Source organism: Pristis pectinata, chromosome 1 (assembly GCF_009764475.1).
Source record: "Pristis pectinata isolate sPriPec2 chromosome 1, sPriPec2.1.pri, whole genome shotgun sequence".
Classification (NCBI taxonomy): Eukaryota; Metazoa; Chordata; class Chondrichthyes; order Rhinopristiformes; family Pristidae; genus Pristis; species Pristis pectinata.
The window spans coordinates 88,763,488-88,907,666 of record NC_067405.1 but is presented as its reverse complement, the minus strand read 5'-3'; the positions used below and the strand labels follow the sequence as shown (position 1 = coordinate 88,907,666).

At 42.3% G+C, this 144,179-nt stretch overlaps 1 protein-coding gene, 2 long non-coding RNA genes and 1 pseudogene across 13 annotated transcripts; 2 read left to right on the top strand and 2 right to left on the bottom strand.

Moving 5' to 3' along the window:
• The first annotated feature begins 7,763 nt into the window (after positions 1-7,763).
• On the top strand, positions 7,764-18,584 carry LOC127568044 (uncharacterized). The gene is made up of 3 exons (XR_007955964.1): positions 7,764-8,357; positions 14,058-15,735; positions 16,764-18,584. It is a non-coding gene; the product is annotated as an uncharacterized LOC127568044 (long non-coding RNA).
• An 11,075-nt stretch (positions 18,585-29,659) lies between these two features.
• LOC127578930 (uncharacterized) lies at positions 29,660-29,757 on the bottom strand (annotated as a pseudogene).
• Positions 29,758-38,839: 9,082 nt separating this feature from the next.
• LOC127568049 (uncharacterized) lies at positions 38,840-45,377 on the bottom strand. The gene is made up of 3 exons (XR_007955965.1): positions 45,309-45,377; positions 42,352-42,509; positions 38,840-39,181 (listed from the first exon to the last, which is right to left on the bottom strand). It is a non-coding gene; the product is annotated as an uncharacterized LOC127568049 (long non-coding RNA).
• Positions 45,266-133,062, top strand: mgaa (MAX dimerization protein MGA a). 11 transcript variants are annotated; one of them, XM_052011239.1, is made up of 26 exons: positions 45,274-45,333; positions 45,985-46,176; positions 53,306-54,513; positions 63,091-64,213; positions 72,439-72,505; positions 76,267-76,377; positions 76,590-76,733; positions 79,215-79,334; positions 79,966-80,525; positions 83,153-83,471; positions 86,732-86,958; positions 89,307-89,438; positions 91,728-91,806; positions 99,882-100,528; positions 100,870-101,125; positions 102,337-102,927; positions 108,129-108,428; positions 114,085-115,211; positions 117,283-117,401; positions 119,964-120,027; positions 120,890-121,075; positions 121,156-121,267; positions 124,180-124,473; positions 125,862-126,038; positions 129,235-129,438; positions 130,879-133,062. In XM_052011239.1, exons 3-26 carry the CDS (start codon positions 53,402-53,404, stop codon positions 132,198-132,200), a joined length of 9,393 nt encoding a protein of 3,130 aa, XP_051867199.1. In that variant the 5' UTR covers positions 45,274-45,333; positions 45,985-46,176; positions 53,306-53,401; the 3' UTR covers positions 132,201-133,062. The 11 variants fall into 11 exon arrangements, with proteins under 11 accessions (XP_051867214.1, XP_051867233.1, XP_051867241.1 ...); XM_052011232.1 differs by lacking the exon at positions 45,274-45,333 and adding an exon at positions 51,977-52,065 and having other exon boundaries at positions 45,676-46,176; XM_052011224.1 differs by lacking the exon at positions 45,274-45,333 and adding an exon at positions 51,977-52,074 and having other exon boundaries at positions 45,676-46,176.
• The last annotated feature ends 11,117 nt before the right edge of the window (positions 133,063-144,179 follow it).

Below are 144,179 nucleotides of genomic sequence, written 5' to 3'. Positions count from 1 at the left end.
CGTGACAAAGTTTGTATAAATTACTGTCTGCCCCTTCTGTATCTCGGATAACTCCACTGCGGACTCTACCTGAGAGTAAGGAGATTTCTCCCTAGCGATATATTGCTAAATAAACGCGTTTGAATTAACCTGTGGCACTGTGTGATTTACAGCAGATGGAAGTGGGACTTCAAAATCAGGTTAACATATCAACCAAGAAAGAATGCAGAATCTATTGATCTATGGTCAATGGAGATGGATGTTGAGGAGTTTTTCCAGAGACGAAGAGTCAGCAAGCCTCATTTCTTGACTCAGAATCTTCCAAGATCATTTACTAATCCAGAGCCACTCCATGGAGCAGAAATAGACATGTTTACGCTTCTTCTTCCAGAAGGCTCACAGGAGGAGCTTTGTGATGAGCAGCCTCAAGGACAAGAATGGCACAGTAATATCCTTACAGCAAGACACAATAAGGATCTCCAAATCCTACTATGCCCAACTATGTGATTGGAAGGTCACAGACAGCACAACCACCTCGAACCTCCTGTCTTCTATTTCATTGATTTTAAATAACAGCAAGTGGGAGGGTCTGAATCAATTGTTGATCCTCGATGAGTCGTCAAGGCTGATCTGTTCCTTTGAGGCAAGTAAAATCCTGAGAGTGATGGCTTGCCAGTCAAGTTGCACTTGGCTCCATGGGGTCAGATGGGCCCAGATCTGCTGGAAGTGCACAGCACCCTGCTTCTAGCTGGCAGCATATCAAGCAGGAGAAAGGCAGAAAAGCAGAAAGCAGTGATCCATTTCACTTTTAAATGTGGATTACAGAATTTTGTCCTAGGTCATTGCCAATCGAGTCAAGTCTGCTCTGGGCCAGGTGATTCACCCAGGAGATCTAAGAGAAAAAAAGTCTCTGGGCAATTTTCCCTCTTCCTGACTCATCACAGCGTCCAAATCTTGGACTACAAGCTCATCAACTCTGAGCAGAATTTCCTCAAGCTACAGATATTTGTTACAGATGCAGTTGCCATAGATCAAAATCAGCTTCCACAAGCTACAGCTGCCACAATCACCTACACTGCCATGCATATCTTACTTTAATTTGATAAAGTTGGTCACATGGGGCCATTCTTAAAATGGTACCAGTATTACATATCCTACAAATGTTGCAGTATCAGAAACAGAAAATAAAAGAAGCTGGGCAGGTAAGGAATTCTGCAGACAGTACAAATAAACCAACAATTTGGTTATGAACACAGGGGAGGTGTGGAGCAAATTAACTTGTGTTGTGGATAAACTAGTAGCTGTACTAAGATTTCAGAAGGCATCTAATAAGGTGCAGCATCAAAGGTTGTTTCAAAAAAAAAACTCATGGTGTAGAAGGTAACACATAGGTGTGGATACCAGCCTGGATGAGTACGTCACCACTATCACGGACTTTATCAGCAAGTGTGTTGAGGACTGCCTACCAACGAGGACAATCTGGGTGTTCCCAAACCAGAAACCATGGATCCACTTCCTACTGAAGTCTAGGACTGCAGCATTCAAATCAGGTGACCCCGACCTTTACAAGAAATCAAGATACGACCCCCATAAAGCTATCAGAGATGCCAACAGACAATACCAGTCCAAAATCAAGTCCCAGACCAGCCGTCAATTGTGGCAGGGCTTACGTTATAATGGGCTACAAAACAAAGTCGGGCAGTATTGTCGACAACAGTGCATCCCTTCCCGATTAGCTTAATGCATTCTATGCACGGTTTGAACAGAAGGGGGATTGGTATGTCACCACCCACGCCGACAGCCTCCAATCCAACTCCACCTTCAATAAAATAATTCTAAACAAACTCATCACCAAACTCCGAGACCTGGGATTCAACACCTCCCTCTGCAACTGGATTGCTGACTTCCTGACCAACAGACTGCAATCAGTAAGGGTAGGCAGCAACACCTCCGGCATGATTATTCTCAACACTGGTGCCCCACAAGGCTGCATGCTCAGCCCCTACTTCCTCAGGAGACTACAGAAATTTGGCATGTCCCCTTCGACACTCACCAATTTTTATTGATGCACCATAGAAAGCATCCTATCTGGATGCATCATGGCTTGGTAATGACAACTGCTCCGCCCAGGACCGCAAGAAACTGCAAAGGGTTGCAGACACAGCTCAGCACATCATGGAAACCAGCTTCCCTCCATCGATTCTGTCTATGCTTCTCACTACCTGAGTAAAGCAGCAAGCATAATCAAAGACCACACCCACCCCAGACATTCTCTCTTCTCCCCTCTCCCATCGGGCAGCCGATACAAAATTCTGAAAGCACATACCACCAGGCTCAAGCTTCTATCCTGCTGTTATAATACTTTTGAATGGTTCCCTTGCACTCTTAACCTCACAATCTACCTCGTGGTCTATCTGCACTGCACTTTCTCTGTAGCTGTGACACTTTATTCTGCATTCTATATTGTTTTACCTTGTACTACCTCAATGCACAGTGTAATGAATTGATCTGTATGAACAGCATACAAGATAAGTTTTTCACTGTACCTCAGTATGTGACAATAATAAATCAATTCCAGTTGAAGGTTGGTTGGCTAACAGGAAATAAAGACTCAGCATAACTGGGTCTTTTTCTCTGGTTGGCAAGATCTAATGAGCGAAGAGCCATGGGGATCAGTGCTGGGACCTCAGCTTTTTACAATTCACATAAACATAGAACAGTACAGCACAGGAACAGGCCCTTCAGGCCCATAATGTTGTGCCAAACTAATTAAACTAGTAATTAAATGCTTAGCTAAATGAATCCCTTCTGCCTACACAAAGAATCAGAATCAGATTTATTATCACTGACTTATATGTCGTGAAATTAGTAGTTTTGTGGCAGCAGTACAGTGCAAAGACATTAAATTACTATGTCCCCCTCCATTTTCTGCACATTCATGAGCCTATCTAAGAGCATTTCAAACCCCTCTATCGTACTTGCCTCCACTACCACCCCTGGCAGCACATTCCAGGGACTCACTACTCTGTGTAAAAAAAACTTGCTCCGCACATTCCTTTGAACTTACCCCCCTCACTTTAAACGCATGCCCTCTCGTATTAGACATATTGACCCTGGGAAAAAGATACCAGTTGTCTACCCTATCTACGCCTCTCATAATCTTATAAACTTCTACCAGGTCTCCCCTCAGCCTCCGACGCTTCAATATAAAGAACTGAAGTTTGTCCATGCTCTCTAATCCAGGCAGCATCTTGGGAGGCTTCTTCTGCACCCTCTTTCCACATCTTCCTCTAATGGGGTGACCAGAATTGAATGTGATACTCCAGATGCGGCCTAACTAGAGTTTTATAAAGCTGCAACATAACTTCCTAACTCTTGAACTCAGTGGTCTAATAAAGGCAGGCATGCCATATGCCTTCTTTACCACCCTGTCAACCTGTGCAGCCACTTTTAGGGAGCTAAGCACTTGGACCCCAAGATCCCTCTATACATTAACACTGTTTAAGGGTCCTGCCATTAACTGCATACTGTCCCTTTGTCCCTTTACATTTAATGTTCCAAAGTACAATACCTCATACTTGGCTAGATTAAACACCATCTGCCATTTCTCCACCCATATCTGCAACTGATCTATATCCCGCTGTATCTGGATCTATACTATCCACAACGCCACCGATCTTTGTATCGTCTGCAAACTTACTAACCCACCCATTCACATTTTCATCCAAGTCATTTACATATATCACAAACAGCAGAGATCCCAGTACGGATCCTTGAGGAACACTGCTGGTCGCGGACCTCCCACCAGAATAAGTCCCATCGACCACTACCCTCTGTCTTCTATGGGCAAGCCAATTCTGAATCCAAACGGCCAGATCACCGTGGATCCCATGCACCTTAATCTCCTGGTTGAGCCTACCATGAGGGCCTTGTCAAATGCCTAACTAACATCTACGATGGTGAAGGTACCAAAGGTACAAGCTCCTAAATTTGCTGATGACAGAAAGATAAACATGAACATAATTGTGAAGAGGACGTAAGGCGGCTACAAAGGGATTTAGATATGTTGAGTCAGCAAAAGTCTGGCAAATAGAGTATAATGTAAGAAAATGTGAAAATGACCATTATGGCAGGAAAAATAAAAGTAGCATATTATTTAAATGGAGAGACTACAAGCTCTGTGTATCCTCATGCATGATTCGCAAGAGGCTAGTCGTGGGTACAGCAAGCAATTAGGAAATTTAACATAATGGCCTCCTCCACATTGGCAAGACCAAACACAGACTAGGTGACTTCAACTTCCCCTCCCACTCCATCACAGATATGTCAGTCCTCAGCCTCCTCCACTGCCAGAATTCCAGGTGCAAACTGGAGGAACAGCACCTCATTTTGTGTCTTGGAACCTTGCAGCCTAACGGCATGAACACTGAATTCTCCCACCTTAAGTAATCCCCACAACTGGCCCCCCCACACACACCCCCAACCATGCCTCTTCGGTTCTTCCCATTCCTAGCCTCTCTCTTTTTTCTACCCCCTTTCTTCCTCCTTACCTGTTGTGTGAAATCATTCTTTTAACTGTCTTAAGGATCAAGGACTCTGGACTCGAGCTTTGTAGACCAAAACTAGTTTAATCACAAAGGCCAACACGGGACAGAATGGATGGGAACAGACACACACTCACTCATGCACAGGATACCACAAACACGAGAGGGAAATCGCGACTGGGGTAAAACACACACACACACACAAACATGCACACAGTAACAGTGTACAACTTCAGGATATAACACTTCAATGCCCGTCCCACACTAGCATTGGCCCTTAACGCTCCCTGAGTCTGACTGAAACGCTCCCTGATCATGTGGTGATGTACTCTTACCAATGATCTCTGCAGCATTGTCTCACTACTCCTGGAGTCGTCAAAAGAGGAAGGGTTAGGGGAAGCAGCCCTTTTTATGGTGCTAGGAGGCTGGGTGGAGCCTCACTGTTGTGGTTCGAATGAGCCAATGGTGTGGGAGTCAAAGACAAAGGTTCCTGCCACAGCCAATGGTCAGGCAGGTTCAGAGACAAAGGATACTGGTCAGGCAGGTTCAGGTGCAAAAGGTACTCTCACACCTGAGGGGTGGGTGGAGCCGCACCTTGATTGACAGTAGTATCACTTCCTATCAGAGGAGCAATGCTGTCCTCCGGTCAGCGGGGGTCAGTATCGTTACTGTCGCGTGACAGCCATGTGGATTTCTCACATTACCTTTGACCCATCACCCGGTAGATCTGCTCTCTCCTCCTCCCCCACACCTGCCTACCACTATCTCTCACCTGCATCTACCTATCACCACCTTGTGCCCACCCCACCTCCCCTCTTTTGTCCACCTATCACTGCTATGCTTTCCCTCCTATATACCGGGCCTCCCCTTTTCCTATTTTCAGTCCTGAAGAAGGGTCCTGACCCGAAACATTAACTGCCTGCTTTTCTCCACAGATGCTGCCTGTCCTGCTGAGTTCCTCCAGCATCATAGTGTTTTTCATCTAGATTCCAGCATCTGCAGTCCTTTGTTTCTCTTTCTATAGTGTTATCATTAATTGCTAGGGGAATTGAATACAAGAGTGGGGAGGTTATGCTTCAGTTATACAGGGCATTGGTAAAACCACATCTGGAGGTCATGTATGCAGTATTGATTTCCTTATTTAATGAAGGAAATTATTGTATTGCAAGCAGTTTGGAGAAGGTTTATAGTCTCATTCCCTCTGCGACTCATTTATCTGCTCTTCCCTCTCCATTAACTCAGAATCCTGAAGAAGGTCTCGACCTGAAATGTCGTGTGTCCATTTCCTTCCAAAGATGTTGCCTGACCTGCTGAGTTCCTCTAGCATTTTGTGTGTCGCTCCAGTAATCCCTCCCTGAGTTTGCCACTTTCCCATGCAATCACAAGCAATGCAATACCTGTCCATTTACCCCTTTCTTTCACATCATCCAAGACCCAAACAGTCCATTCAGGTGGAGCAGCAATTCAATTGCACTTCTTTCAATCTGGTGTACTGCACCTGGTGTTTACAATATGATTTCCTCTGCACTCAAAATAAAATACGGATTGGGTGGTCACTTCACAGAGCACCTCCATTCAACTTGCAGGATGAACCCGAACTTCCAGTTGTCTGGCCTCCTGCATTACCACAACAAAAGATTGAAGAACAGTATCTCACCTTCTGTCTGGGCAAGTTGCTGCCATCAGAACTCAATATCAAATCCAACAATTTCAGATAGGTCACCTTCTCTGTCTGTATGTGAACAGGCCAGTTCTACTGCAAGACTGAAAATCAACAAATTGCCGATGCTAGTAATCGGAAATAAAAGCAGAAAACCGTTCCTGTTTTTATTTCTGCTGTGAGATTACCCACCTGAAATATCAGCTCTTTCTCGTCACTTTGCCAAGTCTGAATGTTTCCAGCATTCTCCTTTTGGTTTCAGGTCTTAGCAACAGCTTTAACCTGCATTTTAGTTTTTAAAGGTGCCTTTGCTTGTCTTCTCTCTCTCACCTCCCCCATTAATGTATTAATCAGATAGCTCTGTGAACAGCAGTAGCATCTGGGCACCCTTTGCCTAACCATATCAGAGATTTCCTTTTGTCCTATCCATCCATTCCCCCATAGTCCCTCTGCAACTTAAAACTAACTTGTATTCTCACTTTCCCATTTCTGATGAAGTATTTTAATTTGAAATATTAACCTACAGATGCTGTTTCCAGTGCTTTCTCCTTGTATTTTTAAGATAGTGTTAGATAGATACTGGATTAGCAGGTTGGTGAAGGGTTACACTGGTGGAGTTGATTTTACAAACAGATCAGCCATGCTCTTACTAAATGCTGAACAGGTTTGAGGAGACTGGTAGCCTCTAATCTTATATGGTCAACCTGTAATCAAAAAAAACTATTCCAACCAATGCACTTCTTCAAGAAGTTGCCTGCCCTATTCTTCTGCAGTTGCTGATTGTCTTGATGAAGCTTTACATCCAAGTAAAAAAAAGATACTGGAAATCTAAAATAAAAACACAAAATACTTTAAATACTCAAGCAGGTCAGGCCACCTCTGTGGGAAGGAGAAGAGTTACTGTTTCAAAAAAAAAGCTGCTGGGGGAACGCAACAGTTGGTGCAGCATTTGTGAAGGCAAAAAGATAGTCAATGTTTTGCCACAGGACTGAGAATGTAGAGGGGAGATAGCCAGTATAAAGAGGTGAGAAGGAGGGATGAGGCAGGCAACAGGTGGAACAGGGGAAGGAGGAGAGGTTCTTGGGAGACAGATAATGAGGGGGGAAAGGCAGATGGAGGTTGCTGGAGGTAGGCAGAGAAGCTGGAAGATGGTATGGAGATACAAAAGGCTGGAATCTGATATGCAAGGAAGGTCATGTGGAACCATTTAGGGGAGGGATGATAGGCTGAAACGTTAACTCTGTTTCTGTCCTCAAAGATGCTGCTTGACCTTCTGAGTATTTCCACCATTTTCCGTTTTCATTAAAGCTCTGTAACTATCCTGTCACAGCAATTCCAAATAGCTTCTGCAACATTGGGCTAATCAGCGAAAGCAACTAATTGCAGGAGAGAGATCGCACGATACCTAGCCTCAGGAAGGAAGGCTTGTATTGCAAGTTTGCTTTTGCAATATTTTTAATGACTGAAAAGCAGCCCCGACTCCACCCGGAGCTTCCTCGTTCAGCAAACCATGCGAAGGACGGCGGAAGTTGCCGAAGTGCCGCGCCGGGATTCCGGAAATTACCGAAGGTGGAGACCGAGATAGCGGGCAGCGAGGCGGAAATTACCGAAGCAGCAGTTGGAGAAGAGGAATCAACCGAAACAAGCGGAACGAGGTGCCACTGGGACTTGTGCCCAGGACAGGGACCAGTAAATATTCGGGTGTGAGTTGTCAGGGAAAGGCACGGTCTCCCGAATGAAACCACTCGGCCCGCGGCCCTGCCTGGCCGCCTGGGAAACCCCGGCGCTGCCGGTCACATGATCACATTCTCGCGCCTCATCCGACGACGCTTGCGGCGCCGTTTGAATTTGCTCGCCGGGCAGCTTCCACTTTACCATCATTCGTGAATATCAATTTTTTTTGTCAACGCCCAGATCTCATTAGCGGATTTTTATTTGTTTTCGACCCTGAACGAGGGCAAACGGACCCTCCCGCGCATGGAGCAGTGGGACTCACGTGATGGAAATGACGCTGGCGGCCGTTTGCTCGGGGCGTGGTGCGGCGGGAGACCGATGGTCACGTGACACGGAGGCAGCTGACGTCAGCGAATCCCACCGCGGGGGCAACAACTACACTTGCTTACTGAGTAGCGCCTAAATGCGAGCGGCATTTCCCGTGTATTGTTAGACTTCAGGTGAGCAATGCATTGGAGGATCTATCTGCTTCATTCCTTTCTTACCAGTCCTAGAGTTTCACAGCACAGAAATAGGGTCTTCGGCCCACCAGGTCCATCACAACATTTTTTTTGTCCACCTACACTTTACCCATTTGCTCACATTAGGTCCGTCCTCTTCTACGCGTTGCCTAATCAAATTAAATGTTTCTTAAATGTTAGCCCTCCTGGAAAGTTATTCTTTGCTACATTACGCATTAAACGAGGTAACCGTATATGATTCTGAAGATCAATGCAAAGTATAGTCACACTTTGAATATCAAAACAAAGACTGCATATGTTAGAAATCTGAAATTAAAAAAAGAAAATGCTAGAAACAGTCAGTAGGTCACACCTCATCTCTGGAAAGAGAAACAGAGTTGATGTTTCGGGTACCAGACCCTTCATCAGAACTTATGAGGGTTTCCAACATTTTTCTGTTTTCATGTTCACAATTGCTAATGTACAGACTGAAATGCTAAGATACACAATTTCTTGAAGTCAAACATGCCCTTCAGCCCACGGCGTCTGCCAAGCATCAATCACCCATTTACAATAATCCTACACTAATCCCATTTTTATTATATTCATAGAGTTGTACAGCGCGGACACTGGCTCTTTGGCTCACTATGCCCATGCTGACCCTTTTGCCCATCTCTGCACTCTCATTTGCCTACATTAAATTTGTATCATTCTATGCCTTGCCTATTTAAGTGCATATGCAAATGTCTCTTAAACATAGTGATTGTATCCGAATCCACCACCACCTCAGGCAGTGAATTCCAGATATCAACCACTCTCTGTATTTAAAAAAAGCTTTCCCTTCAAATCCCATATTAAAAGTCCTTCCTCTCATCTTAAACCTATGCCTTCTTGTTGTTTAATACTATGGGGAAAAGATTATAACTATCTGTGCCTCTTATAATTTTATTTACCTCTATTGGGTCCCCCTCAGCTTTCTACCATCACTCCTCATCCCTAAAGTTCTCCAATCCAGACAACATCCTGGTCAATCCCCCCTGCACTCTCTCCAATGCAATCATATCCTTCCTATAGTCTGATGATCAGAACTACACACAATGCTCTGTGTGGTCTAACCAGTGTTTTGTAAACTTTTCTATTCTGTACCCTGACCTATGACGGCAGACCTTCTTCACTGTCTGTGTTGCCACTTCCAGGGAACTATGGACTTGAACCCCAAGGTCCCTCTGTTCATTAACTTTCTTTAGTGTCCTACTATTTACTGTAAATGCCCTACCCCTCTTTGACTTCCCAAAATGCACCACCTCACACTGACAGGATTAAATTTGGATATGCCAATGCCTTGTTCAATTTTCTATTTGATCTATATTCTGCTGTAGCCTTGGACAACCTTCCTAGGTACAACATGAATTTTCGCATCATCTGCAAACCTACCAATCCTACCTCCTACATTCATATCCAAGTCATGCATGTCACAACGACAAGGGTCCCAGCACCGATCCCTTTGGTACACCACTAGTCACAGATTTCCAACCAGAAAAGCATCCCTCCTTCTATCACCGAGCAATTATGGATCTGATTAGCCAGCTTTCCTTGAATCCCCTATAGCTTGGCCTTCTAGACATGCCTACCATGCAGGACCTTGCCAAATGCCTTACTAAAGTCCACGTGGACAACTCCTACCACCGTGTCTTCATCAATCTTCTCAGTCACCCTTCTCAGTAAAACTCAGTCAAATTAGTGAGGCAAGGTTTCCCTCACACAAAGCCATGCTGTCAATCCTGATCTGTCCCTGCCTTTCCAAATATATCCCTTAGGATTTTCTCCAATAATTTCCCTCCCACTGCTGCAAGGGCTGTAGTTTTCTGGAGGCCCCAGCTATCTCCTCCTTTGTTTCCGACAGCAACCTGGGATAGATCCCATTTGGCCCTGGGATTCTTCCCTTATTCACAGCAACTCCCCTTGGATTCTATCATTCTCTTGACAGAGGACAAGATTCTTGGATGTGGTCATAGTTTCCTTGAAGAAATGCCACATCCCCACTAACTTCTGGCCCACAACCACTCAAAGTGGAGAATGAGCACCCCGGCACACTTGGGGCAATTTACAGAGGCCAATTAATATGCTCATGGATTTGGGAGGAAACCAGAGTCTTGCAGTTACAGGGCAAATGTGTAAATTCCACACAGACAACACTGGAGTTTGCGACTGAACAGGGGTCGCTGGAGCTGTGAGGCAGCATCACTACTAACAGTGTCACTGTGTGCCACTCCTTCGGCAGATCCTGGGATTGAGGATGACTTGTTTCCACTCTGGTTTTGCAGGTTCTGAGATGGCTGACGAAGCTAATGTGGGATGGGGCAGAGGGGGGCTGACTAGAAGGCAGGTGGGTAGTTTGTGAGATGCACATACTTTACTGCTTATGCAGGGCTTCTTTGTGCTCCCAGTGCATGGCTTTGAGGTTCTCAATACCATTCCGAGTGTTCATTCTCCACTTTGAGTGGTTGTCGGCCAGAAGTCAGTGGGGATGTGGCATTTCTTCAAGGAAACTATGACCACATCCAAGAATCTTGTCCTCTGTCAGGCTGGTAATCTCTTCCCAGGACAGAACTTGGAACTGAGTGTCTGTTTCAGGAGACACAAGAGACTGCAGATATTGGAATCTGGAGCAACACCCAGTCTGCTGGAGGAACTCAGTGGGTCGAGCAGCGTTGGTGGGAGGAAAGGAATTGTTGATGTTTTGGGTCGAAACCCTGCATCAGGACTAGAGTGGAGAAGCGAGATGGCCCGTATAAAGAGGAGAAGTGGAGTGGTGAGAAGGGAGTCCGAGGTGATTGGTGGACTGAGGAGGGGTGTAAGATGACAGACAGGTTGGGGAGGGGAGGGGGTTGGAGTCGGGAGACAGTGGGAGGTGAATGATGGTTGGAAGCAGACAGAGAGGAAAAAGGTCAAAGAACAGGAGTCTGCAACACGTTAACAGGAAACCTGCAAATGTACAACAAAAAAACAAAGTTTATTTAACATGTCATATATAGGTCATAAAGCAGTGTACTCCCCAAACAGGAAATTGCCAATAACTAGGTTATATGTTTTTAAGCAGTCTTGAGTGAGGGATGAACATGTTCAGGATAGTGGAGAGGACTCTCATTTGAAAGAGTGGAATCTTTTACATTTACTCAGTGAGCCAATGCTGTACTTATTATTGGATTGCAGTGCCAGCCTAGATTTTTGAGTTTAAATTGCTGGAGTGGGACTTGAGTCGAGAACATGACTGAAGAGGTGATAGTGTTACCAACTGAGCCTTGGCTGAGATGTGTTACAGAAATGGGGTGGCACAGTGGCACTGTGGGTAGTGCAGCTGATTCACAGCTCCAGCAACCTGTGTTTGATTCTGACATCCGGTGCTATCTGTGTGTGAGTTTGCACGTTCTCCCTGTGACCGCCTGGGTTTCCTCCCACGTCATGTAGATGTCCTGGTTGTTGGGTTAATTCAACACTGTAAATTATCCCCAGTGTAAGAGAGTGGCGGGAGAATCAGTGAGAGAGTTCAAAAAATAAGTGGAGGAACTGGACTGATGGGATTGCTCTGACACTGACACAGATTTGATGGGCTGAATAGCATCCTTCTGTGTCACAGGGAAATATGAAGTAAGATGAACTATGGTGGGTAAGTGGGGATGGAGTAAATGCATTTGGTATTTCCAACATTTACTTTGAGGAGATGTTTGCTTTTCTGCATACTAAGCAATTGAAACGGCTTAAGACGAGCTGTGTCTGCTGCCAAACTCGCTATCATTTGTCAATTGCCCCTTCACTAGCCTTAGCCCTTCTTATTTCTCTAACAAGTCTCAAATGTGGCTCAGGTTGTATTACTTTTGCCTCAACTCAGTTTTAAGTCCTGCTCCACTGACGTAAACACAGAAACCTACAAATGCTCGAAGACCCCTGCGTCCAGTCAAGCTGTACCTGTGTGGTTACAAAAGATGTAACGACCCAACAGGTGTGCACATTGTCCAGGTATGTCCTGTCCATGTAAAGCAGGACGAATCCAACATGGTTAATTACTGCCCACTCAGTCTAATCTCAGTCACAGCCTGGAGCTGCATTCCAGAGGTGAGGTAAGAGAATCATAGAATTACAAAATGGCTGCAGTTCAGCTGGAGGCCATTCGTCCTGTCTTCGTCAAGCAATCCAGTATGTCACAGTTCCTGTCAGCCTGCAAATTCTCTTGCTTCAAGAGCTTGTCCAGTCCCTGTTTAAAACCCATGACTTGCTGTTTGTTTTTTCATCTCCCTTGCAGGGAGTGAGTTCAAAACCATTTTGCGTCATTTCTCTCGCATCCATTGAGTCTTTTGCCCGTCACTTTAAATGCACCAACCCTGTCCTCTCCATCCTTAAACCATCTATAAATAGGAACAAATTCTCTCAGTTTACCCCTTAAAGCCTTGATGGTTTTTCATATCTCTACCAAATCTCCTCTCCAGCATGTTTGCACCACGGAAAAAGCCACGGCTTCTTCCCTTGTAGCTGAAATCCCTCATCTGTAGAAGCTTGCAACTAAATAATTTCTTCAACCTCCCTAGGGCTTTTGCATCCTTCCTAAAAAGAAAATGACTAGAAGTCTTTGCAAATGCTCAAGTGTGACTAAACCATTTTATTTCTAAATGTTCAACACAACATCCCTGATTTTGTGTTTTGTGCCTTTATTTGGGAAACTAACAATATATCCTTTATTGGTATTGGCTTATTATTGTCACTTGTACTGAGGTACAGTGAAAAACTTGTCTTACAAACCGATCGTACAGGTCAATTCATTACACAGTGCAGTTACATTGAGTTAGTACAGAGTGCATTGATGTAGTACAGGTAAAAACAATAACAGTACGGAGTAAAGTGTCACAGCTACAGAGAAAGTGCAGTGCAATAAAGTGCAAGGTCACAACAAGGTAGATCGTGAGGTCATACTCCATCTCATTGTATAAGGGAACTGTTCAATAGTCTTATCACAGTGGGGTAGAAGCTGTCCTTAAGTCTGGTGGTACGTGCCCTCAGGCTCCTGTATCTTCTACCCAATGGAAGAGGAGAGAAGAGAGGATGTCCTGGGTGGCTGGGGTCTTTGATTATGCTGGCTGCTACACCAAGACAACTTAACTGGTCACTCAACATAAATTGCCATCTTTAAAAATCTATGCTGTTATACATCTAGTTCTGTTTGTTATAGCGTCATAGAGTAATACAGCTTGGAAACAGGCCCTTCAGCTCAAATTGTCCATTCCAACCAAGCTGCCCATCTAAGCTACTCCTATTTGCCCGCGTTTGGCCCAAATCCTTTTAAATCTTTCCCATCCATGTACCTGTCCAAGTTACATGGATGGGAAAGATTTAAAAGGATTTGTTACTATACCTGCCTCAACCACTTCCTCAGGGAGCTCATTCCATATACCCACCACCCTCTGCCTGAAGAAATTGCTCCACAGGTCCCTTTAAATCTTTCACCTCTCACCTTAAACCTGTGCCCTCTAGTTTTTGATTCCCTTTACCTGGGGAAAAAGACTATGTGCATCCACCCTATCTATGTCCTTTATGATTTTATGCACCTCTGCATATTTGCAATAATTTTGCTACAGTCTAATTAAAAGTGACTATCAGGGCAGAATTTGACTGTGGCATCACGGATCCCTATATTTATCAATGTTTCAGAATCTGGGTGTTGCTGGATCCTCCTTGAACTGCTGTAGTCCCGGTAAATCTGAAGTCGATTGGCAGCCATCAAACGGAAAGCTGTGGTCAAGGCACCCATGCTCGTATTGTTGGGGTTCAGCCCTGGGAAATTGCTGCTGGAGTTTCTCCAAGCACTGTTCTAGACCCAACTACCTGTTTCAACAAAAGTGGGGATATTCGCTGATGACTGCACACTGTTCATTTGCATTTGCAGCTCCTTAGAAAACAAAGCAGTTTATGCCTGCACATGGCAAGACTGAGACAACACACAAGCATGGGCTGATGTGCCAAGTCACATCTGTGTCACTCAAGTGCCAGACAGTGACTATCTCCAGCACGAGAGAGTCTAACCACCTACTCTTATCGCTGAGACCCCACCGTCAACATTCTGGGAGATACAGAAGCTCAGCTGGACAAGCCATATAAATACTGTGGCTACAAGAGCACGTCAGGGACTAGTCACCCACAGTGAATATCCAAAGCTTTGGCCTGACTACGGCTGAAGTCCTGGCCACCACTGTTGGAGTGATTGAAATCAGGGATTCACCAGAGGCTGCAACTGGAGCAGCACAAATACTCTGCAGACTTGCAAGTTGGAGTCCAAGAGAAATAATTACATGTTTGGTGCTTTGTGTATCTGACACTGTGCCTGTGATGCTGCTGCAAGTAAGTTTCTCATTGCACGTGTACTTGTGCAGATGACAGTAAATTTGAATTTGACATGTGTAGTGTTTGCAGGCCATTTCCACAGAAGCCATCTTTTACACAGTGAAATCTGCCTTTCAGTGGCTTAAAGAGGGGCTATCTGAGCCAATCTCTGGCAGGTGCTAGTAATTCAAATCAGGTAAGTCTGGATAATAACCTGATTGGTCTTTGGACCCTTTTTCCCTGCACCACCACATACCACTATTGCCCAGCTACCTCCCCCATCAGTTTCCTGATTTCAACTGTCCAACACCACTACTCAGACTATGCCTCACAAGCACACACTACCCTTCCCCCCCCCAACTCTTCAACTACCAATCAGCTCCTCAGCTACCAAGCCTACTGACCACTACCCAGCTACCAATTTACCCCCTTCTACAATTTCTGGTAGCTGACCCTCAGCCTAACTCCCAACCCCACTTACCAAAGCTGCTCAGATTAACAACCCCTTGTTCCTACTCCTGCCTTTGGCCTTATGCTACTGAACTTGCCAAAAGCCCATCACGAACCATCAAACTACTACGTCTTTAGAGTGGTAGCCAATTTCAGACAATTACTTGGTAATAACCTATTGCTGTGTGGACGTAAGAACATAAATATAAAGAACAGAAGCAGAAGTAGGTGAGTTAGTTTCTTGTGCATGCTCCACCATTCAATAAGATCATGTGTGATCTGCTAGCTCAGTGTTACAGTCCTGTTCTAACCCATGGCCTGTGATTCTCTTAACATTCAGAAATCTGTTGAACTTTGCTTTGAATATACATGACATCAGCCTCCAAAGCCTTGTTGGAAGAGAATTCTAAAGATTCACTACCTGGGTGAAAAAATCTCTTCTCCCCTGAGTCCTGAATGGCTGCCCCCTTATGTTGTCAGTGACCCCTAGTTCTGGACTCCCCAGCCAGAGGAACAATCAGCTTCACATCTACCCTGTCAAACTTCTTTCAAGAATTTGGTAAGTTTCATATGATATCACCTCCCATTGTTCTAAACGCTCAGGGGTATAGGACCAGTCTGCATAATCCCTCCTCACGTGACAAATTCGGCATCCCAAAAGTCAAACGTGATTCCTGTACACAAACTGAATGCCACATTTCCTTCATTGCAACAGCGAGTACAGATTATTGTCTGCATTTTGTTGGCTGTATGGTACCTTGGAACTATCAGAGATCATGAATGGAAATTATTTATTAGGGAAAGGAAGAGAAGATTCTTTCTGGCTTGATAGTATTTGCCTCCAGAGGGTGTGGCAAGTTAGTAGTGGAAGAAATCAAATTAAAATTTGTTACTTTCTGCTCTGTTGGTCTTCAAACTAATTTTTGTTTTCTGAAGGTAAACATCTTGCACCTCCTCTTTCTGAACACCACCCATATCTTTGGTATTAAGCCTCTGACCACGCCCACCATCTTGTTGGTCTTTCTTCTCTCAGTGTCTGTAGGCACTGAATCGTGTCAAGGATAGTTCTGAATCTTTAAACCAAAATCCCTCTGCCTACTCTGGTGGAAGACCAGAAGAATTCAGTCCAATCTAAATCCCTCACCAACATCCATAAAACAGATCATTTAGTTAGAGTCAAAGAGAGAGACAGCACAGAAAGGGGCCCTTTGGCCACTGAATCTCTCCCAACCATTAAGCGCCCATTTTTGCATTAATATTACCCTAATGTATTTTACTCTTTCCACGTTCCCATCAACACCCAGGTTCCACCACACACCTACACACTAAGAGCAATTTATAATGTCCAATTAACATGCAAGCCTACATTTTTTGGAATGTGGGAGGAAACCCACACAGTCACAGGAAGAACGTGCAAACTCCACACAGGCAGCACCCAAGGTCATGCTGCTATTTGAGGGACCTTGCTAACGATTTCTCCTTTCCAACAATGACCATTTCAAAAGTATTCAATTGGTTGTAAAATACTGGAGTGCGCTGAGGTTGTGAAAGGATCTGAGAAAAGTTTTTTTTCATGATTTTTGTCAGCAAAGGGATGGATGGCTGTCAATCAAAACAATGAAAGGGACAGTTGGAGGTTTGGTTACTTGGATATCATCCTGTAAACATATCTTAAATTGCCATTTTTGATGGTAAGTAAGTCTGAATAAAGTTCATGGACTGCCTCCTTTTTTACTTCTGTTTGAAGGGTCTCGACCCAAAATGTCGACTGTTTATTTCTCTCCATAGATGCTGCCTGACCTGCTGAGTTCCTCTAGCATTTTGTGGGTGTTGCTCCAGATTTCAGCATCTGCAGAATCTCTGTGTCTTGTCTTATCGCTTCTTGTCATCTCATTTTTCTTGTTTCTCTCCTCCACAATTCCTTTTTTTCTCCCTATAACACTGATGAAGAGCAGTGCAGTGGAAATGCGGCAGCCTCACAAACACCTTGAGAAAAGCTGCGGAAAAGACTCTGGAAAAATAATACAAAATAATAAAGCATTGAAAGGATTGGGTAGTTCCTTTGTCCGCCAGTATTGGTGATAATTGTGATAATGATAAAATATTATTATAAAAAATACTAAAATTATAAATGTGACAACTGCCACTATACTGCTGTGAACAGCAAACACTGATTTTCATGCATTTTTTTAATGTAACTATCCTCCACTTACTGCATTTTGTTCTGGAGGAATTGCGTGTTTGTATTGCTGTAGTTTCTGTTTCCACCATTCTTTCAACCTCCATATCATTTTCTAATGAATAACTAGCTGCGGGACATACACAGAAACCTAGTCAGTTTCCAAACTAACATACACAAACTTAACCTCTGTTGACCATACAGACAGCACACATTTTGATCTGAGGTATCATACATAGTTTGGGAAACAAGTACAGTTTGAGGAATGAGTCTTTGAAGACATCCTCCATTCCTCCATTCCTCCACCTGTGTCCCCAACACACATACACCCAGGACCAATAATCTGCAACTTTCCAGCTTCAGGCTGCTTGACTAATAACATAAGAACACTGGTTTCAATGGATATCTATAGCCAAGCAGGAAGAATGCTGATATTGAATGGCTCCCATCAGATTCCATTAGTGAATAATGCTGATTTGTCATCATCAACAGTGCCCTGGAGTATTGTAAACCTATATGACTCTGATCTCTGATTTACTGACCCTGATACAGAGTTGAACTGGCTCTGACTTCCATCACAACCCATTACTGACATAAACATCTTAGGAATTGAGTTGCTTAATGGCATAACCCAGGGACATAGTCATGGTATCCCCTGGTGTTACTACAACACAGGAGCTCATTCTGCCCATCAGCTTAATGCTGGCTCCCAGCAGAGAAATCCTATCAGTTCTGTTTCCCCTCTTCTTAATCCCTGTAGGTCTTTGTTTTACTCTTTCCCACATCAACATCAATTCCCCTTTGATTCTTTTCCCACTTACTTGCACCAGGGACAATTGGCAGTGACTAATTAATTTACCAAACACATCTTTGGTATGTGGGAAGAAACTAGACCACCTGGAGGAAACCTAAGTGGTTACAGGGAAAATGTGCAAACTCCACACTGACAGCACCGGAGGTCAGGATCAAACCCGAGTTGCTGGAATTGTGAGACAGCGGCATGAACTGCTGTGATTTGATCTAGATGTTCTCTTTCATGTACTTATTTGTCAGTGGGCCAGATACTTGTTCAAGGAAGGTTCAGTATGAATTGCGAAGCTGCTTTAAATGAGTTAATGTACAGAATAGTTGATTTAATCAAATTTACTCAGTTCAATTGTTCTAAGTTCTTGTTATCCAAATCATTTATTTCTCATAGTTCTTTATGACATAGAAGGGGGTCGTTTGGCCCATCGAGTCAATGCCAGCTCTTAAAGCAGCCCAATTCCCACTTACTTCCCTGTAACATTCTCACATTCCCATCAGCTCCCCCCTCCCTCCCCCCCCCCAATTCTCTTTCCACCCACCTACACTAGAGGCAATTTGCAGTGATCAACTAACCCACCAACCTGCAAATCTTTCACCCCGAATACTAATTACTGAGACTATCTTTAATTCTAGGTTTATTGAATCACATTTAAATTTCCAAACTATCATGGTGGGATTTGAACTCATGTACTCCAGATCCCAGTTCCAGAATTCTGGCTTCTGGTCCAGTGTCTTGACCGCCATACTCCTGTACCCCAGTTATACTCCCCAGGAATATCTTGTCCTCAAAAAGCAGAATAAATCCAATTCACCTAGTTAATCAGTACTCTCAGCCCCAGGGCATCACTGTAGGAATTCCTCAGGGCCACTTCTTAACCATCTACAATTAACCACATGGAAAGCATTCTGACTGGTTGCATCATGGATGGTATGGAAATTCCAATGCACAGGAACACAAGATGCTACAGAGAGTGGTGGACTCAGCCAGTTCCATCATGAGTATAGCTCTCCCCACCATCAAGGACATCTACAAGAGGTGATGTCTCAGGAAGGTGATATCTATCATCAGGGGCCGCAACCATCCAGGTCATGCCCTCATCTCATTGCTGCCGTCGGGTGGGAGGTACAGGATAAGATATCTTTATTAGTCACATGTACATCGAAACACAGTGAAATGCATCTTTTGCATAGTGTTTTGGGGGCAGCCCGTAAGTGTCGCCACGGTTCTGGCGCCAACTTAGCATGCCCAGAACTTCCTAACCTGTGCGTCTTTTGGAATATGGGAGGAAACCGGAGCAACTGGAGGAAAGACATGGGGAGAATGTACAAACTCCTTACAGACAGTGGCCGGAATTGAACCCGGGTCGCTGGCATTGTAAAGCGTTACGCTAACTGCTATGCTACCACGCCTGCCCTATTCCTGAAGACCCACATCTCAAGGTTCAACAACAGCTTCTTCCCCACTGCCACCAGGTTCTTGAACTGACCTGAAAAACCCTAATTCTACTTCAGACTATGTTTCCATCAACTTGAACTAATGTCATTATGTCTATTTTTGTTTATTTTGTTGTGTAAGTTATGTATAATTTATGTTTATGTAATTTATGTTTGTAATGTACTGTGCTGCTGCTGCAAAAAGCTAATTTCCATGGCATTTTCATGCTGGGTATGTTTGCCCATGAAAATAAACTTGAACTACAGTTGAATCGTCAATAACCTCCTTGCCGTCATTAGGTCTGAAGGCTGGAGATGCTTGCCACTACTTGCACAATATTCTATTCCATTCATAGCTCCTCAGAAAACGAAACCATTCATACCTGCAAAAATCAAGATGATCTGAATAAAGTTCAAAAGCATGGGCTGATAAGTGGCACATAAAATATGTGCCACACGTGCCAAGAAATGACGCTTTCCAACGACAGTCTTAGCATTCAATGGCTGTGCCATCACCAAGCATTCTGCCAAAAAACATAATGAAGCTACCACTGATTAGAAATGTACGTGGACAGGGCATGTAAATACTGTGGGTACCTCAGACTCACTTCCTGATAACCCTCAATCTTTCCACCTTCCAGGCACAAAAGGAGTGTGATGGAATGCTCTCCACTTGGTTCAAGCAGCTCAACACCATCCAGGATAAAACAACTTAATTGCCACCACAACCCTAAATATTCACGCCCGCCATCTGCAGCACAAAGGGCCAGTGTTTACCACTACAAAATGCACTGCAGTTACTTGCCTAGGTTACTCCAACAGCAGCTCCCAGTCCCATGACCTCTACCACTTGGAAGGCAAGAGCACCAGGCACAAGGGAACCTCAACACCTGCAAGTTGCCCTCTATGTTATACACTGTCCTTATTTGGAAACATATCACTGTTCCTTTGTGAAATCACAACGTCTATAATAGTACAGTAGTTTTGTGGTTAACATTACCAGTGACTAGTTTTTAAATTCCATCATTAAATCCACAATTCCCGTGGTGGAGTTTGAGCTCAACTCACGCTTCCTGATTGTTGGCTAGGCCTCTAGGTCACTCATACAGTAACTGAATACCTTTACCATGATCATACCACAAACACACTGATAACTAAGCGGGGTCAGGGATGAATCAAACTCAAGAGAAAATTGGTGATGAGTACTCAGGACTCAGCTGCTTTCTTACCTGCCAGCCAGAACACGTTCATTCTCTCAGTGAAGGCAGACATTGATGAGGAAATTCACCACCACCTTCAATGTGCCAGCACAGCCTTTGATTGATTGGGAAAAGGGTGTTTCAAGATCAAGGCCTCAGACCTAGCTCAAAACTTGTCTACCAGGCAGCAGTGAACCCTGCCCTCCTGTACCCTTCTGAGATGAGACTACCTAATAGCAGGCACTGGTGAGATACCACCAGTGCTGTCACTGCAAGATCCTCCAAGCTCACTGAAAGGATAAGCAAACTAATGTCAGTGTCCTCTCCCAACATCCCTGGTACTCAGGCCCTAGTTACTCTCAGTTGGCTAAGTTGGACAGGACACATCATTCACAGGCTTGACACCAGGCTCCCGAAACAGACACTCTGCTCTGAGCTCTATCATGGGAGGAGATAGCCAGGTGGAGGGAGGAAAAGATTCAAGGGTATGCTCAAAGCCTCCTTGAAGAAATACAACATCCAAACGGACAACTGGGAACCTCTGGCCCATGAGTGGAGAAGGAGCACTGGGGATGGTGTTGGAAATTACAAGTCCGTGCATCAGGAGCACACAGAAGTCCTGCCTAAGCGGAGGGAAGAAGGAATCATCTCACAAACTAGCCACATGCCTGTCCCTTCAGGCAACTCCTGCCCCATCTGTAGAAGAGTCCATATTTCCCACATTGGCTTCATCAGTCACCTTAGAACCCACAGAACCAGAGTGGAAGTAAATCATCTTCGATCCCCAGGGACTGACAAATTCACAGAAAAGCAATTCTACTAAGAGACTACTTTCTATATTTTGAGATCAGGATGGACAGTGGTTACACTACCTTAAATTAGACCACAGGTGAAGACCAAGGTGATGAACAACAGCCTGAAGATCATAAACATTTAGTTCAGTCACTGGGAGCAGCAGGGTGGAGGTGAGCAACAGAGAGGCATGGCCAGCAGGAGCAGAGTGTGTGTGTGTGTGTGTGTGAGGGTGTATGTGAGAGGGTGTATGTGCATGGAAGGGTATGTGTGTATGTGTAGGATGCTGCATTCATGGTGTGGGTGGGTGAATACATGGTACATATATGTGTATGCATGCAGGGGACAGAATATATTTCTGGGGGAGCCGCTATGTATATTTGAGATGTGTGTGTGTATGGGAAGGTGTTAGTGTGTGTAACTGTGTGTGTGTGTGTGTGTGTGTGTGTGTGTGTGTGTGTGTGTGTGTGTGTGTGTGTGTGTGTGTGTGTGGGAAGGGCATGGGCGTGTGTGGGAGTGGTTGTGCGGGAGGGTGTGCATAGGAGGACGTATGAGTGTATGACTGTGGGAGGGAATGTGTGTGCATGTAGGAGGATTACGTATGGGTGGTGGGATGTATATGTGGGTGTGAGAAGATGTGTGTATGGGAGCATATCTGTATGTGGGAGGACATGGGTGTCTACGTGCACAGAAGGGTGAGTGTGTGTGGATGTGTGTGTGGGTGGGGTGGGTGTGTGTGGGTGTCTGGGTATGGGAAGGGATGTGTGTGTGTGTGTGTGTGGAAGGGGATGTGTGCGTGTAGAAGGATTGTGTATGTGTGGGAGGAAGTGTGTGTGTGGGAGGATGTGTATGTATGTGGGCGAGAATGTGTGTATGGCAGGGTGTCTATGTATGTGGTAGGACATGGGTATCTGTATGTGCGTGGGAAGGCGTGGGTGTCTGTGTATGTGAGAGGATTTTGTGTGTGTGTGTGTGTGTGTGTGTGTGTGTGTGTGTGAGTGCCTGGAGGAGAGGGAGGTTGTGTGGCTTTGAGATGTACGGGAAATGGAAGAAACCAACAGTAAAAGGAAATACAAGATGGTAATATCTTAAATACAGTAATGCAGAAACTGAATCTACCTTTTCTGCCTATCTCAGTTAATTAGACATCTGAAGTTCTGCACTTCCTTTTTTACTCCATACTTTTCCATTATTGCTATACTTGAATATTTTGCTTTCAATTCATATTTGACTATTGGAATTTTGTTTCAAGTTTGACTGGAATTATGATACAAGTTTGATTGGATGGTGTAAAGGCACACTAAATTTTGGTAAGTTACTGTTTATTTTGCTTAAAATAATAGTGCTTGTTGTTTTCTCGCCTCTAGCTATGCAATTAGCTAATTTTAAAATATATCACAATAAATCATTCAATATTAGGTAACTGTCTACAGCTATTATTTAACTAGCTTTTGTTATATTTCCATTTATTTATTGTAATTATTTATAATGTTACTTACTGCCTAATTTCTTTCCTAGAAATTTTTCACTAGTGAGCTGTCTATGCATCGGTATTTATTTTTATTCTGTGTTTGTAGATTACATAGATAAAACAGGTTTCAGTGGGGAGCGTTGTTTGAAGTATATTTGGCCAGAGGACTTACAACCTATCTCAGCAGCAAGAAGAAGCTGTAGCCATCCCTGGCAAAGGCCCCAACTGCACCACATGAGTTCAGCAGAGCGTGGAGGCAACTGTGACCTCTGTCACAGTGTCTGGCACCACCATCTGTTGTTGCTCACTGACAAAATGTGAGACCACAGGGGAACATGCGACTCTGCCCAACCCGACCTCGGTGAAGTGCAAGGAGCCAAGGTTTTGCACAGTCTGCAGGAGTCCTGTGAATCAACACCCTTGGAGTTACTGAGCTCTGACTAACTGCCTTCTGCCGTATGTGCAAGGATTCTGTAAGAGATGAAACACGTGAAGGAGCAAAGTCAGGGTACGAAATTTGAAAATGAGCAACGTGAATATGACAACATTTCACTCTCTGTTGACTTTCTATGTGTAGGGGGGTTCAGGGATTGTATATTTCGTACAATATACACCTACTGTGCAGGAGTCTTCTAACTGTCTACTGCAGGGAATGTCATCCCTGGGGTTCTCCTCATCTGCCTGCACCCAACTGCCCCCTACATTGGATTCTGTCCGTCTAAAAGCACAGTGGACATGATCTTCACCATGCAGCAATTCCAGGAGAAATTCAGGGAGCAGCACCGTACCCAACCTTCCTTGACCCCACCAAACCACTTCATGCCATCATTCAGGTGGGACTGTGGAACTCGCTCCTCAAATTCAGTTGCCTATGGAAATTCGTCTCCATCTTAGATTTACTTCAGGATGTCATGCAAGCCATGACACTCACCAAGAGGTCTAGAACAGAACCAATCCCAATGAAGACCACTGTCAACCAAGGCTGCATCATTGCTCTGACATTTTTGTCAGTCTATCTCACTGTAACAATGTACCTCGCCTCCAACAAACATCCTGTGAGAGTGGAGTTAATCTTTGGAACTAACAGGTGACAGTTCAACCTATAGTGACTACACTCCAAAACCAAGACACCCCAATGTCATAGGGTGAGCTGCAATACACAGATGATGCTTGCATTGTGCATGTTTGGAGGCCGAGCTCCAAGCCATTGTGGCCTCATTCATTCAAATGTGCAAAATGATGGGCCTTGCACACAGCCATCGCAAGACAGAGGTCCTCTACCAATCTGCCCCTGTTTTTTTTTATATTCAAAATAAACTTTATTCATATTAAAAGACAAACTATATACAATTACAAAACAGTGCAAACCTTTACATTCTTGTACAGATCACTCATTAGTGTTACCTTTTTATATAGAAAACAGCACCGATGCCACATGTGTGGCTCCTTGGAAGCTACCCGGTCCCGCATTTACAATATTTAGGGGCTTTCTCCCTGTCCTCGCCCCTCCCTCTCCAGTGGCAGAAGAACCCTAAACTGTAGTCCTTCCCCACCGAGCCTTTGCGTTGGCTGTGCCCAGCTTCAGTGCATCCCTCAGCACGTACTCCTGCAGCCTGGAATGTGCCAGTCGGCAACATTCCCCTACGGATATCTCGCAGTGCTGGAAGACCAACAAGTTTCGGGCAGACCAAAGAGCGCCTTTCACCGAGTTGATGACCTTCCAGCAGCAGTTGATGTCCGTCTCTGTGTGTGTCTCCGGGAACAGCATGTAGATCAGAGAATCCTCTGTTACGCTGCTGCTGGGGACGAACCGTGACAAGGACCCTCGCATCTTTCGCCACACCCTCCTCACAAACCTATAGCCCGCAACGAGGTGGGCGACCGTCTCCACCCCAGCGTAGTCCTCCCAGGGGCAGCGCGCGCTGGGAGTGAGGTTCCAACCATACAGGAAGGATCTGACTGGGAGGGCCCCTCTCACCGTCAGCCAAGCGAGGTCTTGGTGCTTGTTGGTGGGTTCTGGTGATGAGACATTCTGCCAGATGGTCTGGACAGTCTGCTCAGGGAACTACCCCACAGTATCCATTGAGTCCTTCTCCTGCAGTGACTGCAGGATGTTCCGTGCTGACCACTGCCTGATGGATTTGTGATCAAAAGTATTGGTCTGGAAGAACCTTTCCACAAAGGACAGGTAGCGCGGCAGTGTCCAGCTGACTGGGACGCCGTGTGGCCATGCGGCCAGGCCTATCCTTTGCAACAGCAGGGACAGGTAGAACCTCAGTATGTAGTGACACTTGGTGCCCACATACTTGGGTTCCACGCACAGCCTGATGCAGCCACAGACGAAGGTGGTCATCAGGAGGAGGGCAACATTGGGGACACTTTTACCCCCATTGTCCAGGGACTTGTGCATGGTGGCTCGTTGGACCCGCTCCATCTTGGATCCCCAGATGAACCGGAAGACAGCACGGGTGATTCCCAAGCCAGAGGAGTGAGGAACAGTCCACACCTGCGCCAAGTACAGCAGCCCTGAGAGCACCTCACACCTGATGACCAAGTTCTTCCCAGTTATCGATAGGAAGCACCGTTCCCACAGTCCCAGTCTCTGCTTCACCTTCCCAATCCGCTCCCGCCAATTTTTGTTGCACGCCCCAGCCCCTCCGAACCAGATCCCCAGCACCTTCAGATAGTCAGGCCTGACGGTGAAGGGGATGTTGGATCGGTCGGGCCTGTTTCTGAAGACCATGGCCTCACTCTTCGAGCGATTGACTCTGGCCCGATGCCAACTCAAACTGGTCGCAGATGCTGATCAATCTGCGAATTGACCTCAGGTCCGAGCAGAAGACAGTGACGTCGTCCATGTACAGGGAGGTTTTCACCTGGGTGACCTCACTGCCTGGCAACATCACCCCTCTGATGCTCTCGTCCTTCCTGATGGACTCGGCAAAGGGTTCTATACAGCACACGAACAAGACAGGGGAGAGAGGGCAGCCTGCCTGACTCCAGACTTGATGGGGAAGCTGTCTGTTTCCCACCCATTGATTTGGACTGTGCTACAGATGTCTGTGTAGAGCAGTTGGATCCAATTCCTGATTCCCTCCCCAAAGCCCATTTTGGAGAGCACGTCCAGCATGTATGTGTGTGATACCCTGTCGAAGGCCTTCTCCTGGTCCAAGCTGACCAGGCAGGTGTTCACCCCTCTGTCCTGCACGTAGACGATGGTATCCCTGAGCAGCACGAGGCTGTCAAAGATCTTCCTGCCAGGTACAGCACAGGTTTGGTCCAGGTGGATCACCTGTCCCAGAGCAGACCTGACCCTGTTGGTGATGGCCTTGGACAGGATCTTATAGTCCACATTCAACAGTGAGATGGGTCTCCAATTTCTGATGTCTGCCCTCTCCCCCTTCTGCTTGTAGATGAGGGTGATGGTGCCCTTTCTCATAGACTCTGACATACTGCCAGACCGAAGCATAGCATTGTACACTTCCAGCAGGTCCAGGCCCATCCAGTCCCACAGAGCCGAGTACAACTCCACTGGTAAGCTGTCACTTCCGGGAGTTTTATTCGAATCAAAGGAACGGACGGAGCCAGTCAGCTCCTCCAGGGTCAGTGGTTGGTCCAGACTCTCCCGCTTGCTGTCATCTAAGACCTCTGTGATAGAGGACAGGAAGTTCTGGGAGGCGGTGCTGTCTGTGGCCTTTTTGTCATACAGACTGGCATAGAGGGATCTGCAGATCCTTAATATGTCCATCTGCGAGGATGCTACTGAGCCGTCCTCTTCCTTAAGGCTGTGGATAACAGAGCTCCCCCGTGCACCTTTTGGAAGGAGAAACATGAGCACGTCTCATCCTGCTCCACAGAGCGAACCCTGGATCGGAAGATAATCTTGGAGGATTCGGAGGCGTGGAGCTGGGCTTGCTGGCTCTTTGCCTCTCAGAGTTCCTCCCTCACATCCACCCCCCTCGACTGCAGAAGGAGGAGTTGCTGCAAGTCTGTCTGGAGTTGGTACAGTTCCCTCTGACTCTGTCTTGCTTTCTGGACCCCCCTGCGGATGAAGAACCTCTTGATGTTCTCCTTTGTTGCTTCCCACCAGTGCACAGGGGAGTCAAAGAGAGATTTTACAGTTCTCCAACCTGCATAATCCCCCTTTAGTTCCTCCATGCTCTCTGGGGTCAGCAGCTTGACGTTCAACTTCCACGTCCCCCTGCCTGCCTTCTGTTCCTCCTGTAGGTGACAGGAGGCCCGAAGGAGATGGTGGTCAGAGAAGAACACCGGCGTGACGTTGGTGGACCTGACCATGATTGGCTCCGACACGAACAGGAAGTCGATCCGGGACCGGGCTGAGCTGTCCGAACTTGACCAGGTGTGTTGCGGCTGTGCTCCGCCTGCAGGGGTGCTGAAGGCGTCGCGCAACTTGGCATCCTTTACCGCTTCCATCAGGAGTCTGGAAGTGCCATCCAGTCTGCTGTCAGCACTGCCGGATCGTCCAGCCGCATCGATGATGCAGTTGAAGTCACCGGCCAGAACGACTGGCCAGGACGTCGCAGCAACGTTGGGAGCTGCTGGAGGACGGCCAGCCGCTCACTCCGCACGGGTGAGGCATACCCATTAATTAGCCGGAGCGGAGTGTTCCAATACATCACATCTGCCACAAGGAGCCACCCCCCACCACTTCTCTGACCCTGGTGATTGAGAAGTTGCACCCCTGCATCAGAATCCCCAGGCCGGAAGCATGATAATCATTGCCCCCCAACCATACCGACAGACCGTGGGACCACCATCTTGACCACCTCCGATAGTTGCGGAGATGTGGTAGCCCGCACTTTTGTAAGGAAGTCACATCTGCCTTTACCTTGGCGAGGAGCTGTAAGGCGTTAACACATTGCGCGGTGCTCTTCAACACTGCGCACGTTTAGAGATGCCAGTATTATCTCCATGGCTCTTTTGGAGTTCAGTACCAGTTACACAGTCCACTTTCATTTGTCCTGGGCCCTCAAGCCCACAGCTTTGGTGCACTGCCTCACCGATTCCAGGCTCAGATATTGGGAGTGGTCTCCCTCTGGGTGTGGGGTCCCTTGTGGTGAGGCTGGTGGTGCCACTGGGGGGGGGGGGGGAATCCGCCTGTGCCCCTGTTCCTTTCACTGGTGGTCCAGAATCTTTCCTCTCCCAGTGCTGGGTTGCATCAGATGCAGTGCTGCTCCCGGTCTCCCGGAGCTGGGGGCGATGGCCTCTGTGCTGCTCCCGGTCTCCCAGAGCTGGGGGTCGACAGCCTCCGCGTTGCTCCCGGTCTCCCGGAGCTGGGGGTCGTCAGGCAGGGTTGTTCCCTCACTTGTTCCTGTCTGTTTGTTCTCCTCCACGTTCCCTCCTCCATTTTGCCGCTTCCTCTGCCTCCGTCATCGGCTTCTGCTGTTGCCTTCATCCTCCGACGAGGAGAGGTTGCTGGTGTCCACCTGTTGCATTACTCTTTTCTTTCCAGTCCCCTTGTTTTCTGTGGCCCGTTGTCTCTTGGGTGGTGTCTTTTGTGCCTTCTTCCCCTTCACAGTCTGCCATTCCCTTTCCTGTCCCTTCCCCACTCCCTCTTCCATTGACTCCTCCTCTTGGGGAGGGGGCTGGGAGCTCACGGCAGGGGGTTGGGAGCTCAAGCCGGTCGGGCTGTCCTCACTCCCCCTGGTCTCGGTCTCTTCTGAGGCCTCCATGCTGGTGGGGGGTGTGTCAGTGTCCCCCGGGGTGTTGGTGCTGACACCCCCCCCTTATTGCCTGTGCGTAGGTACAGGCCCGTTTTGGGCAGGCCTTGGACAGGTGGCCTGCTACCCTGCACAGGTTGCAACGTTTGCTTTCTTGACAGTCCTTTGTGTGGGGACCTTCCTGCTTGCAGTTCTTGCAGATGACTGCGCTGCACTGGGCCGCCACGTGTCCGGGTTTGTTGTAGTTGCGACACACCCTTGGTTGTCCCGTGTACACCATGTATCCACGGTTCCCTCCGATGGCAAACGCTGAGGGGGGGTGGATGATGGATCCATTTGCGTCAACTCTCAACTTGACCTTCACCTGGCGCTTGCTGGTCCAGATCCCAAACAGGTCCTTGATGTCGACACAGCTTCCCGCTCCGTCAACGTACCGAGCCAGGAAGGTGAGGACATCCACCACGGGCACATGTGGGTTAAACATGTGCATCGTAACCACACGTTCCTTCTGGGTGGGGAGGGTGAAGAGAGGCTGCACCTTCAGCAGTGACAGCAGGGCTTCATTCCCTTTCTCCCGAAAGTCCTCCAGCAGCTTCTGCCATCCCACCGGGTACTAGAAGGTAATGTCGAAGTACCCATTACCCATGAAGTCCTGGAGGCAGTAGATGTCCTTTGCCTCGAACTTGCACGTATCCAGCAAGACCTTCCTGATGAAGGGGTCCCTTGTGAAAGGGTTCCCATCGCTGAGGTCCTTCACCGTCACTCTGACAGTATTGCGGATTCGTCCTCCCGAGGTGCTCATCGCTGCCGCCATCCTGATGTGGTTGCCGAGCAGAGGAGTTAGACTGGTTTCCCAGTCAGCATTAGGATCGTCCTCTGTGTCCGCAGGTTAAGTTCTCAGCAGGCGGCTGCTTGATCGTGAAGAGTCCTTGATATCTTCTCTTCAATGTTGGTGTCTGTCGAGATCCACCACGAACAGATACTACACTTGATCTTAGCCAAAAGGCCGAGAAGCAATCTGCCCCTGTTGCACCACACCACGCTCCAGTAATAAAGGTTCACAGCAAGACCTGGAAAACATGCACCACTACCCATACTTTGGGAGACACTTCTCAGTGAAGGGAGACATCAATGATGAAATTCACCATCATCATCAGTGACCCTTGTGTCCAGTGGGAGCAGCAATTGCATCTTGCTGTTCCACAAGGACATCAGTCACAGCTGGTGTCTCACTCATCCCTTAGAGTATGGAAGCAACTCTGTGAGACAGAGATCTGGTGCCTCATTGGATAAGGGAGGTATATGTGGATGCTTTAAGACTGAGTGTTACCTCCACATCAGCCTTAACTCAGTTCACTGTGGGCTGTGTAATGCAATTTGCAAAGAAGTGCTCATAGTCTCCTCAGAGGTCTCCTGGCTTCCCACAACCTCCTGCAAGACGATACCTACAGGAGACCTGCCTCCAAGGCAGGAGATTATGCAGTAAAATTTAAATTCCAGCTGATATTTCAGTATTGCATTATCAGCGGCTATGTCCTTCAGATGAGATGTTATGCAAACACCATCCGCCTGTTCCACTGATTGAAAAGGACATTAAAAACCCAGCAATTTTCCATGTGTCCTGGTGTCCTTTGCTCCATTAACTCTACCAAAAATAAATACTGGGACTGAGTTTGCTGAATGCAGAAAAAATACATAGTACCTCAAGGAATCAGTTATCACATATTTGGGACTTTCCTGAAAACACGTGATTAAAAAAATCCTAGAAAAAGAAATTCTTTCTTTTCAATGTCTCTTGGAGCTCAGATATGTGATTCTGTTGGCCACAATCACTTAATTGACATTTTATTAGAGTTATAGATTCATATGTACATATTCATAGATACATCATGGATATGTACAAATGAATCTATAACTCTAATAGAATGTCCCTTTTGCCCAATTCATCCATGCTGACCATGTGCCTACCTGAGCTAGTCCCATTGGCCTGTGTTTGGCCCATATCCCCCTACATGTCCATCTACCTGTCTAAATGTCTTTTAAACATTGTAATTGTACCCACCTCTACCATTCCTCTAGCAGCTCATTCTATATACCCACCATCCTTAATGTGAAAAATTTGCCTCCCAGGTCCCCTTTAAGCCTTTCCCCTCTCACCTTATTGAACCCCTCTCATCTTAAGACTATTGAATGGACCTCTTGCACAATGAGATGGACTCTTTACCTCACAATTTACCTCGTCATAGCCTTGCACCTTATTGTCTGCCTGCACTTCACTTTCTCTGTAACTGTAACACTATATTCTACATTCTGTTATTGCTTTTCCCTTGTCCTACCTCGATGTACTGATGTGATGAAATGATCCTGCATGGATGGCATGCAAAACAAAGTTTTTCACTGTACCTCAGTACATGTGACAATAATAAACCAATTTACCAATTATGGTACAACTTTGCAAAATACCAGTTAGGCCACAGTTGGGAGTATTGTAATGAGAGAACATAGGTTTAAGCTAAGGGGCTTAGAAGGGACATGGGGAAGAATTTTTTCACCCAAAGGGTGGTGGGAATCTGGAACGCGCCACCTGAGTGGGTGGTGGAGGCAGAGACTTTCACAACATTGAAGAAGTATCTAGGTGAGCAAAGGCCATAGCAGAGATTGCCCTGGGCTGAGTGCTGGCAAAAAGCATTAGTATAGATAGGTACTCGATGGCTGGCATAGACATACTGGGCCAAGGGCCTCTTTTCATGCTATATGATTCTATGACTCTAGTCCCTAATACCTCTTACCTCCTGCATTATCCAAAAACAAAATCTAAGGTTCCATATGTAAACTCTATCACCCTACCACTTTTCTCAACAGCTCCTGGCCATGGTCCAAGGCTGAACCAAACTATTTGTTCCTATGGTGTCCTACTTGACACTGAGCCGAGTGTCTGGCCCATTATCCTCTCTGCTGCCAAGATCACCTGTTCTTCACCTGTTTCTGCTCACAATCTTGCCTCATCCATGCTTTTGTCACCTGCAATCTCAACTCATTTGATATTCTCCAGACCAGCTCCCTGCATTGTACCTTATGTAAATGTCAGCTCATATAAAATTCTGCTGTCAATGTGTACTGGAGTTAAATCTCACTTATATGTTGCCTCTGTCCTCAATGACCTGCGTTGGCATCCAGTACTGCGGGGGCTCAAATGTCTAATCCTCATCCTTGTGTTTTTAAATACCCCCATAACCTCACCCCACCGTACCCTTGTAAACTTCTCTAGCTCTACGACACACCGATATCTCAAGCAATTAGGAAGGCATTCACCATGTTGGCATTTATTGCAAGAGGGTCTCAATGCAATAAAAACATCCTACTGAAGTGATTGAAGGCCCAGTTGAGACATATCTGGAATAATGTGTACAGGTCTGGTCTCCCTACAGACAGCAATGAAGACCCATCATATTGATTCCAGTGATGGGGAGGGGATTGGCTTCTAGGAGAGTAAGCAGACTTGGTCTATGTTCTCTGGAGTTTAGGGGAAGGGGCTTGATAGGATAGTTGCAAGGATGATATATGAGCTGGTTGGTGGGGAGAGGGGGTGTCACAGTCTCAAAATAAGGTATCAGACATTAAAAACTGAGATGAGAAGAAATTTCTTCACTCAGAGGACAGTTAATCTCAGTAGTTCTCTTCATGAGAGGGCTGTGGAGGCTGAGTTGCAGAATATATTTGAGACTTGAATTTTGGATATGCCACTTGAGAGCCCATAAATAGATCAACGGAACGAAGACCATCATCCTCGACCTCGAGGGATAGCCATGACGACGACGATTGAGGGAATTGAGGGATATGGGATTGGTATAGAGAAGGGTCACTGAAGTAGAGGTTCTTATTGAAGAGGAAGCATGAGGAGCTAAATGGCTCCCATTCCTTACGATCTTCACATCCATTAGTTCTGGTCCCAGCCACATCTCTTCACTGCTACAGTAATGGCTGTACCTTTAGCACCTAGGCCCTATGGCTTGCCAAAACGTCTTCTGTCTCCTCTTCCAAATATACTACCTAAAACCTACCTCTTTGATCTCTTTGGTTACCTATCCTGAAGTACCCTCCTGTGCTTTGATGTTAAACCTTGTCAGATTATGCCTTTGTAAAGAACCCAGGAATGCTTTACTGTGTTAAAAACACGATACATGAAAGAAAGTTGCTCTTTTGATTCAAAAGAGTTTAAGCATGATGTGAATCTGACTAATTTTTCTATCCTATTGCATTTTCTTTGTTTTTATACTATCTGAATGTGAATGTGGGCAAATTACTTTAGTCTTGCTGCCTTGTTATTTTCCATCTTCCATTTGTGCTGGAGAGATGTACTGGTAGATTATTCACTACAGAGGATCATCCAATGTGTATGATGAGAAGTTGAACAATGACATCCATGGCAATGCACAAGCTTTGGTTTGGAGGATGCTCAGCCTCAGGCAGAGACAAAGGGAAATTTTTTAACTACCCTGCAGCAGGTGTAGGGAGTCAGTGGCAGAAGCTAAGCAGGGATATTCCCAAAAATAACATTAACATCTGACTTTGTTTTAACCTGATAGGTATCAAGGTTTCTGTGTAACTCACTCTTGAGGGGTGGGTCTATTGTGATGTTTCAATGAGTTCCCTTTCCTTGGATTTGCGTAGGATGTGAAATTATCTTCTCCTGTGCAGCTTTCCTGGAGTTTGGACAACACATCAGTCAGGTTCGTTCCAAGCAACCACCCCTTAAGGTTGGTTTGAGATACCAACAAGGTGGAATGTCGGTCTGCTGTATTGTGATAGTATTATGGCTGCTCCAGGGTATCTGGCATCGACCAGCTGCTCCTGACTGGACCTATCCTTCAGTACTTGCCTGCATGCATGTTTAGAATAATTGTGGTGTCACATTGCAATGGTGAGGACTAGAGTGCAGGAGAGCAAGCAACTTGGCACTCTTCATCTGTTGAAGATTCCAGTAGAAATGAGGAATGGGAGGAAGAGATCGATGAAGCTCTATTCTGAAGAGCTCAACTGGACAATCTGTGGTTGCCATTCTCCCATGAGTTCTTGTCTCCTGCTAAGGGTATAACAAACTCATGAGTGTAAAGCACGTGATTACCTTAATGGTACAGTGCATTAGTGAAGGTAGTTCTCAGGCAGATTCATCATGAATAGCACTGCATGCATTTGAGGGTGTATTGACTGTACATTGTGTGCTGAGAATCAGGATTCTGGTGCATGACAGTTTTGCAGTGCAGAGATGAGGAGTGAAAAAATGCATCAAAATGGTACCTCAGATGCTTTTAAAACTTAAGCGAGTCCGACATGTGATGTAGTGGAGCATGCTTGACAAATCAAAATAAAAGAGGTAAGTATTGCATCAGGGTGCGGGTGGATTTGCAACTTTGTTCACATTTTCTGACCTGATTAATTTATTAAATCACTTCCTGTACTGGACACAGAAAGGAGCACTGAAGATCTCCAGACACATCAGATACATCCTCTTCATCACAGCAGATTTCATTGTGTCATTTATTGGAAAAAAGGACCTACTTCCCAGTCCTCACTGTACTCAGCAGTAACATTAAGGGATGTGACTTTGAAGTGAGGTGCCACACTTTCTCTTCCTGACTCATTCTCAAAATACCTGCTTCTCCCACACTACTTCTGATTGTTCCAAATTTCAGCCGTAAATTGCCCCTTTAGATAGTGAAAGAGAAAATGAGTCGCACAGATGCACAGCATGCCTGCTCATAAGAATTTGAGACAAGAAACCCAGAAATAAAATAACAAGGCATCCATGTTGAAATTGGATATTCCCACGTGATCTTTTTAAGAGAGCTATCGCTTCCCCATCTCAGATTCTACATCTGCTAATACCTTTGGACCCTCTCTACTGTTATCAACCTGTAATTTGGTGATCAGATCTCTACACAGTACTCTAGCTATGACCTAACAAATATTCAAAACAGTTCTAACATTATCTCCCTACTCTATTTTGTCTTGAACAATGAAGGCACAATGTCCCACAGGCAACCACATTATCCATCTATCCTGCTATCTTCAGGGATTTGTGGAAGTTCACTTAAAGCTCTGCACTTCTGAGCATCATACCATTTATCACATGTTCCTTCGCCTTGCTTGTCCTCTCCAAATGCATTACCTCACAGTTTTCCAGATTTAATTACATTTCCTACTTTTGTGCTCATCTAACCATTCCTTTGACATCTTGGTACAGTTTCCATCCTTTTTCTTCATTATCAAGTACACTGCTAGTTTTGGTATCATCTGCAAACCTCTCAATCATGGCTCTAACATTTGATCCAAATCATTGTTATATACAATGAAAAGAAAGGCACCAAGTAGAAAACCCTCTGGAACCCCATTGTACACAGCCCTTCAATCACTAAAACTCCCATCGACCATTGCTCTTTGCTTTTTGCTACTGAATCAACTTTTAATCCAATTTACCACTTTCCCTTGGATTCTATTTGATCTATCTGCCATGTGAGACTTTGTGAAATGCATTGCTAAAATCAGTGTAGACCACATCAACACTCATTACATCTTAAGAAAATTCAGTTATTAGTCAGACATGGCATTCCCTTATCAAACTCAGGCTGATTGCCTTAATTAATCTGTGCCTCATTAAATGTTCAGTTATGCTGTCTCTCAAAATGTTTCCAGTTATTTGACCACCACAAACATTGGGCTAACTAACCTGTAGTTAGTCATCCTACAGCTCACCCTATTATTGAGGTCATAGATGCAAACCAAGCATGTCTTAAGAAGCTAGGGTTTGCCCATTCCAGTCTTGTACTCTTTTAATGGAGTGATAACTATGGCCAAACAATCTCTCTGGCACTGAAAATTAACCTGTACAAGTATTAATTCTCTTTTCTTCATCTTTTAATTATTTGGGGCAATTTTAATAAGTAAATAAAATTCATTTTTCTTGATTCTTCTGAGTTCATTGTTTCTCTTCATACAAACCTATCCCTTTATTCTGTTTTCCGTATTTAATTTGAGATTGAGTTAAATATTCTGATATTTCCTGTTTCAGAATCTGTGCTGCTTAATATGATTGGGTTATGGAGGTACAAAGTTACTTGCTTGTTTATAAAATTTCAGAATCCCTGCAAGATGGTCTGGGTCATTGAGATGTGTTGATAGCAACTTCTGTAAAATTTCACAGATAAGCTAATAGCAATAGGAACTGTAATGAAACTAATAGCAATAGGAACTGCAATGAAGGATGGGTGTTGTTGGTTCACTAGTCACAGCAACAGCAACATCTGATATCATGGGCTTCCTGAAGATGCTTGGGGAAATATAACAAGGATATTATTCATTAAGGGAGGCTCTTTGTTTTGCTCATTCACCTGTTTATTCCTCTTAATAAAATTTTAGTGTGTGAAATTTATATTCTTTAAGGACTAAGTAATTCATTAGTAGTGCACTAAATGAGAGCCTTTCCACTCTTACATTCCTGACACACAACAGCTGCACAAATTCAGCAACTGCATCCCACACCTTTCTAATTAACAGAAGGTTGAATCAGGGTTGGGTGTGCACGATTTCTCCCCACTGGGCTCTTAAATGCAGCCCCCCCCACACCAAATCTCCTAATCCTACCCTACTATACTGTTAGATTTTGCTCCACCATAACTGTGAGATTCTCTCCTCTGTTCTGGTGGAGTCCAGGATCCCCATCAAATTCCCGTCAATCCCAGATCCCAGGTTTAGCATGTGATACTTCGAATTATGATAAATATCTCACACAAGAAATCAGTGCCAACCATGGCCATCAGCTGAAACATGATGAAAAAAGAATCAGTAAGCAAGGAATGAGTCATTCATTCATATTTTAATATTTTAAGTTCCTACATTCACAATTAAAATGGAAACTGACCATTTATGTTTGTCATGCTGCAGTATACACCCTACTGTAACTCAGTGCTTTCATGGGGAGCAGGTGTAAGTATATGGTGACAAGTGAACACTGGCAGTTTTTGTAGTGAATGTGAACGTAGAGACTTGGCAGCAAGGAAAATAGAACGAAAGTTTTACAATTTTTCCACAATTTTCACAACCTTATCTCAATTCTCGCAACCAATTAAGTACTTAAAAGTTTAGCCCATGTTCTGGTATAGAAAAATGCAGCAGCCAATTTGGTCCTACAACTTCCAATGTTGTATTAACAAGAATATGTACTCAGTGAAGTTGCTTGAGGTTATCTATAGTTCATTAGGGAGAGCTCCCATGCTCCTTGTCAGAATAATGCTGGGGGATCTTCTGCATATGCTTGAGAAAGGAGGCTAGAGCTTGGAATGTCTCATCCAAAACATAGCAGTTATCAACTTGAATTAAGTACTTAATTGGCTGTGAGAATTGAGATAAGGTTGTGAAAATTGTGGAAAAACTGTTCCTGAAGTGAGTCTTGAACCCACAACCTCCTATTTGATGAGTCGGAGCACAGGAAGGAGATAGAGAGCTTAGTGGAATGGTGTCATGACAACAACCTTTCCCTCAATGTCAACAAAACTAAAGAGCTGGTCATTGACTTCAGGAAAGGGGGCAGTGTACATACACCTGTCTACATCAATGGTGCTGAGGTCGAGAGGGTTGAGAGCTTCAAGTTCCTGGGAGTGAACATCACCAACAGCCTGTCCTGGTCAAATCACGTAGGTGCCACGGCCAAGAAAGCTCACCAGTGCCTCTACTTCCTCAGGAGGCTAAAGAAATTTGGTTTGTCCCCTTTGACTCTCACCAACTTTTACCAATGCACCATAGAAAGCATCCTATCTGGATGTATCACGGCTTGGTACGGCAACTGCTCTGCCCAAGACCGCAAGAAGCTGCAGAGAGTTGTGGAGACAGCCCAGCGCATCATGGACACCAGCCTCCCCTCCTTGGACTCTGTCTTTACCTCTTGGTGTAGCAGCCAGCATAGTCAAAGACCCCAACTGCCCGGGACATTCTCCCTTCTCTCCTCTTCCATTGGGTAGAAGATACAGGAGCCTGAGGGCACGTACCACCAGACTTAAGGACAGCTTCTACCCCACTGTGATAAGACTATTGAACGGTTCCCTTATACAATGAGATGGACTATGACCTCACGATCTACTTTGTTGTGACCTTGCACCTTATTGCACTGCACTTTCTCTGTAGCTGTGACACTTTACTCTGTACTGTTACTGTTTTTACCTGTACTACATCGATGCACTCTGTACTAACTCAATGTAACTGCACTGTGTAATAAGTTGATCTGTATGATCGGTTTGTAAGACAAACTTTTCACTGTACCTTGGTACAAGTGACAATAATAAACCAATACCAATATTTCAGAGGTAGGCATGCAACCAATTGAGCTGGGCCTGTCAGAATAAGGAAGAAGCTGAAGATAGGTAGGGGAGCAGGAGAAAGAGAAAAGTAAGAAAGGCCCCTGGCAGAGGAGGCTACTTTCATCAGGCACAAGAAGCTGATGTTACCAAAGGTCTTCGCTCAAAACGCTGCTCTCCTCACCACCATTCACACTCTCTGAAGAGTGGTCATTGAAGGAGATGGACTTACTCCTTGAGAAAGGAGTGCTGGGCAATTGTTTATCGAAAGGAAAATCTATTCGGTCAAGAAATATTGCACGGAGTGATTAGGGAAGTGTTGCCAAGGTGGTAGCTACATCATGAAGCATGGAAAATTTAGGACCAGCACTGCAGAAAGAGGGGGAGCAAACCATTCTCCATACACACCAGAGGGTTGTATCATTGATTGCATTCAAAATTGATATTGATGTATTTTTGGATATTGGAGGAATCAAGAGATTTGGGTATGGGGCAAGAAAATAGTGTTGAGGTAAATCAGCCATGATCTTGTTGAATCATGGAGCAGCCTCAAAGGTCCATGTGGCCTACTTCTGCTTGCTTTATTATGTTCTCGTGTGCTCTTACACAAAACCTGGCATAGCCTAACATCTCCTTGCAACGTAACTTCTAATGGGGTGAGGTAGGTGCTTCTAGGATGGTTCCTACAGATTGGAGGGGTAGCAAATGTGACAAAGTCAAAGTCAAAATAAAGTTTATTGTCATATGCACAAGTACATGCATGCACATGTGCGATGAAAAGCTTACTTGCAGCAGTATCACAGGCACATAGCACCAGAGACACAATAGTCACAAGAAAAACATAAATTATACAAAATTATACAAAAAAGAACACAATTAGAACAAAAAAAGTAAAGTTCATTGTAGTGCAAAGTGGTCAAAGTGGTCATAGTGTTGCTATACTGAAGTAGTGATTAGGGTTGTGCAGGTTGGTTCAAGAACTGAATGGTTGAAGGGAAGTAGCTGTTCTTGAGCCTGTGGTGTGGGACTTCAGGCTTCTGTACCTCCTGCCCGATGGTAGCTGCGAGAAGATGGCATGGCCTGGATGGTGAGGATCTTTGATGGTAGATGACGATATTATTTAAAACAAAGGAGAGAAAAAACAAGGAAGTACTGATCAGTTGAGACACAACAGACTGCAGATGCTGGAATCTGAAGCAGCAAACAATCTGCTGGAAGAATCCAGTGGGTCAAGCAGCACCTGCAGGAAGATTTCGACCTCAAATGTTGAAAATTCCAATGCTCCCACAGATGCTGCTTGACTACTGAGTTCTTCCAGCAGATTGTTTATTACTACTGATCAATTAGTTGACATTGATAGTTGGGGAATGCTGGAATCTAAAATGAGGGATGTGACAACAAGGCACATAGAAAGTAATAATGTGGTTGAGCAGAGTCAACATGGATTTATGAAACAGAAACCATGTTTGACTAATCTATTTGGGGTTCCTTGAGGATGTCTGGATAAGGTGGACTAGAGGATAAAGTGTATTTAGATTTTCAGAAGTCTTTTGATTAGGTCCCACACAGGAGGTTGGTGGACAAGATTAGAGGACGTAGAATTGGGAGAAATATGCCAGCATAGATTGAGAGTTATGTGACAGACAGAAGACAAGATAGAAGACAAAGATGGGAATAAATGAGTCTTTGTCAGGTCTAGCAGGCTGTGACCAGTGGGGTACCACAGGGATCAGTGCTTGGGCACCACTTATTCATTATCTATATCAATGATTTGGCTGAGGGAATTAAATGTAACATTTAAAAATTTTCTGGTGATACAAAGTAAGTATAAGTGTGAGTAATGAAGATGCAAAAAGGCTTTAAGGAATATAGACAAGTTAAATAAGTGAGTGATAACAGATGGGGTACAATGCAGAAAAATGTGAGTTTATCCACTGTGGTAGAAAAACAGAAATGCCTTGCATTTTTTGAATGGTCAAGGACTTCAAATTTGCCTTTATCATCTCTCCTTAAATAAAAAGCTATTGATCTTTCCTTCCTTGCTAACTATCATTGCCAACTTCAACCTTTCCTTCGTTTCCACATAGAGTGAACATCCTGATACCTCTCCAATTCATCCCATAACACTATATTTGAATCTCTCTGATCCAGTTTCTGCAGTCCCAATGGCTTAGCAGGGTCTCCAATAATATTTTTTATAATGGACCATGGCAAGCTGCACCTCTTCATCATTCTCAAGGTATCTACACCCTTTAACACTCCAACATCCTCTAACACCTCTCCATCACTGTTGAGTTGGCTGGCACTGACCTAGTTCCATTATTATCTGTTAGCTTTAGCTAGGTTAGGCTTCAAGATGAGGGTATTATCCAAGCATAATTTAGTAGAGTGATCCTATGTGCCCTGGAATTTAGAATGAGAGGTAATTTCATTTAAGTATAAGATTCTGAGAGGACATGACAGGGTAGATGCTGGGAGGATGGTTTCCTATGTGGGGGTGTCTTGAAGTAGAGGGCATAGTCTCAGTATAAAACGGTCTGCCATAAGATTGAGAGGAAGAGCAATTTCTCCCTTCAGAGTGTTAATCTTTGGAATGAATGGCGATAGTACAGGGAAGTGGCACTGTGGTAATAGATCAGCCATGATCTTACTGAACAGCAAAGCAGGCATGAGGGGCCAAAGGGCCTACTTCTGCTTTCATTTCTTATTTCTTATGTACATGTTGCCCCCTGTAACAATCTTCAGAAGTACCGTATCAGTTTCTATGTACACTGGTGATACCCAGCTCCGCCTCACTATCTCTTCACCCCTCCACTTTCTCCAAATGGTCATAGTTGTCTGACATTCAGTATTAGGTGAGCAGTAATTTCCTCCAGGTTTATCACTGGGACCAAAGCCCTTGTTTTCAAACCCCATCACAAACACTGTACCCTAGTGATTAAAACCACCTCTGTTGTGGAAAGGTTTCCGTGAAGAAGTTGTATTTTGCTCCAAGATGTTCAACTAAACACATAAATGTGCTATCACTGAGATCATCTACTTTTGCCTCTTAAACTTAGACCAGCTATGCCTAGTCTGAGTTTATCTGCTGCTGAAATCCTCATCCCTGCCCGAGTTCCCTCTGGACTTGACTATTCTAACTCACTCTGGCTATCCTCCCACATTCTACTTCTGTAAACTTGAGGCCTCAATAAAGCTGCTGCCTTTCTCCTAACTCAAACTCTGTTGACCTATCACACCTCTACACTACCTCCTAGTTAAGCAACATCTAAAACTTTCATCCTTATTTTAACTTTCTCCATGAGCTCAACCTACTCAATCACTATAATCTCCTACATCCCAATTAACTTCCAATTCTGGCCTTGAGTCCCTCTCTTTTAATTGCTCCATCACTGGTAACCACGCTGAAGTCTGGAACATCCTTCCTATATCTTGACATATGTCTTTCCTTCTTTAGAAAAGCTCCTTAAATCCTATGACATTGAATGATCTGTTGGCTGTCAATCCTGTTGTGGCCCTGTCATTTTTTTGTTTGATAGCAGTCTTAAAGATCATCTTTGGACATTTTGCCACATTAGCTGCCTTACCAAGTTCTTTCTTTTTCAATCTTTTCATTAGTTTTCAAATTAATACAGATTGATATACAGCATCAATATTTATACATGTAATACAAAGAGATCAGGATAACAATCATAGCATAGATAATCATAAAGAACAATAAAATATTTTAAAAATCTGTAGATCCAAAGATCTCCTAGTAAATGAATATAATATAAAAGAAAGGAAAGAAAACGATTTATTATATACCTTACCAAGTTCTTGCTGATGGCAAGGCCAGTCTGTATTACTTGTGTCTATTTGTCCTTTGAGAAGGTGGTGGTCTGTGAATGTGACTGCATGGTGCCAGGTAGGGAATTCTAGGATTTTGACCCAGTGCTGATGATGGACACAAATCCAAATGAGGACATGAATAACAAAAGAAGAACTGCAGATGCTGGAAATTAGAAAACGCTGGAAACACTCACAAATGAGAACAACATGGAAATGGTAATGTTCCAAGCATCTGTATCCCATTTCTTCTTACTGATGGAGGTTTTGCATTTGGAAACTGCTGCCAAAGATACCTCAGCAAGTCACAGAAATGCATATTATGCAGAAGGTGCAAGGAGTTGACTTTTACACCACCAGATAAGGTTCTGATTGTTGCAGATTGCTTTGTCCTGGCCAACACTAAATTTCTTTGGTATTGTTGGAGCTGCACTTACCAAGTAAGTGAAGAGTATTCCATCATTCTCACTTGTATCTTGTCATTGGTAGGAGTTTCTGGAGGTGAGCCAATCACAGCTGTATATTCACATTCTGACCACCTTCAATAGCTGCAAAATTTTGGTGGCGAACTAGTTCGGTTTCTGGTCAATGGAACCTGGCCAGAAAAATAAAATAATTTTAGAATATTTCTCTGAACACACACACACACACACAAATCTACCCTGATCTACCACTTAACCAAAAACAAAACTGGATTGGCTATTCAAATTCTGTGCTACATTGATACATAAACTAGGGTTTAGGATGATTATTGTACAGTGTACTTAAATACAGGCTAGATTCCAGAAATTTGGGAACTTTAAATTTAAAGCAGGATGTTTTGAAAATCATAAGGAAATGAAGGAGGGTCAACTCCTTCCCTGGAAGGGAAAACGTGTTTGACAAATTTGCTAAATGTCTTTGAAGATGTAACTACAGGATGTATAAAGGGGAACAAGTAGATGTAGTATATTTGGATTTCCAGAAAGCATTCCATAAGATGCCACTTAAAGGATTACTGCTCAAAATAAGAATGCACAGGAGTAGGGGTAATACAACAGGATGGATAATGAATTGGCTAACTAACAGAAAACAGAGTCAGGATAAATGAGCCATTTTCAGATTGGCAATCAGTAACTAGTGGAGTGCCACAGGGATCAAAGCAAGGACTTCAACTATTTTTAATCTGTATTAATGACTTGGATGAAAGGACTGAGTGTGCTGGAGACAAATTTGTTGTTCATACAAAGATAGTGAATTAGAAAGTGGGGAGGGCACAAAGAACCTGCAAAGGGATATCAATAAGTGAGTGGGCAAGGAATTGGCAAATGGAGCATAATACGGGAAAGAGTGAGGTTATCTACTTTGGAAGTAAGAATAAAAAATAATTATTTAAATGCCGTGGTACAAAGAGATTTGTGAGCCCCAGTACATGAAATACAAAAAGTTGGCATGCAGGTACATCACATAATTATGAAGACTAATGGAATGTTGCCCTTTATTACGATGGATATGGAGTCAAAAAGGAGGGAAGTTTTGATGCATCTTTACAGACAACTTGATCCTTGGAATGAAGGAACTGATGTATGAGGAAAGGTTAAGCTGGTTGGGTATATACTCATTGGAATATAGAGGAACAAGAGGCTATCTTACTGAAACATCTCAGATTCTGAGGGGGTTGACAGGATGAATACTGACAGGATGTTTCCCCTGGTGGGTGTATCTAGAACTAGAAGGACGTTGTTTCGGAAGAGATTGGGAGGAAATTCTTCTCTCAGGGAGTGGAGAATCTCTGTAATTTTCTATCCCAGAGAGCTGTCGATGCGCAGTCAGGGTCATTGATTTACAGACTTTTGAATAACAACATTTAAAAGACATTTGGACAGGTACATGGATAGGAAAGGTTTGGAGGGATTTGGGCCAAATGCAGGCAAATGTAACTGACTTAGATGGGCATCTTGGTTGGCATGATCCAGTTGGGCCAAAGAGTCCACTTCCATGCTGTATGACTCTTTAACTACAAGAAAGTCAGTTGGGATGGGCAGAAAGCGGGAGAGTGGTATTGAGGTTAAGGCTGGATCATCCTAGATCTTATTGATTGATGAAGCAGGCTCAAGGACCTGATTGGCCTCCTCCTCCTTCTTCTTGTGCCGTTAGCAATGAATAGCTTGGAACAATATATAGGGTGGAACCTAATCCTATGATGTGAATGCTCAATGTCAAAATAGTGATATCCATAGGTGTAATTTAGTTAACAATTCAAAAGTCGAATTTTATATATATATGTGGACAGAAAGAATTATGGATTCTTAGATGTTATTAATTACCAGGACAGATTTATATGCTGGAATATTGCCTGGGAGTTTGATGTCATCCTAAAATAGAGTGAGCATTTTACAAACGTTGTCGTCGCAATAATGTTACAACGGGGCATTCCTTTTCGATAATAATTTATTTGAAGGTATACCATGAGCTGTTCGGATCCATTTCGTTCTAACCGCTCATTTCTTTTTTCTGCTACTACTGTTACAAAAGCAATGATCTGCCAGAACATAAATGTAGATCTTATGCATGGGGGAGATATCCTCGTCAAAGAGCTTCCCTGTAAACAAGGTACACAACGGGATCCAGGTTATCACCAATCACCCTTCTGCGCAACGAAACATTTATTTGGTCTTCTCGTCACTCCAATACGTATCAGCGCGCTCTACATCCACAATTATTTGCAAACAAATATACTATTATTTCAAAGTGCAAGGATGTCGTTAGAAATGTGAGGATTTGTCTCCTTGGAAGGCTTTGGCAATCTGGGTGGAGTCTGCATATCCTAACACTATGAAGCGCTGGACAAACTGTGACCGGCAGTACACAGTGCCGCTGAAATGGTCCAGCGCAGCGATTGCATAGTCAGTGCATGCTTCCCGCTCTGGCTGCTGACAGAGTGACCCCCACCCCCGCCCCCGCCCGCCAGCTGCTTGGAAAAGGTAAGCAAGAGATGGAGATCGGGGACAATTGAAGTCCGTTGCCTTTCTTCACTAGTCGCCCTCCGCAGTCTCCATCAGCACCTTGGCGTTGCGCACTTTTTGCACCGATTTCCCGCGAACAACGCTCGCTCTTTCCCCCGGACTCCTCCCGGGGGCGCGCACGCCGGCCCCCGCCCCCCGGCCGCCCCCGGCCGCCGCCTCCTCGAGGCACAAACCGCGCCCCCCCCAACCACACGCCCCCACCCCGCGCATGCTCCGCCGCAGGCGAAGGGGAGTGTAGCCCGCCGCGCAGGCGTGGTGGGAGTGGAATGCCGACCGGCGACGCGAGGCGAGGGGGGCTGGCGCATGCTCGGTGAGCGCAGGAGCGTCAGTGCGCAGGCGTCTTGGAGCCGTTGGGTCACACGCAGAATGTTGGAGCGGAAGGAAGGCACCTGGGTCGTGCAGCCAAGCTCAATGGTAACACCCCCTCGATCTGCCTGAGAGGACATCGGCGGTTCCTGCGGGGGGGTGCGGCTTCCCACATCCCTCACCCCCATCTCCTTCTCCGCCTTTGGAGAAGCGTGTGAGGTGGGCACACGCACGCCTGGCGCCATTACCCGCGGGGCCGCGGCTCCTCTTCGCCCCGCACTCCTCCGCCTTCCCGAGGTGCAACGGCCGGGCGCCCAGCCGGGGGCGGAGGGGGGGGGAAGCACGTGATCGGCATGGCGTGCGGGAGGGAAAGGGAGTGGGATCCGTCTGCGAGTCGCCCGGAACCCGCCAGCTGAAGAGCGTGTGGCGATCGCCACTCAGAAAACCGGGGAGGGGAGGGGGCCAGGGCGAAGGAGGGGAGACGAAGGTGACGCCGCGCAGGGAGGAGTAAATCGGCCAGCAGGGGTTAGCGTTGGGGAGGAGTTGGGCGAGCTGCAGAAATTAGCACCTAGAGGTAACCGCCCTTCTGCAGCCGCGGGATTCTGGGAACCGAGGGAGGCCGTGCGAGCAGTCCTTCCCTCTCTTGGAAGGGTTTGGAGGGTGTTCCGAAAAGAGTAACCCCACCCATTCCCCCCGGGAGCGAGGTGGGGTGGCAGTTTTCGGGCGCCAATACCCCTACAGCCATCAAATGCAACGTAGGTGGGCGCATTCAGGATCCGAATAAGCATCGAGGCACCGTGGTTGAAGAAAGAAATTGGAGAGGGCGAAGCTTGAATTTGTCCGTGGATGTTTTTAAACTGGATGATTAACACCGATCGTTCCGAGGATTATTGATGGGCGTGGATTTGAGGAAAAAGGACGAGAGTAGCGTCTGTTTTTCCGCGCGAGAGTGTAAGTCTCATTTCTAAAGTTTAACGCCTTGATTTCCCAAAACAAATGCTTCAGAACGTGTGCAGAACATGCTCAGTGTTTGGTGTGATCATCGCCGGAGGCAGCTGATCTGTCATTTGTATTTTAGCAAAGCCTTGACCAGTACACGTCGTTGGTTACTGTTTTATTTAAAACTCACAGTATTACTCGTTGACAATTTATGAAAGCAAAGCGGGAATATGCAACCATTGCAAATTTAGTATCGTGCACAGTTGTAAATAGAGAGGGGGAAGTCTAGCCTCCCGGGTTAAATGGGAGAGTCGAGAACCGGTGTTCTGTTATTTGCAGTGTTGAGGGCGAAGTGGGGATGGGGCGTGACGTGTGAAACCCAGGGTGTAATGACACGGCTGTACTTCTCTGGGCACGTGTGAAAACATTAGTCACTGCTCGGACACTAACAGCAGCCCATTGTCGTTCCCAACCCGAATAGAGACTCAGATCCCTGTTTCAAACCGCCTTGAACTACACCGGCAGCTTTTCGTCTTCTGATTCCGCCCGGGAAGGCCTGCGATTTAGCGTTATCGCTCGCGGTTTTGATTTTGTGATGGGGGAATTGGTTGTCTCACTGCTTTGCTGTTGAAGTCCTGATTAGTTTCCTCCTCTTCCACCAACCACCCCCCTCCCTCCCCATTCAGATTGAACGCAGAGCCGGAGACGGCCTGCCCCGAGTGACAGTGTGAGAGCAGGGGGAGGAATGCCTCTCCGGTAAGAGTATCCCCGGCAAGGCTGGGTAGCTTTGGTCTCCTGCTGTGAGGGTGTGTGGATGAGAGGCTTCGAGTGTTCCAGCTCTCCTGCACTCTTCAGGATCGGTGGATTGGGGGTCGGGCTTCCGATCCCTTCCGCCCCGCTGCTGTGTCGGAACAGATCGCGAACAATGTTGCCAAGTCAGGGGCCGCTCGGCCGCGCTACCCGCCCCTCTGACCTTGGTCCGGCTGGGGGCGGGATGGGGCGGGGAGATGGCTAATCATAGTCGAAGGATCGGAGATGAAAGGGGGGGGGGGGGGGGGTTGTTGTTATGAAAGCTCCGAGACCGAGCGGATCGAGGAAGGCGCCAAATCAGATCGGGAAGCTCGATTGCAGCGGCCTGGGGCGGCAACAGTTGCCCGTTCACGTGGTGAGGAGGAAGCGGCGCTGCTCTCTCTACGGCCAGCAACACGGCGGGTGTGCTCCGGGTCCGGGGCCCGCACCCACCTCTCTCACCCTGCTTTTGCGGGTGACCGATCCAGTGGTTTTTGAGTCATCGCTGGGATCGGTAGAGTCAAACCTTCCTAAACCAGGCAAGATAAATCGAGTCGATTTGCGTCCTCGGTCTCAGGCGTTCAGCACCCCCCCCCCCCCCCCCCCCCCCCGGGGCAATGCAGTCTCCACATGTTACCTCTGATCCTGGCAATAACAATCGGTGCCTGTTAAACCAAGCCAGGTCTCCAACTTCAGACGGTGGACAGTCTCGTGCCTGGAAGTAGGTGTTTACGCAATGAGGATGACCTGAAACTTTCGTATATACTATAGATACGCGCACACTTGAGTTATGGGCTTGTTCATGGTGTTTAGCGTGAGAGAGTCTGAGCAAATATCACGATGCCTATAGAACGAGACTTTTGGATTTAATCTAACAGTCCACGTCTTTAATATGTAACATTTTAATTATACGTGTTTTGAAATACATTATGTTGAATCCTTCCTGTACAAAAGATATGTTATTTGTCAGAGAAGCCGTCCCTTTTGTTACATTATAAATTTGTATCACTTAATCCAATCCAAGTATTTAATCATTGGATTAGCTGGATTTTTAGAGGAAAGGAGATTGTGTACAGCTGGTCAAATTTATCGTTATCTTTTGGTAAGCATTTTTGTATTATTAGTGAAGGAAGAATGTCCTGAGCTGCAGGAAGATATTGGACTGGTTTGGTGGGCAGAAGTGGCAGTGCATTTGGAGAGGGCAAACAAGCCAAGGGAAAGCACAATAAATGGTAGGATATTAAGAAGTGTAGAGGAAAAGAATGCAGTGGATGTCCACTAATCCATGAAGGTGGCTGTACAAGTAGGTGAGATAGTTCAAGCACATGGGATAATTACCTTTACTGGGTGAGTGTGGAATACAAAAGCAGAGAAGTCATTGCCAAAACTGTACAAAGCATTAATCAGACCACAACTAGAGAGGGTGCAGAAGAGACTTGTCAAGATTTTGCCAGAGCTGGAGAGATGTAGATTTAAAGCAAGGTAAATTGAGCTGATTTGTGTCCTCAGTCGCAGGCGTTCAGCCCCCTCTTAGGGGGCAATGCAGTCTCCACATGTTACCTCTGATCCTTGCAATAACAATAGGTGCCCGTTAAACCAAGCCAGGTCTCCATCTTCAGACTGTGGACAGTCTTGTATATACAACACATTCTCCACAACTTCTGCCACCTCCAAGGGGATCCCACCACCAGGCACATCATTCCCTACCTCTTCTCCCACCACCACCCCCACCCCCCCACCCATATCCCTTCCTGCAGGGATTGCTCTCCCAGTGACTCCCTTGTCCACTTGTTCCTCCCGGCACTTATCCCTGCAACTGCACCAAGTGCTGCACCTGCCCCAACACCACCTCCCTCACCACCATTCAGGGCCCTAAATAGTCTTCCAGGTGAGGCACCACTTCATCTGTGAATCTGAGGGTGTCATTTATTGAATCCGGTGCAGCCTCCTTTACCTCGGTGAGGCGTAGATTGGGTGACCACTTCGTCAAGTATCTTCACTTTGTCCACCACAACAGCCAGGATCTCCCAGTGGCCAGCCACTTTAATTCCACTTCCCATTTCCATACTGACATGTCTATCCACGGCCTCCTCTACTGCCACGTTGAGGTCAGAAACAGGTTGGAGCTGCAACACCTCATATTCCGCCTTGGTAGTCTCCAACCTAACAGCATCAACGTTGATTTCTCTAACTTCTGGTAACCCCTTCCCTCTTTTTTCCCCCCCTTTTTTTCTCATTCCTGTGGCCCCCTCACCCCTTCTCTTTCCCCTCCCCCGCCCTCATGGCCTCTCTCCTATTCCCCACCTCCTCCCCTTTATTCCGTGGTCTACTGCCCTCTCCTACTGGATTCCTCCTCCTTCAGCCGTTTGCCTCTTTCACCTATCACCTCCCAGCTTCTCACATCATTCCCTTTCATCCCCCCTCCCCCACCTACCTACCTTCCCCATCTCACCCCTACTCACCTATCACCTGCCAGCTTGTGCTCCTTCCCCCACCACCCCCCCCCCCCCCATCTTTTTATTCTAGCTTCTGCCTTCTTCCTTTCCAGGGTCTCAACCTAGAACGTCAATTGTTTATTTTCCTGCATAAATGCTGCCTGATCTGCTGTGTTCCTTGAGCATTTTGTGTGTATTGATAAGGACCGGCTGTCTAGTTTGGGGTTGTTTCCTCGGGAATGAAGAAGACCAGACGGAGATTGAATTGAGGTGCATAAAATTATAAATGCCCTAGACAGGGTAAACATGAAGGATCTATTTTCTTAGTAGAGAGATAAATAACAGTGGATAGAGGAAGGGGGATTTAAGTTAATTGGTAGAAAGATTAGAGGACAGTTGCGGAATTAGCATTGACTTGTTCACTGAGGGCCCTTGCATTCAACACCCACAAATCAGAGGTTCTCTATGAATGTGCCTCTGCTACAAAGAATGTGTGGTGGAGATTACTACCTGGATGATCACTGGAAGAGCCATTACCTGGAGGGCTGTGGATCAAGAGATGAGTCGTGAAGTTAACCCAAAATCCATGGACTTGGTTACCATAGGCCCAATAGGCTGAAAAACTGAATCCTGAACTGTAAATTTCTGATTCTATGAAATGTGGCAAATTTGGAAACTGGCCACAACAACATGATGCTTCTCAGGAATGTAATCTGACACAACTCCAGACCAAACCAAAGAGGAAGATTCAAGCATATTCATGCAAACGTCTGGTTAAAGAGGATTTTAAGAGTGAGAAGAGCCCTCCCTGTCAGATCCTTTATGAAAAGCTGGAGTCTCAACATCACTGCACCCAAGGTGGTTGTTTGTGGATGGGACCATCATTCTTTTCCTGTGTTTGCTAGGAAGGTATGGAAAGTGATGCAATGATTTTTATTGGGTTTCATCCTGTTGATCTGCATAACACAGGACTGTTCTCTACAGGCTACTCCCAGAGATGCACACTGAGACCAATGTCAACTGCTATTGGAAGGGTGTCATCTAGGTAATAGCTATACTTTCTTTGTCAAAACCTGCTGGTCTGACAATGCAAGGATGTTAGTAATCAGACCACCTACATTCTCATCCAAGTCATTTATATGTACACATATTTATTACAAATAACAAAGGTCCCAGTACCAATTTCTGCAGTACACCACTTGTTTCAAACTTCCAGTCTGAAAAACACCCATCCGCCATTATTCTCTGCCTCCTATCGCCAAGCCAATTATGGGTACAGTTTGCCAACTTGCCTCGGATCCTTTGTGACTTCACCTTCTGGACCAGCCTACTATGCGGGACCTCGTCAGAAGCCATGTACACCATGTCTATGGCGCTGCCTTCATCAATTTTCTTAGTTACCTCCTCAAAAAAAACTCAGTCAAATTTGTGAGAAACTAGAAAACACTGGAACTTAATTACTCACTTCCTTCTAGAGTAACCAGTGTGGAATTATGCTCGTATAAATTGCAATAAAATAAAATAATTATTGGTGCTGCACAGTTTCAACATTCTGGGTTCGATCCTGACCTCTGGTGCGGCCTCTGTGGAGTTTCGCATATTCTCAATTTTTCTACGCTGGTTTCCCTGGATGCTCTAGTTTCCACCCACATCCTAAAGATGTGCTAGTTGGCGTCAATAAATTACTCCTAGTGTAGGCGGGTCACAGAAAGATTGCAGGGGCATTTGTCAGTTGGTGGGAGAGAATACATTACAGGGAAATAAGTCGAGGAATATCTCTGAAGGGATTGCTTTGTGAGCCACTATAGACTTGATAAGCTTGTAAGAAAGCTTATGAAGGTGGCACGGTAGCGTAGCGGTTAGCGCAATGCTAGTATAGCGCCAGCGATCGGGGTTCGATTCCCGTCGCTGTCTGTAAGGAGTTTGTATGTTCTCTCGTGTCTACGTGGGTTTCCTCCGGGTGCTCCAGTTTCCTCCCACATTGCAAAGACGTACGGGTAGGTTAATTTGGGTTTCAAAAATGGGCGGTGTGGACTCGTTGGGCCGGAAGGGCCTGTAGTAAATAAAATTTTTAAAAAAAATTAAAATTAAAAAAAATTTAAAAATTTGAGAAAATATTCCAGTGTTCTGTTTTTCCACCATATGAATTTTAAATTTTAGAATTAAATAATCTAGGAATGAGTTGCGCTCTGGAATTTATAGTCGGGTGATTTATGTACATGTAGAAATAATGGATACCTGAGGAAATTTAATAGAAATTTATTGAGGCTCAGCTAGTTTATCTCTGAAAAGTAATTGACTTTAAGGAATTGAATGTTATCAGTTGAGGAGATAATATGTATAATTAGAACACTTAGTATGAAGCTGAAGTAGTTTATAATTGTATTGGAGATCTGATGATTTTTGGATTTTTAGTTCAATATGGGATGTGGGTGTTACTGACAGGGTACATTACTGACAGTCTTTGAAATTGGTGATAAGCCTTAACCAGCTTTCATCCATCTTATGATCTCCCATAGGACTGCTGCATATGGAGGTACACAAATTTAGGCTCAATGTTGCTAATCAAATGCTGATTATATTTCTAGGTGATCATGGTGTGTGACTTGGCAACTTCCGGGTGTTGGTGGATCCACATGGCTACTGTCCTTGAACTTCTGGGTGGTATATATTGCAGGTTTGAGAGGTGATTTCAAAAAATCCTTAGCATTTTGAATATAGTACACACCTGCAATCATAGTGCAGCAGTGAAGGAGGAAATGAACATTTAGGATGGTGGATTTTGAGTGGATACCATGAATTGCATTGTGGCTGTAGCTTCTAGCATGGTAGTTGGAAAGCAGTTCATTGATTATATTGTCCATTCCCCAAGTTTATTAATCTTATTTCCACCAAATAAATGTAAGTCGATATTTCAGATAATACTTTTGAAATGTCGTTAGTATCTAGTTGGGTGGTTGTAAATTTTCACTGATGTTTGGAAATTTGAACTGAATTGACTGGGACTAAATTATTTGCAGCTGAAAATGTGAACATCTAAAAATGCTTTGTAGTGAGTTCTGTTATTCTATCAATTATTGGTTTTGAATGATTTAAGTATAAATAGTTGCACTGTTATATTCAGTTAACAGTAATGATGATGCCATATGGAATGGTTGCAGATATAAATTTGCTTTTTTTATTTTGGGGCTGGTTTCAGATGCTGAAAGCATTGTTTCAGGGAATGATCAGGACAAGTATAAATTGGCTCTGGGTTAGCAGGTGTTCTGTTGTTCTTCATAGACAAGATAATTCATTTTAAATCCATTTCTACTATTGGGGGATCAGGAATTTCACTTAAAAGCAAAGGATTGAAGAGGTAACATATAAAAACTATTAATTGCATAAGAGTTCCACTTGGACAATGGGCACCTAATAACGGACAAGATTTCCATGTTACTCCTAGTTACAGAAGTTGAAAACAGTGGATGCTCATTATTGGCCAACCTGATGACATAATACATGGGTTTCTTACTAGTTTTCTGCCAAGTGTTTGTTGATAAGATTGCAAAAATAAATTAGAAAAATTAAATATTATGGATCTGACAGTCTACGGAAATGGAGGATTTACATTTAGCAACCTGATTGGAATTGGATATGATCCAATATCCAAAAGGTGGATCCAACCGAAGAGCATGCAAGCAACACTTAATATCACAACTATCACCTGTAGAAAGGAAATTGATTAACTTTTATCCCCTGCCAGAAACTTCTTTTTAGTTATCAGGATTCATTATATGGTGCTAATAATTTGATACTTTGAGCTGAGAGTTGGAGCTCCTTAGAAACTTGGGATTGTGAGCTGCTACCATTGACATAGATTGTGAGATGCTGTTGAAATTTTATTTGATACTATGTTCTTTTTTTGTATTTTACAGGGTGGTATCCTATGGGCCTCTCTTGACGACAGTTTTGGATATCTCTTTCTCTCTTCTCTCACTTTCTCTCTTGGGCGGTTTTAACTTCAAAAGAATATGGAGAAACAGCAGGTAGTACATACAGAACAAGAGAGCAATGCCCCAGCAAACTCTGGCACACCTGCTGCATACTTTGTCATCCTCAAGCAGGCTCCTGGCAGTAGCGGCACTGAGCGCAGCATGGTCGTGGCCAAACAAGAACTTGGGGGTATTGGTTGCCTTCTGGAAAAAAGAAACAAATTAGTACCAGGGACAGCTGGTCATCCATTTGAGTGCCATTCTGGGAATGTTTGTGTCACTTTGGAGAACCAGGATATGTGGAATCAGTTTTACAAGCATGGCACAGAGATGGTCCTAACGAAACGTGGCCGGCGCATGTTCCCATACTGCAGATTCTGCATCTTGGGCCTGGATCCTTTGAGGAAGTACATCTTGGTAATGGATATTGCTCCCGTTGACAACCACCGCTACAAATGGAATGGTCGGTGGTGGGAAGTAAATGGTAAAGCAGAACCTCATGTCCTTGGAAGGGTGTACATTCATCCCAATTCACCTTCCAGTGGGAGCTACTGGATGAGGCAACCCATATCCTTTCATAAATTGAAACTTACCAACAATACTTTAGACCAGGAAGGTCACATCATTCTTCATTCCATGCACCGGTACCTGCCACGTTTGCATATCATCCCTGCTGACAAGTTAACTGATGTAATTCCCCTCAATGGCCCGAATGTGCACACCTTCACTTTTCCACAGACTGAGTTTGTGGCTGTAACTGCTTATCAGAACATCAAGATCACTCAGTTGAAAATAGACTTCAATCCATTTGCAAAGGGTTTTCGAGATGATGGGCTGAACAGTAAGCCAATGCGAGAACTGAGGCACCAGGGCGGTGAATCAATGGATGCAGGTTGCAGCGATGATTCTGCCTCATCCAACAGTGTTGCGACTGAATCCAGTGAGCATTTAAGATTTAAAACTGGGGAAAGATCTGAAATGGAGACTGAGCACAGAAAAAAACAGTTTAATATCCATGCATCTCCAGATTCCAGTTTAGATGGAGATTTGTATAACACCGATGAAGATGAAGATTGCCTGGAAGATGACGTATCAAAAATAAATGAACCTCGTGGAGGAATAAGAATCATGAAGAAGAGATCAACTGAGAGGTGAGCAAAGGATTTTGAATAAAAACAAGTCTGCTTTACCCCCTGAATTTAACATTAGTATTTTCAAATTTGCCATCTCTGACAGCAATAAATTGGTATTGGTTTATTATTGTCACTTGTACTGAGGTACAGTGAAAAACTTGTCTTGCATACCGATCGTACAGGTCAATTCATTACACAATGCAGTTACATTGAGTTAGTACAGAGTCCATTGATATAGTACAGGTAAAAACAATAACGGTACAGAGTAAAGTGTCACAGCTACAGAGAAAGTGCAGTGCAATAAGGTGCAAGGTCACAACAAGGTAGATCGTGAGGTCATAGTCCATCTCATTGTCTAAGGGGACCGTTCAATAGTCTTATCACAGTGGGGTAGCCTCTTTCTATACTAGTGACAAAAATATGTCTCCAAAAATCACTCTGTGGCATTTCGATAACTGGCACTTCTTATTACATTGTACTTCATATTCACTGAAGTCAGTAAAGCTCCCTCATGCTTATGTCTTACAGATCTTTTGGAAAATCTATCTCAGGTTAAATGGGGAGTTAAGGATGCAACTGGACTGCAGTTCTAATCTCAACTGTTCCCACCACAATAATATCATTTTCCATGTGGACTTTATTGATTAGAAATTTAATCCATTTGCACCTGTTCTTTTATTTGTAAATTGCACATAAAAAACACCTTGAACTTGTTTAGAAGTGTTTGTGTTCCATTTCCCATTGAAGTCTAGCCTATTGGGAAATAGACTGGATGTTTCCGTCACAAATCGCCATGACACTGATTTCATTTCTCTGCTGTATTTCCTGCAATTGATTACATCATTAGTATGTACAGCTCAATTATAAAAATGAATCAAAAGGTTGCAATTTACAATCCTCATAAATACCCCTCAAAAAAGGAGTACATCACACTGAAAGCAATGAATTATGCATGAATTAATGGACCAACATTCAGATCCGGTTTTAAAGCTTTAATAAGGGAACAGGCGATGATAACTCTTAAAGCAAAGATGCCCCAGTTTTGTTTTGTTTTTGTGCGACTTCCAATTTGGTATATGCAGCCCCCTGTGACTGCAGCAAAATATCCTAAGCTATGTGTTTGAATTAATATAATGCAGCTTTTTTGAATTATCTTAAAGTGTGTGCCACAATAGGCACCAATTTTGCTCCAAACTTGTTTACTTAGGACCTGATAAGCTGGAGGCTTGGGTGATAGAGGCGAGGAAAGAATGAGAGGATGGGAAAATAATTTCCCACGTACAGTGGCATGCGAAAGTTTGGGCACCCCTGCTCAAAATCTCTGTTACTGTGAATAGCTAAGCGAGTAAAAGATGACCCAATTTCCAAAAGGCATAAAGTTAAAGATGACAGATTTCTTTAATATTTTAAGCAAGATTACTTCTTTATTTCCATCTTTTACAGTTCCAAAATAACAAAAAAGGAAAAGTGCCTGAAGCAAAAGTTTGGGCACTCTGCATGGTCAGTACTTAGTAACACCCCCTTTGGCAAGTATCACAGCTTGTAAATGCTTTCTGTAAACCAGCTAAGAGTCTTTCAATTCTTGTTTGGAGGATTTTCGCCCATTCTTCCTTGCAAAAGACTTCTAGTTCTTTGAGATTCTTGGGCTGTCTTGCATGCACTGCTCTTTAGAGGTCTATCCACAGATTTTCAATGATGTTTAGGTCGGGGGACTGTGAGGGCCATGGCAAAACCTTCAACTTGTGCTTCTTGAGGTAGTCCATTGTGGATTTTAAGGTGTGTTTAGCATCATTATCCTGTTGTAGAAGCTATCCTCTTTTCATCTTCAGCTTTTTTACAGACGGTGTGATGTTTGCTTCCAGAATTTGCTGGTATTTAATTGAATTCATTCTTCCCTCTACCAGTGAAATGTTCCCCATGCCACTGGCTGCAACACAAGCCCAAAGCATGATTGATCCACCCCTGTTCTCAACAGTTGGAGAAGTGTTCTTTTGCCCAAACTTTTGCATGCCACTGTATGTGTGAGATTTCAATCGCAAAAGGATACTACAGATCTACTGGACTGCCTGATCTTTAAACACCTCTTGAATGTGGCATTGTGAAGGCTTTTCTGGTTTAAGGGTAGAGGAAGTAAGGAAGTTGAAATCTAGCAGATTTGGAAGGTGATTGTCTTGGTGTTGGATCTAACAGTGTAGATACAACAGACTTGATGCATTTCAAAATTCCTGCATTATGTTCCCACAGCAGCTATCTGATAAGTAGTAGCTACCAATATTAATATATATATTTTTTAATTTATGATCTTAAATGAATATTTCTGTTCCGTTTTTACTGTGGAGAAAATGATGGAAGCTAAGGAAGAAGGGGAAATGAGTAGAGTTGTATTGGACCACGTACAAATTAGCAGGAAGCAGGTAATGGAGGTTTTAAAGTGCATTAAGGTGGATAAATCCCCAGGGCCTGACCAAGTGCATTCTCTAGCTTCCCACGAGGTCCGAGAAGAAATTGCAAAGGCCCTTGCAGAGATATTTACTTCATCTCTAATCACAGGTGAGGTTCTGGAGGACTGGTGAGTGGCTAATGTGGTACTATTATTTAAAAAGGGTAGCAAAAACAAACCAGGAAACTATAGGCCAGTGAGTCTGACATTGGTGGGTAAGTTGCTGGAAGGGATTCTGAGGGACGGAATCTACCAACATTTGGAGAGACAGGGTCTGAATCAGGAAAGTCAGTACAGCTTTGTGTGTGGGAAGACGTGTCTGACAAACCTCTTGGAGTTCTTCAAGGAAGTAACCAAGAGGGTAGATGAGGGTAGGGTAGTGGATGTTGTCTGTATAGGCTTTAGCAAGGCCTTTGACAAGGTCCCTGAAGGCAGGCTAGTCTGGAAGGTTAGATCGCATGGGATCTGGGGGCAGGATAGTGGATTAGATTCATAATTGGCTCAGTGGTAGAAGCAGAGGGTGATGGCCGAGGGTTGTTTCTCAGACCAGAGGCCTTCGTCTAGTGATGTGCCACAGCGGTCGGTGCTGGGACCTTTGTTGTTTGTAATTTAAGTAAATGTTTTATATGTGAATATACAAGGCATGGTTAGTAAGTTTGCCGATGATACGAAAATATGTGGCGTTGTAGATAATGTAGAAGGTTATGAAAAATTACAGGGGGATCTTGACCAGCTAGGTATGTGGGCTGAGGATTGGCAAGTGGCTTTCAATCCAGATAAATGTGAGGTATTGCAGTTTGGGAAATCAAACTAGGGTAGGACTTGTATAGTGAATGGTAGGGCCCTGGGGAATGCTATGGAATAGAGGGACCTAGGAGTGCAAGTGTATAATTCACTGAAAGCAACATAACAGGTAGATAGGGTGGTGAAGAAGGCATTTGGCACACTGGCCTTCATCAGTCAGGGCATTGAGTATAGGAGTTGGGAAGTTGTGTTGCAGTTATATAAGATGGTGAGGCCACACTTGGAGTATTGTGTACAGTTTTGGTCTCCCTGTTATAGGAAATACTGCATATTATTAAACTAGAAAAAGTGCAGAAAAGATTTACCAGAATGTTGCCTGGACTTAGGGGCCTGAGTTACAAGGAGAGGTTGCATTGACTAGAACTTTATTCCCTGGAACATAGGAGATTGAGGGGTAACCTGACAGAGGTATATAAGATCATGATGGACATGGACAGGGTGAAAGCACATAGTCTTCTTCCTAGGGAGTGGGCATAAAAACAAAAGGGGAATAGGTTTAAGATCAGATGTGAGAGATTTAAAAAGGACATCGGGGCAACTTCTTCATGCAAAGGGTGGTACGTATTTGGAATGAGCTGCCAGAAATAATGGTTGAGGCGACACACTAGCAATGTTTAAAATCCATCTAGATAAATACATGGATAGGAGAGGTTCAGCAGGCTATGGGTCAAACACAGGCAGATGGGACCAGCTTGCTGGGAACACAGTTGGCATGGACGATTTGGCCCGAAGGTCCTATTTTCCATGCTGCATGACTCTGTTCTGAGGCATTGAACACTTCCTGTATTTGTTGATTGTCTAATGGTATAAGAGTCATGAAGTCATGCACCACAATAACACAGGTCCTTTGGCCAACCGAGTACGCACCATCAACCATCCATTTACACTAATCCTTCATTGATCCCATTTTTTATTCTTCCCACATTCTCTTCAATTTCCCCCAGATTCTACCACTCACCCACACATTAAAGGCAATTTACAGTGGCCAATTAACATACCAACATGGACAGCTTTGGGCTGTGGGAAGAAACTGGCCCACCCCGAGGAAACCTGCATCATAAGGGAGAATGTGCAAACTCCATGCCAATAGGATCCAAAGTCAGGATTGAACCCAGATTTCATATTCTGAAAATTGGTAAAACTGTTGCCATTGCATTTGGTGAGTGTCCAGGAGAAATCTGATATTCCTTGAATGGAAATGAATGAAAACAGAACAGGAAACAAACCCAGTTCATTATCAGTGTGTTCAACAGCAGGTACCACACATTCACCCTTCCTCTTTGCATCTATTGCTTGCCTTGACGAGTCATTCAGTTGAGTAATTTCAACCCAGTTCTTGAATGGTACCTAAAGAGTGGAATTATTCAACAAATTACACCCATACTGAAAAGAAAAAAAAAGCAACACATGCTGGAAGTCTGAAGTAAAAACAGAAAATGCTCTAAACTCAGCCAGTCAGGCACTATCCACAAAGAGTGAAAAACATAGATAACGTTTCATATTAGTGACCTTTTCATCAGATATAGGCAAAGTTAGAAAGCAAGCATGTTTTAAGTTACAGAGACGAGGGAGAGGTAGTGAGAAAAAAGGAATTTTGGATAAAATGGAGATCAAGAGGGGCTGAATGGTACAAGTGGCATTGGCTGAGAAAGTATGAAGGGTTGTTAATTATAGCTGACCTTTATGGAGGGAATGTAAACTGAAATAAGTGTATGAGTACTGTAAGGCAAAATAAACAATGCTGGAGCTGTAAGACACAAAAGCTGCAGGTTCCAGCAATTGTCAATAAAAGAGAATGCTAGAAATACTGAGAATCTGTGGAGAGAAAAACAGGAAACATTGCAGGTTAATAACCTATCATCAGAAATGACCATTCCTTCCAGGTGAAGCAGAGATTCACTTGTACTCCCAATTTCGTGTTCTGCATTTGGGTCATACGACGTGGTCTCCTGTATATGGGAGAAATCAAACATAGATTAGGTGACCACTTTGCAGAGTGTATTGGTTCAATCCAGTTTCTGTCTCTTTAATTCACATTTTTCTTAGGATGTAGGAGGTCACTTAATTTCCATAATCTATTCTCTCTCACATGTCCATTAACTCCAGCATCCCGTGCCACCCACTGGTTCTCCTGACATCCATCTACACTAGCAGGAATTTTAGGATGTGAGAGGAAACCAGACTACAAGGGGGGATATCTGTGTGGTCACACAGAAAATGTGTAAGCTCCACACAGATGGCATTGGGGGCAAAATTGAACCTGGGCTACTGAAGCTGTGCTTCTTCTGCTCTGTGGGACACCTATTCCCATCCCATTCTGACTCTGCCATCTGTCTTTGCAAGGTCATCAACCTGTCCATGCCTCAGCTGCCACCACCACCACTTGCATCATTCATTCTCTCTTGGTCTCCAACCTATCATAAAAATACCCTTTGTTCTCTCTACCCATTTCCCTTATTTGCAACAAAAAATATGTTTAATTCCTAATTGTCATGATTCTTGTGAAAGGTCATTGACCTGCAATGCTAGTTGTGTTTCTCTCCAAAGATGCAGCCTGACCTGCTGAGTATTTCCAGTAGTTTGTTTTATCTCAAAGATACAGGTCTTTACTCAAATTGTATAAGTTAATATCAGAAATATTTGACACATTTTACGATAGCCTGGATTTTCCTCAAATTATTTTGTTTCATATTTACCCTGAAGGGTGCTTGGCGGTTGTTGACGATTTCAAAAGGGAATTGGAAACACTTGCAGGGAGTTGGAAAAGAGACAAGCTTATTTAATGAGTTGCTACAAGTATTCAGGACTGAACAGCTTCCTTGTGTGCAGTGCAATTCTGGGTATCAAAAAGTTGGCTTAAAAAAAAATTGTAGCAGTTTGTGACAATCTAAGGAATGTAAGTTGGTCACTTTTTATTACTATTATGCTCGCACATGGTGTGCCTGAAATCTGTTTGTAAAATGTACAGATTGAGGAGCAAACTGATGGTTATAGTCTGTCCAACCAGATTCACATTTTTTTGCATTTACATATCTCCCACAGTGTTTCTTTCAGGTAAAGGATATCATATTCTGTGTCTCTGTCATCTTTCTCTGTCTATTTTATGTTATTATTTCTCTGCTTCCTTGTCTGTTGTTTTTCCCTCATTTCATTTTCTGCTTTTTCTGTTGCAAGGTTTGTAATTATCCTTCCTGTCATCCATTTGTATGTCTGATTACAGTCATTTTGGCTGTAAGGTGTGACAGTGATAAGGCCATAAGATTATAGGAGCAGAATTAGGCCATCGGCCCATCAAGTCTGCTGTGCCAGTCAATCATGGCTGATTTTTGTTTATTCTGCCTTACCAATCAAGAACCTATAATCTCTGCCTTAAATACACCCAATGACTTGGCCGCCACAACCCCCTGTGGCAATGACTTCCACAGATTCACCACCCTTTGGCTGAAGAACTTCCTCCTCATCTCAGTTTTAAAGGGACATCCCTTTATTCTGAGGCTATGCCCTTGGATCCTAGACTCTCCTACAAATGGAAACATCCTCTCCACATCCACTCTATCTAGGCCTTTCAGGATCCGGTAGGTTTCAATGAGATCTCCCCGTCATTCGTCTGAACTCCACTGAGTACAGGCCCAGTGACATCAAACACTCCTCATGTTAAGCCTTTTGTCCCTAGAATCATTCCTGTGATCCTCCTCTGGATCCTCTCCAGGCCCAGCACATCCTTCCTGAGATATGGGGCCCCAAAATTGCTCTCAATGGCAATGTAATGGTAGCATTTTGTAAGGTGATTAAGGGCACAACTTTTCTTTTTGCAGTGGTGAATATACAGTATATTAAGAAATCTAGTTAGTGACCTCTGGGAAAGGGAAAGCAGTAGAAAGGCAGTGGGGTGAATGAGAAACAGTGAGGAAGAGAAAGAAATAGGCATCTGAAAAGGATGTGATGGGAGGAAGGAAGACAGAATGAGCTGTTTGGGTGGTAGCTCTCGGAAAATAGAAGTAGATTGTACAAGCCCAGGCTCATTGTTAAGGTTGTAAAGAAAACAAAGCAGGGAAAGAATTGAAGAGTCAGTGGTCTGAAGAAAACAGCAAGAACAAGAAATATGAGCCAGGAATGTAGGGAATAGTAGAAGAAGGAAGATGTAGGGTAGGTTGGAAAGGAAAATAAAGGACAGAGAGAACTGGTTGCACAAGGGTAAGGAACAGATATGTGGTTAGGAATTCAGTATAAAATCAGAAAGGCTTTGGGATTAGGAGCAGGGTATAGGTAGGAGTGAAACACAATTTGGCTGTAGGTTTTAAGATGCAGGACAGGAGAAAAAGGAAATGTGAAAAAAATTGAGGCAAAATTTGACAACCAGGATTCTTGTACCATCTTTCTTGTCATTTTTTCACAGTCGGACAAATTGGAGATGCCTTTAAGATATTTGAGCCTCATTTCCATCTAGCGATCATATTTTACATTGTGTCAAACAGAACTTCATTTGGAAAATATATTATAATTGATTTTGCTTCAATATAGTAAATGACGTAGGCATTGCAAAAAATGACAATAGGAATTGCACACTTTATGGGCAGAAAGTGTGCACCATTTACAACATTTCATTTTTACTTATTAAGTAAGAAACTCAGTAACTGTTGGAAATGAGATGTAACAGTAAAAAGTGACAGGAATGTAAAGCAGCTTGGTTAACATTTGAAAAAAGAGGAATATACAGAGAATCTTATGCTCTTAAAACAATGTTGTGAGGAATTTCCAGGATTTTTGGTTTTAATGTAGACCAATTGAGGAGAAATGGGAAGAATCAAAAGTATTTTGAGAAGAAAGCTTGTGGATTAAATGAAGGAATTTAAATTATGACCAACTTGTTGACATGAACACAAGCATTCTGCTGGTCACAACTGTTCTGCTGTGTACCTAATCCATGGCTCTTCCTCCCTGTTATTCAATGTAGTCTTGAATATCCCAATTGTATCCCAGTATATGCAGCTGTTTGGGAAGAGTACAGTTTTCTTCTACTGCTTGGTGGTGGGGGCAGAAGTATTTTGCAAATTTTTTTGTTTCCTTTTGTTTCTAATTTTTAAGTTATTGTCCCTTCATTCTAGTGTTTCTGTATTTATTCTACTCCTTTTAACTCATGAAAAAATGTAGTTGGGTATGGATACAACTAACTTTATGCAGTCCGTTTTGCAGTCCAGTATAATGTCTGATGGCATCGTGTCCTGTTAATTTGAAAGTGCTGTGCATTGCTTCATTGTTTGGGTTAGGAGTTATGTATATAAAGGATATTTGACCATATTTTGTTTTTAGTGTTTATTGTTCTTCAGTCTTTTTTTTAATTCTCTCTCCAGCATCTTGAAATGTCTACCTAATGTTTATTCAACACATCCATCCAGTGTTGCATCATCTGAAGACCATGAAGAGCCTTTTAATATTATTGTCAAGGAAGAGCCTCCAGATGACTATGAGTACAACCGTGCAGCAAATTCAGTGGACCTTGATTGTGATAGACTAAAATGTAAAGAAGAGGAGGAATATTTAGATTCAGAGGGACAGCATGACAGGACTAATTGTGAATTAATTAATAAAACTATTGACAAAAATGAAGTGGATGCAACTTCTCCTGCAGCTACTAAACGGCCACTGAACAGTCCTACGGGAGTCGCTAAAGCCAAAATGCTGCGTGTGGAAAGCACCAAAGTGCCTGTAGTTTACTTGGAACCATGTACTGTTACAAATGGTACCATAAAAATATCTGAACTGCCACAAAAGCTGTTGTCTCCTTGTCGGAGGAATGGGGGTCCTCTGCCTACTGTTCCTCATTCAACAGATTCGGCAGAAAGACCTACCCAGTCACCTAGCTCTGCTGAAAAGTCTCAAGTGGAGGATGTGGATTCGACATCAGAATGCTCTGGACGCAAAGAAAGAAACTCTGCATCAGGAAGAACTGAAAATAAAACTAGCACCTCTACAGTTCCAAATAATCCAACTGCTTCATATAGTACACCCTCTCAGAAGCCTGCTGGAGAAGGTTTCAGATTTCGTAAGATTAAATATACTGAAAAAGCACTAAATTCTGGCATTTGGAAAACTCCAAGCAGAGCATTTCTTAATTCTACCGAGGACTTGCCTGAGTTATCCAGTTGCTCTAAGTCTGCACATTTGTCTACTAAGGCATTCAGTTCTGGGATCTGGAGACCTCCAGATGGTAGAACTGACTCTACTAGGGAAATCTCTGTACCTCGTTCCGATTGCAAGTCTTCACGTATGTCAGTGCAGCAAGCCATAGCGGCTGCTTGTAGGCGAGGTCGATCAAAAAAGCTGCAGCTATCTGCAAAACCTTCCCATTCTGCCTTGGAAGCAGGTTCTTCTTTGGCTTCCTCTGAACGTCTGGAACGGGAAGAAACATTTCATGATGCCAGTCCAGACCTGGATGATGTGGAGGGTGTTACCTTTGTTTCATATGCATCTCAGGTGAGACCATTTGAACTGTTATATTACATTGTATTGGGGCGTGCATCTCTTTTAATGATTTGTTTTGAGGTTTCTTTAAAAAAAGTTCATCCTAAGGTAAAATAAAACATTGTAATAAAAAGGTGACCACATTCAGGTTTATTAGGTGTTTTGAAAGCGGAAGAGTATTTTGTGAGAATGTGTTTAGGAATTCATAACTTAAAATAGATGAACCACTGCAAGTTATTTTTGTAATTGAACATTTCTGGATTACAATACTTTGAAGAAGTTATTGAACCCAAAAGTATAATTAAAAACAAATCATCAAAGGGATAATGAGGGGGTGTGGTGGCTTCCCTTGTGCACAGGTGTTTTTTTTACTTCCATTGAATCCATAGGCTTAAAACCCTTGGGTGAAGTGTGAAACAGATTTATAGCAAACCAGAAGCTTATCATACAGGAGGCCTGCAAAAAAAGATTGGGACAAGGCTGCTTATTTAATACAAGACATTTTGTGCTATTAGACAAATGTACTGTTGTAATCTAATGCAAAAGCAAAATAGTATAGATTCTGGAAATCTAAAATAAAGACAGAAAATACTGGAAATATTCAGAAGATTTAATGTATTTGTGGAGAGAAAGTAAGTTAACATTTCAGGTACATAATCTTTCAACAGAACTCAAAAGATTAGAGTTGTAACAGCTTTGACCTGAAAAGGTCTATGAAAACAGGAGTGATTAACTAAATAAAGGGACAAAGGTGCAAAGTGAAAAGGGGTATGAATGGGATAGTAAATGGGTAAAAGATGTTGAGAAGAGTTGAAAAAAAATCAGTAACTCCTAATTTGAAAAATGGTAGCAATGTTTATAATACTAAATTGTTGAATGCAGTAAATCTGGAACGTCATATAAATACTGTATTAAAAGTTAATGTCATTGAGCTTTATTAGAATCATGGAGGAAGGCAAAAACACAGGTAGAGTAAAACTTGCAGTTTTGTCTGCAGATTCTGCAAAGTGTTTTGGTCTTCCCAAACTAAAGGAGATCGTGTTGTAAGCCAGCAATTTATAAACTTGATAACTTTTTAACTTCCAGGGTGTTTTTTTCTACTGGGCTAATATACACGCACATCCAAAGTTGATCATAGTTCACTTGAAGCAATGTTTAAGAAAAAAAATTAAGGTTTTTTTTTAATTCTAGACCTCACCTGTCTCCATAGTTTGTTTAATAGGACATTTAGTCTGATCTTCTTGTCACAATGAAAGAAAGGGTTACCTTTATATAGCATCTTTTTCATCCTCTGAAGATTCCATAGAGCTTTAAGGCCCACAAAGTAGTTCTTGAACACATGTCCTGGGATCTCTAATTTGATTAAATTCCTTAATATTGCCACACAAGAACTTTGCACTCTGCAAGAAATCTCCAGGCCATGGAAGTTTTCCCTAATGTAGGAATCTCGAGCTTGTAATGTAGCAATTTGGCAACAGACAATCTGTTTGGTGATGCAAGTTCAAGAATAAATATTGACTAAGGCACTGGGGACAACTTTTCTGTTTGTATTTTTTCCAATAATCCCCGCAGGTTTGTATGTAAACCTGAGAGTGCACATGAATGTTTTGGATTGGTGTCAGTATTGATTAATCTCCCAAAATGCATTTAAACCCTCAATCTTCTCACTCTGGGCAAAATTATTCCAACTGAGCCACAAATAGCACCCAAGCGGCATGATACTTATTATCCAACTACTGTCTAGTTCTTGCAAATTCACTTTTCCATTCACACCTTCTCTTGGGATCAGAAATCTTTTTGTGGCGAAAACCTTAAGCATCTACTTGGAATATATTCCTGAAATGAATTGAACAAAGATCAGCAATGGGGATCTTTAGGGGTCATGTTGGAGATTGGGCGCGATCAGCTTGGGGGGGGGATGGGGGTGGTGGTCTGTGAGCACAGTAAGGCTGGGTTTGATGCTAGAACCCAAAGGACATCCAGGTTGGATTGAGGAGGTGATGAGGGTTGAGCTCTCTGTAGAGAGATTCATTCGCTATCTATTTAAAGATTGGTTCTCACTAAAGTTCTTCAGAAGTAGACCCCAATTGCTTTGTTAATGCCACCTTTGTGGTCAGACCTTGCACATGCAAATTACTTTTTTTTCAAAATGCAAGCCATTTGATATCACTGTGAATGTCAGGACGTTTCCATGCATTAGCACATTTTCATTTGGTGAGTTAGTAAGTACCTGGTCGTGTCTGTGGATCACATTTTCAGTTAAATTACTTGCATAATACTTTGTGCTCTACGGACGATTTGTAATCTATGGTGTTTTTCTTTTTAAGATTGGAACATGTGGGAACCTTTAGGGCATAGTTTGTCTTCACATGCATACATTAAATCCATGATATTAGAAGTGCGTGTGCAACAAGTTTGGCTTCCGAGATGCCCATTGAAGTCTTTGTAACTGAATTTCAGAAGCTGAGCGCAACTTGTATATGTTGCTGCATCACATGTTTAGGGCATGCTACAGAGACTAATTCCCATTTCCATTGCCTGAATGCAATGTAATTAAAAATCTCCACTGTTTTCGATGCCATTAGAGGCTGTACTGCAAACTGTTCTAGTTTACCTACAGGACTATGTTAACGGTAGTGCTTAATCATCTGTCTTGCTATGTAAAGGCGCTATATAGCTACAGACGATCATTGGTAAAGACTTTGGAATGGAATTTCTGACATTTTCCAATTTCTGCATATTTATATCATCCTCTGCATACTTGCATTTTCCTCATACTTCTAGTTAAAAGCAGTAAGTATTTGTACATGGAAACATAAGAGATTCTGCAGATGCTGGAATCTGGAGTAACAAACGCAAAATGCTGAAGAACTCAGCAGGTCAGGCAGCATCTATGGAGGGGAATAAACAGTCAATATTTTGGGTCGAGACCCTTCATCGGGACTGGAAAGGAAGAGGACAGAAGCCAGAATAAAAAGGGGAGGGGGAGGAGCACAAGCTGGCAGGTGAGAGAGGGATGAAAGGAAATGTTGTGAGAAGCTGGGAGGTGATAGGTGGAAGAGGCAAAGGGCTGAAGAAGAAGGAATCCAATAGGAGAGGACAGTAGACCATGGAATAAAGGGAAGGAGCTGGGGAACCAGAGGGAGGAGATGGGCAGGTCATGAGGGTAGGGGATGGGAAAGAGAGGGGTGGGGGGGCACAGGACTGAGAGTAAACGGAAGGGGAAGCAGGGAAGTGGTTATTGGAAATTAGAGAAATCGATGTTGATGCTGTCAGGTTGGAGACTAACGAGTCGTTCGCCTCCTCCTCTTTGCTCCATGGTCTACTGTCCTCTCCTATCAGATTCCTTCTTTGGCATTTTGCCTCTTCCAACTATCACCTCCCAGCTTCTCACATCATTCCCTTTCATGACCCTCTCCCACCCACTTACCTTCCCCCTCACCTGGACTCACCTATCACCTGTCAGCTTGTGCTCCTCTCACTCCCCCTACCTTTTTATTCTGGCTTCTGCCCTCTTCCTTTCCAGTCCTGATGAAGGGTCCCAACCCAAAACCTCGACTGTTTATTTCCCTCCATAGATGCTGCCTGACCTGCTGAGTTCCTCCAGCATTTTGTGTATTTGTTTATGTGCAGGTTAACCAATGGCCAACAGTTCAATGGTTAAAGGTAAATGATGTTTGGCAAGTATAGCTGAGGACACTGAAAATAGAAACACTTCTCTTAGCCTCTCTTCTGCTTGAGTTGGGAAGTTCTGATCTGACTGACACTTTAACTCTCTCTCACTTCATATTTGTTGCCTGAGCTACTGAGTATTTCCAGCATTCTGTTTTCATTTTCCTTTTTAATATGTTTCTTACAAATGTGCATGAACTTTTGCTGGATAAGTGTGAATGTATTTAGCATCTAACAAGATCTTGGCCAAGAAATTCATTACATTATAGTACACTTTTATCACCATGCAAATAAATTTCAAAATCTTTGTGGATCCCAGAAACACTTAGGTGCAGTTCACAAAACTACTTCCTTCAAACTTACAGGGTACGCAGCATGTGTACGAAGTTTGGCATTTAGAGTGTGAATGGAATGAAATCATTTATTGTACATTGCTAATTTTGAGCATTAGCAACCCAAGTTGTGTCACACTCTTCTGCTTTGTGAACATGGTGGGTACTTCATCCTCTTTTCCTTGGGCAGACTATCAAGCAGAATAGTCACATGGATTAGTGTGGATTGTAGGCATCCCAGAAGCTTGGGGAGTGATGAACTGCAGTCATGTGAAGTTTTTCTGCTCCTCTGAGAATCTACAGCTGTACATGAATCACAAGGCTAATCCTTCCTCAGGGTCTGATGCCATATATCTGGAAGACTGCTTAATTATTCTCAGGCAATTTTTGTCATCTACTTTATTTCAGTCACTATGCATGTGGAGGGCTGACTGTTTCAAAAAAAAAACCCTGGGCGATCTTTTCCTTGGTTCTTGATTCCTGTTTGCTTCAGTGTCACAGAGCACCTTTACAATGACAATCAAGAGTGAAGTACAGAGTGCAGTTAGGCTTGTCATGATGAAATTCTGGTGTCAATGTTGTGCTGTTCATACTCTTCATGATGCATGATGCACGATGCACAATCTTGCCACAAGGAATACTCAGCCTTTGCCTGAAGCCTGTACAAGAGGAAGAAAAGTTGTTGGAGGTTTCTGGCAAAGGCAAAACCACTTGTAGAGGAGGAGATCATAGGCAATTGGCAATGAAAGAAGACTGTGTGTCATTGCCTGACAATCCCGGAAAGCTTCAATGCTTTGGTTCCCAAGCAAGAAGGGCAAATTGGGGCAGTGAAAGTCCATCTTTGCCATCTAGCTTGGTATTCGGTGGTGAAGGACCTCGACTGCATTTTCAGCTGCGGTAGACCTCATCTACAGTTGCTTCCCCTAAGCTGTGAACCAATGTCTATAGTAAAGGCTTGAGCATCTTGGAGGAAATGTGCAAACATTTTCCAGAAAAGGTGGTGTCCTAGGCCGAACCATTTTCAGCTGTTCCATCAATGACCTTCCTTCCATCATAAGGTTAAAAGTGGGATGTTCACGGCTGAATGCATGATGTTCAATTCAATTCACAATTTGGCAAATGAAGGAACCTGTGCCTGTGTTCAGCAAGACCTAATCAATACTCGGGCATTGGCTTGTATGTTACAGGTAACATTTGAGCAACAAGGGTGCCAGGAACTGACAAACTTCAACAAGAATAGCCTTGTGTTTCATGTAGAGCTGCAAATTCTCAAGGGACCATGGCACTTAACATGACTGCAGTTCATCACTCCCCAAGCTTCTGGGATGCCTACAATCCTCACAGATCCACCTATCCTTGATATTCAGTGGCATTATCATTACTAACTCCCCCTCTGAAACATTTTAGAAGTTACCATTGACCCAGACCTCAGTTAGACCAGCCACATAAAATACCTTTAGTTGAAAGAGCAGGTCACAGACTGGGCATCCCGAAGTGAGTGACTCCCCTCCTGATATCCCAAAGATTTTCCACTATCTTTGAGGCATGAGTCAGAAACGTGATGGAACACTCTCTACGTGCCTGGATAAATACAGCTCCAACAACTCCAGGTGCTCAGCGCTGTCAAAGACAAAGCAGCCTTCTTGATTGGCACTCCGTTGATTCTCTTTGATTTTCTCCACCACTGGTGCACAGTGGCTGCAGTGTGCACCATCTACAAAATGTACTGCAGTTAGTCGTCTAGGCTACTCTGACAGCACCTCCCAAAGCTGATGGCTCTGCCTTTACCATCAAGAAGGACAAGGGCAGCAGATGCATGGTTCTCTCCCATGTTGCAAGCTATCCTGAGTTGGAAATGTATCACTATTTCTTCATTAATACTGGGACTAATTTCTGGAATTCCCTGCACAGCTGCTCACAGAAGGACTGCGGTGGCAAAGAAGGTGGCTCACCACAACCTTCTCAATGATGAGTAATAAATGCTGGATTGGCCAACCCCACTCATATCCTGAAAGATGAATAAACTAAACAAATCATTCGCAGCTGGCTGCAGAAAATTGGAAACACCACCAGTGAAAGGATACCTTTCTTTGCATTCCCTTTATTAGAAATGATCCCAATGTTCTCTCCACTCCTCCTGCTTTTCTGCAACTTAAAATATGCTTGTTTTCTAATTTTCCAATTTACTGAAAGTTAATTGTTATTTCTCAGATTTTTTTGTTTTATTTTAAGAAAAATACATCAGTCAAGATTAATTTTGAATCTTTGCTTTTCTGTCAGGGATTGGTACTGGATCCCCTGTTTGTTATGTAAATGATTTTGGATGAAAATGTAGATGGCATGATTAGTAACTTTGCAGATGACACCAAAATTGGTGGTGTGGTGGACAATGAAGGAGGTTGTCTAAGGTTACATCAGGATCTAGATCAACTGGGAAAGTGGGCAAAAGAATGGCATATGGTATTTAAGTCATCCAAGTGTGAAGTGATGCATTTTAGGAAGTTAATCTAGGGCAAGACTTGCACAGTAAATGACAGAGCCCAAGAGGGTGTTGTAGAATAGAGAGACCTAGGAGTACAAGTACATAGTTTCCTGAAAGTGGCAACAGAGGTAGACAAAGAGGTGAAGGCAAGCAGCCATACTCCTCCTCCAATGGATGGGGCATTGAGTACAGGAGTTGAGATGCCACATTACAGTTGTATAGGATATTGATTAGACCTCATCTGGAATATTGTGTGCAGTTCTGGTTGCCATACTATGGGGAGGATGTGATTAAGCTAGAGAGGGTGCAGAAGCGATTCACTAAGATGCTGTTTGGACTGGAGGGCTAGAGATATAAGGAGAGATTTTATAGGCTGGGATGTTGTCCCTGGAGTGAAGGAGGCTGAGGGGTAACCTTCTAGAGGTTTATAAAATCATGAGAGGTGTAGATAAGGTGAATGGTCAGTCTTTTTCTCAGGGTGGGGGAGTCTAAAACTAAAGGGCATAGATTTAAGGTAAGAGGGGAATGATTTGAAGGGGGGCTGTTTTTCCACACAGAGAGTGGTGGGTATATGGAACGAGCTGCCATATGACGTGGTAGAGGCAGGTATAATTACAACACTTAAAAGATATTTGGACAGTTCATGGATAGAAAGGGTTTAGAGGGACATAGGTCAAATGCAGGCAAATGGAATTAGCTCAGGAAGGCAAGTTCAAATTGGGCTGAGGGCCTATTTCTGTGCTGTATGATTCTGAGTTAATATTGTAGTAGTATCTGGAGTGAGGTTTCCACCCCAGGCCCAATGGCATAATATGGTGATTAAGTTATTGTTCTCTCTCACTGTCATTCTTCTTTAAGCATCTCTAGTGGGAGGACAGGTTTTGTATGTAGACATGATGGTGAAAGATTGTAGCTTGGCAGGCATCACAGGGATTGATAGACTGAGCTTGTGGCATTTCAGAGCTCTCCATGAATCCTAGCGGCCATCTGTCCCTGAACAATCAGCTGCTGTGTGACCAACCAGCCATGTGTTTATCATTGAATGAAAATGTTAAAAAAAAATGCAAAAACTGTAAATTCTGAAATAAAAACAGAAAATGCTGGAAAAACTCAGGTCAGGCAGCATCTGTGAAGAGAGAAACAGAGTTAATGTTTGAGGCCACAGATTCCTTATGAGCACGAGGAAAGAGAGGCAACAAAGTTAGTTTTTAAAGATCTCTCTTTCCCAGTTCAGATGAAGGGTTTTCGAGCTGAAACATTAGCTCTGTCTCTCTTTCCACAGATACTGCCTGACCTGTTGAGTATTTCCAATGTTTCCTGTTTTTATTTATGTTCAACATCATGGGTGCTGAAAACTTGTGCCTCTAAATCCCCAGGCAGTTTATGGTCTACAACATGTTTCAATTGCAAAATTCGAGCCATTATTATGGCAACATCAGCTAAGTGAGAATGTACTAATGCAGTTAGATGAGAAAGAAATTGAGAGTGAGCATGGTATCAAAATTGATTTGAAGGGAATGGAGGGAACGTAATATAAACTTGCTTTCAACTTCAATCACGACACAGTTTACTTTAACAGCTGAATGCGATTTAAGAAAGTGTTAGTTCATTCAAAACGTTTTTTTTTCTTTCGTCCACCTTTTTTAAATTTCTGTGTTTCTTTAGAAGTTTTCCAGACTTGTGTGTTCCAGCATGTAATTTCTGATATGTTTGATCTTCATCTCAAAGTGTTTGGATTTGTATTTGCACAGGATGCCCTGCAATCCCACCTGGTTGAACAGATGTCAGAAGACCAGAGCAATGCCATCCATCAGACAGGTATTAACTACACAAAGTTTATTCTGTCTTTGCTGAACTGTGATACCATCTGCCATACGTATCTCAATTTGATGTTTTTTGTTATGTAATTTTTTTTCCCATAATCTTTTTTTGAGGAGAACTGCATGGCAAGTTAGTACTAAACCAGTATGTAAGTTTCAGCCTGGCCACCCAACCTGAGCCCACCAATATGGTTTGGTTATGGGGGAAAAAATTATGTTGTTGGCTTTGGGTTAGATCAGGCTGGCTTTTCACAAATAAGTGCAATATTTGCAGTCATTTGACTTTTATTCCAAATTTTTAATCTTAAATTTTCCTTAGTTTTTTTAAAAACACAGTCAAATTGAACTGGCAGCAAGTGGTAGCCAACAAGCCACTCGACCCCTATCTCTCTTTCACAGGGCCAAGATGGTTCCTTGGAAACCAACTTGGTATTGGCACAGGACCTGCTTCTTCATTGCCTCCCTAATGCATATTAGCCCACTGAGTTGAGGAGGGACCCTGGACGGTCAAGCCGGTGCTTATCACAGAATGGTTGGGTTGGGATGTGCAGGGTGAATCTATGATGTGGCAGGGCTTCTGAATGAAGAGTAAAAACTTGAGGCTCTGGATTTGCTCCATTCTCTGATGTAAAATTGGCCTCCGTAGGCTACCAGTGAAAACTCTTGACAAATTCTCTCATGCTCCCCTTCACAAGTAGCTGGAGCTGCCTAGAGATTGAAGAACCAAGGTGAGGTTCAGCAGGAGTTACAGGAGATCTTCTGTCAACTTCCTAAGCATGGTCACTCAAGGAAGTGTATGCACCTGACAGAAGCGGGGCACAGGAAAAGCAGGAGGCCAGCAGATTCTGGCACAGATGGTAGCCACCTACAGCAGGCAGCTCTACTCTGGCCGTCCATGCCTCAGAGAGTGCAGGCCTTGGCCACTCTGAGCCTGGCATCCAATGACAGTCCATGGTACTGGCAGCTACCACCCTGCTCTGATAGCTGGGCTGCAGGATCCGGAGGGTGCAACAGTGCCCTCCCAAATACCAGGCACTGCCAAGTCTTATACTTACAGGTGCTAGGCATTCTAAGGTTTGAGAGGGAGAAGCTAAAATCGGATGTATAGGTATTACAGTTGAGTAAAGGTAACTACAGAGGCATGAGGGAGGAGCTGGCCAAAGCTGATTGGAAGGGGACCCTAGCAGGGATCTTGGTGGAGCAGCAATGGCAGGAGTTTCTGGGGGTAATTTGGAAGACACAGGATCATTTCATCCCAAAGAAGAAGGGAAATCAGACAGCATAAAAGTAAAAGAGAGGGGATACAATATTGCAAAAATTAGCGGGAAGCTAGAGGATTGGGAAGCTTTTAAAAAAAACCAACAAGTCAACTAAAAAAGCAATAAGGGGAAGAAAGATGAAATATGAAGGTTAGCTAGCCAATAATATAAAAGAGGATATCAAAAGTTTTTTTCAGTTATTATAAAGAGTAAAAGAGAGGCAAGAGTGGATATCGGACTGCTGGAAAATGACGTTGGAGAAGTAGTAATGGGGAACAAAGAAATGGTGGATGAACTGAATAAGTATTTTACATCAGCCTTCACTGTGGAAGACACTAGCAACATGCCAGAAATTTGAGAGGGTTAGGGGCAGAAGTGAGTGTAGTTGCTATTACTAAGGAGAAGATGCTTGGGAAGCTGAAGGTGGATGTCACCTGGACCGGATGGTCTATGCCCCAGGGTTCTGAAAGAGGTAGCTGAAGAGATTTTGGAGGCATTAATAGTGATCTTTCAAGAATCACTAGATTCAGGAATGGTTCCAGAGGACAGGAAAATGGCAAATGTCAATCCACTCTAAGAAGGGAGGGAGGCAAAGGACAGGAAATTGTAGGCTGGTTAGCCTGACTTCAGTGGTTGGTAAGATTTAGTCCATTATTAAGGATGAGGTTTTGGGGTACTTGGAAGCACCTGATAAAATAGGCTGAAGTCAGCATGGTTTCCTTAAGGGGAGATCTTGCCTGACAAATCTGTTGGAATTCTTTGAGGAAGTAACAGACAGGATAGACAAAGGAGAGTCAGTGGATGTTGTTTACTTGGATTTTCAGAAGGCCTTTGATAAGGTGCTGGACATGAGGCTGCTAAACAAGATAAGAGCCCGTGGTATTACAGGAAAGTTACTAGCATGAATAGAAGATTGGCTCTAGCAGAAGGCAAAGAGTGAGAATAAAGGGGGCCTTTTCTGGTTCGCTGCCAGTGACTCGTAGTGTTCCACAGGAGTCGTTGTTGGATCCGCTACTTTTAACGTTATGTTAATGATCTGGATGACAGAATTGATGGCTTTTGTGGCCAAGTTTGTTGATGATACAAAGAAAGGTGGAGGGGCAGGTTGTGTTGAGGAAGCAGGGAGTCTGCAGAAGGACTTGGACAGGTTGGGAGAATGGGCAAAGAAGTGGCAGATGGAATACAGCGTAGGGAAGTATGGTCATGCACTTTGGTAGAAGGAATAAAGGCATAGACTACTTATTAAATGGGGAGCAAATTCAGAAATCGGAGGTGCAAAGGGACTTGGGAGTCTTAGTGCAGGATTCCCTAAAGGTAAACTTGCAGGTCAAGTCGGTAGTAGGAAGGCAAATGCAATGTTAGCATTCATTTCGAGAGGACTAGAATATAAAAGCAAGGATGTAATACTGAGGCTTTATAAGGCATTGATCAGACCACATTTGGAGTATTGTGAGCAGTTTTGGGCCCCCTATCTATGGAAGGATGGGCAGGCGTTGGAGACGGCCCAGAGGAGATTTACGAGAATGATTACAGAGGTGAAAGGGTTAACATTTGAAGGGTGTCTGATGGCTCTGTGCCTGTATTTGCTGGAGTTTAGAAGGATGAGGGGGGATATGATTGAAACTTACTGAATATTGAAAGGCCTTGATAGAGTGGACATGGAGAGGATGTTTCCAGTAGTGGGACAGTCTAGGACCAGAGGGCACAGCCTCAGAATAAAAGGATGTCCCTTTAGGACTGACATGACGAGGAATTTCTTTAGCCAGAGGCTGGTGAATTGGTGGAAGTCATTGCCACAGATGGCTGTGGAAGCCAAGTCATTGGGTGTATTTAAATCAGAGGTTGATAGGTTCTTGAATAGTTAGGGTGTCAAAGGTTACAGGGAGAAGGCAGGAGAATGGGGTTGATAGGGAAATATAAATCAGCCATGATTGAATGACAGAGCCGAATGGCCTAATTCTGCTCCTATGTCTTATGGTTTCTTGGCCAGGCTGATAATTCTGACTAGAGCCTGGCTACTGACCCATTGCTGGTGGCCCTTCATATATGTTGATGTTGGGTATCAAAAAAAATTTAAAATTCTCTGGTTTGGGTCAATTGTGCATCCAATTTTTAACTTCATACCTAATGTAAGTCACTTACTAACTGGTTAGCAATAATTCTTTGGAAGACTGCGCGATGGAACCTATGCTGTTGTGGATGCTATATAGTCTTACCCAGTTAAATATTCAAATTTCTGCTTTTGGATGTGATACTTGACAGAATTCATGCTTTAACTATGTGTAAACTTTCGTACATCCACTAGGGTGGAAGATCTCATATTTTTCATATTTTGCTTGGACCATGATACTGTTCTCCATTTGAGTTAATTAACCAAAAAACTAAATTAAATAATCTGCTTGGGTAACTCAAATTGGGATGTGCGTTCTTTTGATTTTGTTTCTCCCCCCTCTCTATAATCATCATGCTCATTGATAACCACTGTGTTTCCATTATTTAGCAGATCTTCAAGAAAGCGAAGAAGAGAAAATTGAACGGCTAGAAGAGCAGCTGCTTGAGGACTTGGCTCATTTAGACCCCAGAGTTATTATGCACCCATTGCTTGAACAAGGTGAATGTTTGACATTGCATGGAGTTTTGTTCCAGTATGCTAGTCTGTAAATGATTTTAGAGATGCATCAAAGTAGTCTGAGTTTGGATCTGCTAATTCCACTTGTGGTAATTTTCCCATTTGCAGCATTATAATGCAAAAGGTAAGATGTGAGTCATAACCTGGTGTTCATTGTAAACCTCCTTATTAATTGCATATATTCTCTTCCACAGCTGGTCTTAAGCCAAGTTCCTTGATGTCAACAGGCAGCCTAAACCTGAAACGCTTAGGAGTGGTAATATCAGCATCAATTGTTAGACATGCTCAGAGAGACATCTTAGAACTTTCTCCAATCAGAAAAGTCCAGGATCCTTTAGGTGAGCAAACAGCCACTTCAGTAGAAAGTTATCTCCTTTATATCAATGAATAAGAAAAAATGTTTGTCACCATGGATGATAGGACCCATGATCAAGTGGACCATTTATTGTGATAATTTTTCCAAAAATTAGCTATAAAAATTTGCATTGCTTCTGGAGATTGTGATTCTAATTTAGATATGAGATTGAAAACAAACTTGTTTCTGAGGCTAAAACATTGATTAGGTGACAGCAATTTTAGAATAGGTATGAGAAGTTAAAGAACAAGCAAACTTTTGCTAGTTGATTTAATCTATATTTTTGATCTTTGTGTCAAGTGATGAACCCAGTAATTTTGAAATAACATTTGAAAACTGTTTGACAGAAGAAATACAAAAAGCAAAAGTTACTGTAGGTTTTTCAATTTATGTAATAAAATTTGGCAATTTTTTGTTTTAATGTAAGAGCTATAACCAAATGAAGTCAGAAAAAAATCAAAACACAATTTTCCATTGACTAAGACAGCACTGTTTCTCTGTCATTATCCTCTCAGAGATTCCAATTCCTGACAAGAAATTGGATTGTTAGCTCTTATTTTTAGTGTTCCAAAATGATGTCCAAGGTCTGTATGCACACCTGGGGACAAATTTTGTGCTGTCATTTTCGAACCCAGCTTTCCACTATCACACTCTTAATCTTGATTACCCCACCTGTGCTATTTAAAGAGATAATCTTCTATTTACAGATTAGTTGCTGGCAGATTTCCTCTAGTGTTCAGTGCTTCCAATAATGGTTTCATGTTATATAAGTCTAGGTAGAGGTGAAGGGCTTTCTATTGACATTGTCTCTTATGCACTTGGTCAAGTGAACCTTACTGGGGTTCTCTTTGGAAAACATCATGTCTGGGAGAGTGGACAGAAGGCAAAAAAAGCTGAATAAGCACCTTGAAGGGGAAGGAGGAGTAGGAAAGAAGGGATTCAGGTCTTGTTTGAAGGATTATTTCCTTTCCTGAACTACAGAAAGAAATCCTGTGTGAGATGTCCACTTACAATAAGGGCATGGTCCCTGAAATCTGTTGCTTGTTGCAGCCATGGTTGCAAATGCAGAGCCAGATATGTACTAATTGCCAGTGACTGTGAAGGTCACCATGACAATGAGTTTGTATGCCAGGGGATCCAGATTATTTTCAGTGTCTCATTACTGCTCCTCTTTTCTGAGCCATCCTTAGCCAGGGATTCCCATGTGTAGGTGGGAACTTTCAAGGAGTCTTTGAGAGCCTCTTTGAATCTTTTCTTCTGTCCATCTGGTAATGATTCGATGCAATTTGGAGATGTATTCACTGTCCTTAATGATTTGTTATGTTGTTAAATTTCTTACAGCACCAAATTCTATCCCACAGGTTTTGATTCCTGACATTGTCTGTATATCTTGAGCACATATTGGAGGGTTTTCTGGTGCCCAGTGGATACAGAGGGCTCCTTCTCACTTTGCACTTCCTCCATTAAGACCTCAAGTACAACATCAGAAAATCCTAGACCCTTATCTATCTCAAATTGAGACATTCTTCAGTGTTTCCCAGCACCAATACCAGACACTGTATCTCCCTTTGGGCATATCTGGCTAACTATAAACTGTTTAGATTAAATGGAGCCAATCACAGTCAAGTTTTAAAATCCTCACAATGTGTTCAGCTAATGAATAATTTAGTTCGGACTGACTAGGCACTTGAAATTATTAAAATGAGCAGGCTGTGCAAATTTGGTGTCCTCCTTGCATTGCTGTCAACTGGTGCAGGTTAATTGTGCATCAGCCATCCTTGTATGCATTTTCAAAGACTGGTTATTTTACCACTTGTTAAAATATTGAACTGATCCAAAGAAATTTGGAGTGGCGCAACAGACTTCTGTGAGTTGTAGATGTCCAAGGTATGATCTGCCTCCCACACAAGTTGTTTGAATGTTTTAATGTACTCGTAAATTTTGTTTTTTATTGTTTTCTCCAGGCAGAGATCTCTAGCCTATCTGATCAGAAGGAATCAGCCCCCTTTGATCTAATTGTTCCTTTTCTTTGTCTTCCCTTCAGTTCCCATTTGTTCTCTATAGTTGTAGCCCAGACACACCATTCCACAGCAGATTAAGCTGGAAGGTCCATTCTTAGTCCGCCCCCAGTAATTAACTGTTACTCTTTCATTTTGCTTGCCTTGCTCAAATAAGTTCTATTTCTTGAAAGGAGTGCGAAAGAATTGTATTGCTTTACCCACATTTACAGGCAGAATGTGCTTCTCTGGGAACTATTGGCCTTAACAGCAGTTGTTCCAAACCAGGTTTATAAATAGCTAGTAAATTATCCAACCATGAGGCTTTATTTTTAAACTTTACTTTTCCCTACCTTCTAATTTTATAGGTCACTATTACTGATGCACAATTTTACAATTTGAAATTATTGTCCAATTACAGTGGATGTGGTCTCTAATTTTTTTTTAAATATATAAATATTCTGCAGAAGAAGAAGTTTCCTTTGTTTCAAGAACAGGAAAAACAAATGATTTCACGAAGTTGAAGGGCTGGAAGCAAAAGCTTGGGCAACAATCAGGGTCTTCTACTTCCAAGCAGACTGAAGCAAGTAAGTTTACAAATAGGCGTTTGCAAATGGCAGTGTATAGTTGAGATAACTTTCAACGCACAGCCAGATGGGGCAGATCACCCCATCCTAGGGGCTGACTTTTTCTGTTGCTGAATGGTTTCTGAAAAGGAACTGGGGCTCCATTCCAGCATTTTAGCATCCGGGCAACAAATTTAAAATGTGGTCCTCTCAGTTCTGCTTTAAAGGGACTTAAGCTACTGACTATCCTGCCCCTTTCACCCCTTTTATTTCTCTCCTCCCCTCTCTATTTCTCCTCCTCCATATCAACCTGAAGAAAAAAGGAATTGCTAAGTTTACTTATTGGCCTTTAGTCTCTTGGTTGTGTCGATGCATTCTTTGAGCTGAGAACCTGCAAATACATATACAGTAGCATGAAGAAAGTAATCTATACTTTAATTCATACTGTTCAATATTTTCATTCAAAGTCAAAGTTTTCCCAGAGCTATATCGCTTAGTATGCTGTAGTAGGCACTGTAGAGAACTGCATATTTGCCATAATAGTTGCGATGAGATGATGGAATTGAGTTTGAATAATATATTTCAGTTGATGAAAGTTTGGACGATGCACTAACAGATGAACTGATAATTAATGTTTTGGGGTCTGTTCCAGGCACCAAACAAGAGGGCTCCATGAAAAATCGTTCTGTTTTCTCAAGTGACAAATTGGATGAATACCTGGAAAATGAAGAGAAAATTATTAAAGAGCGTGCTGCTCTGTGTGTGAACAAAATATCAAAGGTTGTATATCAAATGCCCACCAAAAGTTCCAGTTACATCCGTACATTGGATAGTGTTTTAAAACACCAGGCATCCCAAGCCGACTGTAGAGGGTCCCGCTCATCCAGCCGAACTGTGATTTCTCCACAGTCCATTTCTGTTGGCTCTGTTTCCAAAAGCAACAAGCAGATTGGGATGGCCATGGAACCTGACTCAGCCAGCAAAGAGCAGAAGTCTGCAAACAATGCAAAAGTGGCCTCGATGCCAGCCAGATCATCAGCTAAAACCTCCAGTTTGCGGCTGTCCTCTGCACCCACAAGACCTCCAGGGTTATCCAAAAAGCAGATAAAGTTGATGAATCTGGAGAATGGTGCCCTCTGGGCTGGGAAGCCAAGGACTTACATCACAGAGGAGCGAGCAGAGGCATCCCTCGTTACTCTACTAACAGCACAGGTACTGACTTTGTTTTACATTGAATGAAAAGTGAGGAAAGTTTGTTCCCAAAGTACCTGAAGAGCGCAAACCTCAAAGAAATTGACTCCATCAATTGACAATTATAGTGCAGTTCTCTGTTCACTATAGACCGGGTTACATGCAATTGGGACAAAAAGAGACAATATAAATGTAACATGGGAGAGGAAGAGTAAGCCATAAATCTTCTTGAGTCTGTTTTGCCATTCAGTGTCTGATGTGATTTTTGCCATCTTCTACACTTTACTGTCTGATTAGTATTATTTCCTCTGTAGTCTAACCGTCCATCTCACCTTGAATAAGTTTAATGCTGCTGCATCCATGGCCCTCTAGTGTACAGAACTGCAATCCTGTGACGGAACAAATTCCTCTTCTTCTCAATCTGAAATAACATTTTATGTGGCACAATCCAGATATGTGTGTTTATTGGTTCCCCGTTATCCATCCCATTTATTACAGTCTGAAAGGAGTAACAAATTGTCAAAAACAATTACCCTTTCATGAAACCATGTTGACTGTGCTTAATAGTCTTACTTTTTTTTGTATGTCTTGCTATTTCCCCTTCAGCAATGGATTCCAGCATTTTCCCAATAAGTTTTATAGTTCCCCAGTTTCTGCTTCCCTCCTTTCTTGAAGTGTGGCATTACATTTTGGTCTTTCAATCCTATGACCTCTCCAGAATCCAGGGAACTTTGATGGATTATACGCACTGTTTTTGCAGCCACTTCGTTTAAGTCCCTAGGATGCAGGCCACCAATTCCAAGGGATTTGTCCACCTTTAGCCCTTAAGTTTGCCTAGTACTTTATCCCGAATGATAGAAATTGATTTTAGTTCCTCTTTCTGTCTCTGCTCATCTACCAACTTGTTCTTTAATCTGCCCTCGCAGTTCTTTTCTTGTACCATTGTAAATGGGTTTATTTAACATTGGAACAGAGGAACGTACCTATTTATTAAATATGGAGACCAAAACTGTATTCAGTACTCCAGGGTCACTAGGACCCTGGAAAGTTGCATCATCCCTTTCCTACTTTTATACCCCTTTGCAACAAACCCTTACTGTTTCTAACACTATCATATTGCTTCACCAAGAGAAGACAGAAACCTTTGCAAGCTCTGTTCCATGGCAATCATTTCCATCCCTTTCCATGGGAATGACCAGAGGCAGAACCAGACCATTTGCAACCTCTCATTTTGTTTGATGATGAGGTGAGCTTCCAGCTAGGTATCCTTGCCAAATTTAAGTCTGCTGTTTCAGTCTCTGCAATATTGCCGATTTCACTACTGTAGTATGTTATTAAAACACCCATGCCTTATTATTTTCAGAATCTTGTCTATTCCAATATACCCTTGGCCAGCTTCCCAAGTTCAACCTTCCATAAACATGAGACCATCCAAAACTTTGTTGCCCATGTCCTAACTCTGACTGATCTAGTTGTTTTCTGACATGTGTTAGCTCCCACTCAATGATATTCTTAAAATTCTCCCTGTAATTTCAAATTCCTCCATGACCTGTAGCTCTTAGGGATAACTGCACCCCTGCATTTCTGGCTGTGTGAGATTCTTAATTTTAGTTGGCTTTGGCTAGCTAGGCTATAAGCACTAGAATTACTTCATTAAATCTCTCCACCTCCCTACCTTTCTTGTCTCTTTGAAACCACTCCTATCTATTTGACCAAGCTTTTGATTGTCATACTAGCAACTCTTGAATGATCTGATGTTGTGTATATGTGCTCGTGAGAAGCACCTTGGGATGTTTTACAATGATGAAAGTACTACTGGTTGAAACTCTTTGGTTTGGCAACTCCTGTGGTCCTGCATGTTTTGGATCTGTAGTACTGATCTGTGCTAATTAACTAATTCTAACTAAGATCTAATCAGGACCTAAAATTAACTAAGATCTGTACTTAATTAATCTACCAGTGCTACGCTTGAGATTTCAACTGACAGCAATCTCAGCCGACAGCTTTCTGACTTACTGAAACTTCAGGTTACTGGTGCTTCTCGGGAACAGAACCCTCACTAACCTATGAAGTGTCCTGTACTTAAAAACAAAAAAAAAGAACAGTTCTCTTACTCAGAGGAAGGTAATCAGGGGTCAGTTTCTGTGGTCCAGCACCAGTCAGATCCCAAGAGTGCCGGACTGGAGAAACCTGTATGTCTAAGGGGTAACAACTGGAGAAAGTTATTACCTCTTTAATCTTTTTCAACGTCTAATATTTGGCCTTTTAATTGATTCTTTTCCAAATTTTTCTTGGAAGGGAGTTGTCAATCATAATTAAAATGCCGTGACTATTGTGTTTGCTGCTGATACACAACTTGTGCATCCTCACCAAAAGTCAGCTGCTTGTGCAATTCTCCAGAAAAAGGGGACAGTGGTTGTGTTCCTAGCAGGAGAGTGTCATGCTACAGGAAACTCCATGCCTTTTGTTGAAATTATTTCTTACAAAAGAACAGAAAAACAGGAGGCTGTAAAGCAGCTGATTTTCTTTTCAAGAATTAGAAGTGATATTACTTGTTATGAAATTTATGCTCATCTGAATCAACTGATCATGATTTATTATTGTATTTTGTATTAGTAAAAATGTATTTTCCTCTCATGATCTCCTAGGGATCGCTATCATCAAGGAAACATAGAGTGATATCTAGGCAAGTGCCACTGTGTAAGAATGAATTCTGTCGTTTGGGCTGCATCTGTTCTAGTCTCTCGCACGTGAAACAGCCACCCAAACATTGCCGAAAGCCAGAGTGCATGTTCAGTTGTAAATGTCCGAAGCGGAAGGTGTTGGTGCTAAAGTCATTTGCGAGGCGTAAGAAGCAGGTGAGCAAGGCCCTCAGAGAAGATTTGATATTCTACGATGCATTGGCTGAGGATGAGGATTGGAAACCAAGAGCCAAAAAGAGGAAAAGGAAGAAGGTGGTTGAATATGGTTAGTGGCCACTGCATTAACATTTGTCAGGATTACTTATCTTAAGTGGAATGTAATTTTGTTAACAAGTAGGTTTGAAAATACAAACTTTGTTTCAGATTTACAGGTAGATCATGTAGTTATTTTCTGTATGACTTTTGCTCATCATAATAAGAGTTACAGTAGTGCCAATGAAACTGCTCACATCTGTCAACATTCTTACCATAATATTTTACAGTGCTTTTAACATGCAAAAATATGTAAATACATTTACATTCATTTGATACTTCAAGTTCTGCATATTCCAAAAAAAGAGATTTTGTTTGAAGTTCAAGTACTGTTATGTAAGTTGAGAGAGGAAGCAGTTTGTTTTAAGTTCTGTGTATTTAGAGCATGGAAAAGAGCATGGGATGGAGAGAACTGTTGGACTAGAAGCCCAGAATTGTGCTTCCCAGATACCTGACAAAGGTGGTCATTTAAATTTTATTACCAGGTTTTCTGCATGGTAGATGTTGGTTTTACTGGCTATATGCCTGTTGAGCCGGAAAGCAACCATCAAGTAAATCTCTGTTAAATGTGCTATCCAGGGATATATAGGTGTCCAAGATATTGGTGATAAGCTTGTTGAACCAAGAGGAAATGCTCCTGTTCCTCCTCCTAGTTCACAATTGATGAAAACCAGGGCACTTGGCCTCCATGAGTTTAGAAACAATCAAAGGGATGCTGCCTGCATTAGAGGGTATGAGCAAAAGGAAAGGTTGGACAAACTTGGGTTGTTCTCCCTAGAGTGTCGGAGGCTGTGGGGAGACCCAATAATTTTTGTTTTAAATTATGAGAGGCATAGATAGGGTAGGCAGCCAGAACCTTTTCCCCAGGGTAGAAATGTCAAACACCAGAGGACATGCTTTTAAGGTTATGGGGGTGGGGGGGAGGATGTTTACAGGTGATGTGAGGGGCAACTTTTTTTATGCAGAGTTGTGGGTGCCTGGGGTAGCAGTGGAAGCAGGCAATTTGGTGGAGTTTAAGTGGCTTTTAGATAGACACATGAATATGAAGGGAATAGAGGGATATGGATGATACACCGGAGGAGGACACTTAGTATAAATTGGCATCAAGATTGGCACTACATCATGGGCTGAATGGCTTGCCAGTGCTGCACTGTCCTATGTTCAAAATTGCATGATATGTAGTCAGGCAGCCTTTTCAGTGGAGCCTCTTCAGTTGGTTGTGTGCTCCCTGATGTACTTCAGCTAAAACTAGGAGTGTGGAAGGTTGGTGTTGGATATGAAAATTTAATATATTTTGCCATTCAATTCGTGTGTGGTAGGGTGCTAAAATATTCCCTCAAGTTTCAGTTTGTCTCGTTTGGTGTTTTTTCACCTCCTTGAGACAACAGGTTTTGGATTGAAGTCCTGCTCCACGAATGCATTCTATAAAATGGGATTTTCCAAGCTCTTGCAATCATTGCATGGGTCATAAATTTAACTTCCTACTGGGAAAGCAGAGTAATAATCATCAATGTCCAATCCAATCAGTTTGAATCAGCTGCAGATTTATACATCAGTTACTCAATCTGGACTTTTTGCTGCAAGAGGACATGTTTGGATTTATTGAGCAGACATTTGTTGCATATATTTAAAAAAAATCTAAGGGACATCTGGGCTTGCATCTTCTTGACCAGGTTTCTTTTCATGATTCAAAGCCCCCTGCTCCTTAAGTTAATAGTCTGTGAACTACACAAAGTAATATACACACAAGAATGTATGTCTCAACATGTTGCTTTTGATTTACTGGCTACATTTTGTCTGCTTGTTGCCACCTCCTGTTCTGCCTATTTCTTATTCTATGCCACTTAATATTACTCCCCACCCCCCCACGTCTGCTGTTTTAGCAGTTGTCATCCAAGGAGCAACCATCATTATTTGGGGTTTGCCAAAGATCATATAGCTTGAAGCATCAGCTTCAATTTTTCAATTTAGTGGGTCAGCAAGGCTGCAAATGGCTGATTCCTGATTGGTAGTTTTATCAATCAAAGTTCAGGGTATCCTAGAAATGCACAGAATGGGACTGAAAGTCTGCATTATGCCTATGTACAAAGAATAAGTGGACCATGAAAGTAAAAAAAAAAATCTGCACATGCTGAAATCTGAAATAAAAACAGAAAATGCTGGAAAAGCTCAGCAGATGGGGCAGCATCTGTGGAAAGAGAAACAGGAAATGGGCTGTGGAATGTATGAAGGACTGTTGAACCAGATTTAGCCTGTTGAACCAGATTTAGCCTGTAGACAAATCTTGCACACCAATTGATTTTTATGCCACATCAGTGCAGTACTGAGGAGAACATTGTATTGTTCGAGTTAGAGCCCTTTTGATGAATTGCTAAATCAAGAACTCATCTGCCATTTCTTATGGTCAAAGTGGATGTTGAACATCTTGTGATATTTGAAGAAGAACAAGGTTTTTTTTCATTGCTTTGATAGAGACATAATTTATTGTAACAACACACACAAGATGCTGGAGGAACTCTGGTCAGGCAGCATCTATGGAGGGAAATAAACAGTCAACATTTTGGGTCAAGACCTCTTATCAGGACTGAAAGGTCTCGACCTGAAACATCGACTGTTTATTTCCCTCCATAGATGCGGCCTGACCTGCTGAGTTCCTCCAGTATTTTGCGTGTGTTGTTCCAGATTCCAGCATCTGCAGAATCTCTTGAGTCTACATAATTTATTGTTCGTCCTTTCTACCATTTCTTGTAAAGTGTGATGTGGTGTATGTTATGCATTCATTTTGGTTTCCCATTAGTATTTCAATCTTTTAAAACATATGTAACAGATTCTTTAATTGGAGATTTGCGCAACATTATGAAGGATTTTAAATTCCTCATGCTGACAAGGCACTTGAAATATGTAGTAGGCTCAGCTTCATTTATGAAAGAACAATAGGCATGAAAGGAAGCCTACCAGAAAACTGGATGGTATACCTAAAGCATACCAGAAGATTATAAATTTATAAATTCTGGCATTTTAGATGTTTTTAAGAGGTGAAACAACAGGGAACCAGGCCCAATATAAAATATTTGACTAAAATTGTAGTGTTTGTTGTAATATAGGATGGAGATTGGTACTGTCAATTGTTATGCCAAGGAACCTTTGGACCCAGTAGAATCCCTGTGGTATTAAGACATAAGATGAATCTGTACCAACCAAACATTATTTATAAACATGCACTGAAAGGGTAAAAGAACTGTTTCTCCAATTTTTTTTTCCTTCTCCCTGCAGCAATTCCCGAGCCAGAACAACCTGTACGTTCTTATCCCCTGTGGGTTCGTGAGGAGGGGGAGGTGGACCCTGAACCAGTCTACACTGCACCTCACTTAGAATCCTGCCATGCTAATAAAAATCCCCAGTTGTCCCAACCACAATCTCCACTTAGTCTAAAAGAGTCTGGATCCACTGAAGTGCAAACAGTACAGTCAACGCCTGCAAGTTCACCAAAGCCCTCTGAGGTAGGATGCAGATATGTGTACTCAGAATTAACATTGTTGTTCAGCAAGTTGTTTTCTGTTTTTACATTTCATGGCCATCCTGGTTAGCCTATTGAATAAAGATGCTTACACTTGCCAATATTTGCAGTTTTATAAGGCGCTTATCTTTAGAGTCTATTTTTGAGTAAAATGATCCAAGTCACAGGAATATTATTACACAAAGCTTGATACTGAGCCATGTAACAAAGTGGATGACCCAGAGCTTGGTCAGGAAGTTAGGTGTTGATATGCATTTTATTGTGACAGAGTTATTCAGAGAAATGGAGTTTTAGAAAGGGACTTCCAGAGCTTGTGGCCCTAATACCCACGACACTGCTGTCACTGGAGGAGTGATTATAATCGTTAAGTTTTTGGAGGAAAGAATGTAGTTGTGTAGATATTTCAGAGGGCTGAGGAGCTGGAGGAGATTATAGAAATTTGGAGAGGCTTGACTCTGGAGGGGTTTGGAAACCTGGATATCAGTTTTTAAATTGAGGCATTGTTGAATTGGGAGCCAATGAGTTTTTGAGTACAGGCATGATGAATGTGAACATGGGATTCAAAGTTTCAGAACACCTCAAATTTGTGGAGGCAGACTAGTCAAGAATATGTGGAATAGTCAAGTCTGATGGAACAATGGCATGGGTGAGGGTTAGAAGTGTTTTGCTAACAGGTGGATGAAGACATTTGGTGGCAGATCATATGGAGGTAGAAACAGGAGTTCTTGGTAGTGGCTAGGATATGTAGTTGAACACTCATCATATTAAACTCTCAAGGTGCCAAGAACAGTCTGCAGGGTCATATATGGGACTCAGAGAACTGAGTTTTTGGGTTTTGTGGCTAAAATGCTGACACTATTGGAGTCGGGGAAACTAGTGGATTGTGGAATATTGGAAGGCAAAAGATGGCAGCAAATGACCAATTATAGATTTGCAGAGAAAGCAGATCCCCAGGTACTTGCTGCCTTAGAAGCTATCTTCCTTTCTTTTTAATGAAGTGAATACCTGTTCTTTAGAATGTTTGCATACATGAGAAACTATAATAAAGAACCTGGAAAAATATGTAAGGTATGAGCAGAAGATATAGATATATCTTTGTGGATCAGGAGCATTAAAAAAAAATGTGTTATTTTCTTTCCTGTTCATGGGCACTCTGCTAACAACATGTCATGTGGCATTAAGGTGAAGGTAGTTCTCTTGTGGAAGAGGTAAATCTGGAAATTTCCAGGAGCCAGAGTAATCTGGAGGACTTATCTCTTTTTATAGTTGCTGTGAGAACAGTAGTAAAATAAAGACAAGCAGATATTTGCAGATATTTTGGATCATTATTGACTTGCCACAAAATTATGGTTGTTTAATCAGGCTTTGTAACAGCATTAATTAGATTAGTTTACACAAAATACATGTAGTAATAAAACTAAATGGAAAGGAACTGTGAAGTAGTTTTCAGCCCCATCTCTTGACTTGTCTATTAGGGTTTGTAATGCATCTATACAGTACTTCATTGGATTCCATTTGTGACATTTCTGCTCGATTCCCAAGAATATTCAAATCCTCTTTTTTGGATCGGCAGTTCACCACCTTCATTTAATTGTATTATCAAAGATTTAGTCTGTTAGTGACTCTTGCCTCCAGATAATGTGTGCAAGTGTTAAACAAAAGAGATCTCAAATCATTTCTCTGTAGGATCTAATGTGTCACCTTCTCTCAGACTAATGACAATCTTGGCACTACCACGCTGCATGTTAACCAGTACCGATTCCTGCTTTTTGTCATTTTCAGTACAAGTCTTTAATAGTAAGTATGTTAAAGTTCTGAAATTGTAGTACGTTACATCTACACCTTTAAGTCTCAAAGAAAACCAGATTGGTCACCCCTTCATGAACCCATATTGGATATCTGATTATATGGCTCATCAGAATCCTTTCAGTAAGTGTTTTGTCTGAATTTAGTAAAATGCTTTGCAGTAGCTCCAAATAGCTTTGCCAGTGTCTTGTGATGCTTGCTTCTTAGAAGCAATATGTATTGAACCTTGTTTAATTCCTTTCGAAGGCCAAAGCAGCGTTGCTGCTCAAAGGTAAACACTGCAACGTTATTCCATGAATAACAAAATCGATTATAGTCATTGTGTAATTCCAATTCATCTGCCTGATAAAGCAACTCGTTTCCAGCAATTTCCTTGTTATTTGCAGTTATGAAACATTAAGATATGAAATACTGCACAGTGGATAACCAGTTATGTTAATAACATCAGTAATGAGATGTTGCATATGTCAATACCCAGGAGAGCTTCCCTTAACTTTGTTTTTCTTATTTTTATCTTTACTCAAGGTTGATGAAAAGGGTCCCGTGTACTGGTATTTTGAGAGTATGATGACCTGTGCACGCGTTCGTGTCTTCGAACGCAAGGATGTTGAAAGGTCCATAACCTGTACTTGCAGTCCAAAACATTGCTGTAGACGGGTAAGCTACAAAATATCTTTTAAATGTGTCGATCAGTCTACCTTGGTTCATGTGGGAGGATGATTGGACAACAGAAGTTAGACAGTTGGTGTGGTTTCTCAGTTAACTGCACTGCATTTTCTCTAGCTGCAACACTATATTCTGCATTCTGTTTTTCTTTTCACTACCTCCATGTACTTATGTATGGCATGATCTGACTGGATGGCACACAACAAAAACTTCTCACTGTATCTTGGTACATGTGACAATAATATACCAATATCAATGAGAAAGTGTTTCACTATCAGAGGTAGCTTTCTTGTGATGAGATATTAAATTCGGGTCCTGCTTGGTAGTTTGGAAAACTAATACATCTTGACAGTCTACATGGAGGTGAATTACCCATGGTATTTTGGTTAATGCTTAGAACACAGGAAGCCATTAAGAATCGACCACACTGAGAGCCTGAACTCATATATTGGCCATACTGAGTAAAGATGACAGTTTTTCTTACCTGAAGGACTAGTCACTCACCTGGGTTTTACAGCAATCTGTTATTTGTATGGCTTCTGATACTGAAACTAGCTTTTTTTTAATTTAAATTTTATCTCATCACTTGAATTAAAATTCCACAGCTGTTGTGGTGAGATTCAAACTCTTGTTTCTGGATCCATGGCCCAAGACTTCGGTGGCTGTCCAGCAACTTTACCACTACACTACTGCTAATTGGCTATAAAATGCTTTTAATTGTCCTGTGTTTGAGAAAGACACTATATATTAAGAAAAGTCAGGTTTACATGGTTTTAAATGAAGAAATACAGGTTGTTGTTGAAAGAGGAATGTAATAGATTGTTGTTTCCCTGTTCTTTAAGTGAACTAAGGGATAGTGCAGGAAAATTATGCTAATGTGGAAGATTAGCCAAGATTAATGAATGGTGGAGGAGACTTGAAGAGATAAGATATCCTGGTTCTGCTTCTTATGTTATGCAGATGGGTTGTTGACCTCTATTGCATGAGGAATGGAGCACAAAAATAGGAAAGTCTTCCTAGAATTATGCAAGACCTCATCTGGAGAACTGCATGTAGTTTTGGTCTTAATTAAGGAAGCATGTACTGGTCTAGGAGCCAGTGAAGAGTAGGTTCATTAGATTTATTTTTTGGATGAAACTGTTACTTTATTAAAAAAAAGATTGCGTTAATCAGGCCAATTGAAGGTGTTTTGGCCCAATCCATTCATTTTTTATATATATATTAAGAGTTTAGAGAAAGTGAGAGGTGAATTTAAAAAATATATATATAAAGTTCCAAGGGCTTGACTGTATAGGGGCTGTGAAGATGTTTCACTGTGGTTGGTAATGTAGAACTGGGGGCACAGTTTCAGGACACCATTTAAGACTGAGATGAGATGCTGTTTCTTCTCAGGTTGTGAATCTTTGGAATTCTCTTTCTACATACTGGAGTTGAAGCCATTATCTCATTGAATAACAGAACAGGTTTGGAACTGTGTGGCCTCATCCAGCTCCTATTCCTTGCATTCTTTCTTACATTGTGTTAAGTATAGAAGTTTGGAACAGATCTGGTAGCTCAAAGATAATTAAAGCAATAAGAAGAATCTATGTCATTATGCGTTGAGGTAATATGATCAGGCAGAGCCCAGAGGCAGAAAAAGAAAACAAAAATGAAAGACCTGCATTTGCAAAACACCTTCATTGACATTGGGATCTCCCAATCATTTCACAATCAAGAAAAATAGCTTTTGAGCAATTTGTAATTAAGGAAGAAGTACAACTAATTAATTTTGATCTCTAAATCTTCACAAACCTCATTGAAATATTGGCCTGATAATCTATTTCAGGTGTTAGTTGACAGAGTTACAAGGGAGAACTCTTCTTGGAGATTGTTTCATGGGCACTTCTACAGAGATCTTTTGAAAGATTAAATATCATGCAAAAGATAATGGCCTGGTTTATCACTGCACTAGAAATTTTGCTGAGGTCCTTAAAGTAGCGTTTGAAGGTACAACCGTCTGAGAGTGTGCCCTCTCTCCTGTGACTGATGGTATGTCAGAAGAATTAGTAAGTGAAGATATAAATAGTATAACAGAGGAAGTGATGTGCAGTTCATAGGTAATGTTATGGGCAATTAAATGGTATTGGCATAACTGGACTAACCTGGGTCAATAGCAGGATGGAATCTTGTTTGAACTGGTGCTTTGTAATTATACCGTTTTGTTTTTACAGATCTAGAAATCCTTGTCGTTAAATAAACCCTTGAAGAATAATTATTCATGAGTGCCTTTTCTGTTTATAGGGAAACAGTAAGGTGAATAACAATGGAACAGTTACAGCATGCAAGTTAAAGTGGTGCAGTGACTCGACACCCAGAGAAGGTAAGAATTTGTGCATTTAAATAACTTGCCTGCATATTAGTACATATCTTGCATGTCAGCAGTTTGTCCCATATCATTTGGCACTTACAGGCTTATCTAATCATCAATTTGGCAAGCAAGCTTAGACATCTGCTTCCTTCTAGTTTACTCTCATCAATTCAGTGGAATGTCCACAGCAAATCTGAGTTCCTTGGATTTCAACATCCCAGTGGAATCTCTTAGCCCTTGGATCTGCAGGCCATCGTTGTAAACAGTGCAACCTCAGTAGGGTGATCTTGACTGCTGAATAGTGTGAGGTACATTGTGCATTTGGCCTGTACTTGGATGCTGTCCTGGATATCCATCATAAGTGTGCTATGTTCTGAATGAGGCTCTTAAATGAGATATACCTATTCCTTTAAGTGATTCAGAAGATGGATTTTAAAGATAATATGCTGTAAACTGGAATCTTACCACTGTAACAGGCCAACTCTTTCCTTTCATCCAACACAACATAAACATTTTATGGGTCATTTATCTGATCAGAATCTGTAGAGTCCCCAAGTCATTGAGTTTCAAAGTTATCTCACAGCTCAGAAACTATAGATATAAATCTCACAGCACAGAAACTATAGATATAAATCTCACTGTCTCAACAGTTCTGTTTATGAGATTTGAATATAGTAATGGATGAAATAGCTACAGTGACTTTATAGCTAACATAGTGTACTCCTTAATGTACAATGTATTGGTTTACAAGTAATGGGAACATCCTAACATGCAAAAGACTTCCTGTTATACCTTGTAGTTTAAAAGGAAGTTCTTTGATTTCATAGTAAGAGATGCAACTTCTTGAATGTCCTCCAATTTAAGTGTCAGATACTACTGCTTTGACAGCCAGTGAGCCTTGTAGGTAGGGTCTTGCACACAATCAAGGCTACCTGGCATCAGAGGGGTCCTACACTGCGCAAACTCTCTCTGCTCAGCTCATCCTTCCGAAGATTGTACCTGGGATTAAGGTGTTAGTAATGTTGTGGCTGGCTAGCTTGGATGGTTTGCTGATCTGAAGGCCTGCTCTGTTGTATGCTTATCCAGGAATGCGACAATGAAACAGTGAATGTAGGATTCGTGAAGTTAAACACTTGTAGGAATAGGGCGAAGTGAGTCACAGCTACTGACCCTTCAACCTCCAAATATACATTTTTCAAGTACAGTAAAACTCATTGTTCGGGAATCCTGATGCTTCAGCATCTGGTTTGTTCATTAGGCTGGAATGAGCCAGATACAGAAGCATCAGGATTCCTGAAAGTCTGAGTTTACTGGAAAATTTACTCCACTATTGTGTAACAAAAAAAAGTGAAATAAGAGTGTAACATTTAGTAGTCAGAAAATGTGCTAGTTCAGTACTACCAAAGTCCCAAGGGTACAGGATTATAAGAGTTTTATTGTAATTTGCATTTGGGGATAGATCTAATGGGGTTATTATTGTGTGTGATACTGTATCTAACTTGGAAGAGTAAGAAGGGAAGTGATGAAGAAGTCAAACATAAAGGTGATGAATTTAGGCTGTAGCAAGTGATCCTGCACAGATGGAAGTAAGTGGTCTTTTTGATTGAATAGTTATCGTGGAACTGAACTCAAGATGGAACAGAATTCAGAGTTTGCAAACTACCTCATATAGTCTCAGTGTGCTCTGGAAGAAGAGTGGTAGTCAATGCCATGAAAGTCAAGTTTTGTGAATGAGCTAATGTCTTTTATCTTCCTAATGTTGGACTGCAACAGTCAGCTAAGACTGTAAATGACATAAGTCATCAGCCAACAGGAGATAGTTAAAAGGATGAAGAAAGGGGTGGCTGTCTTCAGCTTTGCTATATCAAAAAGAACTCTCATTTGGTGAGGAAGGCCAGGCCAGATTCTTGTGACACTGGAGCTAATTGTGCAGTAATAGAAAATATTCTGGTCGCTTTTGGATAGATAGCAGAGCTCTATGAATGTGGTCCCCAAGAACTGGATACAAGTAGTAGTGTCAGAATGTCAGAGTATTTTCAGCATTTTCTGTTTTTATTTTAGATAGCCAGCATCTGCAGGCTCCCCCCTCCCCCCCCCCCCCCAAAAGAACTGGATATTAGAGCTACATTCAAGATTCTGTTGTAGAGTTATTTAGTTGTACAGAACACTTTCCACAATGGTTAAAATGTTCAGTTAATATGATTAAAAACTGCTTGGATGCTTGCAGAATTATTAGAGTATTGTGAGTTGACTATTCGCTACTAAAATACAAACAGTAGAAACAATTATTCTATATTTGACTACTTTTTGTTTTGCTTCTGTTCCTGTCGTTTCCCATTTAACTCTTCCAAATTTGTTTATATTTTGTTTCAGTTTCCACTGACAATATGTATTAAGGTTCTTATTGATTTACCCCATACCCCATACTGGGACCAATTCCCATAGGCATTTTTTTTTTTAGCCAGATGAAGTTCAAGATATTTTAGCTCTCCGTTGATGTAGGCGGAATGGACTAATAACTGGTTTGGTTGGTGACCCAATGCATCAAAATTGAGTTACAACTGAACCCCATGGCAAAGTTGCAACAGACCTACTATTGCATACTTCTGCATTTTAAAATTTGCTGCTGGTTTGTGAGTGTGTGTGTACATCTTTATGTACGTGTGTGTGTGTTGAGAGAAAGCAGAGATGGTAACCTGTTAGAAGCTGTGAGGGAAGATCAGTGCCTAAACTGATGTGAAGATAGGGGGTGGGATTGAGAGTGGCAAAATAAATTGGAGGAGACAAGGATAATAGTGGAGGTGTAGGCCAGGATTTATGTAAATATTTCATTTGCATATCATCCACTGCAGAAGTAAGATAGAATTACCCCAGAACACATCTTTCATGTTCCCCCTCAGTGTTGCAAAAGGTACATTTGCAGGAATGTTGTCATCTTTTTGTTCTCGTGCAGAAATCACGGCTCTTTCATGAGGGTGACCAGCTCTTAAATGTCCTGTTTGAAATTGCTTGCTGTTATTACTTTCATTGTTGGCATTTAGATGCACTGATGCCATCACTGAATGAAGGCCATCTTTAAGGCCCATGTTCCATTAGTTCAGTTGGACGTTAAAGATCCTATTGAACACTTTGTTAACAGATTCACAAAGATAATATCCTCTGTTCCATTCCACCATCAACAGTGACCGGTTCTCAAGCTGTAGCCAAAATAGTTCTATGTTCACTCCCAGTGTAACCTTTCCGCTTTTATATTCTTTGCCTTGCTTATGAAAGGGACTATCCTGTATCCATTTCTTAATTTCCTTATCAACAAGTCCTGCTTTCCTTTAAAGCTCTGCGGACATGCGCTCCATGATTTCTCTGTTCCTTCACAGCTCTAATACTATTCCATTTGCAGTGTGTTCCCTTGTACCCTGACCTCCCTTCCCCCCCCCCCATGCATTACTTCCTGTTTCTCCAGAGAGAATTCTATTTGCCACTTTGCTGCTCAACACCATCTTTATCTTCCTGCAATTTAACGTTTTTCTCCTCACTGTCAACCACACAGTCAGTTTTTGTATCATCTGCAAACTTCTTTTGGTCTCTACATTTAAATTTAAATCATACAAACAACCAAGAACTGGGTACTAAATAGTCTTCCAGTCAGGAAAAACAACAGTCAACTATTATCCTTTGATGGGGTGGAGTCCATTTTGGATCCAGTTTGACACACTCCCTTGGATCTTATGGAACTTTAATTTTCTGATTAGCCTGCCATGTGGGACCTTCTCATAGGCTTTGTTAAAATCCATGTAGGTGACATCAAACACAGTGCACTCATTGATCATCAAAAAATTCTGTCAGTTTGGCAATTTTCCCTGAATAGATCTATGCTGACTATCCTATATTTAATTTGTATCTATTTATATGAGAGTTTATGCCATCTTCAGAATTGATTCCAATAATTTGCTTACCACCAAAGTTAAACTAACTGGCATATGTTGCTCAATTTATTCCTTTTTTTAATCACCAGTACAACGTCAGCAGTTCTCCAATCCTTGGGGACCACTCCTGTAGCTAGGGAGGGTTGAAAAACGATGGTCACAGCCTCCACTGTTTCTTTCCTTGCTTCTTCCACTTACTCTGTTAATCTAATCCAATGTTTCATCCACCGCATCCTTAAATACAATACCAGTATTGTACTTCTCTTTTGTGAAGATAGCCTTAAAGTATTCAGGAACCATACCCACTGAATTCTGGTCACTTGTGTACCTTGGAATTGTATTTGTGACACTGTTAGTGACCTTTCCTTCCCTGTAAAGCCTCTCATCTTTAGAATTTCCTCCCTAAGTGTCTGTACCACTCTCTACGCTTAAAGCTTACTTCTTCAACTTTTAGTCATTTGCCTCTTTTTTTTCAAATAAATTACTGCCGAAGCTGGAAATACCCATTGGCTCAGGTAACATACCTAAGGAAGGTAAAGAATTAACTTCTGGGGTCTTGGTTCTGTTGAAAAATCATTGACCTAGCACCTTAACTCATTTTTTCCACAGATGGTGCCTGAAGCAGAGGTTATTTCCAGAATATTCTGTTTCTATTTCTCCTACTTTCTTGTACAGTCTGTGACAATGTTTGTTTCGTAAGTCCTGCACTGTGACTAGAAAAGTTTTGCTATATTAATATACGTTATTTCTGAGACACAGAGGAGCTATTTTTTTTCCATCACTTGATTATTCCACTTGCTATTTTTTAAAATTCATTCTTAAGATGAGGAAATTGCTTTTAAGGCTATAATTGCTCATTCATGGTGGTTAGCTACCTTCCTGAATCACAAATGGCAGCTTCCTATGAGTGAATGTGAATACATTGGTGTGAGGATGGAGTCACATTGTGGCCTAGTTAAAAATAGGTTTCCTTCTTAAAGGACTGTAGTGAATGATTTGACTTTCTATTACAATTCAACATTTTTAATTGGCAGCATTTTTTATTCATAACTTTAAATAGAATTAATTCAAACAATCTAGCATACATTTTGGAGTTTGAACTCCTCAGCCGTGACATTAAACCCTCCGCCACCCCGTAAGCAGGTGGAGATGTGGGATGGGTTTTAAAATGGCTAAAACTATCCCAGCCCATCTTGTGCAAGTCTGATGCCATTTACGTGCAGCAAGCTCTTTTGTGATGTCTGGGTGGAAAGATAGAGTAATTCATTCACATAGTAAATTTAGGCTCTCCTTGTCCCATTTCAACCAATGTCATGGGGAATGCATCAGTGTAAAGCTGATAAGAACCTTTGCCTAAAGAGGATGCTTTTCACAGCACTTTTTGTAAGCCAGGAGACACAGGAATACTTGCTTGGTCCCATTGTGGTTTTCTCTTCCTTTTGTTGATCCTTCCTTTCCTGTACTTTGATCACAAGATCAGACCCTCCCCCCTTTTCTCATTAAATTGTAATGAGGTTTGGCTGCAAATTTCAACAGCACCATCCCCAGCCTTTATACACTTACTGTGTGTTTTTGCCCTTGCCATAAATATCATGACCTTGATCTCCAGATTACTAATTCCATGACATATCCACTTCAGTTCCATGCTTTTTCATATTTGGGTCAGTAAGAACTGAGGATCATCAGAATTAAACAAGAGTTTCTTATAGGGAACATATCAAGACGAGACTTGTGTACTACTAAGACAGATGAGAAGGTTCAGGGATCAATCACTTATCTGTGCAACATTATAATTGGCCTTTTTTCTTATGACTGGTTATAGTCAAATGGACCATGTCCCTAATCCTGATGGCTATTGACTTATTCCCTCTGGAAAGTTTATGTATCTATACCTTGATAACAAAAGATTTGGCTGTGATGATCTGTGTAGACTAGATTTCTATTACTGACAAGCCTCTTTAAGACGTTGAATAATCCTTTGCTTCTTTGAAATGTGACATTTCAAGCTGGCATGCATTTTAATAATTGATACTGGCCTCAATATTGAGTCTTCTCTGTTGCCTTTCCTGTAATTGGCATAATTCACATTTGTGTGGAAGGTGAAGATTAAAATTGTCTGTTAAGTGCCCAACCTCCTCTATTCTTTAATGTTCAAATACTGTATACTTATTGTCTTCCCTCTGCTGCCTCGGTCTCCCTATCTGAAGTTTCCTCCTTTTATCACCCCCACCCACCACAAAAAGTTGATCAGAATGCAGTCATTCCCTGCAAAACAATTGATGTGTGATACTAGATAATGTTGTATATACTTGATGGCTAAACAGGTACTGCTCTTGGTTTTCCAGGAACACTATCTTAGTACTTCCGAGCTATTTTCATATTTGTACATGAGTGGTAACGCCACTTAAGAACAATGAGGGATATTAATTAAACAAAATTTTTGTGATATTTGTTAACAACTTAGATGAGGGGGTGGAAGGGTTGGTTAGCAAGTTTGCAGATGACACAAAGATCGGTGGTGTTGTGGATAGTGTGGAGGGCTGTCGAAGCTTGCAGAGGGATATTGATAGGATGCAGAGCTGGGCTGACAAGTGGCAGATGGAGTTCAATCCAGAGAACTGTGAGGTGGTACACTTTGGAAGGACAAACTCCAAGGTGGAGTACAAAGTAAATGGCAGGATTCTGGGCAGTGTAGAGGAGCAGAGGGATCTGGGGGTTCATATCCACAGATCACTGAAAGTTGCCTCGCAGGTGGATAGGGTAGTTAAGAAAGCTTATGGGATGTTTGCTTTCATAAGTCGGGGGATCGAGTTTAAGAGCCGCGAAGTGATGATGCAGCTTTACAAAACTCTAGTTAGGCCACACTTAGAGTACTGTGTCCAGTTCTGGTCACCTCATTATAGGAAGGATGTGGAGGTGTTGGAAAGGCTGCGGAGGAGATTTACCAGGATGCTGCCTGGATTGGAGAGTATGGATTATGAGGAGAGATTAAAGGAGCTAGGGCTGTTCTCATTGGAGAGAAGGAGGATGAGGGGAGACATGATAGAGGTATACAAGATATTGAGAGGAATAGATAGAGTGGACAGCCAGCGCCTCTTTCCCAGGGCACCAATGCTCAAAACGAGCTTTAAGGTATTGGGTGGGAAGTTCAAGGGTGATGTCAGAAGGAGGTTTTTCACCCAGAGAGTGGTTGGTGCATGGAATGCGCTGCCTGGGGTGGTGGTGGAGGCTGATACATTGGACAAGTTCAAGAGATTGTTAGATAAGCATATGGAGGAATTTAAGTTAGAGGGATATGTGGGAGGAAGGGGTTAGATAGTCATAGGTGTGGTTTGAAGGGCGGCACAACATGGTGGGCCGAGGGGCCTGTATTGTGCCGTATTGTTCTATGGTTCTATAAAATGTAACTTATCCTTTTAATCTACAACCCAATGGCATGAACATTGAATTCTCCAATTTCACGTAACTCTCCCCAACAATGTTTGTTTACCCCGTCCCCTCTCTTTTCAATCCTCCTCCAGTTCTCCCTTTTTTTTGTCCCCTTTTTCACCTCCAGACCCCTATAATCCATCTTCATCCCCTTCCCCCTCTTGGTTCCATCTACCTACTACACATTCAGTTCACCCACAGGCTTTTCACTCCCACCAAGCCCCCCCCCCCCCCCAACCATCTGGTTGTGGTTCCTTCTGCCATTCACCTCTCCCCTCATGGTTATCATTATCACCTCCTTTACTTACTTATTAGATTCCAGCACTGATAGCTCTTTGTGTTCCTGCTTATCTCCCTCCAGCAGCTATCTTCAATCTTCACCCTCCCCTCCTTCCACCTGGCTCCATCTGCCTCTCAATTTTTTTTCTCTCTTTGTTTGTCTCCATTTATCTTTGTCTCCCAACTCCACCCCACCTCCCCTCCCAAACCTGGAGGCACAACCTACCTGTCGTCTTTCACCCCTCCTCAGTCCACCAATCTTGGTGCTCCTTGATCTGTTTCTTCCCAGCAGGTTGGTTGTTGCTTCAGATTTCAGCATATGCAGTCTCTTGTGTCTTCATTATTTAGCCTTTTTATATAAAGATGGTAACTATTTTGCAAGGTGTTATATATGCATGCCCTGAGCCTTGTGAACAGTTCTTCCAAAAATATAATTACTTTCTTTGACTTGTCTAGAACTAGACTCTGAGAAATTGGATGGTTTGGAGAGCAACTCAACATCACCGAATGCTGCTCAGATGTGCAAATGGAAGAGAAAAGAGAAGACGGAATCACCTTTACACTGTGGCAGTCCACAGGGAGAAAGTACCGGCCTTAAGTCAGAAGAGCCACAATCATCAGTGGAGTCAAAGAATACACCCAAACTGATTGAGATTATTTCAGATTGTAACTGGGAATCAGAACGTGCAAATATTCTTGGAGTTCTTGCTCGGTATACTGCCAATAAGGGAAATTTGGAGAAAATTCGAATTGGTAATTTCCTTGTTGAGATTGTGTCAAATTATGGAAAAGGTCAAGATGCTTCACCTGGAAGTGTGCTCATTTCTAATTCTGTAGTAAAGATTACTCAGTCCAGTGACAAAGAGGGAAATGCCAAAAATTCAGTTTGCAGTATGTTTGTTCAAACTGCCTCCAAATCTTCTGGACTGAAGCTGACTGAAACACGACCAATTGCACCAAAAGAAAAGTTACCAACATCTACCAACAGCACTGTGGGGGAAAAGGAGGTAACCCCAGTTCAATTAGGCTCAAAAGTGGCGAGCAAGCAAAAGCCTGTCTCTTCTACAGCAACATCAACTTCTCGGAAAAGTGGTATGATTCAGGTATGTGCAAGGGAAGGGGAGGTGTTGAACTAAGTAAATCTAAATGAGTTCCTTGGCTGAGTGGTTTATTTTTCCTTCATGAGATGTGGGCATTGTTGTCAAGGCCAGCATGGCATTTACTTTCATCCTTAAATGCTCTTCAGGAGTTGGTAATGAATAGTGGTGTTGAACTGGATTTGTATTCAAGTAAACTAAAATACAACTTAATGTTGAACATTCAATTTAATTTTGTTAAATATTTTCACTTATAAAAGGGACTCTGAAGTAAATTTATCTGTGGTCCTCTGAGGATTAACTAATAATTTTTTTTTCTTGTGTGTTCTATTATCTTTTCTGATTAGTTTACTGGAAATGCCAGTGGTGATACAAAGCTGACTCTAGGACAGGTTGGAGCTCTTCATCCAGTGAATTGGGTGATAGCTAACCTGAAAAAGAATATAAAATCAGTTGAACCAGTCAACCAGTCCACTTCTAGTACAGTTGCCTCATCAACTTCTGCTGATTTTCCCTCAAAACATCTAACTTCTTGTACCACATCCCCTGGCAGTGAAGTTTCAAGAGATACCAATGATGCTGCACCTGTTAACCAGGCCAAAGGTAAGAAGGTTAGCTTAAAAAAAACTAGAGTGTGTATTTTTAAAAAACTACTAATTTAGTTAGTACTTTGAGTGAGAAATCAAGCCAGTAATAATCTTGAGTGCTTGATGCAGATGTTAACATGCTGTGACGTATTAGATGGCTTGGAGTACCGAAGACAACTAAATGCTAACCAGGCTGTTAAGATTTCCTGGTTGTGATGCCTTAGTGGCAGTGGAATGATTTGTGATTTCATTCATTAGACAATGTTTTAGTTTAACCCACAATTGGAAAGAGAAATCTTGCTGAAAGTTTATTTCATCATATGAAGAATTAGGGCTGGGGCATGACTTAATAAAAGCTGTTGTTGTTCATCTGGACCTTGTTGGATTTGTGGCATATGAATTCTTAATACCAAGAAGCGATTTCCTACCTGATCCAATGGTGCACTAGACAGTGTAGAATCATAAGGCCCCTAGTTCATTGTGAGTAAGTTTTGATCTTGGTTGGAATAGTACAGCTCTGCCTTGTCCATGGTGAGAGAAAAAGTAGCCTTCTCTTAAATGCATTGTGCTTGATATTTAGCAGGAGAATGTGTGTTAGTGGAGCATTTCCTGGAAAACCAGTCAGCAAGACCTCAACTTGTTGGCTTTGTTTCTGCCCAGAAGCTAGTTAACTTCACAGGATGCTGCAGCTGCAGGGTGGCAAAAATGGAAACTGGCAAACATGAGGGAAAGATTGGGCTTCCCAGGACCAGAGGTTTGAAACAGGTGGCTTTGGAACCTGGCAGTCGAGAAGAAGCTAAGGGGGGGACTTGAGGTTTTGTGGGATGGGTTTAGGCTGGGGTTGTTGACTGCAACAGTCAGCTGATGTGATCAGTGGAAGGAATCTGAAGATTTTCTTGAGGGGCTGGGGAGCATTTCTTGGTGCTTTACAAGGGGTATCCTAAAATCATCATCCTCCTGCTTGGTCTCCATTTCACTGCCTGTAAGTGAATGTATTTGGATCTTTTGATTACGATAGGTTAGTTTTGAAGCCCTGAATCATACCTCAGTAAGATTTAGCGATGTTATCAGAAAAGGAGATAATTGGGAGGAGAAATCTAAAGATCCTACTGATTTGATAGGTATTCTAATGTCCTCCCACTAGCATTCCTCAGCTTTCTAAATGAATAATTGATCACATCCTGGTTATGCTTTTAATTTTTCTGTACCCATCTTTTCTGCTTGCAGGGAATTATACTGCTCCTGACAACTACACTCATCTTGCAATAAATAAAGTTGGAGCTTTGTGGAAAACAAAATCATGTTTCAGTCCATTGGAGCCAGAGTGCAGCAGGCAGCAGCTTGGTACTCCATTATCCAAAGTCAGCACCAATGTGTCGGCAGGTATTTCTCCGTTAACAACAGTTAAGGTTATGCCAGCTACCCCAGGTTCTGACCCTCTCACACCTGGTACGTCACAAAAGAGCATTTCAATGGTTGCAGTAAGCACAGGTGTTGTCTACACAGCTGGATCCCGTTTATTAAAGAGCTTCGAGACTACCAATGCAGTAGGGTCACAATTCTCTGGAATGCCAGCAGCAAAGAGACTTAGAGAAGAGAGTGTTGTAACTACTAGCACAGTCGAAACTCCAGCAAAAAGTACAGCGTCTACTCATTTTGCTGTTATATCTGCAAGTGCTTCAGGAGTCAGGACAATGCCAACGTTAGCAAAAGTGCTTTCCCCCAGTGCCTCTACCATAACTGCTACTGCTGTAACAAATACTGTTAATACAAGAACCACCATTATGTCAGTAGCACCGATGGCAAACAAGACTCCAGGTAAGCTCTAATTTGACTGACATGGGTATAAAATTATGAAATTTGGATTGGAGTTTCTTTAATAATAGGGCCATGTACCACTGGGTGCATCTAATCAATACAGTGCTGCAATGGAATGCACTATCTTCCACACTGATAAATTTTAACTTATGATGAAAATGCATTTTTAAAAATCACATGCTCACCTTTATGAAAACCTTAAGATTCCTTGAAAGTGGTGTCACAGATAGGGTGGTGAAGAAGGCTTTTGGCATGCTGGCCCTCATCAGTCAGGGCATTGAGTGTAGAAGTTGAGATGTTATGTTACAGTTGTACAAGACGTTGTTGAGGCTGCATTTGGAGTATTGTGTTCAGTTTTGGACACCCTGCTATAGGAAAGATGCCATTAAGCTGGAAAGAGTGCAGAGGAGATTTATGAGGATATCGCCAGGACTTGAGGGACTGAGTTATGGAAAGCAGGTTGGGACCTTTTTCATTGGAGCGTAGGAGAATGAGGAGTGGTCTTTTAGAGGTGTATAAAATCGAGGGGCATAGATGGAGTGACTTTTTTCCCAGGGTTGGGGAATCGAGAACTAGAGGGGCATAGGTTTAAGGTGAGACAGGAGAGATTTAATAGGAACCTGAGGGGCAACTTTTTCACCCAGAGAGTGATCAGAATATGGAACGAGCTGCCAGCGGAAGTGGTGAGGCAGGTACATTAACAACTTCTTAAAAAGGCACTGGACAGGTACATGGATGGGAAAGGTTTAGAGAGATATGGGCCAAATGCAGGCAAGTGGGACTAGCTTAAGTGGGAATCATGGTTGGCATGGACCAGTTGGGTCAAAGGGCCTGTTTCCATGCTATATGGCTCTATTTATAGTCATCCCCAACTACCTCATTTATCCCTGTCTATCACATTCCACATTTTAAGAATGCAAAGATAATAGCGTTGTTTTTAACTCCTCAGTTTTTTCTTCAAGACGTATGGCGATACAAGACTGGGAAAGATAATTTTCAGAAGATGGGCAACCTTAAAGGTTGCCATTTTCTTATCTTACTTCATCATGCATATTCTTCAATAGCTCATTTAAAGGAAAACTTTAACATTCATTTCAGCTGGGCAGTCAACAGATTCAACAGCCTCTGAAATTGTATCGTTTATTTACCCTTTCTATGTATGAACACTATCCTTTTAAAAATGCGATAGAGTTGGACCATCATTAGCTTACTTTTGAGCATTAAATAGCCTGGGATGCATATTTTCTTATAGCTTACATATCCAGTCATATATGAATTTAGTTACCCTTTTTTGTACTCTCTTCAAGGTTAAAATTTCTCTTCCCCTTTTGGCATATTATCGATTTACCCAGAATGAGGATCTTTTAGTGTTTTCTTCAGATTGTTTGCCACATGCTAGCAATCATAATCTAGCCTGTAATCAACACATCCCAACAAACTGTTTACCTTTTTCACCTTTTTATTACATTCTGTTGATGACTTCAGGATGTATTCCATTTGAACTCCTCAGCTGCTGCCCTTTCCCAAAGATGTTTCCTATAAAACTTAACATTTGTTTTATATTATTTATTGCCTTGCCAGTTCCACAGTGTTGTTTCCTCTTTCACATGTTATCTTTAACTTTTCGTCTAACATGATTTACTCAGGTCAATCTATAATTGTTCCAGTTATGCCCTACTGGTTGTAGATGTTTCCTTCACCAACACTCTAGTTTGTATCACTAGTGAACTTTACCTCTTTCCTTTTTCCAAATTATTTAATATTTACCTAAAATAATTGCGGCCCTAGAATGGATCCTCAAAGCATTGCTATTCTTTATTTTTATATTATTGCTGTTCCATTAACTACTTGGTGCTTCCTCAAAATAAGTTGTATCCATTTAATAATTTTCTTCTTATCCTACGACTTTTTTCTCTGTAAAGGAGGAGCCTTCAAAGTATGGCTGATGGCTCACTAATGGAGTTGGTACCACCAATTGCTACATTTTCTCTTCATTGGTTTAACATGCTTAAATTTTTTGAGCATAGAGACTTAAAATGGGTTATTCCTGGGAGCAGAGTTTATTTTATTGGTGGTAAACCCTATCCAATCAGCGAGATCCCATTGAATCAGCCATTTCAAGTAATGGGAAGAAAGATTTAAACTCGATATAGCTTGCAAATACGGTCTATGATGATTCTAAAAAAACTTAAATCTTCTTACTTTATTATTTTTAATAGTGTTAGAAATGTTAAGATTAATTTTAGGTATTGCTTTCTTCCATTTTTTTTTCAACCACTCTTGCACTATTTGAAAAAGAGCCATGGACTTGCTTCTAATGTTCTGTGTAATAGCCCCTCAAATAAAGCCAATAAAGCATGTCTGTCATTATCTCGTTGCTGTTCATGGGAGCTTGCTGTGCACCCCTATTTATTTTACTGAAGTAAAAAAGGAAAGGTTTAGCAAAAGTTAAAGTGAGACAAGAATAAGAAAAAGGAATTAAATATTTTGTCTCATGGAAGAAGACATAGAAAAGTCCCCTGGAAATAGTGGAGAGCTACAGGTTTAGTGTGAAGAAGACCTCAAAGAAAGATTAATATTGAAGGAACTAATGGGACTGAAGGGCTATAAATCCCCAGAACGAAATGACCTGCATAAAGGGTTTTGAAGATGGTGGCTCTGGAGATAGTGAAAACATTGGTTGTCATCTTCCTAAATTCCTTGGATTCCCAAATGGTTCCCACAGATTGGAAAGTAGCCTATTATTATAAGATTATTTATTAGTCACATGTACATTGAAACACACAATGAAATGCATCTTCTTGTGTTACTGAGAATGTGCTGGGGGCAGCCCGCAAGTGTTGCCACTCTTCTGGCGCTAACATAGCACGCCCACAGCCCGTAACCTGTACATCTTTGGAATGTGAGAGGAAACTGGAGCAACTGGAGGAAACCCATGCAGTCACGGGGAGAACGTACAAACTCCTTACAGACAACAGTGGGAATTGAACCCGGGTTGCTGGCACTGTAAAGCGTTATGCTAACCGCTACACTAGAGAGAGAAAACGGGAAACTGTAGGCCAGTTGGCCTGACATCAGTCGTAATGAAATTGCTGACATCCATTATTAAGTGATAGAGCATTATAATAGAATTGGGCAGAGTCAACATGAATATGTGAAAAGGAAATCATGTCTGACAGATCTGTTGGCATTTTCTGAGGTCTTAACTAGCAGATTAGAAAAGGGCAAACCAATTAATCTGGTATATTTGAAATTTCAGTAGGCCTCTAAGATGTGATTTGAGGTGATTAAATAAAATTAGAGTGCATGGTATTAGGGTAACGTTCTGGAGTGGATAGACGATTGGTTAACAGGCAGAAAACTCATTTTAAAGTCATGAGGCTGTGGCTGGGGGGTGGTCATTGTGGCACAGCAATTGGTTCTGGGGCTCTAGTTGTCACAACTTATTATCAAATGCTCCAATTTTGTTGATGGGACAAAGCTGGGTGTCATTACAGGCTGTGAGGGGGATGCAGAGTGGCATCAGGGAGATAGAGACAGATTAAGTGAACAGGTAAGGACATGACAGATAATGTAATGTGAAAAAAAATGAGGTCATCCATTTTAGTGGGAAAACATAGAAAGGCAGACTTTTTTAAAAATGGTGAGAGATTCAAAAGTATTGGTTTCAGAGAGACTTGGTGTCTTTGTTCACAAATCAATGAGAGTTAACATGCAGATACAGCAAGCTATTAGGAAGGAAAATGATTATTCCAAGAGGATTTGAGTACAAGAGTAGACATGTCTTCTTCCTATTGCATAGGGCCTTGCTGGGACCTTGTTTGGAATATTGTGCACAGGCTTTGTCTTCCTACCCAAAGATATACTTGCAATAGAGCAAGTACAGCAGCAGTTCATGAGATTAATTCCTGGCATTCTGGATTTGTCATAACAGGAGAGGTTAAACTGTTTGGACCTATATTCTCTGAATATAGAGGAAGGAGGAGTAATCCTTACTGAAAGGTACAAAATTGTTTCTAGTAGAGCTGCTGCCTCACAGAGACAGAGACCAGGGTTCAATCCTGACCTCGCATGCCATCTATCTGGAATTTGCATGTTCTTTCTGTGACTGCATGTGTTTCCTCTGGGTGCTCCAATTTCCTCCAGTATCCCAAAGACATGCAGGTTGACAAGTTAATTGAACAGTTAAATTACCTCTATAGTGTGTAGGTGTGTATGTCTGGGTGGGTGGGGGTGGGGGAGAAATAGATCAGAATGTGGGGAGAATAAAAAAATTAGGATCAATTTAGTGTAAATGATGGTTGATGGTCATTGCAGACTCAGCCAAAGGGCCTTTTTCTGTGCTGTATCTATGATAAAGGATGATGTTTCCCTTGGCTAGGTTGTAGACAACCAGGAATCACAGTCACTAAAAAAGGGTTGGCCATTTGTGACAGGAATGAAAAACAACTCTGGCGTTCTCCACCAATGTGAGCTCAGTCACTGAGTACATGCAGGAAAGGGATAGATTTAGATAAGAGAATTGAGGAAAATGGAATTAGTGCAAGAAAGTGGTAATGAGGTAAAAACCAGCTCATTGAATGAGAGGGCCAAATAGCCCACTACTCCTTTTATTTCTCATGTTCTTGTTGGGCGGAAGGGTTTATGGAAGCGTGTGTTTAGGTGTAATCCAGGAGCATTACTCAGATTATTCGTTCATTATTCATTACTCCTCGATTCATACCCGCCATGCTCCCACCACCCCAGAAAACTGACATTTAGCTGGGAGTATCCTTGGTTCTTGATCTCCTTAATATCCCAATGATCTGCAATGAATGCATTGTTCAGGTTAGCACATAGTGCTGACTTGGATGTCCTGCTCCTTGTGACACCAAGTTTGCCAGCAGTCTTCGGTGATGGTTGGTTCTCCTTATGGTGGAGGATTTGGCACACTATTTATTTATTTCTTGCTTTCCATTTCCTCAGGTATTTCTTCCTGCTTTGAAGACTCTGAACACTGCTGGGGTAATGATTCCTTGGGAGTCATTGACTCCCTGGTACCTTACCCCTGATCTGATTATTCACGTTGCATGCAATCAAGGAGTTTTGTTGTGTTGTTTAAAATTCCTCTCTAGGGTTAAGAGATACTGTTTTAACCAAGCAGACTGGCAGTTAGTGAGTCTCAGTAATTGATGCATTCATATTGCATTTTGTTATGACAGGGTTACCTAAACATCCTGAAACTTCCAACTCTACTTCTCCTGATTTGCCTAAAGCTACAAAAACTGAAGGACCACAGCTCCTTTTGATCCCAATGCAGTCTGGTCCTCCTGTCCGACCTGTCCAGAATCTGCAGCTCACACCTGGACAGAAGATGATTCTGCAGCCCCTCAGATGTCCAGGTGGGAAACTCTTTCAACACCCAAATGGCCAGATTATCCAACTTGTGCCTTTACCAAATTCTGGTCCTGTGAGTCGACCAAATCTTCACCAAATGGTCACTCTTGCTGTACGGAATCCAGGTGAGTTCTGGCTTTGAATCTCACAGCAGACTTTCAGAAAACTTTATTGTTTTTTTCATCTTTTGCCCCATTATTTATGCATTGTTGTTTTTGAGTGAGCAAAATCTTGAAGTGATAGGAGGAGAACAATGAACTTCCATCACTTGCATAAACTTGGTAATTTAATAGTACACAATATGCACTGGCATTAAACTATAAATTTTAGGAGAATTTCATTGTCAAATTTTACTGTATCTTAAGCATTTAACTTCCCCATCAATTGATATTTGCTTTAATATTCTGATCAATGTTACTAATTTTGATCATCTTTCTCCATTGAGAAATGTGGCTTGGCTTGATAGGATCTAGAAAAGCCATGCGCTGATCATGCGGATGAAAGTATCACTATACTGATGATGCATGTGTCTTGGGAGTTTCAATAGGAACACAAAAATAGAAATCACTGCAGGCCATGATCCCCTCAAAGTTTTTTCTGCTCCTCACTATGATCATAGATAATCTTCACCCTGACCTTCACTTTTCTATATGATTCTTTTCCCTTGATTCCCCTTGAGTCCAAAGAGCTTATCAGTCTCAATTCCTGGATATACATGGTCTTACCGAATACTCACAGTTCCTCTGAAGATTCACAGTCCTCTGTAGAAGATTCTCTTTCCTCACTGTCTTATTCCCTTTATGAGACTATGCTCCCTGTTTCTTGATTCTCCAGCTGACTCTCAAATGGACATTGAAGCTCTTATCAGAGATGAGGATTGAAGAAAGGGTTTTTTGTCCCTTTAACTAAGAAATGGAGATTTGACCCTGGTTGCTGGGTACACCATGGTAGAGGTTGTGTACAGCTTCTGAAATTAGGTTCCTTAGAAGTCAAAGATCCAGAGATTTGAGTTCAAACTTAGTAAATTAATCTAGAATTTGAGAAAACAGAGTATCTGTAATTATAACCTTGAAACTTGTGTCTTTTGGGGAAGGACTTCAGCTAGCCTTATTTGGTCTGGCCTGCATCTAACTTCAGGAGTACAGCAAAATGCTTGACTTTAAGTAACCTCTGAAATGACTGAGCAAGCCATTTGGTTGTACCAAACCACTGCTTTCACCACTTGGATGCATGGGCAATTAGGAATGGGCATTGTATGATGACTTGTACAACAGATCCCAAGAGAGAATTTAAAAAAAACAAGATTCTGGTTGCACCCCAGTTTATGTGCTATCCCAATGGATCAACCCATTACTGAAGCTAGTGGACCACAAATGGAAACTGTTGTCTCCCACTTTATTCATTGATGTTAGTTTTCATGTGTCTTGGGTAGTAATCCAGAAATTATTTTTGAGCTGCTTAATAATTTGGCCCCTCAGTGATCAAAATCCCTCATTAGTGCCCTTTTCTTCATCTTACCTATGCTGCCTCCTACTTTGACCATGCCAATTGAATCTTCACTTTATGCTCAAACGTTATTTTCCAACTTGACATTATGCATGAAAAAGCATTGTAACCTTTTGGACTCCCAGTTAGGTGCAGAAAACAGTAACCGCCCCCCTAACTATTTTTATGCCAGGCAAGGATGCATTAGGTCCTGCATTTGTTCATTAAATGTTACCCATTGCTTGTCCACTGTTATGCATTTTTAAACAGTCCAGTCTATCACAGCATGCTTGCTCTTCATTCCATCATACTTTCCTTTGTCTATATTTGGGATCCTAGTTTCAGATTGAACTTACTTCACCTTCCATCTTAATAAAAGATGCTATCTCTTATGGCCATTCTTCCTTAATGGACCCCATTGTACAAGATTGTGCAATGAGAAAATGTTCATTAATAGTGCCCTGTCTTGGACAGCCTGTTCTTCCCAAATTGGCTGCTCAACATACAGATCCAAAATGTCATCTTGTACACACTTCAGGAATTGAGAGTTATTGCTGATACTGTCCTGCACTACTGCCTGGAGGCCTATAGACAACTATCTCCAATGTCTACTGTCACTTGGTTCTCCTTTGTTTCACCCAGACTAATTGCACATCTTCATTTTCTGAACTAAAATCCTTTCTCCCTATTGCACTGACTTGATCATTTACTGACAGTCATTCCATCTCTTTTTCATTTTGCCTGTCTTTCCTAATTATCAAATATCCTTGAATACTTAACTCCCATCGTTAGTTACTCTGAAGCCAGGTCTCCTTGATGGCAATAGCATTGTATCCATTTATACCTAACTTGTGCTGTTAATTTGTCCACTTTGTTACAAATACTTTGCACACTTAGATGCAGCACCTTTTTATGTTTAACTTTTTTTTAAGACATCTTAACATTTTTATTTTGCAGTTGAGACTTATTTGCATTGTCATATTTCCTTGCTTGGGCCCTATTTGTTAATGCTGTTCTGTTCCTTCCTGACACAATCTGGTTATTCTTACCCCATTTTCTTCTGGATCTGCTTCCTTGTTACTCTCTAGCATTCTAGATTTCCCTCCACTGGGACTACTCCTGCCCCCAACACCCTTATTTAGCTTAAATTTAGCTCCCTAGTTATTCGATTTGCTAAAACTCTGTTCCCAGCATGTTCCAGGCACAGTCTATCACATCAGGACAGCTCTCTCCTAATACTGATGTCAGTGCCTCACAAATGGAAACCCAGCTCTCCCACACCAATCTTTCATCTCAGATTCATTTCCATGATCCTATTAACCTTGGGCCAATTTGCTTGTGGCTCGGGTAATAATCCAGAAATTATTACCTCTGTTTTTTTTTTTCCTTTTAATTTAGCCCCAAGTTGTTTCTACTCTCTCAGTAGATGTTTTTTTTAATCCTACCTATAAAGTTGATACCTATGTCGATCATGATTCTTCCTCTCTTCTCCAGCTGGGAAGGAATGTCCCTCACCTTGGCCCTGGTAGAGGTCTGGCAGTATTAACTCTTGGATCCCTATACCTTCCTCAATCACATTCATACCCTCTTGTCCATGATTGAGTTGATTCCAAAGCCTTTAATCTGAGGAATGTGATGCTTCTTGGAGCAAGTGGTCCATTTGACTTTCTCCCTCGCAGATTTTTTGGCTTTCTGCAACTTGGACTCCAGTTCCTCAACACAGAGCTGAAATTCCTTGAGCCACAGACATTTATTGCATATGTGGTCGCCTTGGACAAAAATGCTCACAGACTCCCACATATTGCACCAGCAGCACATCTCTTGTTCTCCCACCTTATATTAATTTAATTAATTAGTTTAGTGATCTTTATTTAATTAGTTTTGTTATTTTAATTGTATGTTAGTTTCAGTTCATTAAATGGATTTTAGTTGTTAAAGATTTAAATGGTCTGCATTAACAAACTGAGCTCACAGTTTGGACCAATCATTTATCTGCCTTGCCTGTGACATCACACAACAGATTCCTGTTTCAGCTCTCACTCTCCCAAGATTTCTGCTCTCTGCTTGCCCTCCCATACTCCCACTGTCTCCCAATCTCCCTGTATTCATGCACTGGGAATGTGCCCTTACACTCTCCCAGACTTCTGCATTTCACTCACCAGGGTGTGCCTCTGTTCTCTCAAACTCCCACTCTCCACTCACCAGGTCTGTGTCTCCCCACACCAGATTCCTGTTCTCCACTCATTGGAACTGTCTCTCTGTGCTCGCCCAAACTCCCACTCTTCATTCACGGGGCATGTGTGTCTCCCCTTTTTGATTCCTGCTCTCAAAACACAGGTGTGCCTCCCTGCTCTCCCTGATGCTGCCATTTCCTCACCATGTCAGTGACTCTCTGTTCTCCCAGACTCCTGTTCTTCACTTGAAGAGCCAATGTATCCCCACTCTTCCAGACTCTTGCTCTTCACCCACCAGTATGTGTCTCCGCTCTCTCCTGGGACTCTCATGCGTCCTTATCGACTCTGTGTGTCTCTTCACTTCCAGACTCCTGCTTTGCACTTACCAATCCCATAGCAGTAACGAGTAAGCACCACGTGATTCCTACATCACACCATTGTGGATCCCCTTACCTATCTGACACGGAGGCTGCTCATTGCAACAGCAGATGATGCTGCTGCCTCACTGATCTGGTGATTTGGGTTTGATCCTGACCTCTGGTGTTGTTTGTGTGGTATTCGCATACTCTCCATGTAAACGTGTTGGTTTACCTCGGCTGCTCCAATTTCCTCCCAAGTCCCAAAGACGAACTCGTTACTGGGTTAACAAAAACAGAAAGTGCTGGAAATGCTCAGCATAGCATTGTCAGGCAGCATCTTGGAAAGAGAAATGGTTAAAATTTCAGATCCAAGACCTTTTCTCAGAATTGTTCTGATGAAGGAACCTGAAATGTAACTCATTTTCTTTTTGGACAGGTGCTGCCTGACCTGCTGGGTGTTTCCAGCATTTTCTGTTTTTATTTCAGGCTTCCATCGTCTATATAATGTTTTGATTTTTACTTGCTAGTTGCTGGATTAATTAGCTACTATAATTACCTCTAGTGTGGGTGCAGGATTGAAGAAACAGGGTGGAGCTTATGGCCATGTGAAAGAATATACTTTGTAGGGAAATACATGGGGGAATAGAATTTCTCTGAGGGCCGCCATAAACTCTGCCATAAGAAACTAAGAAACAATTTGAGAATTACAGATTGTGGTGGAATGTAATTCGAAGAAAACAGAAAAGGGCTACACAATAGCACAGTAGGTGTTGTTGCCACTAGCTCCATTGGCTTGGACTCGATCCTGACTTTGAGTGACCTGTGTGCAGTTTCCATGTTCTCCCTGTGACCACATGGATTTTGCCTGAATGCTCCAGTTTCCTCCTTTATCCCAAGGTTGTGCTGGCTGTCAGGTTAATTGGTGACTGTAAATTACCCCTAGTGTAGATGGGTGGGCACATGAGAGAGAATAAGTTATAGGGAAATAAGTGGAGAATGGGATTGATGGGATTTCTCTGGGAGCTGGCATAGACTCAGTGGGCTGAATATTGTAATAAGATAAGAAATATCATCTCCCCAAATACTGACCAAAACAAACTACTACTTCAGATAAAGATAGATTTATATACGTCTGGTGTATGGTGTCCAGATTAATCTTTTCCTCCCTGATGGATGGTTCAGTAATGCTAAGCCAGGTTTATTGAGGCGCAGGCACCTACTGTAGCTACAGTTGCTTGGAATCTGACGGCTGTTCACCAACCACAGTGTGCACTTACGATGTACCAAATCCCTCGCCATCCTGTTCTAATGTGTTTTTGTTTAGAAATTAAGGAATTAATTTCTAAAAAAAAATTAATAGTATTATATATTTAGTTTCTTTATTTAATAAAATAAATATTGCATTTTCTTGGCTTTTAATTTAAATCATCGTCTTAACCTAAGAAGCCAAAAAGAAACCCTTCTCATCAACTAATATACATTCCGTTCCAAAAAAGCCACTCCTTCTCCTCGGGTCTCCACTGATGCTCCTTTCATACCTAATCATTGGTTCTGCTCTCACTGTTAAAAACTTCTGGATCTGCTGCACAGATAGGTGCAGATAAATGTACAGAAGTGGAAGTCAGCCAGGACCACCACATAGAAGAAGATAACTGCACCAAGCATAATATGTAACTGGACTGTGCAAACCTACTTATTCCTCACTTATAATCTTGGAATGATTTATCTAACATTTTTTCTTGTTTTAATTTTCGCTCCCTTAGGCTCAGTAAGTGAAATCCGCTTACCTACCCCCTCAAAGTCAGGCTCAGTGGTTCCATCTTCCAGCAATACTACTCTACGTCCTAAAGGGATAATACCACAAAGAGGAAGGCCACGTTCTGCTCCTGTTGCAAAATCTGTGTGTGTTGCGTTGAAGCAGACCTCTGCTACTCAACCCATTTCCCCAGCAGTATCGGAGGTTCCTGTAACAACTACCTCACAGGCAAAGTTTGTAACTGTTAATGGTGTTGGTCAAACTATCAATGCAAGGCATCTGGTTCCCCTTCAGCCAGTGGGATTTGCTCTACTGCAACTGCCTCCAGGACAGAAAAATGTGCCAAATGCCATCATAGCCACTGGAGGGCCTTTGAAGCTTGTGAATCCACCATCTGGATCGCAGTCATCTGAAAAAGCGGGCTCTGAGAAAACTGCCGACCAGGACAGCAAATTGGAAGAAAAGTTGATTGAACCTGAGCCAGAGGAGATTCATGTTGCAGACTCCGAGCTTATTGAGACAACAGTTTCTGAAGGTGTACCAGATGAGGACCATGTGAATGCCTACCCATTGCCAGAAGCTAAACAGGGGACTGAATGTGATGCATTTCCTTCTACACCTTCAATCAGTGAGGTGGATGATGAGTTGGAGGATGATTCTATGGTCCATCAAAATGCATTAGAACACCCTACCCCGGCAGAGTTGGCTGACCATTCATATACCAGCGAAAAGCAGATTGTGGAAGAAAATGAAAATGAAAATTCTTTACTGGAGAATTCCACAAGAACTGAAAAAGGAAGTGTCTTTGACAAAGATACTTCAGAATCTACTCATGAAGTTGATAAGGAGCCAGACGAAAGACCCAGCCTGGAGGAGAAAAATTGGGTGCAAGATGAACAAATGGAAGTGGAGACAGAAGTAAAAGAAAGTTGGTATGAAACAAGTGCATTTAATGCTGCATTTAAAAGGGAAGAGGATATCCAAAAAGATCCAGAGAATGATGAAATAGACTTTGATCAAACTTTACTGCAATATGCAGACATTCTGGAATCTGATAAAGATACAGACTCTCAGAGTGACCTGGAGGATGGTGACACTCAAAGTGATGCAGAGGAAATTGATGTTGAGAAAATGGTGAGTGGTTTCATTTGTCAGTATTGTAATGACCACTTGTGGTTTGATACAGTATATATAGGTTGTGCTTTATTTGAGTACTATTGCTACTGTGCCAAATAATACAAAGGTTACTTTGCGAGCAGCCTCATCACTAATTTTATTTCTTTTTAATGGTGAAGTTTGGATCCATTTGATTGAGAAATATTTGGTTTACTGCTTTAACCCAGAACCATTAGGTTGGCAAAATGGTGAGGGAAAAACTGGCTTATCAACTAATCACAGTTAACATGTATGATTAATGCAAAGGTAATTGTATATGCTAATTGAGTGAACAAATGTAAATAAAAATGAGAAAGTTCACTTACCTAGTCCTCCATTTGGATTCTGCAGACAGTGCTTTGAATCCTGAATATTCCTGGTTCTTCCCCTCGGTAGCAATCTTTTTAATAAGGCTTTTGTTTGGTTCTAAATGCAATCATATCAAGCATTTATCTCAAGCACTTGTTTTTTCACAGCTATGATTTCCAAATCAATTTTGTCCAATATCCAGATGGGGTCTGTGTGGGATCAGATGTGCATATAGTAGCATCACATGTTTGGCACTATAACATAGAACCCCTAGCAGCTGAAGTTGGAATTCCCACTTCAGAAGAACAACTGTCATGTGACAGTCACAAAAAAAACCAAGATGTTGAAATCCCTAAAGAGTGCCTTTCAAGACACTAATTTCTTTAACCTACCTGAATGAAAGTGAATCTATTGTTCTTTTGATACATAAAACAAAAGGTTGTTATTTAAGCACCATTAACGTGAATGCAAAATGATATTTAATTGGTGTATTTTACACATTAAGGTTTAAAGGACACATAAACTCGTGATTAAAACTAAATGCTTTATGCGATACTTTTCTATCATAGTGGGCTGTTGGAAAGGAACAGAGAACATAGTGCAGACTCTCATTCTTGTCTTTCTTTTGATCCCTGAAGAGCAAGATGTGCCAGTTCAGATTCACACTAAATTACTCCTGGCTTGTGGGCTCAATGACATGCAGGTCTTTAAATGACTTTGCTCCTTTGGATGGTCCCAGAGAGAGCTTTCTGTACACTGGGATCTGCAGAAGATGGAATATTCCCAATTGTGCTCATCCTAAGTTGTGTTGCCTTCTCACTCTCCCCAGTGGAATCCATGGTCGCCTATAGAAGCCAAGTGATCCTCTCCGATAGTTACACCAGTGATCAGTTAGAAGAGTTTAGATGACAATAGTCCTTCACATCTATCTGATTGTAAAAGATCAATAAATGGATTCCTGGTTCATTTACTGAAATGATTTGCCACACACTTTCTCCAGTGATCTACAATTCATCCTGAGATTTTTAATGAGGGCAGTGAATGCTATTTGTGCATTTCTTAACTGAGTGCATCCTCTCACTTCTCGTGAAGACAGTTGAAGCCATCTCCTAGCCGACTTTTCGTATATTGGCCCCAGCAGTCTCCGGCACCCCCATCACACAGTACCTCCAGGCACTTGTTTCAAATGGAGAATATTCCAGTCACTCTCTCAAAATCTACATCTTCTCTCCCTCTGCCCTATAAACTCCCTCTTCTCCATTGCAATCATAGTGTGTATTGTAGCTGTCTGGCTGCCATGGGGAGTGTGCCTTTAAGGATTGATGCCCTTCTAAAACTAGTGTGGAGTGAGTTGCCAGAGATTTATGGACTGTATGTAGTCCCTCCAGAGTTGTGCAGGTCTTACATTAGCACACTTTCTCAATGTAAATTGCCCTAATGCCATCTCAGGCATTCTTGAGACCAATTTCTGAATTTATTGCAGAGAATATTGATAAGTACAAAATGCAACAATGGTTTAGCTTGCCAGAAAAGGGTAAAATGCAATTTCTAGACAGTCTATTTCATTGACAAATGCAAAATGACACGTCATGGATTTGAAATTTATTCTTAATCCCCATAAAGTGTGTACAGGACTGAGGGTGGCCAGGCTGTTCTCCAAAATATTGTAACGTTTTGGACAGTGTGTAAAGGGTTAGTAATGCTCGTTGTGCTTTTCTAACCTTTAAAAATGTTTTCACAGTTTGACTCAACCTCCAGTGAAGAGGCAGTGGACATCGAGACTGTGGAGGAACTCTCTGAGAAAATCAACATTGCTCGACTTATTGCTTCTGCTTCCCGCCATCATACAAGCAAAACAAAGTATTGTGATGTTTTTTATTTTCAATATCATAATCTGCTTAATATAACCTGTATAGTTATAGATTTCATCTGACAGTGTTATTTATAAATCTCTACATTGATGTGAGTATTGATGTAAATACGCATATTGAGAAGCACTTCCCAGTAGTAGGTGGTTCAAGGACCACAGAGTACAGATCTAAAATTTTGCCAAACGTTGCAGAGGATGAGGTGAGGAAAATCTTTTTTAGGTAAAAAGGTAGTTATGATCTGGAACTTGCTGTCAGAGCTCTTGAACAGAAATTGGATAGGCATGAGAGAGAATAATTTGCAAGCTCTGCAAAAATGGGGGGCTGCCAGGATTGTTCTAAACTGGCATGAACTTAATGGGTCAGGGTTTCTTTCTGAACTGTAAAAGTTCTGCGATTCTCTATATAGTCATTTTGCAACCTTAGTATCAGTGTTGGTGGGTCTATGGGATCTGGGAGAAAGTTAATGAGTTAAGTAACTGAATAAATGTATGAGATACGCAATCTTGTGTACTATACTTGTATGTCTGGAAGTGGGGGTTTGTCTTATTAAGGTCATGATAGAACTCTAGCATGGTGTGTTGAGGATTTGTTGTGCAGGGGATGTTTCAATTACAGCAGATCTCCAAGTAGTTCAGATGATGAATGTTTTATATCACAGGCTCTATATCTCCCTCAAGTGGCTTATTGCAAGGTGGTTATTTGGAACAGATGTGTAACATACTTCATTTTAATTAAATTAGGTTTATTTAAAAGTAGTTGAATGATTTTGTTTTGGTTACAATTTTATAATGTAGGTCTTCAGCTTGTTTTCAGTAACTGTTTTAACATGCCCATATTTGGTTGTGCCCTCAGTCTCCAGAGAACCTGAAATTCAGTCAACTCAAATGACAGGTGAAATACAGAAGCCTTTTCCAATGTATTTTTTCAGACAACTAAATAGATCCAAGCTGTAAGGAATGAGGCACGTGCAGTGTTGCCACATTTAATATAGAAGCATTGAAAATTGACAAGACAGGCCTTTTGACTAATGTGTACATGCAGGTTGAAAAAGAGTTATCCTGGCTAATCTCACCTTCCAGCACTAGATCTGTAGCTCCACAGGTCACAATTCTTCAATGCACATTCAAGAACTTTTGAGTCTCCCCACAGCTGCCTCTGTTCCAAAAAAAAAAACGAACCCACCCTATCCAATCTTACTTCATAGCTAAAGTTTTCCAGTTCTGGCAATATCCTTGTAAATTTCCTTTTCACCTTCTTCAGTGGAATCATATCTTTTCTGTAATGCGTTATGTACCAGCAACAATAGAAACACAACGAGCCATGTTTAAATGTATGATCTATTTATTAATAACTGCTTGTAATAATAAAGAAGAAAAAAACGTTAGCCATCAGACATTGACCAAAATAAACCAAAGTGTGTGTGTGGCAAGTTCCCAAACCACCCGGTCCAGGAACAGTTCTCAAAGTTCGGTTCCATCAGTCACGAAGCAAGACGATGAGCAAAAGCTTCTGAATACCACGTTAGAACCTAGAGAGAAGGAGTTTACAAATTCCACAAGTTCCACGATGGAACCAATACGATGCCCCAATCACCGAAGATCTCCGTTGCTTTTAGTCAGAAATATCTACCACTCCGAGGGCACGCGATACGTGGCCACCCACAGATATACCTGATTCCTGGTACAGGTTAACGACAAAGTGGACTCCACAGATTGCTCCAAAAATCCATGTATGGATTGCAAAGTGACAGTCACGATGATTGTGCTTCACCCATAGATGCAGAGTCTCTCTTTCTCTCCCGCTCTCTGTCAGTGTCTGCAGTTGCCAGCACTTTGGTGAATCCGCCTTCAGACACTTGCATCATTCCGATTATTGAAGCTTTACACTCCCACTCGCAGCATTCGGACAAAACCACACACACCACCATTCAGGCGCCTTAAAGGGACACTCACCAAGTAGCAACCTGGCTCATAACAAATGTGATGACCAAAACTGTTTGCTGTAGTCTAAAATTCTGGCATAAACTTCCTGCCCTTATATTCTATGCCTCAATCTTAATGACCGGTCTCACTACCTGTTAAAGACCTGTTGTTAATACAGTCCAAGGGCCCTCTGTTCCTTCATGACACTCAGCATCCTCCCCTTTATTATTTGTTCTTTTATCTTGTTGCACCTCTCCAGATGCATTACCCCACAACTTGAGATTTTTGATTCAACTTTGTATTGAACGAGGTTTAATCATTATTAGATGCTTGCAAATTAATGTAAATGTGGAGTTGATGTGTGTATGTTGGCACTGTGGTTTATATTGGTACAATCTGTAAAGACCATGCTGCTTGCATTATGACTTCTAGTTCTTCATAGGAGATGTTGACCAGTTTTTGGCCTTGTTATTCCTATGTTTTGAAATAGATGGAATCAGCGCTGACTTTTCAAACATACATCAATGAAAATTTTCTAGAGTCTAACTAACTGGACATGTATTGAAGTGTTCAGATTTGTTTTCCTATTTCATCTGCTGACCAACACTGTAAAACTTTTTTGCTTTCAGATGCCATTTTCACAACCCATACCTTACGAACAAATCCCAAGAGGAGGACACTAAACCCAAACCAGTAAGTTATTATTAGCAAGAGTGCTTTGAATGAACAGAGGATTGGATGCCCTAGAAGGAAGACAATATATGTAGATGGAAAACATTAGCAGTGCTGTTAGGAGAGGTGATTTTATATCCCATCATTTGGACTGCTGAAAGTAGAAGGAAAATCTGCAACTGTAAAAGCTGGTTCCTTTTTAACCCATAATGTGTTTTATTGTTGTAACTGCTTAGCAATATAAGGAAACAAGAACAGGTGTAGGCCTTTCAGCCCCTCAAGCCTGCCCCACCATTCAATATGATCATTCCTGATCTGCCACTGACCTTGGCTTCCCTTTTGTGCCAGTTCCCCATCATCCTCAATTCCCTGAACTTTCAGACATTTATCTTCTTGCTCTTTAAATACCCCCAACAATCCAGCCTTCACAAACCTCTGGGATAGAGAATTCCAGAGATTCATCATCCTCTGGAAGAAGTTCTGACTCACCCCAGTTTTAAATGACCATCCCCTAATCTTGTATCTTTGTCTCTTTTGTTTAGTGGGGCAAGCAGCATCTGTGGAGGCAAAGGGATGGTCGCCGTTTCTGGCCGAGACACCTCCACAGATGCTGCTTGACCTGCTGCGTTCTTCCAGCAGTTTTTATCTACCCAATCATACTCTGCAGTATCTTGCGTATTTCAGTAACATTACCCCTCATTCTTCTAAACTCCAAGTCTATATATCTAATTTCTTTAGCCGTTCATGATAGGATAACCCTCTCATCCCAGGAATTAGGAATTAACATTTCACATTTCTTGGTTTGTCTTATTCAAATAACTAGTTGACAACTGCAGGAAATTTTTTTTTACTGTAAAACCATAACTATTTCTTGATCCTTTAGAAACCCAATGCTCACCTCAGTAAGGAAGCTAAAGCTCAGCTGGATGCCCTGGTAGTGTATCGGACTGCACACACGGTAAATGAGCGGCGGAGGCGTTCTGAAATGCGAGACCTCTTTGAAAGGTTGAAGAGAGCACTGGGGCTTCGCAGGGAGGAGAAGGCTTCAAAATACTTTATCCTGAAACAGGTTTGTAAAGATATTTGAAGTGCGAGAATAGCTGTATGGTTCAGAATATTTTATGACTGTTAGTTTCTCTACTGTTGTAGGCATTTGCAGAAATCCAGAATCTGCAGGATTATTCTGATTGTTTGTCAGCTGAGAAAAGTATCCAGACTCGCAGAAGGGATTCACTTATTCGAAAAGTCTCTCTCTTGACAGGTAAGGACAGGATGCTGCTCTCAGTGATATCAGCTCTTTGTAAGTTATTTGGCACAGGAAAAAAACTATAGCTGCCCTGTCACATTTGTGTAGCAGGTGGTGAAATTCCTTTCATGTAGGGCTATAGGAAATTCTCTTTGTAGATTTATTGTAACATTCATGTGTTGTGCAATTTCTAAGAAGCATACAGTCACATTATTAGCTAGAGTACTGGGTTATTGATGTGTATTGCTAGATGCATAATTACTTAGAATTATCCATTGCACTTCACAATATTACTATGATATCTACATTCCACAATATAAGAGTAGCATGTTAATTTTTCTGTTGATGTATTTGAACAGTCTCTGTTTACCTTTTGTCTAGAAGAGTGATTTCACTGCATAGTTTTTCTATCTGTAAAAGGAACTGGTATCCGTACAAGGAATTGGCATTGGTCTAGTGTTAAAGCTGTGTATTATGAGTTAGCTTGTACATCACTGGGGGACACTATAGTCCAACACAAGCATTAGAACATAGAACAGTACAGCACAGAACAGGCCTTTCGGCCCACAATGTTGTGCCAACATGGCTAATCCCTCCTACCTACAGATTGCCCATATCCCTCCATTTTCCTCTCATCCATGTGCCCATCCAAGCCTCTCTTAAAAGCCCCCCCAATGAATTTGCCTCCACCACCCTATCAGGTAACGCATTCCAGGCATCCACCACTCTGAGTGAAAAAACGTACCCCTCGTGTCTGTTCTGAACCTACCCCCTTCTCACCTTAAATGCATGCCCTCTGGTATTGGATTACTCAGTAATGGGAAAAAGATATTGCTTGTCCACCCTATCTATGCCCCTCATAATTTTACACACTTCCAACAGATCACCCCTCAGCCTCCGACACTGCAGAGAAAAGAACCCAACTTTGTCCAGCCTCTCCTGATAGCACATGCCCTCTAATCCAGGCAGCATCCTAGTAAACTATTGTGACCTGTTTCATTGGTGTTGGCATTTCCATTACAGTAGAGTTCAAGATCACCACCACATTAATATTTTAATTTTTTTTACACAAAATTGTGCAGAGGACTTGGAGAAATTACAGAGAAAATTTTACTTCATTAAAAAGTAATAATTCATTAGGAAAAATAATGTATTGAAAGTAAGTACATTGACTTAACATTCATAGAGTCAAAAAGCACAGAAACAAGTCCTTTGGCCCACTGCATCCACACTGACCATCAGGTACCTACCTACACCAAACTCAATTTTCTTCTTTCATTACAATTAATTCTCTCCCCCCCCGTCCCTTATTTGCCTGCCACATCCTACTCTCCAACTCCACACTGGGCACAATTTAAAGTAGCCAATTTACCCATCAACCCAGCACATCTTTGGCATATAGGAGGAAACAGGTGCACCTGGGGAGGGAGCCCTTGCAGATACAGGGATTGTGTGCAAATTCCACAAACACAGCAGCAGAGGTCCCTGCAGCTATGAAGCAGCAGCGCGGACTGCTGCACCACTGTGGACCTACAGTGAGGGAGCAGAAATGAAACTGGAGCTATATGCTACTTTGATTTAGTAGTGACTCCAATACAGATTGGTGGAATTGGGATCATAGTTATGGAATCATAGTTATGGTGAGTGACCAGAGTTTGTGAAGATATAGCCCTTAAAGATCAAAATAGTGTTCTGATACCCTAAGTCAGGAGACCTTTAATGGACAAATAAAAGTTTGAAAAGAAACTTCTCTGCAAAATAAAGTAGGAAGTCTTTAACCCTCTATACGAAAGTGAAGAATTATTTTGGAAGAATTGGTTTGGTAATCTTGGAGAGGGCACAGCAAAAATCCAGCAGACTTTTATACTAGGGCTAAAAGGGTTAAATTATGATAGAATATTTAAACTAGACTTGTGTCCCCGAAAGTATTACAACTTAAGGAATGACCTAATTATAAGACATTTAAGCTGATTAAAGGAATTGATAGGGTTGAAAGAAAACATTCCTCCTTTGGAGGAATTGAGAACCAAGGAGACAGAAATGGAAAATGCTGAAAGCACACAGTGGGTCAAGAAACATCAGTGGGGAGAGAAACGAAGTTGACATTTCAGTTCAAGGACCTTGATCAGAACCAGAGAAGTGAGAGAACAAGGATGTTTTGTTGTAGGGAAGGCAAGGGTTGGAGAGAACAGATGGAATGGTGATGATAGGGTGCAGAATAAAGTTGTTAAGTTGACAATTACTCTCAAAAACGACAGCTAGAGATGGAAGAAAAAAGAACCAAATTGAAACAGAATGTGAAAGTAGAAAGAGGGGGGAGGGGGTGTGGTAGCTGAAGTCGTTACATTCAAGATTAAGTCTCGAGCTGCAATGTGCCCAAATGGAAGATGAGGAGCTGCCTCTTGCGGTTGCATAAGTTAACACTGGAGGAGTGTAGGAGGCCAAAGACAGAAGTCAGAATGGGAACAGGGATAGAGAATTACTGTGACAGGTGATTGAAAACTGTGGATTGCTCCTACTGACTGAATGGAGGTGTTCAGCAAAATGGTCACCAAATCTGCATTTGCTTACTCCATTGTTGAGGAGACAACGTTATGAGCACCAAATGCGATACATGAAATTGCAAGCAGTGTAAGTGAGTTGCTGCTTCTCCAGGAAGGAATGTTTGGGTCCCTGGATGGTGAGAAGAGGTAAAAGGGCAAGTGTCAGATGGAAAAGTACCATGAGAAAGGGTATGGTAGATGAAGATGGAAGATTGGGCCAAGGAATTGCAAAGCAAGGGGTCCATTTTGAAGTGCTGAAAGGGGAGGGGAAGATGTCAGGTGGTGGAACCCCACTTAAGAAAAAATTGTAGGGCAACTGGGAAATGTTCATATCAGCTTGATCTTTACTGTATTTGCTTTAGTAACTATATATCCTGTCTTTAGGGAAGACTGAGGAAGTTATTTTGAAGAAACTGGAATATATTTGTGCAAAACAGAGAGCACTTGATGTTGAGAAGAAAAAGTTCATGCAGGAAGATGTCACAAGAAAACAGCACTCCAGCAGTTGGAGTGCAGCACTTAGTTCATCAATGGACTCTCTCCAGAAGGTGGCCATGGATTTGCAGAACCAGAAACCACCCAATGTCACTATGCTGACTAGTGGACAGGACTTGGTACCTGAGGCTGGTACTGGAAAACCTCTTATTCTCACCAGGAAACGGTCATCAACACCTTCAAGTATGTAATTTTGCCTTTTGCAGAGTGTATGATGTTTTTGTACAATTGCACATTGTGGATGCCACTTGGTGTAATGCTGTTATTTTTTCATCTGTGATGTAATACAAAGCTGATAGAAGGCAGTGACTTTTTGGAATACTTTGGTAGATAATGCTCAGCCGTTCCTAAATACAGTGGTAGGATATCTTTTTCTGTTCCCTTTTTGTTAATCTACAGCCTAAATTTGTCCTCTCTGTGACTGAGTAACTGGAGGACAAATTTAGGGTGTAGATTAACCTACTTACAGGCTTTTCATCGGCATAATCTGCTACCTACAATATTTTCCACATAGTTTTACAGATAGGCAATGAAATATGTTGGAAATAGTGGAAGAGAACTATTTTTCAGTTTTAATTTCAATTGGTATCTTCTACTAAGGTACTAAGGTTACTGTGCTAAAAGGAATAACTTTTGAGTCTGAGAAACTTGGATGAAACAGGCAAGCATTGGATCAGCATATGAACAGGGTTTTACGAAAGAAAATTGAAAGGCACATTGTAGTAATGTTAGTATTGCATTAAAGAGAGGGGGCAATTCCTTATTTCTCGATTCCATCCCTAGTCCAAGTTGATGAAGTGAGGTCGGCCATTGTCATTGTTGGGACCATTTTAGAGTTGCCATGAGTGCTGTCTCCTGAGTTCAGGACTACAAGTTGCTATTTAGTGACTCCTTTAGAAGTGTCAATCCATGTCGATTGAAACAGAGGCAGACTTGACTGCAATGCTCCTGACTCTCTCAGCTAATTCTCATGACTGAATTGGCTTCTGATGCTGATTGCCATGAGTAAGATCATCAAGGAGTTATGGAGGTGAAGGAGGAATTTCTTACAACATTTTGCATATTACTTAGAAATTATAACATTACCTTGAAGACACGTTAAAGCAATGTGGTGTGAGGGCCCATGTCACTTTGTGCAACAGTCACCCTGCAGCACTAATGTGCGCATGGTCCAAGGTGTCATGTGCAAAGCAGCAGGTCTTGTTTAAGCCTGTGCATTTGTCGTCTTGAGCTTCTGCCGTTGCAGAGCTCACGGAAGAAGTGGGTCGTGGACTGGGAAAGAGGTGAGAGGATCAGGGAGAGTTTCTGCTTGGGTGACTGATGATGAGAGGTTTGCTTTTGGTGGAGGTAATTGGTGGGAGGCATCATTGTGTGAGGGGTCAAAAAACACACAATAGGTTTGTAATGAAGTCATTGGAGGGTGGTGTGTATACACAATAGGCCAGAAAGATGTCAGCAATGGATGGTAAGTAGGGGAGGATGGTGCGTGATGAGTAGGAATACAGAATGGAGGAGGAATTGGAACTATTAGATGCATGATCAAGAATGAATGTTTATTCTTCTTTTGACAGATTCTTCAACCTCCTCCATCCCTCTGACAGCTGGGAGTTTGCTGATGACACCACAGGGTCAGGTTCTCACTTTAAAGGGCCCTCTTATTTCTGGCCAAGCCCCATTCTTCACTGCTGAGGGACTCCTAAATGGAAACCAGTCCAAGGGAGATGGTGTTACTGGAACAAGTATTGCAGGTATTACAAATGAGTTTTGGCTGGATCTTCAAAATGCTCCACATTTGTGACAGGCTTGACTTAAGAACTGGACAGCACCTTTGCTTAAGATATTGTAATTCCAATTAGGATTGGCTGTCAATTTGGCTATAATGTTCATATGAATCATTTACCCATTTCTCCATAAGAATTAACCAAAATTGATCATAATTCACACACTCATGCTGAATTGCCACTTCAGTCACGTGTATTAGAAGATGCAATTGTCATTCTTTTACACAAGGTTTTTTGGAAGGAGAAGAAAGGGTTTCATTCCTAGCACTGAAAATTAGTACTAATCCAGCTACAACTTGGACATCAAATTTAACACCAAGCAGAGCTTTAAACCAGATATTTGCATTGTCACTATGACCTCTTATGTGCTTCTGTCTCCATGAAAGTGCCTAACTCCACTGCTGTCTCAACATTTCACTGGCTTTGTTTCCCTTAGATTTAATATTCCAATTCATTCAAGCAGAGCTCCATCACCTCTATTCTCTGTAAACTTGAAGCCATCCAAAATTCCATGTCCCAACTCGTGCCAAGAACTGTCCACAATCTCCCTCCTGTGTACATGCTGGCCCACATTGTCTCCTAGTTAACATCACAATTTTTAAAAATTCTCACCTAATCCATCCACAGCCTCATTTCAGAATATCCTTCATCCTAATAAACTCCAAGATAATAGTGCCCCTTTAATTATGGTGACTTGATCATCCCTGAATGTAATTGCCCCAGCACTGGCCTTCTAGCACGGTCCTAAGCCATGGAATTGTCTTCCTAGACATCTTGGCTTCCTCCTTTGCCCTCTAAGACCTATCCTTTTTAACCAAGCTTTGTTCATCTGTTGTAATATCTCCTTAAGTGGCTCAGTATGGTATTTTGTTTGTTAATGACCTTGCAAAGTACACTAGGAAGCTCTGTTAAAAGCACTATATAAATATGGGTAGTTGTAGGGTATAAGAGACAGGTGGTTATAGAACATAGAACAATTACAGCACAATTCAGGCCCTTCGGCCCACAAAGCTGTGCCAAACATGTCGCTACCCTAGAAATTACTAGGCTTACCCATAGCCCTCTATTTTACTCAGCTCCATATACCTATCTAACAGTCTCTTGAAAGACCCTATCGTATCAGCCTCCACCACAGTTTCCAGCAGCCCATTCCACGCACTCACCACTCTGAGTAAAAAACTTACCCCTGACATCTATATATCTACTCCCCAGCACCTTAAACCTATGTCCACTTGTGGCCACCAATTCAGCCCTGGGGAAAAGCCTCTGACTATCTACCCTATCAATACCTCTCATCATCTTATACACTTCAATCAGGTCCCCCCTCATCGTCCGTCTCTCCAAGGAGAAAAGACCGAGTTCCCTCAACCTGCTTTCATAAGGCATGCTCCGCAGTCTAGGCAGCATCCTTGTAAGTCTCCTTTGCACCCTTTATATGGCTTCCACATCTTTCCTGTAGTGAGGCGACCAGAACTGAGCACAATACTCCAAGTGGGGTCTGAGGACCTATATAGCTGCAACAATACCTCACGGCTCCTAAATTCAATTCCCCGATTGATGAAGGACGATACACCATATGCCTTCTTAACCACAGAGTCAACCTGCGCAGCCGCTTTGAGCGTCCTATGGACTCGGACCCCAAGATCCTTCTGATCCTTCTGATCCTCCACACTGCCAAGAGTCCTACCATTAATACTATATTCCGCCAACATATTTGACCTACCAAAATGAACCACTTCACACTTATCTGGGTTGAACTGCATCTGCCACTTCTTAGCCCAACTCTGCATCCTATCTATGTCCCTCTGTAACCTCTGACAGCCCTCCAAACTATCCACAACACCCCCAACCTTCGTGTCATCCACAAACTTACTAACCCACCCCTCCACTTCCTCATCCGGGTCGTTTATAAAAATCACAAAGAGTAAGGGTCCCAGTACAGATCTCTGAGGTACACCGCTGGTCACCGACCTCCACTCAGAATACGAATATTGATAGAGGTGAAAGTTGATCCTTTAGCAGGCTTCCTTTGTAAGGTTCTCTTACTTCCATTTGCGTTAGTATTATCTTGTTATATCTATGCTTGTTGACCTACATTGGGTCCTAGTTGAGCAGTACTTCAAATTTAAAATGCTCCTCCTTGGTTTTGAACTTCCCCAGGGTAATGCTCCTCTCTAACCTCCAGTCCTAAATTTTTCTGGCCCTCAACCTTTCCTTTAAAACACTTCTTCAAAAACCTACACAGTTAACAAACTTTTGCTCATGTCACGTTGTGTTTTATATTTCCATGATAAAAGATCTATTAAAGTCCTTGTGGTAATACACTACATTCAAAGGCACATATAAATGCAAATCACTGGAATACAGTTTTACTGAGCACTTCATAATGCAACTTTATGGGCACATGTGGTGAGGTTCACACCTCAGAACTTTAGTGTGCTGTATTCCACAGTTTTTCTGCCAAATGCACTCCCAAAGCAGTTTTGTTTTAGCTGGAAAGTTGATGAAATTCTGGAGTGAATTTTAGTTTTTACCTTTTTAAATCTAATTTTGGCCCTAAATTTAGTGCCAAAGTGGTTTTCAGACCACTACTTACATATCATTAAATATTGAAAATATTTTTATTTCTTCAGAAAATTTAGTTTGTCAAAGACAGTACATACAGTTTTATTTTCCTAACTTTGCATGACCAAATATTGATTTGTAGTTAGAACCAAGGACAAAAGCTGTCAGACTAATACAGTCAAAATAATATTTACCACACCTAAAGTGGACAGTGTTGCAATAGTAAACAAAACTTAAAAATTTCAAAGTTGGCAGTCTGAAAGTGCACAGTAATGTTGTTTGCTCTAGATTATTTTTGTTTTGAATGAACAAAGGTTTTCATTGAAATGAACCAAGTCCATTGCAAAAGTACTTTGTTGCCTTTGGGGTGTTTATGAGAATGGAGAACAGAATACTTAAATCCTACAGTTCCTGATAACATTTTAATGGTACATCAGGGGCCTGAACAGTTTATGTCAAAAGTGCTGGATTAGGCCTTTTGACTCGTGTAGAAATTTTGACTTCAAGATTTGAACTCCTACCAGCTTTGCCTTTGTTGCTGAATTTTAAGATGTGAATAATATTCTTTCTTGCCCTGCACCCTCTCCCTCTCCTCTAGGCATTGCTTCAGTTACTATACAACTGCAGGGATTGCCAGTTCCACTTCAAGTAAACAACTTTACTATTGCGGGATCACTCAGTTCTACCCAGACAACGTCTACACAGTTGAGCACCAAACCTGGGATGGAGGCTGTAAGCTCAGATTCAGCAGACGTGGGACAAGGGAACAATGCCAGATCAAAAGTTGCAGCAGGCTCAGTTGGTAAGAAGTACTACATCTGTACTTCAAATTCTCCTCCCCATTCCCACACCAACGTGCTTGTCCTTAGCCTCCTTTACTGTCAGCGTGAGGTTAAACGCAAATTAGAGGAACAGCATCTCGTATTCTGCCTGGGTATCTACAACCTGTCGGCAGGAATGTTGAATTCTCCACCTTCCAGTAAACTGCACCCCTTCTGTCCTTTTCCTCTTTCCTCCTGATCTACCCAGTTCCTTCTACACTCACCACAGCCCCCATTGCCTAGTTTCTTTCCCCTCCTCCACCCACTCCGTCAGCCCATCACCCACACACTCCTCCCACTGGTTCCCTCCCACCTCCCTCACTTCATTCCATGCTCCACCTTCCTCTCCTATCCGATTCCATCATCTTCAGCCTTTGTTGCTTCCACCTGTCGTCTCTCAGCTTCTGGCGCTATTTCCACTGTCCCCTCCCTCACCTGGATCCACCTATCACCTACCAGCTCTTGCTCCACCTCTTCCCTCCATCTTTTAATGCTCGCTATTTCCCTCTGTAGGTGTTGCCTGACTCACTGGCCTCTTGTGTGTTCATCCATACTTCTGTACTGATTTCCACAGTATGTTTTAAAATACTAAGGAATCTATTTTTTCTTGAGTACTCATCGTCCCTATCCATTTGGTGTAACGTGGAGAATGTGCTAGTTCTGTGAATAGAGGAGAGTATAGTGATCTGATGAAAGTAACAGATGGATTCAGATCCAACTTTCAGCCTGTGTATTGATCAATACCTGTCTGTGAAAATCTGTTAAGAGAGCCCTTTCTGGCTGACAGCAGATAAAATAGATAATTCGCACCCCATTCATTCTTTGACTTGGGACACCATGAAAGTTGTTGGTCAACATGAAGGAACTTTGAAGGTCAGGGAATTGAATCTAATTCAATTTCACCAATCATTTTGAGTTAGTATTGAGTTGACTTGATACTTTGGATGATGAGGAATGATTTGAGTGATGACATACAAATATGCCGATAGTTCTGCAACAACATACAACATAAGATTAACTAATGTCATTTGGGTCATATCATTTATTGTTATGGATGTTTCCATGGGATCACAGTAAACTGCCATTGTAGGAAATGTGAGGGTTCTTGATGTTCCTCCCACGTTGCCTTTTGCTGATCATTGAAGTTCGGACGCTGGACTGACAGTTCATGGGAATGCACATCCGAGGTGACTCACCCACGTTGATGTTGCACCCTATATGCTCTTAAGGAACCATGCTGATTAAGGGGATTTGTTGTTTGCCCATCTCGTTACTGAAGAAATAAAAGATGAGGATCGAGAGGAAAATAACTTGTTAGTAAACTTGTCCTAGAGTGAGTCTAAATTGCATAAAAAGAAATATGAATAATGCATCACTAATTTTGCAATGACATGTTTTAATTGTTTTGCATGTTGCTGAAGATGGTGAAGCTTCTTCTTTCATGATGCCAAGAATAGTGAATGTAACCTCGCTGGCAACTGGGGAAGCCCCAGTGATGAATGTAGAAGAGGTGAATGATTTTGCAACTGATCCTCAGCCACTTGACTTCAGCATGAAAGGGAGGAAACAACATGCATCGCAAGGACAGCTGAGTCCTACGAGCAGCAAAAAATCAAGTTTGTCCGCTATGAAGAACAGCTCACAGCCAGCTTGGAAGTTTACTGTACCTGATGAAAGCGAGGTCATGTCATTTCTTGTTCCATCAGAGGCTGCAGAATCAGAATGTGCCCGGCAACAAATGCAGCAGATTGTAGCAGCTCGTTCAGTGAATGCTGACAAGAACTCTGAGTTGCCCAAAGCACTGGATCTATCTGGCTTGCCTGACGGAACTTCAGTGTCTTGCACAAGGCAGGCTTGGACTCGAGAAGGGGCCCCAGGTGAGTCAGCGTCAGTAACTGAAATAATACTTGGAGACAAATTGGAACTGCAGGTAATGAGTGGCCGAATGCAGACATGCAGCACAGATAAAGCTGGGCAGAGTGACAGAGAGGCAGAATTGTCTTCATCTCAGCTCCTTGAACCATTGTTGAAAGCAAATGGCTCAGCAACTGGTGACATGGACACTGAGGGATATGAGCCGTTCACTTCACTTTTAAATGAGCTTGCGTTTTTAAACCAGCAGTTCTCTGATGAAGAAAATCCAGAATCATCTTCAATGTCAGACCACCATGCATTGGGCTTTATTGACAGTGGAAACCAAGGGGACAGCATGGATGAATTGTCGTTGATCCATGGACCAGTAAGACTGGTGGATATCGACAGTGCTGACGGAGCCACTGTACTGAAGCAAGTGGCAGGAAGGGAGAGTGGTGGCTCCACCAGCCCCCTGGTGTTGCAGCTGGAAGGAGAAGACTTGAATGTTGAACAGCTGCTTGGCGATGAGATGCCAGTGGATTCTCAGAGTGAGTTGGATAATGGAACACTGGACTTTGAGGGCAACTCTACCAGTGGTTCAAGCAGTTCAGTAACTGTTTCCCCTCCCCCACTCATCCATATGAAAGCAACCTCCTCTTCAGCAAACACAGAGATCCCAAGTTCTTTGGATATGCTTTGGAGACCAATGCCTAAGTTGGCACCCCTTGGCTTAGTTCGAGGACCTGGGAAGGGTGACTCATCTGTACAGATTGATTCAGGGTCTGAGAATTCTCCAGAGAGTAACAAGCCTATGCCTGCTTTAGCACGGATCTCTTCCCCACAACAAACCAGCACGGAGGGTCCGGGGGTTGCTTCAGGAGAACACTAAAACTTTAAAATACTTCTTTTGCTTCTTGCCAGCTCATAATTTTACAGAAAGCAAAAGTATGTTTGATCTCTCCAATGGGGAGTTTAAATATGAAATTGAGCTTTGGAGATCTGTGGTGATCATGCAATGAGTGTTATTAAAATAATCAGTGCAGGTTTGGATAATGGATCTGATGTACAGTTTCTAGCTGTTGTCCGTCATGAAGTTGCACTGATCACAGCAGAATGCTGTGGTGCTATAATTTGCAGGGAGCTCAGTTAAGCTAGGTATTCCTAGCTAGATCGTGCTATGTGGAATCTTCCAATTAAATAATTTTGGGACTTTTTGTGCAGTTCTCAAACTTGCCACCTTAAACATGAAGATTCCAAGCACAACTTTCTGGGAAGGTGAATAAATACCTTTTGTATGTAGCTTGTATAAATGAGTTTTTCAGCTTTGCTTACTAGAGCAATCATTGAACTGTTGTACAAAACGCCTTTCTCTCAGTGTTTTGGTAACCTATTGTTTTGAATGGCTGAAGGGATGTTGGTGTATTTGAAATGCACCAAATCTACCTTTTGAATTTCCTAATACTGGAACAAATGTGATTTTAAATAGTGTATTATGTTAAAACTAATGGAAATGAATTGATTATGTTTCGCAGCACAAATTAGACTGACAAAATCTAATGTTTGGTGTGTATTAGAAGATGTGTAAATACTGTATTTCACAATATGGTTTTTAAAATATGTAGCAGAGATTTTTCTTAAGTTTTTTTTTGTTTTCTTTTGTCAAGATCCCACTATTTTTTTAGGTAATTCATACTGCTAACACAGACCTGATTAGAACCTCCTGTGGTAAGAGGGCATGTGTGGCCTTGCAATAAAACAAGTAAAATCAATACTTTGTGTTACAGACATTTTGTGCATTATTGTACTTTATGGGCAACTGCAGTGAAGGGAGTCATTAAACTAGGAATTGCTTAACTGCCTTTCGATGGTAAAACAGTGCAGTGGGTCACCCTAGTATTGTCTGTGAAAGTCCCATGTAATTTAAAGGTTTACAGAACATTGCCAGATTTCCCTGTGTAACACTGTGCTACCTCAATTTCAGCTTGGCGTGTTCTGTCGATCTATTGAAAACTTTAGCAACTGCTCTCATTGAGTATGGAGTTCTTAACGTAACAGTGATCAGTAAAATGAGATATGCATAGACCAGCAGCAGCAGCCTGGAATGATCCCAAGGCCGGGAAACAGTGATTCTGGCTTCCACAGTTGATCATCTGTATAAGGCCATATTTGAGGTTGCAGGATGTCACAGATCTTGGCGAGGACAAAGAAAGCAGTTAATTTGCTGACACTTTAAATAGAATGATTTCAGGGGAAAACTGGATTGGTAAAACTCCGTTCTCTGTAACTTTTAGATCTGGGAAGTTGGAAATCATACTAGAGACAAATTTGGGGCAGAAAAGGGGCTTGGGCAAACAAAGGTCCCACTGAAAAGTCAAGTTCAAGTTTCTAATAGGCACTGATTGTCTGAAATAAGTGTATCATTGATCTGCCTTGGGAATTTTGAGGCCATTTTATATAGTCTTCATGGAAGTTCTGATTAGGAGTGGATGACTGTGTCACTGTTGGAGTTTATTCCAAACATGGTGTTGCAGTCAAATCATTATTCACTTCTTCAGTCTCCACCAATATAAAAACAAACTGTGTTTCTCTCCTCCCATCTCATCACTTGCCATCTCCCATGCCCACCCCTTCCACAAACTAGGTTATGATTCAATCCACAGTCCCGTTAAGACTAAGACTCAAGACAAAATAGAACCGACTGTGCAAGACTATGTCAAATGTGAGGCCTTATTCAAGATTTCTGCTTTGTTTCTTTTATGAATGACAGAAGTATTTCTTCAATTTATTTGATCACCCGCGAATTCCACCTAAGTAATTACTGAAACATTTTGCATAAGATGCAACTTATTCCAGAAACCTTGCTGCCTGTTTTATGCTTTTCTACTGAAAGTTTGTGCTGTAATTTGTGATTCAATAATGTAATGCAGGTTCAATCTCCAGGTGACGGGAACGAATTTCTCAAGGTAATCACTGTCTGCACACAACTAAGTAACTTGATATAGCCATCATGTCAATGTTGTATGAACACGTTGGTTGTTCAGTGACCTCCCTGAGCGTTAATGGTGTGATTTGTTGAATTCTAATGCATTGTTGCATTCTGTATTTAGTTATTTAGAGTACTTCAGCAGAGAACTTCCATGCCATATTGTTGGTTAAGAACTGCCCCCATCATATTACACATTGTACCTTCTCACTAATTGTATTCTTACTCTGCACATATACATTTCACCAGAAAATGTTGGCGAGTATATTGGGTTAGGGAACTGATGGCTACTGTATTGGGGGCACAGTGACAGGAATGTGAGGTTATCTAGGCTTGCAAAAGACAGATGGCAGCAGAAAATGAAATAGAGAAAACCTTAGTAAATGGATTTAGTAATACTGCACGGGAATGGGCCCTTCAGCCATCAAGTCCTTGCTGACCATCAGGCATCTATTAACACCCATCCCATTTTATTCTCCCACATTCTTATCAATTCCACTCCCTCTCCCCAGATTCTACCACTCACCTACACACTACGGGCAATTTACAGTGACCAATTAACCAACCAACCTGCATGTCTTTCGGATGTGGGAGGAAACCAGAGCATCCGCACGTGTTCAAGGTGGATTTTTTAACACTTTCACTTACCTTCAACCAAACCACTCTTTCATGAAAGTTTTTAATTATCCCCCATTACTATTATCTGAAGACTAATTCTTTAGATTGAGCATCAGGATGTATCAGTAACATTTAGTCAATAAAACTGCAGGAGCATTTCTCTTCAATTATCAGTCAATACTGCCTCAAAAGTTATTTGAACATGACAAATAAGAGCAGGTATAGGCTGTTTAATCCCTGGAGCCTTCTCACTGTTCAAAACATTGTTGCTCATCTGATCTTGGCTTCAACGCCACTCCTGCCTGCTCCTCGTAGACATTGGTTCTCCTTGACTGCAATCCTAAGATCTATCTATTTCAGACTTGAATACATTTAGTGACCCAGCCTCCACATATCTAATTTAGAGAATATTAACGATGCATGATCCTCAGAAGGAATTTCTTTTCATCTATGTCTTAGATGGGCAGCCCTTTCAACTCTGAAACTACACCCCCTGTTCTAGATTACTGTGTGAGGGAACAATCATTTCAGCATCTACCTGATTAGCCTTCTCAGAATCTTAGATTTAAATAAGATTACTCATTCAAATGAGTATCAACCCAACCTGTTCAATTGTTCCTTGTAAGGCAAATCCTTCATCCCAGAGTTGAACCTTGAGAGTCTTTTCTCATTGTGAAGTGTACACATACTGGAGACAAAGTAAGGACACCAAAGCTGTACATAGTACTCTGTTTGGTCTCTCCAATTTTTGTAGCAAGACTTGACCATGTTTATTTCTTCATCTCCAGTAATTCCAACATTCCACTTGTCTTCCCACCTGCTTGCTGAAGCTGAAGATGAAAGACTGTCCACTATATTTTAGTTGCACATAAAAAAGGGAGACGAGAATAATATCCCTAGAAATGGATGAAATATTGAAGTCTTCAGCTTTGAACAGTGAAAAGTCAATAGGGACAATGTGTTGCACCAACAAGGAAACAGCTTTGACAATGGAAGATGTGAATGTTTCTTGAGGTAAAGGTAGATGGGCAAGGGCAATAACTTATTCATTCAATTCTCTGTGAGCATTGCTGTCAAGACCAACATTTGCTCATCCTAATGGCAACCTTTGTGTATCACATACAAGTGCACCTAGATCCCTCTTTTGCTGATTTTCCATTCTCTCTCCATTGCATTCTTGTGCAGTTTTGTGAAGGTAAAGTTTATATTGAGTTTAATGTTTTTAATGGATCTTTCCTAAACATGACTAATTATCCATACTGGACTTAACTTGTTTTTCTCTGTGGGGAAAAGTCAGGCAATGTCATTTTATAACATTATTTCTATTGCTTTAAGAAACATGTCATTATCCAGGTAGATCTAAAACTTGATATGCAAAACAAAAATGGGGGACCTTTACAAATATTTTAGCATCGAAGTTTTGTGTATTAGAATGGGAAGCAGAATGTAATGACTTGCTGAATGTTTTGGTTTCATTCCTACTGCACTAGATTATAGAAGAGTTCACTCATTTTGGTCTCAAGCTGTTAAGTGAAGTAATGAAGAATTTTAGCCATGATCTTGTTCTGAAGGTAATTTCCATACTCTAGCTGCTCTCAAAATCAAATGCATTGCTGTCTCATCTAAGTGGCCATTCATGTGAGAGTCCAGATGAAGGGTGCCGCTGTGGAACTTCTCACAATTTTGAGCAAGAAGCACGTGTATCTATACATTATCAATTTTCTGCAAAGGATCACTGGTGTGAACAGACAATGGGACAGTGACCTTTAGATGCTTTGGTCTTCTTCTGTCCTCAATTTGGGCATTAATCCAAGTTGGAATCCACTGTTCAAGGTGAGATTGGTTGAGAGAGGACACATCAAGGATCAAACTTGAGAACTTGAGGCATACATTATAAAATTGGGGGTGCCTTTAGCAACTAATAGATACAATTGAATTTCCAGTAAATCAAAGTAATTTCCACGGAATTGCAATTGTTTCTGGTCAAGATGACTGAATAGAATTGGAAGCAAAAATTCAGCAGCCCTTGTGAATGTGGATGATTTCAGAGATGCCACTCATATGTGTTAGTCTCCACCTGGATGTTCCATCAGGCCAGATCATGTTGCCCCTGTCTCCCTGTCTGCAATCACCACCACAGACCCTGCAAGCCCACACTAGACAAGGGGGAAGCCTATCTTGCCGACCTTATCTGCCCCTGGAGTCCAGATGAATGCTTTTAGCAGCAAACTCCCAGTGACATTTAAAAACTATTAAAATTGAAATAAATAATTAAAAGATACTACAAGTTTTTTTTAAAGGAATAAGGTTAAAAACACTTAAAATTATCTTTAATGTTTTTAAAAGCTTAGCTTTCCCTTTGCTGCCTAAACCTTTGCCCTACAATCCACATTAAAGTCTTGGATCCTACACCAAGTTGGACCTGCAGCTGGAACCAAGTAGAGAGGCACCCCGGTAAAACCAGATTCTGTAGCAAGTCCAGTGGCATAGTAAACTGACAGATTCAGCTGTCTGAATCTTATCAGCAAGTCACAAACTTACACGATTCACAGTGCATACACAAAAGACCAAACCTGTGAATCTCTGCTTTATCTGGAAGGTTTGTTTAGGTCCTTAGATGGTGGTGAGCAAGGAGGTGAAGGGGGAAGTGTTGCACCTCCTGCAGTTGCAGGGGAATGGGGAGGTAAGTGAACCAGGGAACCACTGACAGAGTGGTCCCTACGGAAAGCAGAAAGGGATGGGGAGGGGAAAATATGACTGGTGGTGGGATCCCATTAGACCTGGTGAAAATGGCAAAGTATGATGTGCTGGATGCGGAGGGTGAAAGGTTAAGGACCAAGGGAACTGTTATGTCTGGGGAAGATGGGTGAGAGCAGAAGTACAGGAAATGGAGGAGATTCGGCTGAGGGCTCCAAGTACAGTAGAGGGGAATCTACGTTTCCTGAAAAAGGAGGACATCTCAGATGGAAAGCCTCATCTTGAGAGCAGATGCAGGGAGATGGAGAAATTGAGAGAAAGGAATGGTATTCCTTCCAAGGGACAGGGTGGGAGGAGGTGTAATCTGGGTAGCTGTGAGATTCTGTGGGTTTATAGTAAATGTCAGTGGATAGTTTGTCTCGTAAGATGGGGACAGATCCAGAAAGTGTTGGAAGAGTTGGTGAGTGGTGCCGGAATAGGTTTGGAACAAGGAGTGTTCCACATAGCCAACAAAAAGACAGACTTAGCTGTGGCCCATGTGAGGGCCCATGTTAGTGCCCATGGCTACACCTTTGACTTGTGGAAAGTGAGAGGAATCAAAGGAGAAATTGTTCAGGCGGATGAGAGTGTGAGAACAAGATTATTGTTATGTAGCAGATGCAAAATGTAAATGTGTCTTGAGGGTTAAACTCTGAAACGTGACTAATTTGATACTGGTACCAGCGAGAAGAGGCTCCTTTTGAAACATTACACAAATGCCTAATTTACGTTGGTATATACTGTACATACTCCATTGTGAGGAAAACTACTTGTGATCCCTTGTACCAGTGAGATTGATGAGTTCAGTAATCTGACTCCAATTAACTTGAACTGAAACAGCGATCCGTGAAGGATTGCTTACAAGTATTTTAAAGACTATATTGACCCATAAGTGATCAAACAAGTCATTAATGGTGTATGTTTTACCTAGTGAATCCATAACAACAAAGTTAATTGATTACAGCAAAGTAGTTGATAATTTATTGGTTGGCTCTAAAGATAACAGTTTTTGTTAGTTAATTGAACAAAATAAATATCTTCAGAAATCTATTGCTACAGGTCATCAGTTTTTCAATCGTCTTTGAGAGTAATTTTGGATTATGTGATTTTACATCAATAGTGTTGAGAAGCAAACTTGTCAAGAATATGGCTTGGAATAGAAATGAAATTCTCTGCATATGCACAGGTCAAGATAAATTGAGGTTTTCCCAGCAAGAGGTACCGATTAGTTTACAACCAACAGTAACCAGGGTTAATGATTGCAGAGAATCCCTGGCCCAAGTATAATGCAAAAGGAAATAATTGTCTTAGTGAGGAAGAAAAGTTGTAAGTTGCAGGTTGGAGGCTCTTGAACAACATCTCTTTTGGTTCCTCTCAACTTTCAACAAATCAAAGGTTGTCGCCATGGGCTCTCTCTGGCACCACTCCCCAACTCTCTCCACTACATTGACAACTGCATTGGTGCTGCCTCCTGCACCCATGCAGAAACTCAGCAATTCATCAACTTTGCTACTAATCTCCACCCTGCCCTCAAATTTACTAGGCAAAAAGAAGTAGCAAATCGAATTCAATCCGACAAGTGTAAGCTAATGCACTGCAGAGTACAAATAAGCAAGAGAATATGCTATACATGGTAGAGTAGTAAGAAGTGTGAAAGGACAAAAAGACCTTGTTTCTGCATGCCCATAATCCTGCTTAACATGTGTTTAAGATGATTTGACTTTATTGGATGAGCTTCAGAATTTAAGAGTAGGAAGATCTTATTAGAAAAGTATATTTTTAAAAAATCTGTTTAGGTTCTATTTAGATTTACTTGAGGTTCTTAAATCCAAAGGCTATGAAAACTCACATCTGTGTAAAATGGTGTTATATTTGTCTACACATGTTAAAATAACTAACTGTGTAGTGTTACAGAGGTCTATTGAGTAGACATTTGGCTCTTTGTGTCTGCACTAACTTTATACTGGTGTAGTACATAAACAAATCCCACTGCCCAGCACAGCACTTACAACCCCATATTTTCTCTGCTTCATATATATTTATAAAACAATGAAACAACCTCTGAATCAACTACAGCCTCTGATAAGGCATCCCAATTATAAAGACATTTTTCCTAACCCCTTTCATGATTCTTAGCAATATTTTCAGTAGATGGCCCCTAATCATTGACTCACCAACTGGAGGATAGTTTATTTCTCCCTGTGAACTACTTACAAGAGATCTGATGAGGTCTTTGCATAAATGCAAATAAAATCTTTCTTATTTTTCTCTTGGAGACCATAAAGTACTGGGAGTGAATGGCGTGAATTCGATGTTAACTTAGTTAAGTGATTTCACTTGGTGTCAGCTGTACAAAATGGAGCTACAGAAACTTTAACATAAAATATTTGGTGGCAAAGGAAAGTTTTTTAATCTACACTGCACTGGTGCCTCATTGAAGCGGTGTAGTGAAGCTGCCCTTCTCTTGGATAACCATCTGGCTGTGAGCTCCATTGGCTATGAAATGACAAATATCCTCTAGGAATGAGCTTCTGCCTACAATGGGCTGGCTGCAGACTGCAAATACCAAATGGTGAGTCTGAAGTCTGGGAAGCGGGTTAGGTTGCACTAGTGTGGTCAGCGCCTGAAAGACACAGACACGGAGGGATCCTGATATCCTCAGAGAAGACAGAAGTATTGGTTCCTGTACTGCCAAATGGACATTCAAGAGTACTGGGCAGAACACAGTGTACTCAGATTGAGCAACTGTTGATATGACCTCCAGAACCCTGCTAAGCCTGGCAGATAGATCCTGGAACAATGGTGTCTGCTCTCTGACATCTGCATGAATATCTTTTCGAGCAAAATTATAACTAGCTCATGACTCTGAAGGACTAGAAATATAACTCACTGGAGGCAGAAACCTATTCCTTCAGCTGCCATGTTTTTGACATAGGAGGGCATTTGGCTCATTGAGTCCATGCCAGTTCACATGGTAATTCCATTCCCCCATTCATTTTCCTGTAAGTTATTCCCCTGCCAGATTCTACCACTCACCTACACACAATCTATAGTGTCCAGTTAACCTACCTACCCACATGACTTTGTAATGAAACTGGAGCACCTGGAGGAAACCTGTACAGTCACAGGGAGAATGTGCAAGCTCAACACAGACAGCACTGGAGGTCAGGATTGAACCTGGGTTGCTGGAGCTGTATGGTAGCAGCATTATCTTCTGGGACACTGGGCTGCCCCAGGGTTAGCATTTCCTCAGTAATTCCATTGCCAGGCAGAGAAGAACAGCTTGCTTCTGAAAGGAGGCACTCCTGGCCCTATATTGACACTGAGAGAATGTGGATTGGGTTCCTCCATGTTCTGACTCCACTGATGGAGCTAATTGGACAGTTCTCAGCATCTCAGTTTCACCCTAGTGACCTTCTCCTGAATGCTTCCCTATCATGGAGCTTATCTGACTCCCTTCCAACCCTGAATGACTAGATTACAATCTCCTTGGAGCAAAGGCAGCAACTTTCCCACCCCTCCTACCAGACCTTGGCACACTCGTGTTGTGTGTCTCTCCTCACAAAATGCTCTCCTATAATCCATTCCCTTGTGTGGCCAATATCTAAGCTGGTGTTGTACAGGTGTAGGCACACTAAAACAGCACGCTGTTTCTCTGTGATAGGCAGTGCCTTACCTCCTGCTCCTCGATTGCTTCCCTCTGTGAAAACTCTGAAAAGAAAGGGGATATGTATGAGATGCTCCCACCACAATTGGTCACAAAGACTAAATCTGTGCAACAAACATGACTCCTGCAATAAGAGCTTGCACTCAAAGGAAATATTTTTTAAAACTGCAGATGTTGGAAACCTGAAATAAAAGTTGGAAGCATTCAGCAGCTTGGGCAACATCTGTGGAAAGAGAAACAGTTAATTTGCAGACCACGTCTTTCTAAAGTTAAGACTTCTGGAAATCTTCCATGGGACTTCTCGGTACTTCTGTTGTGGGGATGAATGTGACCTGAAGTTAATGACCCACAACTGGCTGCTGATATTGGACATGTTTGCAGGAGACAAGAGTCTTAAATGAAGGCTGAAATCACCTGTGATTGTAAATTAAACACAGGTACACCAGATTACAAGCTTTCGCTGGATATCTATGCTGCAGCCATGGTAACAGTTCTTCAGATGTATTTTTTTTACTCAGGGTTCCCAGATATCGCTGGCAACGCTGTCATTTATTGATCGTCTCAAATACCCTGAACTCAAGAAATAGTGAAAAGTCAACCATATTGAAATCAGAATCAGGTTTATTATCACTGACATATGTTGTGAAATTTGTTGTTTTGTGGCAGCAGTACAGTGCAAGACATAAAAATTACTATAAGTTACAAAAATAAATGAATAGTGCAAAAGAGCAATAATGAGGTAGTGTTCATGGGTTCATGAACCATTCAGAAATCTGATGGCGGAGGGGAAGAAGCTGTTCTTGAAATGTTGAGTGTGGGTCTTCAGGCTCCTGTACCTCTGAAATGGGTTAACCCAGTAGAGCAATTTTTTACAGATTTCTCATTTGCTTATTGGCCATCAAGAAATCCATCTCCTCAGTTCTTATCAGGAATTTTGTTCTCCCTTGCACTTTTCCTGGTGTCAGATTCCCCCCACATAGTCAACATTGTAACACATAGTGAATCTGTGCCATTTATTCATTGTATTCTTAATCCTCACTGAGATCTGGGATCTCCCACCACCTTAAGCAGCCTCAAGAGTGCCTGGACTGCTTTGCCCATTGAGATGAGGGTTACGTTACAATCACTCTTGGTTTCCTGGCCTCAGCACCACTCCATGCTGCTGCTGCTACTGATTCCTACTGCACCTCATGGCTTGCTGTGTTAGGGAGATCAGGCAAACTCTATACTTGAGGAGAGGAGACTTCATTTACTTTTCCTTAAGCCCACAGAAGCTGACAGAGCAGATATGGACATTTGCCGACACTGCAAGCTTTCTGAATAGTAAATGAAAATAAAAAATCTTCTGATGTTGGAAAATCAAAATACAAACAGAAAATGCTGGAAACACAGTTAACATTTCAGGTCGGACATGAGAACAAAGTTTGACCTGAAACGTTAACTCTGTTTCTCTCTCCACACACGCTGCCTGACCCAGCTGAGTGTTTCCAGCAGTTTCCATTTTTATTCTTCACATTGCAAGCATTCATAGAGAGCTTCCTGGAAACCTCCTCTGAGAATGCTTGGCTGTAGCCTGGAGGCTCTCTGTGGCCTTAGTGGACAAAAGCCATGCCTCATGTAGGTTCTGTTTTTCAGCTGCCTATCAAGGTCTCTCTGGCTCCTTGGGGGCACTTGCTCACCCCCTCCTATCCAATCACCAACGCCACCCCCTCCTTTTTTCCCCACCTCCAAAGCAGGAAGCATGCTGCTTGCATTGATTGCATCTGCTGTGCTGTGCTGAGAACTGCAAGATTTTGCAATCCAGCAATGTCATTACACGTGGAAAGTCAGCAATGCTGTGCTGTGAACCTGGACGTTTTACACTGTGGGTCATTCGCAGACTCGTATTCCAACAGCGACTGTACTTCAAAAGCACTCACCTGACTGTATGGCATTTTAACAAGAGGGGCAAATCAGCCATGATCATATTGAATGGCAAGGCAGGCTTGAGGGGCTGAGTGGCCCACTCCTGCTCCTATTTTCTTATGTAAAGGAAGATTAAAGGCCCTGAGTAAGTGCAGCTACCTTTACCTTTACACCTTCGTCCTGTAAGAGCTTTTCCTTGACCCTGTGCAGTTTTCAGTGTCCCGCCATCTGCTCCCACCATTCTCACAGACATTGCATTCATAACAACAAGCCTTTTATAAAAATAAAATGTTTTCCCATGACGCCTCGGGTGTAGTCTGGGAGTGGGACTGTTTCTATGGTAATCCTTCTCTGTGGGGATGAAACAAGTCTTTTGAACTCTGGATGTTTGCAGTTTGGTTTGAGGAATAAGAAATTTGCCTTCTGCTTATTAATCTAGTTTCTGAAATGTGGAAATTTTCCTTTTCCATTGCATTTTCTAGGTTAGTCTGCTTCTTGTAAATCTACTCATCTGTTTCTTTTTTCTTCTCTTGGCCTTTAGGATAGCACACACTTGATTTAGTACAAGATATTGTTTCCTTGTGGAGGGTTGTCCATTTCGTCTTGGTTCCATTTTAAGATGCAGTCAACCTCCGATAATCCGGCATCCGATTGTTCCAAAATCCCGATGGCCCAGCATCTGGCTCACTCGTTAGTCCAGAATGTGAGCTGGGGGTCTGGAGTGCCAGCGGATGTGTTTCCGGAGCTGGGGGTCCAGAGTGCCAGTGGGTGTTTCCGGAGCTGGGGGTCCAGAGTGCCAGTGGGTGTTTCCGGAGCTGGGGGTCCAGAGTGCCAGTGGATGTGTTTCCGGAGCTGGGGGCCAGAGTACGGCTGGGGTCAGGGTCCATTCTGTGGCCTGGGTGTGTCGCCAGAGTCAGGGCTAGGGTCTGGAACACCAGGAGCCTGGAATGTGGGTAGAT

Bases quoted from the DNA above. Each gene is read 5' to 3' on its own strand.
- mgaa (XM_052011254.1), top strand. From the start codon at position 53,402: ATGGAGAAACAGCAGGTAGTACATACAGAACAAGAGAGCAATGCCCCA. The intron at 54,514-63,090 runs GTGAGCAAAGGA...TTCTCTCTCCAG, and splicing joins AAGAAGAGATCAACTGAGAG to CATCTTGAAATGTCTACCTA. The intron at 80,526-83,152 runs GTACTGACTTTG...ATGATCTCCTAG, and splicing joins TTACTCTACTAACAGCACAG to GGATCGCTATCATCAAGGAA.